The following is a 144,179-nucleotide window of genomic DNA, read 5'->3' as shown; positions in this document are numbered from 1 at the left end:
CAAGAATAAATCAGAATGCTCGATGTAGTGAAAATTACTTTTCGAAATATCGAAGTTTGATCAATTAATAGATGAGAATAATTTGATTTTTACTTCTCTCTGTCGACTCCAAAGTGAAGAAAAAGTAGCATAGTACGTCCAAAAAAGAAATGCTTTGTTTAACTAGTGAGTGCATTACAAAAGTGACGAATGCACTGCATAACAAAAACAGTGCTCTACAATAGAAATAGATTTCAATGCACTTTAGAACAGGTAAAAGCGCTACATAACTAATGAATGCACTATAAAAGTAAAGAATGCACCACAAGCTTCTATATGCACAATATACACGTGATTAAAACACAAATCTTAACAAAACTAAGATACAAGAAAGATGAAGTGAATAAATCACATTAAATACAGCCAAATGCCCTGAAGAGCAAAAGTCAAACATCTGAAAAAAAATCAATCATATGATATTCGTGTGCGATTAGTAATTGTAAAACCTCATAATGTCGCATTATTGAAGATTTCCTGTTAATTACATCTGGTAAGCAAGGACCCTATCAATAAATGAGTGATTTAAGCAAAGATATCGATATAGTTTAGATTTAATTATTTTTTTAGAGAAGATATCACGAAACTATATACTCGTTTTCTTCAGCTTATTAAGCGAACTTTAAAGGTGCATACTGGTGATCTGAGATTAGAAATTCACGACAAAATCAATCCTTTCTGAACCTTAATTCAGTGTGATCTGTATTTATTACAATTATAGTCGTATTGCTTTATATTTATCTCGGCGTTCGAAGGTGTGATCTAAATTATGCACGAATTATTTGAAATTTCAGTTCCAAATCCTAATAATACTCATGTTGAAGGGAAATTACTTACAATAAAAAAGTCTTTTTATTAGATAAGTCGATTTATGAAACCAAAACAAGGTTATCTTTCATGTAATAAACAGATAATACATAACAAAACAATCAATATATTTTGGTCACCAAAGATCTAATACTGAGCAATCCGTTTCTGCCACTTAAATGATCCAAATAGTTTCATAAAACACGACAATCTAACCCTAACTTAAAAATGACATGGAAAACAGATATACACAACAAAGAACACAAAGTAACTAAAATCATACAAACAAAGTAACAAAAGCAAATGAGCAACTCGGACTCCACTACAAACTGGGAGCATGGACCAGGTGCATCGGTAGGATAAGCGTCCTCTGCTTTTCTAGAAACACCCGCCGAGTTGCTCATAAAAAGTCAAGTTCGGGGTAGACGTAAGAGGAAAGGAAAACTGACACGTTGAACAAAACAGTTTTCATGGCGCAGATGGATATACCGTAGCGATCCACGAGTTCATGATGACGACCATAAAACTTCTGTAGTGATGACTTAAATCTTGTAGCAACATAGCCCTGTTCCGGAAGCCTGTTTGTTATAATTCCAGCGCGATACAAAAAGTCTGCGTACTTTCGGCAAGCTCTGGCATAACATATGAGTTGTGATATGAACACTCCATACGCAGGAGCCGAAGGGATGTTGCCACAGATGAAAGGAAAGTTGACAATTCTGAATGAAAAGTCATCACGTTTGTCGTAAAGTTTGGTCAATAGTTTTCCTTTACCATCGATTTTTAAGTGTAGGTCAAGATATAAGGCTGACTTCACAGTGTCTGTAGTATCCTTTATCTCAAGTTCTTTGGGATAGATGCGATGTATCAAATCCCCGAAATTAGGATTGTTTAATGATAATACGTCGTCTATATAGCGGAAACTGAGATAGAAGGATCTAGCCAAACGATATTCTTTCTTTCTGATCAGATCAGCTATAAAGTCAGCCTCATAAGAGTGAAGGAATAGGTCAGTAAGTAAAGGAGCACAATTTGATCACATTGGAATGCCGACCGTTTGTTGAAAAACACGTCCACCACACTGGACAAATATGTTGTCGATTGAAAATTTCAGCATTTTGTAAACACCTTCCTCTGTATATTTGGACGATGATTTGGAATTATTTCTTACAAAGTATGAGGAATCTCTACCAAGAACTATATATTTGTATCTAGGTGTACCATCTTTTTTGGAAAAACAACGATGTATAATGTTTTTAAGTCGGGATTTTAACTGAGCATGGGGAATAGAAGTATACAGTGTTGAAAAATCACAGGTTTTAATGCTATTATATTCAGATAATAGTCTTGAACTGATTGTCTCCAAAAGATCTTTCGAATTTTTCAGGATCCACATTGAATTAATACCACTACGGGAGTAACAAGTGTTGTGAGAAGTAGAAGAAAAATTAGATAGTCATTTTAAAATGGAGCAATCCTTCTCACGAGAAACGTATTTATCTATTAGCAGTTTTCAATTGAGAAGTGCTTTATGTAAAATAAGATTAAGTGCAAACGAAAGACCGTTATAAAAAAACTCACACAGAAAGGTCAGAACGCAAATGTGAAAAATGCAAAATTTATATTTCATAAATGAAGATATTGACTTATTAAGAGAGAGGCGGATATATATAATCGATAGCTTGGATTTGAGACGTGGACATGGTCTTTATAAAGGTTTAATGAATCAATTATGTTATTCATAAATATTACATAACAAAAATACAGATATGAATAAATAAATAATGTATATATGTTTAAGAGTTAAATATTTAATGCACTCCTGGTCCTGTCTAGGTCTTAATTTAATACTGGTATACATATATGTTTCATGTCATGTGTTGTGTATGGTTTGTATTCATGTATTATTCCCCTCGCTGGGACTTTTATGGAACAATTAAATATTTTAGGTTGACCCCAATCCTGGTCAGTCTGAGGACTCCCCTAGGTAATGCCCCAAATTGACCAGGACAATGAAATGATTCATTGTGATCGCGATGGGGAAGACGAAGATATTTTTTATCGTGAACATGATCGTGAACAACTTTCTGAGAATTGAAAAGAGGCATCAGTGTATACATATATACAGTAATTTGTAATTTTCCTTCAATATCTTTTATATCAGGTCGCAAGAAGTGAAGATCTGAAAAAAAAACTCGAGGATTCGAGGAAGCTTTTTATGAATCCCAGTCCAAAATTGAATATACATAACAATAATGTATTTCAAAAATTACAGTATATTAAAGATTCGTGAAATAAAGTTATGTTAACATAGAATTTAGACGTCAGTAATAGACGAATCATGTTTGCATGTATTTAATATTTTGTCAATGGAAATGTAGATTAGACGTAAAATAAATTGGAAATAAGTTTTATAAAATGGTCTAAAATGGCATTTTTGTATGGTTTAATCTTTTGTGTTTACGTTAAGATATTTATAATATCGATTTAATCTATGGAAAATACTTGATAAATTGCATCAGATCAAAGCACTTTGTTATTTAAACATTTGGGCTTTGTTCCAAAATAGTCATGTGATGTATGTTACGAAATTCGTTTAACGTATAAGCTGCACCACAACAACCTAAAATCAAAACATTGTACAGTTGGTGTACGATAAACTTCATTCAGTACACTGACAGTTCGAACATTGAACTATAAACAGAGAAATGGATATACCAGCGGCACGTAACACGGAATCAATGTTCTCATGTGGAAACCTCACAAGTTTTTGTTGTGAACATAATAAACATTTACTCTTTTCCACAGGACCATGTAACAGTTGTAAAATAGCCAGTGTGTATGGCTCTTCACCGAAAAATTCCTCATTTTTTACTCCGTCAAGTAGTTACGGTTCACCACCAAATAATGGGTTTAACTACCATAAAAAGGACAAACAGCAGGTAAGATGGACGTCGGAACAACCGGAAATAATACCATGTATGCCAGATATTACGGAAGATACATCACGTTTAAAATTAAGGGAGTCTTCAATAAAACCAAAGTCAATACTTAAACAGAAAGAAAACTGTTTTATTGTTGTACATAGTGACTGAATTCCTGGACAAGTGTAATACGCAAAACACACCTAGATGGTTGGGTCTTGGGCAAGTGCTTCAATTTGTGACTGGAACCTTTTACAAAACAGTGGCGCTTTTATCAGGTGCTTGATGAATGGAATTGTTCTGCAATACCTTGCAGGTTATTTACTGGCGCTTAGTTACTCGAATGTTTTCATAAAACCTTGAAAGTTTTGACTGGTGCTTGGTGACTCCAACGTATTCACAAAATCTTAGATATTGTGACTGAATCCGTTAGGTCTATGGTGACTGGACTTACCGGTACAAACACAAGCTAGACGATTGTGATTAAACTCCGTCAGATTGTAACGAAAGCTGCTGCTCTGAACAGCAGTGGATATGTTTTGCTATTAACTTATTGTTTTTGATTTACTGAATATCGCAGTTTTATTCGTGTTCTAATCCTCAAGTCTTTTTCACTTTGTGAGAAAGGTGCAATATTAAAAATAAACATGTTAACATTGACTTTTTTCCTTAAATTTAATGTTATTACTGAACATTTCAGTTATTGGTTGTTGCTACTGATCCTATCAGTTATTGTTTATTATTACTGATCGTGTCAGTTATTGTTTGTTGCTACTGATCATGTCAGTTGTTTCTTATTACTGATCGCATCAGTTATTGTTTCTTATTACTGATCTAGTCTGTTATTGTTTCTTATTACTGATCCAGTCAGTTATTGTTTCTTATTACTGATCGTGTCAGTTGTTTCTTATTTCTGATAGTGTCAATTATTGTTTGTTATTTCTGATCGTGTCAGTTATTGTTTCTATTACTGATCGTGTCAGTTATTGTTTGTTATTTCTGATCAAGTCAGTTATTGTTTCTATTACTGATCGTGTCAGTTATTGTTTGTTATTTCTGATCAAGTCAGTTATTGTTTCTATTACTGATCGTGTCAGTTATTGTTTATTATTACAGATCGTGTCAATTGTTTCTTATTTCTGATCGTGTCAATTATTGTTTGTTATTTCTGATCCTGTCAGATATTGTTTCTTATTACTGATCCCGTCAGTTATTGTTTGTTATCACTGATCGTGTCAGTTATTGTTTCTTTCGTCTGATCCAGTCATTTATTGTTTGTTATTTCTGATCGTGTCAGTTATTGTTTCTTATTACTGATCGTGCCAGGTTTTTTTGTTTCTTCTGATCCAGTCAGTTATTGTTTGTTATTACTGATCGTGTCAGTTATTGTTTGTTTCTTCTGATCCAGTTAGTTATTGTGTCTTATTACTGATCGTGTCAGTTATTGTTTGTCACTACTGATCGTGTCAGTTATTGTTTGTCACTACTAATCCTGTCAGTTATTGTTGTTTGTTATTTCTGGTTCTGTCATTTATTGTTTGTCTGGTTATGTCAATTATAATTGTTTGTTTCAACTGATCTGCTCGTAATTGATTAGTCTATTGATTCCTTTGTTTTGTTTGTTTGTTGTGTTTGTGTTTCTTTTTGTTATTTTTAATTGTTATTTTTTTTGTTTTGTATGGTTTAGGGTATTTTTGGTCACTTTAGATCATGTCTTACTACTATATTACTAGTTATAAGTACTGAGAATCTGGTAGTATTCACTATGTCGTCATTGATTGTAAAACTAGATATTATAACGAAGAATGATCAAATTCACCATACATTTCAATATAGTTAACTGTGCCGAAACAGATCTTCTTCCAACAAGTTATGGAAATAGGGTTGAAATTGGTCTGAGAAATGTATAGTGATAAAACACATGTATATAAATCAATGAATTATCAAAGTTGCTGATTTTTGTAAGTAAGTCAATGAGTGCCAAGGCTACATCAGTTTTCAAAGACCCCAATGTAGCAAAAACATTGTTTACTATTCATGACAAATATGTTCTCGTACCAGCAGACAAAGCCCAAAACAACATTGTTTTTGTCTGCAAAACGTTTTACATCCAATGTTTATTATCAGAGGTAGACGTAGAAAATAATAGCAGTGATAAGACCTATACTGCTACCCCTCTCTCCAAAGAAGAGATTGTGGAATCCATAAATCTCTGCTATTCTCTTTTGGTCTCTCTACCAAGGACGATGATTGTGATTTACCGTCTATGTACTGGATTCCTAAACTCCACAAGAATCCATACAAACAACGTTTCATAGCTGGATCTGCAAAATGTACCAACAAACCTCTTTCAAAACTTCTATACTCACAACTGTCAAAGAGGGTCTGCAGACCTACCACAACACTTGTTACTCCCGTAGTGGCATTAATTCAATGTGGATCCTGAAAAATTCGAAAGATCTTTTGGAGACAATCAGTTCAAGACTATTATCTGAATATAAAAGCATTAAAACCTATGTTTTTTTTTCAACACTGTATACTTCTATTCCCCATACTAAGTTAAAATCCCGACTTAAAAACATTATACATCGTTGTTTTTCCAAAAAAGATGGTACACCTAGATACAAATATATAGTTCTTGGTAGAATTTGGTTCTTGGTGGTTCTAAGAAATAATTCCAAATCATCGTCCAAATATACAGAGGAAGATGTTTACAAAACGCTGGAATTTTTAATCGACAACATATTTGTCCAGTATGGTGGACGTGTTTTTCAACAAACGGTCGGTATTCCAATGGGAACAAATTGTGCTCCTTTACTTGCTGACCTATTCCTTCACTCCTATGAGACTGACTTTACAGCTGATCTGATCAGAAAGAAAGAATATCGTTTGGCTAGATCCTTCTATCTCAGTTTCCGCTATATAGATGACGTATTAACTTTAAACAATCCTAATTTCGGGGATTTGATACATCGCATCTACCCAAAAGAACTTGAGATAAAGGATACAGTAACGTCAGACACTGTGAAGTCAGCCTCATATCTTGACCTACACTTAGAAATCGGTGGTAAAGGAAAACTATTGACCAAACATTACGACAAACGTGATGACTTTTCATTCAGAATTGTCAACTTTCCTTTCATCTGTGGCAACATCCCTTCGCCACCTGCGTGTGGAGTGTTCATATCACAACTCATATGTTATGCCAGAGCTTGCCGAAACTACGCAGACTTTTTGTATCGCGCTAGAACTCTAACAAATAGGCTTCCGGAACAGGGTTATGTTGCTACAAGATTGAAGTCATCACTACAGAAGTTTTATGGTCGTCATCATGAACTCGTGGATCGTTATGATGTATCCATCAGCATCATGAAAACTGATTTATTCAACGGGTCATAGTTTTCCTTTCCTCGTTTGTCTACCCCGGACTTGACTTTTTATGAGCAACTCGGCGGGTGTTTCTAGAAAAGCAGAGGACGCTTATCCTACCGGTGCACCTGGTCCATGCTCCCAGTTTTTAATGGAGTCCGAGTTGCTCATTTACTTTTGTTACTTTGTATGTATGATTTTAGTTACTTTATGTTCTTTGTTGTGTATGTCTGTTTTCCATGTCTGGTCTTTGTCCCAGGATTACATTCTTTTGATTACCACTTTAACCTTGGTTCCCTTGATTACTTTTTCAGGATAACAGCTAATATTATCATCAACTCCATATCGATCCAATAACAGTTTTTGGAATCTGAATTCTGCAATATTGATTAGAGTATTAGGCTATTGTCTTGTGTCCTTCAACCAATACAAAAAGTTAATAAAACCTGAAGTTTTACACTGATTACTCAAGGTAAAAGAATTTAACTGTTAGGTTTTTTTATAAAATTCATTGCAAAAGCAATAAGATTTACTGTACTGTATTGCATCTAAAGGAAGTGTTATTATTGAGGTTTACTATATTTTAACAAGTTAACACTTAAAATCTGTACAAAGTCAGAACCATAGTGACTATTTTCTTTTTTTCCATTTATTTCCTCAATTTGCCAGTTCATATATTATTCAAATTTCCCTCTGATTTGTGATTATGAGTTCGGAATTTTTTCAAATAGTAAACTAGATCTCTACAAAAAAGATAAATAAGGAGTAGTCCTTTTTAGATTGAAGGATTTATGGTGTAGTCACTTCGTTTCTCTCTATTCATATATTTAATATGTTGAAGTCACTTTGTTCTCTCGTTCACATATTTAACATGGTGAAGTTACTTCATTTGTCCCCTTCACAGATTTAATATGGTGAAGTCATTCGTTCTCTCGTTCACAGATTTGATATCTTGTATTGTTTTTTTTCTCTCGTTCACAGATTCAAAATGGTGTAGTGACTTTGTTTCTTCCTTCACAGATTTAACATGGTGTAGTTACTTCGTTTGCCCATCATAGATTTTATATGGTGAAGTCATTCGTTCTCTCGTTCACAAATTTAATATGGTGTAGTTACTTCACTTCACCCCTTCACAGAATTAACATAGTGTAGTTACTTCACTTCTCCCCTTCAAAGATTCAACATGGTGTAGTTACTTCATTTGTCCACTTCACAGAATTATTATGGTGAAGTCATTCGTTCTCTCGTTCACAGATTTAATATCTTGTTTTGGCTTTGTTCTCTCGTTCACTGATTCAACATGGTGTAGTGACTTCATTTGTCCATCACAGATTTTATATGGTGAAGTCATTCGTTCTCTCGTTCACAGATTTAATACGGTGTAGTTACTTCACTTCTCCCCTTCACAGAATTAACATGGTGTAGTTACTTCATTGTTTCCCTACACAGATTTAACATGGTGAATTGATTCTATCTCTCGTTCGCATATTTATTATGGTATATTCACTTCGTTTCTTCCTTCACATATTTAACATGGTGTAGTTACTTTGTTTCTTCCCTTCACTGATTTAACATAGTGATGTAATTCGTTCTCTCGTTCACAGATTAAACATTGTGTATTGACTTTGTTTTCTCGTTTACAGATTTAACATCGTGTAGTTACTTCTTTTTTCCCTTCACATATTTAACATGGTAAATAAAGTGACGTTTTCCTCTCGTTCACAGAATTAACATGGTGAAATGATTCTTTCTCTCGTTCACATATTTAATATGGTGTATTTACTTTGTGTTCTAGTTTACAAATTTAACATGGTGAAGTGACTTCGTTTCTTCCTTCTCAGATTTAACATGGTGAAGTGATTTGTTCTCTCGTTCACCGATTAAAATGGTGTAGTTACTTCTGTCAATTTCACTTCTCCCTTTCACAGATTAACATGGTGAAAATATTCTTTCTCTCGTTCACAGAATTAACATGGTGAAATGATTCTTTCTCTCGTTCACATATTTAATATGGTGTATTTACTTTGTGCTCTAGTTCACAAATTTAAGATGGTGAAGTGACTTTGTTTCTTCCTTCACAGATTTAACATGGTGAAGTGATTTGTTCTCTCGTTCACAGATTTAATATGTTGTAGTTACTTGTGTCAATTTCACTTCTCCCTTTCACAGATTAACATGGTGAAGATGTTCTTTCTCTTGTTCACATATTTAACATCGTGTAGTTTCTTCGTTCACTCGTTCACAGATTTAACAAAGTGAAGTGGTTTCGTTCACTTCTTCACAGATTTTACATGGTGTCATTACTGCATTTCTCCCCATTCATATATTATTGACTTGGTGCAATGAATTCGTTCTCTCATATCTAAAAATGACATGATTGACGAATGGTTAAGGTGCTGGACTTGTAAACACGAGCTCATAATGACTTTCGTCTTTACTTTTTCTGACTTTGTTTTAATATATTGATATTTTCGTTTTCAGATTTGTTACCTATTCATAGTTACTCATTGTTTATTTTCCAACCCTGTATAATTGCCTCTGGTATGATAAAGTGAAATTCTTTTTCTTATTTCAATTTTTAAGTCTCTGCTTTGATAGAAGTCATAACACTAAAAGGGATCTTAAATTAACTACTTAAATAACTATAAAATAATTTGATCTTTTAATCATCTAAGAATCAGTCGTTTACTCAATAGAAGCAAGGACATAACGCATGCTATTGCGGCTGAGTTGAAAAAAAAACACACCTATCTAACTATAAATGACTATTGTAAACAATCAAAAATGTGAATATGTGAAAGCTGTATACTGTTGAAATCGGGACAAATTATTAGTTCTAAATATTTGTCACAAATGGTACTTCTAATTCTTTATAATCAATTAACGAACTGTAGGTCCAAAAGCTGAAATAGTAAATTGCACTATTACAGAGGGTACGAAATTTTGCACGGAAGAATAATTTCATATGTTCTTTTTGAGATAATTATCGCAATTACGTTAATTTTAGGCAAAAAAAAAAACATATTCAATGCAAAAATGAAAGTGTTGGTAAATGGTCAGATTTCTAAAAGTCTTCAGTAATCAAATTCTATTATCAAAGTAAGTACTTATTTACACAATATTCTTTTCCGATTAATATTTCCTATAAATATACATACTTTCAGCAATTCCACGTCGGCATTTGATACAATTATCAGTACAAACAAAAAAAGGTTACGTCTTTTTGAAAATGTATAACGAAATGTAAGATGTCAATATTTTCTGGGTTCGTTGAGAAAATTTCATGCTCCAGCGCAATTCTACAATCAATTGGCAATTTCTTCTATGATACTTTGTAATTGTACATATACTTAGGAATACACATATTTCATTTTTTATCATTTAAACCGTTTAAAACGGATAAAATTCGAACAAAATAAATGTTTTGCGATTTGTCCACTTTCTCTTTTTGAACGTTTGGAACGTTTTCCGTCGGTCGGGAAATGGGTAAATAAAACGGAAATAATCTCCTCTTTAGATAACACTTATACTTGACACTTATACTCGTCTCTGCAATTACAAGTATAGAACAGGCAACTGAAAGAGACAAAAAATCTAAGTCGATGGGATACAAAAAGACTCAAAGTAACTTTATTTTGTGTTATTAACAAACGAAAGAATATTAATAAACCAAGAAAGAATTGACTAAATTCTTATTTTAGAGGAATGCGATCGGAGTGGAATGACTGAAACCCAACATAGACAGAAAAGGGTATAGGAAAGAGCAGAACGCTAATGGATAGAATGAAAGTAGAAAAGGGAGTCATAAACACTTTTTTTTTTATTTCGGAAAGCTCAAATGAGCAAATGAAATGAAAATCTTCATCAATGAGCGGCTATCTAATGGGTGTTGGTGGAAGCCCGATTTTCCGATGATCAGAAAGTCCTTTCAATCGAAATGCGAAGTTGTGAATGGTCCAAATTCTGCTATTGGTTCAATGTAACATAAAATCATACATGTATATCGAAATGCACATTTTAACTTATCGTAGGAGAGAGTTGCAATGTTCCCTCTCTAGATAGACAGACTGTGCATATATGTTGCGGTTGCATTTCACGCTGCGATGCAAATGCATGTGCAAATTTAATTTACCGATAGTACTGATAATCAATTTAATTAATCTTCTCGATTTTCTACGAAATGTTCAAGATATTTCAATTGCTACCAATAAAAAAATATTGTATATTTAAGAAATAATTCGTGGAGGAGGTAGATTTGTTCTCATTTTAACATGGGTACGGCTATCATATTCGATTTTTTTAACACCGAGCGACAGCGAGGTGTCAAATGAGAATATAAATGCCAAACCCATGTTAAAATTAGTACAAATCTACACCCTCCGCGAATTATTTCTTTTCTAATATGACAAATACGGTAATTTTTGTTAAAAAATTTCCCTAGGCGTAGCCAAAATAACAGCTGTTTTAACCTCCCCCGTATGGAAGTTGGATTATATTTGTATATTTATGTCATCGTGCGTATTTATATAATTGATTTCAATTAGATAACCTCTCAGCCGTTAAATCGTCGCGTAAACGTTTTTAAATGAGTGTTTTGTCTCCAAGCGACAGCGACAGAAAAAAGACAGTGCGCAGGTGCTAAAGGTGGGATCATACCGACATACTGTTTGACGATATGAAGACGTCATATTAGAATTCGCTATACAGTACACGTTTCAATACACAAGCAAGCAAGAAACGAGAAGTGTCGACAAATGTCGAATTCCGACGTTACTGCATGTGCCACAATAGCTTGCGTAACGTCATTGTAATATCAAAAACAATTCATGTTTGCCAGTAACATCACCTTATGTATATAAATATTTAAATACTGTTGACATTTTTATCACATATTTCTTCTGATTTGTTTTCTAAAGGAAAAGTTTATTAAAAGAGGGATGGATGACATTTACCTCTCTAAGTTTCAATAGTGTTTGATAGTATTTCCTTAAGTTTTGTAACCCTTCATTACTCAGTGAAGAACGTTAGTCGATTCAGAGAACGTCCGACAATAACTCGGCAATACTTGTTTGGATTATAATATTTTGGTGTAATCAATAACCGGACTGCATTCTCTGTACCTATAGTAATATAATTAGAGTATTTATGAAGCCCTAAAACGAATGAAACCAAACCGACATTTTTTAGGACTCGATAAAGTTTTAATATTAGCTCTCTACTTTCATAAAGAATTTATGCATTAAAAAATGGTTTCGTATATAGTTGATACACTTTGATCCACATAGAGATATATCTCCTACAAACGTAAAGTTATCCTAGTTGTCGGAAGAAGAAATGTCCTGGTCATCGTTCTCACCTAGAATTGACAGAATAACGGCAAAATATATCGACGCGTCAAAAACTAGGACAATTAAGAGGCATCCAAGTACATGTCCTAATCGTAAAAACAGAAAACTGAGACGATAAATACAACTGAATATAAAAACCGAATAAAAGGAAAATAAGACACTACACAGAAAAATAAAGCACTTGCAGTGTGAACTCCCAAAAAAAATACTAGGAGTGATATCAGGTGTCCTGGAAGGGTGAGTATGCCCTGCTCCGCCACACCAGGAGTGATATCAGGTGCCTTGAAAGGGTAAACATATCCTGCTCCCCCAGAGGCATTCGTCACATTACAAGAGAGTAAAATCCTATACGAATGTAGCTCCCGGACATACTTTCCAAGACGGAGCAGCAATGAGGTTCCAACAAAACAACGGAGCAACCTAGGTACGATTCATTTATGTGCGATTTCAGTTAATTCAAAAATGTTTTATGATTTAAAAGATATTGAGAGGGTGAAATATCATCCAAAATAGACAACTAAAATATTACTAGAAAATTGATAAAAGTACAATGCAAACTTTGAATTCCAAACAATTGATCTTAAACTTGATGATTACATAAAAACTTTCGATGGAAAAAATATATCTGGATCGTTAAGTGAAAAGACCTGGTTCTGTAGTCCCGCCAATACAGTATGGCAAAAGAGCTACACAACTGAAGCTTTTGGTGGGTTGTCATGACAGTAACGGATCAACTGTGATATTATTGATGGGAAAATGGAATAGTAAAGGTGAAAATAGACATCCTTGCATGAGTCCACACTACATCAAACCATTCAGTTCGCTGTCCGTTAATGCAACACAACACTCGACAGACTTGGATAGGGATATAATAGCATTGTACATATCTCCACATATTCCGACGTACTCAACTTCTCGCATAATAAGGTTCTGTCGATTCCATCATAAGCTTTCCGAAAGTCGATGAAAACCGCAGAAGTCGACATTCTATGGAGCTTTCTAGTTTCAATTGAAGACGACAGTGAACTTACATTCGTTGTACTTGATCAATTGTACTGCGTCCCTTCCGGAATTCGTTTTGGCTATCATGGAGAATATTTTTTTTTGTCCACCCATTTCACTAGCTTGTTATTAAGAGCGTTATTCATTTGTAACATATTTGGTCCTTTGGATTAGACATTGATGTTTTTTGGTATCGGATCAATATATCGAATTTTTTTTTCGGTGAAAAAAACATTTATTGAACAGTTTTAGAAGAAAACACTAATGTACTCTTGAGGATTTCAGCAGCTATTTCGTCAACTCCTGTCGCATTGTTTTTCTTAATACTGCTCGTTTGACTTTATCAATAGTTATGTCATTGCTCATAGCCATATTAGTTCTTTTGTTTCAAATCATCACGATTGATTGATTTGTTAATTGGTATTTAAGACTCAAGCAGCACTATTTCAGCTCAATCCGGGCGGTGAGCATGAAATAGGTGATAAAATGAACATCAGATGGGACACAAGAATGATAGGGTCGACGAGTTTCGATTGCTACTGGAAATTGGGTAAGGTACGTAGGGTCGGGCAATTTAGCCTCCTGTAGCGAAGCCGAGGCTCCTTCTGTTGAATATCACAGCAGGATTCTTTAACGTGCGTGGCATGTTTCCCAACAAGGTGCACCACCGTGGTTTGCGGTAATATTTTTCGTATTATGGCCTGACGACCCAGCATGTAGCATGCCAGGATTACCCCATTTCACCGCCTAGGACACACAACCTAGTCGATCCGTGGGTAGAGCGCCCTCGACCCCGGCCAGGCTAATTCTTTTGACACCCAGACCTCGGATTGAGTGTCTATAGAGTTCAAAGAATTACAGAACAATCTTTTTTCATTCCGTTAAAACGGTATTTCAGTCGTAGGATATGCATTACCGTCTTGACGTTGAACAGACATGGAGATACCTTTCCTTCGTTCCTTTCCGATTCCCATTCGCCCGATCCTTTTCCAAAATTTTCCAAAATGTCGTCCTACATGTCGACTTAAGATTATCTAATTCCATACGCTGACCTTTCCAATAATGACGCTTTGAACGCACACGTTTAACGGTCCAAGACTTTTTAATATTACGGATAAAAGTAATCCACAACCGACGACCCGAGGGGTGAGATGAAGGTTATTTTTTTTACATATTTTTGTCCATTGCGCATACAGCAGTTTGAGTTCATAAGGAAGTCACAGAATAACTCTCCATATGTGTTGGTCACGAAATCGATAACCCGTCTTTCTGGTACGTTATTTATTCCAGCAATACAATCCTGCGTGTCAATAATAAACCATTTTTTTGCCTTGTCAACTTGTCTTTAGTGGGTTGCCTTAATTATCAGGTTTTATGTTGGCTTTATGTACATGATATTGCAAAAATATTGTTTACGGCGTTTTCTCTACTAAAATTTCTTTACAATGTATTTCGGATTAACCTTACTCTTGAAAGCAAACATAAACTTTAGTACAAAATTCTGTTGCCAGAAAAATATTTTTGATGAATGTAGTACAAAGAAAAAAGATATTTGTTTGTTTGTTTGTTGGGGTTTAACGTCCGAGCAGCAATATTTCAGCTATATTCAGTTGATGAACATGAAATTGATGACAAAATGAACATGAAATGATGATGAAATGAAAAGGGATGGGACACAAGGACAATGGGGGGTCGACAAATTTTGATTGCCACTGAAAATAGGGAGAGGTGGGTAGGGTCGGACAATTTAGCCTCCTGTGGCGGAGCCCTATGGTTCCTACTCCGGGAGAATACCACAGTAAGGTTCTTTAACGTGCGAGGAACGTGGCATTTTTCCAAACACGGTGCACCACTATGGTTTGCGGTCAGGTTTTCCGTATTATAGCCTGACAACCCCAGCATGTAACACGCCAGGGGTACCCCATTCCACCACCTGGGGCACACATCCCAGTTGCTCTGTGGGCAGAGCGCCCTAGCCCCCGGCTAGGGTTCTGAGCACTATTTAGTCGCCTTTTACGACAAGGTACGCGCTGCTGCAGGCCTATTCTTTTAACACCCGGACCTGCACGGGGCCAAAGAAAAAAGACAAACGAGACGATTCCGATTGTAAAATTAGAAATTTATCTCCCTTGTGCAGTAATATACATGTATCTGCATCCTCTGCATATGGTGTTTATATTTAAAAGACGTCACTGTTGCCTTAGAGACAAGCATCTCATACGCTGTCTAAAAGAAGTGTATTTCCGATGAATATCATGTTTCTGACAAATAAATAGTTGATGGATATTCAAAATGTATACAAATTATTTTTTTTTGTAGTTTTGACTTGTATATCATTATTTCATCTTTGAACTTGACACACTTTCCAACAAAGTTCAAGACTTTTTGAAACTCGTGGCTTGGAATTACATAATTTTTATGAACTTGACACTCTTTCCAACAAAGTTCAAGACTTTTTGAAATTCGTGGCTTGGATTTACATAATGTTAAGTGTATTCTTAATCAGTTTTTTTCATTTTTACTTATTCATTTTGTACATGTCTTCTGTTTTGACTACTGATTTTGACTGGTAGCAATTTTATGATACCTTTTTTGTGTTGAAATATATCTCAAACAATGAACCGGAATGGAATCAGGAGAATTAGCTATAAAACCTGGTTTAACCCATCCTTCATTTTGAAATGCCTCCACCAATTCAGAACCATTGCGGTGGTTTCCAACTTTCCGGTTTGTACCCGGATATTTTTTATTTATTATACGGACTTTCCTATTGACTATGTTTTTGGCTACCGCTTACATTTTATCAGATCTGTAATTTTGGTATTACTCTACATTTAGATGACCTGCAAAAGAATTTCCGATGATCAGAAAATACATAAAAATTTCTAACATGCAATACTTAAACCATTTTTGCATGTATTTATATGGAACGCCGCAACTGTCTTTTGTTGACGGTTTTCTATATACGCAGGACATTTCTCGTTATACACAGTACATTTTATGGTATACATAGTGTATTTCACATTATACGTGGTCGTGGAATCATTATACGCGGTGCATATAACTTTATGTGCAGTGTGCAGTATAAATGTCGTTATACATGGTGCGTTTTTCATTATATGCAGTACAAAACTGGGTATACGCAGTACTTTTTACATTATACGTGGTACATATATCGTTATACACAGTGCATTTTGCAATATACGCTGTACGTTTCATGTTATACGCAGTACATTTTCCAATATGAGCAGTAGATTTCACAGTATGAGGAAAGACATTATACGCAGTATTTTACGCCTTATTTGCAGTAGTTTCAACTTTATACATAGTACTTTGTTTTATATATGCAGTGGAAAATTCACTGGATATACGCAGTGCATTTGTCATTATACGTGGTCCTTTCGACATTATACGCAATAGATATTTCGTTATGATGATGATCATTTATCCTCGTTACTTTCCGTAAATGTACAACTACAAACGAAGTGAATCCAAAAAAGCGTTTTTTTTTTCACTTAAGCGAAATTCATACGCACCGTAACCAATGGACTCCAACATGCAGACGAACGTCTCTGTAACTTCTATTTTAACCAAACTGAACCTAACAAGCCTAGTTCCAAAATTCGCAGAGGAGAAAATCTCACCAGATATTGTTTGTAAGCTTTCAAGACAGGATTTTCATGACTTAGGAGTCACTGACAGAAACATAATTATGAAATTAAGAACCGAATGCATTACGTTTGGCGGGCGTCAACCAGACAGAATCGACAAGCACTTCGAAATACCAAAAGTTACGCTGGAAAGTCTTTTAGAATTAAAGTTTTCCATATTGATATCAGCCGTATGTTATGCGTTTCTGAAAGCACTATATACAGACGGATGCAACAGTTTGGTCTTTTGGTAAGAGACTTTTTTCTGTCGTAGAAGATGAAATACTTGATAAATGTGTAAAAAATATTACAAATGAATTTCCTCATTGTGGTGAGACTATGCTAAGGGAACTTCTTCTTCAACGACATGGCTTACAGGTAATGACAACAAAAAAGGTTTTAGGAGCTAGACCTGGTATTATACATATACAAAGCCTCTGTGGTTTTTCCTACAGTTGGCTACAAATTTCACTGCAAATGTTTATTCTTTCTTTGTATTACAAAAATTATTCAAATTATGCATGAAGATGCCGTTTTCGACCTAAATATGACATAATTATTTACAAATGAGAAACAAAAAATAAAAAGGAAACAAGTGGTATGACCGATTAATTTCGCAATTAGAGCCATTTTCCAAATGTCAACATACACAATCTCACAGCTTAATGTTCGGTTAGAAACAGAGGGGCGGGAGGCGGGGGCAAACCGAAGTTAGTCGCTACCAGTAAGTACCGCTAATTCGGAACATAATTTTGGGATGTCAGAGAAGATTTAGGGTCAATTTTTTGCATTTCTGCGTTGAGGTTTCGTTGTTATGTGCAGGTTTTAGGTCATATATACACATTTTTTGGACAGAATGTGGGTAAAAAATTTCGATTTCACAAGAAAAAAGACCTTGAATAATTTTGTGTAAGAATTTTCTTCATTGTGGACAATTCTGGGTAGCAAATTTAGTTTGGGTAGATAATTTCTGATAGGGTTTTTTGAAAAACCAGCTCTACCCCCTGTCAAAACCCCTCCCGTCTTCACCCCTGCCCTTCCTGCAAAAAAAAGATATCATTTTCAGCATTAATTTTTCTTACTTATGTATTCTTATTAATTTCGGACATTTAGTTACATGATCAATTTTTGTTCTTTCATGCCGACATTTATCAATGAATTAACGTTTGATTTAGATTTATATCATTTTGGTTCTTTTGGCAATTTAGGGGCTTCATATTTTTATCTGTAAGAATGTTGTCTGAATGTTGCAAAACATTTTAAGTATAACGAGAAATGTACTGCGTATATAGAAAACCATCAACAAAAGACAGTTGCGGCGTTCCATAAAAAAATAGGTTACCGGCGGAATGATATACCTTGAATTTGTTCGCTGGTTACGTATACGTATAATTTAGTAGTCAAGTGCACCAAGGGGATCTGTCCTTCTACGCATGACCACCTAACTGGATCTAACAGTGGCCATCGTCCGTCAGCAATAATATCTAATGTAAGATTATTGTTCAGAAACCATTTCTGGACAAATATCACTTGTGTGAATTGTTGTAATCAGGGGCGGATTCAGGCGAGCGCGTAGCGGGCGTGCCCCCCTAAAATTTGCAAAGCAGGGGTTGTGAGGGGTAGATTAGGGCGGTTTTAGGTTGAAAATTTCAATTTCTCGCTAATTTTACCACAAAAGATATCTACATAGCACCACTCTAGAAGAATACTTCAGAAAATTAACCTAAAATAAAATTTAACTGTGCCCCCCCCCCCCCGCCCCCTAATCTAAAATCCTGGATTCGCCCCTGGTAATTATCAAATTTTATGTCCTAACGGTTGTTTTGATTTTGTATATAGATTTAGAAGGGTTAGAAGATATTGCCAAAATATTGTTTACGGTGATAATCGTCTCTATTAAAATTCATTTCTATTTTTACGAGCAGAACAATGTACTTAATTGGGATTAACGTTATTTTTCATTCAACCTTACAGGCACATATTAGCTTTAGTACGACTGGGTACATCGTCTTTTTAATATACCAGACCAATTTTCCGTTCGCAGAAAAGTCTTGAAAATGAACTGAAATAAACTTTAAAATAATACGAAATTACGGTTAGGATCCTTTTCTGTTTAAGTTGTATAATTATTATATATTGTATTACTCGGCGGGTGTTTCTAGAAAAGCAGAGGACGCTTACCCTACCGGTGCACCTGGTCCATGCTCCCAGTTTTTAGTGGAGTCCGAGTTGCTCATTTACTTTTGTTAATTTGTATGTATGATTTTAGTTACTTTATGTTCTTTGTTGTGTATGTCTGTCTTACATGTCTGGTCTTTGTCCCTGGATTACATTCTTTTGATTACCGCTATAACCTTGGTTCCCTTGGTTACTCTTACAAATACTGGAATAGTTCTGTTAAATGTTGGGGGCCATCAGGTCGTGATGTTAGGACAGAAAAAAAAAAGAAATTGTCTGAGCATTTTATTTCTTATGCTCTGAATATCTTTTTTTTCAATTCTGGTTATTATAGCGAAGTATAAATTCCATTTGAAGTTATTATTCAAGTACTACTAACTGTACTGTTGTACAAATATAATGTTGTGTTTCGGAGTGTTGTAGAGGAATATGCTTTATTTTATTGTTTCTGTTTATCTCGACTTCATATTTTCTTTTCTCTTGGGGAACTCGCTTACGCAGGTGTTACTTTGCGAGGGACAGAGACTCGGCGGGAGGGACCTTAAACAAGCCAAGTTCAATTTATTGTTCACATCTTTACTCTTGTCACCAGCTAAGTCAATATATACAATAATAATGATTAATAAAGTTACAATAATAAAGATTATATATAATTCAATTTATCTTTTTAAACATTAAACATAATTAAACATTAATAAGGACACAAACTTTGAGCAGTATTTAGTTTTTTGAAGTACTTATTTTCAAATATAAATAACTGAGTTAAAAACAGCTTTGTCTTGGTTCAACTTAGCTTATTTAAAGAAACACTTTTATCTGAAAAAAATGAATGCTTTAACAAAATAAATTATATTAAAATCATCCGAAATAAATACGCACTTTTAACAAACCAAATTCTATTTATAGTTCACATCTTTACTCTTGTCACCAGCTAAGTGACACGAGTCCCTCTCGTCGAACTTAAATAGTGAACTGGTCAGGTGCCTTAAGCAAAAGTGTACATTGTCCGAAATATTGAATATCCGTATTAAAACTTTCCAACAATTATTTGATTTCCTAAAGAAGTTTAATTCAATAAGAATAATATTTTTTGACCTTAAGAATTATGTAACACTGTTTTGATTTAGCAATACTTATTCTATATACCCTGACTTCTGATCTTAATTATCTTTTATGATTATCACTTTTGCCAATAAACAATATGAATCTTATTAATACATAAAACTGACATTTGTCATTGAAAGAAATAAAATCTAAAATTTTACCGAATTTGTAGATTAAGAATAAAACATTATTTCTTAACGTTGATGTTCTAATTTAAACCAATCTCTCATTTAAATGCTAGAAATCTTTCAATTCATTTAATTCGTAATTTATACCGAAATTCCACCGTTATGAAACCAAATCCTTAACATCATGTAACAAAGAATAATAATTATGTGGATAATGAATTATTTAATGTCAATTCATAGGTAATTACTTTGGGAATAGGGTGGTCCCGTGTGAATTAATTTGTTTTTGAAGGAATGCATGGTCCTCTGTGAATGAATACGGATGAAACATTTAGAAGTTAGAGTTGACTGATATCTTCAAGTCATTGTAAGTTTTTCTTTATTTATTTCTACAGAAACAATTTATTAAATACTTAAGTATTTAAAGGAATAGTCATTAGAGATATATAGAAATTAAACTTATAGAAAATAAGAATACACCCGTTTTACGTTGTGATCCAGCCTAATCCACAATTTACCGCCACGATGTTCCTACTTAATATCAGTATATCAGTAGGTAACAATATACTTTCATTTATCTTTGTAACAGACGTTTTATCATTATTATAGAGTTAGAGTAAAGACAACCAACAAATCTATGTTCCAACTTATTGTGAGTAAAATGCCCTCTTTATATGACCAACATAAGCCAATAAACGATGACATAAAACGTAAAATATCTCTTAATAAACACTTAAATGATTAATGTCTTAATAAACAACCAGTATAATTTATTCTCCTTCAAGACTATCTTCAATTGATTTCTGTAGAATGTCTCTATTGTCACTTCCCTGTCAATGCGTTATAAATAACACGTTATAATACTTCTGAATAATATGTCATTTTGTATCTATGAAACTATTCAGTACGGTCACAAAAGCCAAGCCTCTCAAACCACAAACAATTCTTGTTGAGAACTCGGTCGCAGATCGTTTTACAAATATGTTTACTTTACAGTGCATTGATCAATACAATCAAAATAATTCAATACCCCAAACTGGCAAGTGTACAACTTTTCGCTATTTAAAGACTGATCGTTGTCAACAACTTTTACAATTCCTGTCGTTTCCTTTGCAGAGTTCGTATGTTCGTATGCAACAGCGTACTTCGCAAGTTCTCATCGCATTATATTAGATTTGCAGGCTTTGAAGAGTTGTATAATATTTTTTATAGAGCATTTCTGCTGTATTGGACGATGATAGTTGATTGTGAACACAATAAAGGTTCGATGTTTGCCACAGGACCTTGCGACTTCTGTCGGAATAGATTGGATGGATTTAAACGTACAGGCAACAAACAGAGCAGACTTCCTTGTTATACACAAAACGACAACGAACAACATAAAACTAGAACATTCTCAGTTAAGTGGGCAGAACAACCGCTAATTATTCCAGATGTTGAGAAACTAACATTTACTCCCGGAATTACAAAGGGATGTAAACCTATTTTAAAACACCGCGCCAGTTGTATAGTTATGGTCCATGACAGCTGACAACACTATATTAAGTCCTGATGCCATTTATCGGCAAAAATGGTGCTAAAACATCCTGTGTTTCACTGACAATGATACATATGTTTTCCAGGTTGACGATGCAATGACTCCTCATGTTATGACTGTGCAATATGACTTATTATTACTAGGAGCAAGTGGTGTATTATTATTCATTTCATATCAATATATGTTGTCGGATAAAAAATCTATTTCTGGATTTGTGTTTTCTTATGAACAAGGCTTGTATTTGTTGTCTTCTTAACAAGTCTTGTATTTCTGGCCCACTTGTCAAGGCTTGTATTCGTTGTCTTCTTAACAAGGCTTGTGTTTATGGCCTTCTTGTCAAGGCTTGTATTTACTGTCCTCTTAACAGGGCTTGTATTTATATTGTCCTCCACTCGTCGCAACCCTCCTCATACATCGTCTGTATTACGTCAGCTGCCATTGGAACTACTTTCGGAAATCTTCTATGTAGAGATATTTAATGTTCATTTAAAGATGGATGCGCCCATAGTATGGATTTGAAATTGGAAAATGTGTGCTTATTAATATAAACATGTCGTTTTCTAAGATAATTAACTTAACTTTTTTAATTATATTTTACGGATATGTACGTCTTATTGATAGAGCGTATCGTACACCCTATGGCTAGGTCAAGCGAGCCATATTTCTAATGGTCATAGGTGACACGGTCAACTTCCGGCGAATAAATGTAGCGCGTAGACACATATCAAATCCCGTATCACATCCGAGGGATTGAGGTAGAGTAGCGGAGTCACCCGAGGTTTGCCGATTGTATTGTCCTCTTCACAAGGCTTGTATTTATTGTCCTCTTAATAAGGCTTGTATTTATTGTCCTCTTAACAAGGCTTGTATTTATTGTCCTCTTAACAGGCTTGTATTTATTGTCCTCTTAACAAGGCTTGTATTTATATTGTCCCTTCACAAGGCTTGTATTTATTGTCCTCTTAACATGACTTGTATATTGTCCCCTTAACAAGGCTTATATTTATTGTCCTCTTAACATGGCTTGTATTTATTGTCCTCTTAGCAAGACTTGTATTTATTTTTTTGTATCTTTAATATAAAATTACATTGTCAAGATTTGTTGTCCCAAAGAAAGAATAGCAACATAAACTAACACATGGTATTCCCTACTTGCGGAGCTCGGGATACAGCCGTATTTTAACCTGTTTTTGCAGAGTTACCTCCCGTAAGAGCAGGTATAATTTCGGAGTTTCTCTGATCGATGTTCGGATTCGGGTTCAGAAAAAAGAGGTAACTCGAATGAAAATCCCCAGCAGACAAACACAACGGTGTTCTAAAATTTACAGGGTGTTTCATTTTGTTGGTAGGTTACATAAGGATGATTTTCATTTGTTTCCCTGGTAAAGAAAATTTATGGAAGGGTCAGTAGAACGAGAAATTCCCTTTTGACTTCCGAGATTTTCTAAAGTATCGCCGATATCGGATGGAAAACCTTACGTGTTCCGAATAGATACCTGCTCCAAAGGGAGATAAATGTTGACAAAATGTTGGTCCGCAAGTCGGGAATACAAATAAAAGTAACTTATTTAATATCATTTATCATTACAGACCAAACTTACTACAAGTATAATCTACATACACTGTTAGTACACACATTGATCACAATAAAAAAAAATAATAATAAAATTGGAAGCACGCAATGAAACGAAGAGTATACTGTAATGTTATTCTCAAAAATTTTTTTTTTTCTTATGAAGTATGAATTATAAGCGTGAGTCAAAAAATTAATGCTTATCATATATACTGTGTTATGTTAAAATGTACGAATTCTGATTGGGTAATAAGCGGGTACATCCCGTTAAGTATACTGCTGCAGCCGCATACATAAGACTTCATTTTCCCGTCGTGGGCCTCATTTCAAATGGCCCCTGCTGTTACGCTTCGATTACAAAAAAAAAAAAAAAAAAAAACACACACACACACAGAGTAAATATATGCACATATTTTTGAATAGATATTTTGTAAAATATTATATTTATATATGACGCTTAAAATGTATTTCGATATAACATATTTCTGGAAGAAAATCCAAATATTAATGATACATTTTTGTAGAAGGGGAAATATTAATTATAGAAGTAAGGAAGGTGTCAGGGAGACTTCGCTCAATGTACGAGTAAAAAATTTCAAATTATTCTTCTTGTCGTTCGCCATTACACTTGAATGCCAGTCTCCTCAACATATCTGGCCGTCTTCTGTAGGTCTTCCACAGGTCCATACAGTTTCTGTGTAATGGGGGTTGGTTTATTCCATATGTTCTCTCTCTGTGCCTGGTGTAACTTGCACGTCTGCAAAAAGTGTTCTGTATTCTGCTCTGCTTCTCCACAGGGACACATAGGTGATGGTATGACCTTCAAAACTCTGTACAGATGTTGGTTGAGTCTGTTGTGTCCTGTCCTGAGCCTGAAGATTGTAGTTTGCTCAAATCTTTTTAGTTGATGGTAGCTATTTTGCTTCTGAGGGGTATTGTGCAGAGACTTGATGATGGTCTTCATCTCTGTGTGGCAGACAGGATTTTCATCTTGCTGTTGTTGAGCGCCTTCTTTTGTTAGCTTATCTGCTTTTTCATTTCCATTGATTTCACAATGTGAAGGTAACCACTGTATGGCAGTTTTAAGGCTCTTGATGGAATAAATAGCTCTTTCAAGTTGTGGTAGTTTGTTGTTGGTCAGTGCTTGTATTACGGAGAGGGCATCTGTTAGGAATACTACTTGCATATTTTCTGCACTTTCTTTCCTTGATGTAATTTGCCACATGGATATGTGCTTCTTCTTCAGCCTTGTAGTTGGAGCAGTGTAATCCTGTTGGTATTGCCATTGGCTGTTGTACTCCATTTTGGTATTCTATGTAGATACCGGTCCCACCTTTTGTTGTCGCATTTGTGGCTGAACCGTCTGTGTAAACTCTCGCCCACAATTCTGATGGATACTCTTCTTCCAGCATGCTCATTGTTACGGTTTTTCTGACGTTGTTTGAATATTCATATTTGGCACTGAGTAACTGAACTGTTGTCTGAATGGTTACATTGTCCTCCTTCTCAGCATATAGTTTGTCATTCATTTTAAAATCTATAGGTTTGACATGCTTAGGTAGATGTTCTTGGTGTTTTCTTTGCAATGCTCTTGTTTGTAGAGTGAAGCTGGATCTTTTGAGTCTGCCTGAGGATAGTTGTTTCAGTCTCTCATTCATTGGGTGGATTGGTAAGCATTGATATTTAGTGGCCTGTACTATAGCTTTACATTCTCTTCTCTTACTTAATGGTTGTATGTTTGTAATTTCCTCCATACTAGCAATAGGTGTTGATGTCATGGCTCCTGTGATGATGCGGAGTGCCTGATTCTGGACTTTATCTATGGTCTGATGGTGAGACTTAGCTGCTGTCATCCAAGCACTAGAGCCATATTCTAGATGTGGGCGTACATTTCCTTTGTAGACAGATTTCAAAACTTTCTCAGTAGCACCCCAGTTTGTACCAGCAAGTTTTCTCATGATGTTTAGTTTTCGTCTTGCTTTGGCTTCTGCTGTCATTATATGCTGTTTCCATGTAAGTCTTTTATCGAAGGTTACACCAAGGTATGTTTGCTGATCTTCCATTGTGATATGGATGTCATCCATGATCAGTTTGACAGATTGGGTTTTAGGTGAGAGTGTAAAGAGGGTTGCTGTTGTTTTCTCTCTATTGATGGTAACACACCACTCATTGGCCATTTTGACTACCATATCTAATGCTGTTTGTATCCTGTACCTTACAGTAGTTGCATACTCTTCAGAGCACCAGAGGACAAGATGGTCTGCGTAGAGTGCTGATTGTACACCATTTGGTAGCTCTGGAACTAGGTCATTCATATAGAGTATGAAGAGAGTCGGCGGCAATACTCCTCCCTGTGGTACACCCTGTTTTAGAAGTATTTTTCAGCCATGCTTCCCGACTTTTTTTTTTATCAAATATGAAGATGTTCACTATAACATAATAGGTATTCCGGCCCAAACAGGATGTATAATGTCACATTCACGGCTTATGATTAATATTCCATTCGCCTTCGGGTCATGGAATATAAATCATAATGCAAGCAGTGAATGGGACATTATATACCCTGTCTAAGGCCGGAATAACATATAGTATTTGGTATAATTCCGAGCAATCCTAATAACTGTTTTCTTTCCTTATAAAAATAAACAAAGATGATACATTTCATTTTTTGTTACAGTTTAGTAAAATATGTTTGTTAAGACATGAAGAAGACATTTGTATGAATTTATTTATTGACCAGTAAAAGACGATAGTTCATTGATTTTGATTCCGTATTATTAACTACCTGGAAAAAACCTGAGAGTCCACAAGAGGCTTAAGATCCTAATCGCTCACCTGGTTTCATAAGCTACATTTTTATTTTTGTAAAAGCAACCAAATATTTTCATCGATAAAAATTCTGTCCAGTAGTTTTTTAGATGATACTTTAATATTTTAGCATAAAAATGCAAAAAAAAAACCAACTAAAAATAAAACTGAAAAAAAATCCAAAAAGAGCAATAACTCCAGCATGGGATAACGGGTTTCACGATAAAATCCAATCATGCTGAACAATTCTATTCCATGTCAGAATTTGGCCTAACCTAACGATTTTGAAGTTGTAAGCGAAAACTTCTGCCTGACCTCTATGTTCTATGCTCATATTATTTTTTCACGGATCATAAATTTAAAGATCATCCTATGAACCAAACATACCGACTTTCATTGAATTGTGTCTCGTAGTTTCCGAGGCGAAGATTTATTGAAGTATATGTATTATCAAAATTAGCAAATAAAATCGTCCTCCAAAATGGGTCATAAGATTTTCATGATAGTTTGACCACAAAAAGATATAATTATGTTGAACACTTTTATTTGTCAGAATTTTTATAAACCTAATTTTGACGCTTTATGCGAGAAATTGCTGTCTGACCATTGCTGTATTTTAAGTAACTGCGACCATATCTATCCATTTATCAAAAATTAATAAAACAGTTATTTTGTGAAAGATATCATACGAAACAATCTTTTCTACTTTTATTGAATTCTGTCTCTAAGCAGAATATTTTTAATCCCCTGTTGCCTTTAGCCGAAGGGGACTTTAGATTCGCACTCCGTCTGTCCGTCCGACTGTCTGTCAGTCCCAAAAAAATGAAGTTTTACGCATTTTATCTCTAAACGCTTGCAGATATTGAGCTGATTTTTGGTATGTGAGTCAACCTTGATGAGTAACGGATCAATTGTATGTCAAGTTCCGCTCCGCTGATTTTTGTCCGAGTTATGGCACTTGAGCTTTGAGAACTTTACCGAAGTTACAGTTTTCCGCACTTTTTTGTATGTGAGTCTACCCTTATTAGTTGCAGATCAGGTGTATGTTTCGTTCCAATGAAATGACGAGTTGTTATGTTACTGCATCGGCAGAAATGAGTTGTTACTTTAGTGTATCGACAGAAATGATGAGTTGTTATGTTACTCTGTCGGTAGAAATGAGTTGTTACTTTAGTGTGTCGGCAGAAATGATGAGTTGTTATGTTACTATAACTACAAAATTGAGTTGTTACTTTAGTGTATCAGTAGAGATGATGAGTTGTTATGTTACTGTATCGGAAGAAATGAGTTGTGACTTTAGTGTATCGGCAGAAATGATGAGTTGTTATTTTACTGTATCGGCAGAAATGAGTTGTGACTTTAGTGTATAGGCAGATATAATGAGTTGTCATGTTACTGTATCGGCAGAAATGATGAGTTGTTATTTCACTGTATCGGCAGAAATGAGTTGTTACTTTAGTGTATCGGCAGAAATGATGAGTTGTTATGTTAATGTATCGGCAGAAATGAGTTGTTACTTTAGTGTGTCGGCAGAAATGAGTTGTTACTTTAGTGTAACGACAGAAATGATGAGTTGTTATGTTGTTGTATCGACAGAAATGAGTTGTTTCTTCAGTGTATTGGTAGAAATGATGAGTCGTTACTTTAGTGAATCGGCAGAAATCATGAGTTGCTATGTTTCTGTATCGGCAGATATGAGTTGTTACTGCAGTGTATCGTCATAAATGAGTTGCTACATCAGAGTATCGTCATAAATAAGTTTTTACTTCAGAGTATCGTCATTAATTCATTTTGTGTATCTGCAGAAAAAAGTTGTTACTTTAGTTTAGCATTAGAATGGTTTTTTTACGTTACTTTATCAACAGAAATGAGTTGTTACTTTAGTGTATGGGCAGAAATAATGAGTTGTTATGTTACTGTATCGGCAGAAATGATTAGTTGTCATGTTACTGCATCGGCAGAAATGAGTTGTTACTTCAGTGTATCGACAGAAATGATGAGTTGTTATGTTACTGTATCGGCAGAAATGATGGATTGTTATTTCACTGTATCGACAGAAATGAGTTGTTACTTTAGTGTATCGGCAGAAATGATGAGTTGTTATGTTAATGTATCGGCAGAAATGAGTTGTTACTTTAGTGTGTCGGCAGAAATGAGTTGTTACTTTAGTGTAACGACAGAAATGATGAGTTGTTATGTTATTGTATCGACAGAAATGAGTTGTTTCTTCAGTGTATCGGTAGAAATGATGAGTTGTTACTTTAGTGAATCGGCAGAAATCATGAGTTGCTATGTTTCTGTATCGGCAGATATGAGTTGTTACTGCAGTGTATCGTCATAAATGAATTGCTTCTTCAGAGTATCGTCATAAATAAGTTGTTACTTTAGTGTATCGTCATAAATAAGTTTTTACTTCAGAGTATCGTCATAAATGAGTTGGTAGTTCAGTGTATCAAAAAAAAAATCATTTTGTGTATCTGCAGAAAAAAGTTGTTACTTTAGTTTAGCATTAGAATGGTTTTTTACGTTACTTTATCAACAGAAATGAGTTGTTACTTTAGTGTATGGGCAGAAATAATGAGTTGTTATGTTACTGTATTGACAGAAATGATTAGTTGTTACTGCATCGGCAGAAATGAGTTGTTACTTCAGTGTATCGACAGAAATGATGAGTTGTTATGTTACTATAACTACAAAATTGTGTTGTTACTTTAGTGTATCAGTAGAGATAATGAGTTGTTATGTTACTATATCTACAGAAATGAGTTGTTACTTTAGTATATCGGCAGAAATGAGTTGTTACTTTAGTGCAACGACAGAAATGATGAGTGTTTATGTTATTGTATCGGCAGAAATGATGTATTGTTATGTTACTATGTCGGGAAGGATGAGTTGCCATTTTAGTATATTGTCAAAATTGCTACTTTTCTCGTATTTTTTTGTATTTCATTCCGACTGATTATTTGATATTGACGTTTTTAATACAGACCATGATTTGAAAAGATTTTTACATTTTATTGCGTAGTTCTCCCTTGTTTTAGATCAGTAAAATATTTAAACATAGGAAACAAAACAACCACGATACCGAAACTAAATCTCTAATGTTCAAAACAATGTAATCTTCTTAAATAACGTTTAAACTTTCCAACTGCATAACGACCAGCCTACTGTAAAGAAATTAAAACTATAATTCCAATTGCACACTAATGCCCATTGTTAACTAAATGATTTACGAAGTTTGGAGAATTAGATGCCTGATGTCATTCCAAAACAAAGAATTGCTTTCTGTGTTTTCATTTGGTGTTAAGATATGCAATATTCCCGACGCAGGATGAGAAGTGTTAAGCTGAGGATAGATACTACTTAGAATTTGTAAAGATGTTTCCGTGCATTCATAATAGTCACTCAATGTTTTCACTGGGACCATGTGAAAACTGTAAGCGACAAGGAATGCGCGGTGGTAAAATTCGCTCAGCAGAAATGTTTCCTAGATCGTCACACCAACAATTCAGTGGACGTTCTGACAGAAGTGTTCCGGTTATCAGAAGTTCCGAACAGACAGCGCAGTCTTGGACTAACCAACATGACCAACACAAAAGGCTACAGTCTCGTTACCATGACATAGTACACAATAGAAACAAACAGGGAAAATCCGGATACTACACAACAAGTAAACACGAAACACATCATTTTCATGGTGGTTCGTTCCAAGTAAATAGACACACAGAACAAAGAGCTTCTCTCAGCAGTAGATCAGGTCCAAGATACTTTGTTGACAAACCTCTGGAATACCCAAAGGAAATTCGAACAAACTATGATCAGTCGAGACCAGAAACATCTGAACGCCAGTTTCGATTGAGCTGGGATCGAATCAAAGACAACAATAATGCTGATGTTAATCAACAATTGGACAGTAGAGATCGTTTGGGAAGTCGTGTCGGACTTAGAATGGATAATACGGAGCGTTTAGGGAGTCGCAGTGGACAAAGACTGGACAGTACGGAGCGTCTAGGGAGCCGAGGTGGACAAAGAACATGGTTTGACAATGAACATAGATATATCAGTAGTCAAGGTTCGGAAAGACGCTTTAATCTTTGGAGTAGACCGTCCACAAGAGAAAGAATAACAACTCCGTCAGAGGGAAGTGCTAAGCTGTCACGACGTAGAGTTCACCTTGTTGACAGCCCTCAGTATATTACAGAGTCTAGGTTAGAAAAGATGGAACAAAGAAATGTTTTTCCACCAATACCTAACGACAACATAAAGTCTATTTTAAAACGAGGCAAACCAAAATGTGTCATTGTAGTTCATGGGACTGGATGATTGTTTCAACCCAGACTGGTCATGGTTGTTCGTGGGAAGGATTGATCCTTTCAACACAGACTTGTCATTGTTCCAACATCATTTTAATATCATTGATGCAAACGAGTTGCAAATTAAACTAAACAAGTTTTGTCGAGATAATCAACGCAGACTGGATATATTCTAACTGGATTAATTGTAATAAATGATAAACTAGCTTCATTATAGACTTGTAAAAATCAGTCGACTGTCGGAAAGTCTGCTATTATACCAGCAAATGTAATTATACATGGCGTGTTACTTCGTCTAAGATACTTTTTTTTTATGTGAATCTATTTCTCTTTTAATCCATTTCATTAGACCTTTTCACATCAGGTTACGTATTAATTATACATCCGAATGAATTTAAAATAATCATAGAGCAGATAAATGTTAATAGCTCATAAAAATAAGTAAGTTGGAATGATCTACAGAATGGTTATAGAGAACTTGTTAATACCTGAAATGCAGGTTGAATAAATAGTTTTTCTGAAAGTCAAAGTGTCATATACCCCGCTATATGTTGCAAGATATCCTCCAGTTTGATTTGACGAATCTTAACTATTTAAGATTACACACTGGTGTAGTGTTGTGTTTCACCACATCCGTTCTCTGATGTGCAATGGTATTAATTTAAATGTTTCATTTATCTATTGATTCACATCAGTTCATTTGTTTCTTGCTGTCACTTCTCTTTGAACAGGACGTGTGATTAGTGTAAACAAATTCGTTCATATCAGCCACTACTCTCTTGTGAGATAAACAGCTTAATTTGCGTACTTAATTTTACTAAAGTCTCTACCTTTTCGGAAAAAATACAAATCTTTGTAATCACTCATGTACTATATTTTTTCTTTAACAAATGGACCGCTACATGAACCAATGATATATTTGTCTATTAACCATTTTCCTCATGCTTTTCTGTACGGAATAGAATAAATTTATCTAAAATTATTTAATAAGCTAGGCTGTGAAATTTTTATTTTACGTTCGATTGAAGTTTGTTTTCTTACCATCGTGCCAAGTGGTCGTGTAAAATATACACGCGCAAAGTGAGAGTCGTGTGTGATTGAAGTAGTAGTCCCGTGTACAAAATCAATGTCAAGTCAGAGTCGTACGCACCGATTGTGCGATAGCAGTAGTCCTGTGTACAAAATCAATGTCAAGTCAGAGACGTGTGTACCGATTGTACGATAGTAGTAGTCCCATGTAAAAAACCCATGTCAAGTCAGTGTCGTATGTGCTGATTGTACGATAGTAGTAGTCCCATGTACAGAATCCTAGTCAAGTCAGTGTCGTATGTGCTGATTGTACGATAGTAGTAGTCCCATGTACAGAATCCTAGTCAAGTCAGTGTCGTATGTGCTGATTTTACGATAGAAGAAGTCAATGGAAAAAATCAATGTCAAGTCATAGTCTTGTGTATCGATTGTACGATAGTGGTAGTCCCGTATACAAATCCCATGTCAAGTCCGTGTCGTGTGTGCCAATTGTAGTAGTAGTCCATGTTGGTCAATCAAAATAATATCGAAGAATCTCTTTGTTGCAGTTTTCACATCCTGTTCTGTTCTATAAGATACTTCGTGACTTTTCTCCACTGCAGTTTTTTCTTATGGTTTTAATGTTATCTGACACTTGTCACGTAAATGGGTAAAGATTCTAAATAGTTTTTGACAATGTTTTGATATTGTAGGTGTGTATAAAGTGACCAGTAGACATTTTAATGGGCGGTAATATATGATTCCTATATAAAGTGGGCTGATTTAGAAGGAAAACGTGACCTCAAAATATAGGTTATCAGCTGTGGATCTGGTTTGAAAGTTACAAGCCGTGTATAATGAAGTATATTTCCGGTACAAAACCATTGATGAGACCGTGGTCTCTTCTAGCTTACTCGGAACGCTCAGTACTTGTAAAGGCTCCGAATGGAAACTACTTTCACTAGCATGGTCTCCTACAACGTATAATCAATACACCAGCACATAATGTGTTACATTACAATAAAAGATTAATGAACTACTGGAGTGAAATAAATTCAAAATTAAATTTTATTATGATCCAATCTTGTCCATCAGGGGTCATTTACATTCGACATAAATAATTCCATCAGATGACATAAATGACGTAACACAATAATATAATATAGAGATATAATATATTATATGGTATATATGTAACATAATAGATGTCATTTGTATATTTGGAGCCTAGGCGAGATGAGATGTCTTACAATTAAAGAAAATTATGAGTTTTACATCAAGAGAACAAAGTTGAGGCTTTTCCAATGCTAAATTTGTCCAACAACGATGTTGGAATTGTATCTCTTCTCTTTTTTCTTTTCCTCTAACCAGACGCTGCCGCTATCAAATATGCAGCCTGATTAGTATATAAAAATGAAAAAGGGTAATCCAAGATTTGTGGGGGAGCTCGCTTCAATTCAAAATTTAAAAAATGATAATAATAAAATCGAATGTCTTAATATTTACTGCTCAGCAAGCACTTGACAAAGACGAATCTAATAAACATAAGTACAGAAAAAAGGGGGTTTTAGAGGTTGAAAAATATATGAGAGACCACGCTGATAAGCTGGAGATTACATTCGTCACCAAGCGGAACAGGTACGCACAATCGGAACTACTCGGCCATTTCCGCTACACTAGAAAACAATCTCGGATGCAGAAAGGAGAATTTCTTCCTGAAAAATTTGCCGGAATTGTAGTCATACGCGACTCAAAGTAATTCTATCCACCAGGTGGCGCTAAAGAATTTGGTTCGATATCACAAGAAATAAAGAACAATAACTCAGCCAAGAATTTTGGCGCGAAGCGATGAGCTAGGAAAAAAATGTAATGGTAACATTTCAACCAGTAAAACTGTAATTTTAGAATCGGATCGGTCAAAATTTCTGACAGATTCTTCCGCCTAGTGCATCTGAGGTTTTTCTGCGGTGTAACTAGAAAGGCCGTGGAGTTCCGATTGAAGGTACGCTGAGTTTTAAATGGAGGACAACCATTTATCTATCCTATCTCGCCCCTTTCTGTCATCGTCTCTTTTCCTAATTCATACGAAAGCTCGGTTGTACCTTAACTCCTATTATTATTATTATTATTATTATTATTATTATTATTATTATTGAATCTATAAAGTTCCTGATGTACGAATACATAAAGAAGGGTGTAAAAATAGCAGCAACATATACCAAAGTATCAAAATAGATGACAATCCCAAGTACATGACCGAAACAAGTCTTTCCTTACGAACAGTATCTCGATAATTTGGCGACCTGGTCCTTGCTCCCAGTTTTTAGTGGCGTCCGAGTTGCTCATTTAATTTTGTCGCTTTGTACGTACTATTTTGACTATTTTGTGTTCTTGATTGTGTGTGTCTGTTTTCGGTGTCTGGTCGTTGTCCCTGGATTACATATCTTTTTGATTTCTGCTAGAATCTTGGTTCCCTGGATTACTCTTACAGTTGTTTTTAATGTATGTATGCATCATACCATCATGTTAGTAGGAATCGATTATTAGGCATAGAACTATCAAATAGTTTACAAAAGACTAGAACGTAATGGGTAGAATTCGTCACAATTGACTTTCCATGAGCTATACATGTATCAATCAAAACGAATTACTACGGGGGGTTACTTAAACCAGAACAACGAGATCAAGATACGATGTCTTCAGCTAAGCCTTCGAAATATCCATAGCTAAAAATAAATGCCCAATCGCTCGGTGTGGTAGTGTTTAAATATTTCGAGTGATTGTACTTTAAACAGTAGATCACAGGCACTTGGGACCAGGGTTTTTTTTTAATTTTCCTCATTTCGTTTCCGTATTTGAGTTATTATGCGTGTTCTCTGACATGCCCGCTTGCTATTTATTGCTGTTTATACTATGCCTAGTTTTCATAGATGAAAACTAGGCATAGGATAAACAGCAGTTTTGTTAGAAAAAGGATAATCCGACAATCACTAAAACTTTTCCAATTTCTATTCTATCAGACCACGAATTCCTTTTGTCAATAATATTATAAAAAATTGCTTCTACGCAAACATAGGATAAATCTGTAGAGATCAGTGATACCCAGACCTCTTAACCTGTAGCGGTACCTCTTTCCCATGTACATGTAGGATGTTAATCTGTAGTAAATCTATATCATAGATCTGTAAGAAGTAGGATTGTGATCCGCTTAACCATGCACCTGTAAGTCTGTATATAGTACCTCTGTACCTCTTAACTGTAGGAAATAGTATGGTGATCTGTAGTAAATCGAATAGATGTTGTAAGAATACACTACTCATTGGAATGAGAATTAATCTTTAACGGATAGACGTTGTGAGAAGACATTTCTGATTGGAATGAGAACCAACCTTTATTGGATAGACGTTGAATGTAGACAGAAAAAGAGAGGTTGTAAGATGACACAGTAATCATTTGAAAGAGAACTGATTGAGGTTGTTTGTAGCTCTTATTGTTGCGTGCCCAGATCACGATACGGTTACCCCATAAAAAGAAGGTAATGATAATGAAAACTGAACAAAAAACTGGACTAAAACTAACCAAACACTAGTACATTGACTAATTTCATTTCACCCTTGTTGTTCCGACAACCATATCCCCCTTAACAAATTAATCGCTCCCCAAATGAACAATTTTAATTCAAAACGAGTAAACAGCTTTGATCAGTTCAACAATGTCAGATTTTTTTCTTTTCGCATTAGACAAAAAGTTAGAAAAACACTAGTTTTATTCCAGATAGTCTTCTATGCTAATTTCTCATTTTCAGACTTTGTATCGCGGTACTACACACACACACACACACACCAATACTGCTGATAAATAACATTTATATGGTTTACTATACTGGGATGGGGCATCGGCTCTCAGTAGAACATAAACGCAAAATATTTTAGGGGATTTCCCTACAGTGTACAAAAAGTAGGTTCTTCATGTAGAGGTACACTCTAATTCTAAACCGTTACTAGAGCAAGCTCACAAAATGAATAATCCCCGATTCAAGAGGAATTCCCTCAAGTTGAATTATCTCCATTTCGTGTTCCCCAACCATAACTTTATTCATTCATGCATGTCAACCTTCCTATGGAATTTCATCAAAATCCCTAAAAGGTTTAGTAGGATTTAAACTTACGAGGAAACCTTTAAGTGTGATTATCTCCCTTTCAAGTGCTCCAACTTCATGCGCACACTCCCATAAAATATCAAAAGTTGCTCTTACAAGGAATGTGAACAGACAGACAGACAGACAGGCAGACAGACGAAGTGCTTCCTATATATATCACCAAACTTTGTTTCCGGGAATACAATAAAGTAAACTTTGTTTGAATTAAAAGTAACAATAAGATACACTGGCTAAGCCTTTTATATGTAATGTTAGAATATTACAACATGATATTTACGTTACAAATAAGACCATTTGAATGAATCCGACCTTAAAGGACGTATATAACGATTACCAGATGATGTGGTACTAGAAATAAAACTACCGTTGTCACAGATCACAATCAAATCATAACTAATTGCACGGAATATATGTGTTTGTATTAGTCCTGGTGCACTATAACTACACAGGTGGGTTTATGTTTTAATATAGATCTTGGTTTGGTAGAAAATTCACAATCACTATCGTCACTGTGGCGACAACTACACTCTACGTGTTCTTTCGAGTCAACTGTTGGTGGAGATACACTTATTGTAACTTCACTTGGAATATTTTCAATGTCATTTTTAGATTCCTCACTAGAATGCAATTTCCTATGATCCTCAATAATTGTCACAGGGATGAATTCTGTTTTCTTAGCGAACTGTACATGATGATGGCTATCATCGTGATTCTCAGAAGGCATTGTAACTTGTTCTGTTGTGTTGTTTATTATAACATCTGAATTAGATTCCATCCTACTCCAGAAAACATTGCTGAATTATCATAGTAGTCTTGGCTAATATATATTTGTTTCTGAATAAGAAGGCTTTATAAATGTCTGACTAGACCGACACGTATTCTCTCTAGGTAGATTCTGTATAACTATCTAATGGCCAAGTGTAACGTGAATAAATAACGTGACTTGTCTTTGTTTTAGATATTGGAAAGATTGATTCGTTTAACATGAGTTGTTTACGTCCATAATGGTTATAATTTAAATGGTCTTGTGGACCGATGCCAGACCGAATTTTTACGTCTCCACAATAGTTCATTCAATTAACCTTACTGCTACCTTGACTAAAATATCTCGCCAAATAATCTCAAATGACATTGACCAAGGACTGTCTGAATTAAAGTGTTCCGTATCTTTAACTTGATCAAATAAAGATACAAAATAACAAAAAATATTTTTAAGTTACTATTATCACATATATCTAAAGACAAATACACTAAATAACAAACAACATTCCAATCTTACAAAATCACTGTTCAGATTTCATGATACACCAAAAATATATGCGATAATTATTATATTGAGCAATGTCTAGAACTATTTTGTTAAAGACGCAATAAAAAGATGAAGCTCAGTTCTAAAATTTCTCAGATTTGACAGAAGGCTGCATCGTAGACGACCACTTTAGAAACATCCAAAAATAATGTCACCCAAGTGACCCGACTGATACACTATCCCGTAACTGTCACTCGACAAAAGAACCGTAACTAATGATATACTTTCACTGTTACCAATGTAGAAGATATATAACTGGTTTGTAAAAAGTATTAAAAGAACAGTAAAACAGTTTCTCGGCGGTACAATTGCAGGAGGCCTCTTGTCAGCGATACAATTACAGGAGGTTCCTAATCTGCGGTATAATTTTAGGAGGCCCCTAGTCGGTGGTGCAACTGCAGAAGGCTCCTCGTTGGTGATACAACTGCAGAAGGCTCCTTGTCATAGGTCCATGTGCAGGAGGCTCATAATCGGTTGTACAACCGCATGAGGCTCCTTGTTGGTTGTTTAACAGCAGCAGCTGCATAGTCGATATTACAACTACAGAAGGCTCCTTGTCGGAGGTACAACTACAGAAGGCTCCTTGTCGGAGGTACAACTACAGAAGGCTCCTTGTCGGAGGTACAACTACAGAAGGCTCCTTGTCGGTGGTACAACTACAGAAGGCTGCTTGTCGGAGGTACAACTACAGAAGGCTCATTGTCGGTGGTACAACTACAGAAGGCTCCTTGTCGGAGGTACAATTACAGAAGGCTCCTTGTCGGTGGTACAACTACAGAAGGCTCCTTGTGGGTGGTACAACTACAGAAGGCTCCTTGTGGGTGGTACAACTACAGAAGGCTCATTGTCGGTGGTACAATCGCATGAAGCTCCATGTCAATGGTAAAACAACGGAATGCTCATTGTCGATGATACAACTACAGAATGCTCCTTGTCGGTGGTACAAACGCAGGAAGCTCCTTGTCGATGTTAAAACTACAGAATGCTCTTTGTCGGTGTTAAAAATGCATGAGGCTCTTTGTCGTTGGTACGACTGCAAAAGTCATATAATCGGTGGTACAACTACATGAGGCTCCTGGTCGGTGGTTTAACAGCAGCAGCTACCTAGTCGCTGGTACAACTACAGAAGGCTCATTGTCGGCGGTACAACTACAGAAGGCTCATTGTCGGCGGTACAACTACAGAAGGGTCATTGTCGGCGGTACAACTACAGGAGGCTCCTAGTCGGCGGTACAACTACAGGAGGCTCCTAGTCGGCGGTACAACTACATGAGGCTCCTGGTCGGTGGTTTAACAGCAGCAGCTTCTTAGTCGCTGGTATAACTACAGAAGGCTCATTGTCGGTGCTACAACTGTGGGAGGCTCCTCTTCGGTGATACAACTGCATGAGGTTCCTAGTAGTGGTGCAACTGCATGAAGCTACTTGTTTGGGGTTTCTACAGAAGATGACGTTCATAGACTATCATTATTTTATATCTGGCAATGTTATAGGGTGGATGACTACAATAACTTTATATCTGGCAATGCCATAGGGTGGATGACTACAATAACTTTATATCTGGCAATGTTATAGGGTGGATGACTACAATAACTTTATATCCGACTATCTTACTGGGAAGATGACTATAACAATCTAACAATGCTACCAGGCAGATGAATATAGTGGCTAGATCGGGCAATGTCAATAGGGATATGACTAAAACTACTTTATATCCGACAATGTTACTGGGGATATGACTAAAACTACTTTATATCCGACAATGTTACTGGGGATATGACTAAAACTACTTTATATCCGACAATGTTACAGGGGATATGACTAAAACTACTTTATATCCGACAATGTTACAGGGGATATGACTAAAACTACTTTATATCCGACAATGTTACTGGGGATATGACTAAAACTACACTGCTGCTGCTGTTCATTGACACTTCCAATGAACAAAACATCTAAGTGTTGTTGGATACTAATTAACTTCTACGTGACGGAATCATACAGACTGAATTTCCCCATTAGATGTGCATTATTAACCTTTTATACATCTAATATAAACGTAATCCCAGATTAAAGTCTTGCAATATTAAAAGGCGGTGGTGATTAATTCCAAAAGAATATAAATTTTCGATAATTATCGATAGGAAATCTTTAGAATCAGAATGTATGGAATGAACTTACAAATGCTTTAAATTACAACTTAAATCATGTACTTTATAGGTATGATAATGCACGTTACGTTTACATGATACAGTAACGATTAATCATTGTACATGCATGTGAAATTAAACCTGGTTAATGTATCTAATTTTCTTACGATGAGTGTCAAAGGGTCGATCTACGGAAAATTCAGTTAAAATGAGGGGGTGATCAATAACTTTAGCGAAGTAGACGTTATAAAATTTTCTCCAATGGATTTTTTTCTCGAAAAAAAAACATGCGGAAAACTCATAGCTGTTCAGTTCAGCAAGTTGCTTTTCAATGAGAAAAAAAACAACAAAATTGGCACAATCTAAAATAGGAATCACTATACGCATAGGTAATTGAAAAATATCTACTCCTACCCCCCCCCCACCAAATTCTTATGTCATGCATGCACAGAATTATATGGTCTCAATTAAATGTATAAATCGAAATGGAAAATATAACAGACAAATCGTGACAGACAGAGGCCGGAAATTCCTGATTTGGGACAAGTACAAAAAAAAAAAGAAAAAAAAAGCGGCGGGGTTAAAGTACTTTGGCGTGATCACAACCCTCCCCATTCTAAAATTGTCCACGGTGGAAAAAACAAAACACAATTAAACATACCTAAAAATCAATTAAAAAAGGTCCGAGTCCGTTGTAAAAATAGAAAAATAGAAACTGATTTTACATTACACAAATGAACAAAGGACTACTAGCATTTAACTGGTATATACCAGCTCCAGACCCAACCGTATTTTCCAACAATAGGGGGACCCTCCACTGTACACTCCTAACATATATGAACATTTATGAGATACATTTCCAAACACGATATCAAGTCTATAGTAGACCTTCAAGTTGATCTTGGCAATAAATATATTGATTAGATTCCTAATAATATTTCTCTTACTGTACACTTTTTTGTTTATTTATTAGTACTATACATTATACAGTATATAAATACTAATACCAACAGTTATATAAACATGGTTGTTATTTAAGAGATTAAATTATAGTGGCATGTTATCTAATATTTAAATTAATTAATCAACAACAATATTTCAATGTTATCTATAGATGGCATTGTTCATACAAGACTGACTGACTGAAGGCTTTATATCCCAGACTTGGTTCAGCTCATTCGTTATTGATTGCACTTTTAACATATCACATGAAAATACCGTGCAACCAAAAAGGAAAAATAAGAAAATATCAGGAAATAAGTTTGAAGTAAAAAAAATCTATGTTCAAATTACATCAGAGCTGCTTAAACACATAAATGAACCTTTGAAGTTTATACAACAACGAACATTAAATAAACTACTCACTTTAATGTTTGTTCAAATATAACATACAATGAATTGTGTTCAAAGATAGAAAAAAAACTGGACCATTAGAATTATAAATAATGTAGTAAAATGTGAGACAATGTGACAAGGTTCAGACATTATTCTATAACGAGAGAGTCATGGTAAAAACATTATTCTACAGGGACAAAGTGTTGGGAAAAGACATTATTCTATGATGACTAAGTTTTTGGTAAAGACATTGTTCTATAATGACGAAGTTTTTGGTAAAACATTATTCTACAGGGACAAAGTTGTTGGTAAAGACATTATTCTACAGGGACAAAGTTGTTGGTAAAGACATTATTCTACAGGGACAAAGTTTTTGGTAAAGACATTATTCTATGATGACTAAGTTTTTGGTAAAGACATTATTCTACAGGGACACAGTTGTTGGTAAAAACATTATTCTACAGAGACAAAGTTTTTGGTAAAGACATTATTCTATAATGAATAAGTTTTCGGTAAAAACATTATTCTACAGGGACAAAGTTTTTGGTAAAGACATTATTCTATGATGACTAAGTTTTTGGTAAAGACATTATTCTACAGGGACAAAGTTGTTGGTAAAAACATTATTCTACAGGGATAAAGTGTTGGAAAAGACATTATTCTATGATATCTAAGTTTTTGGTAAAGTACAGAGACAAAGTTGTTGGTAAAGACATTATTCTACAGAGACGCAGTGTTGGAAAAGATATTATTCTGTAAAGAAAAAGTGTTAGGAAAGACATTATTCTATAGCTCTGTAGGTCTCTTGTCCTGGTCCCTGTATTCCTTGTTCATTAAACCTGAAAGATAGCACTGTAGGACTATTGTCCTTCCCCCTGCTTTTCATGTTTATTCAGTCTGGATGTCAGCACTGTAGGTCTCGTGCCCCGATCCCAGCATCCCTTGTTTATTCAACCTGGATGTTAGTTCTGTAGTTCTCTTAGGACTCTTGTCCCTGCATTCCTTGATAATTTAGCCTGGATGTTAGCACTGTAGGTCTCTTGCCCCGACCCCTGCATTTATTATTTATTCTACCTGGATGTTAGCACTGTAGGTCTCTTGTCCTGATCCCTGAATTTATTGTTTATTCTACCTGGATGTTAGCACTGTAGATATCTTGTCCTGATCCCTGCATTTATTGTTTATTCTACCTGGATGTTAGCACTATAGGTCCTTGTCTTGATCCTGCATTCCTTGTTAATTTAGCACTGTAGATCTCTTGTCCCAACCCCTGCATTTATTGTTTATTCTACCTGGATGTTAGCACTGTAGGTTTCTTGTTCCGACCCCTGCACAGATTCACGCTTGATCTTATTTACTAAATTTCTTTGTACTCTATAGTTTTCCCACGACTTAGAGTCTCTTTTGCTTAAATACATTATGAATCATTCTTTTCTTAAATACAGCTTGCCGCAATTTGCGGTTCATGAAAGGAGCTGGTACATGCTTATTATATACATCCATGAAATTGTTATTAAAATCCCTCATATGCTTCATTTATATTCCTATAATCTAAATTGTGTACATCTGACTGCTCTAGGTCTCTTAAAAAATGCTCACTATCAAAATTTTTGAAACTTCTATAAAATTTACTAGTTTTCACTTTAGGTGGAAATTCTACTTTGAATTGAAAGGCAATTAGATTGTGGACATCACTAATGCCTGTTCCTAAATTACATGTATTACTACAATTTTTAGGTCTATTTGTAAGAATAACATCTACCAAACTTGGGGTTGTCCCCCTTTACAAAAACATGTAGGTTCTTTAATAAGGTTTGTAAGATCAAAAAATCAAATGGGTCCTTCAGTGGTGAAGTCTTTTCTATGTTTAGAATATCGCAGTTCAAATCTCCAAGTATCATGAAATTATCATAGTTACAAGTAATTTTATCCATGTATTTTGTAAAGTCATTGGAGAAAACACTATCACTCATTGACGGTGGCTTATATGCACCACTAATATACCATTTTCTGTTGTTAATAATAAGTTCTATACCTATTGACTCTATTTGTTCAAATTAAAGGTGTTTCTTTCTGTCATCAGCAATGTCTGATCTTAGATACACAGCCACTCCTCCACCATTGGGATTTCGGTCAGCTCTCCACAAGGTTAGATTCCGGTTTTAAAATTGTTCCTGCTCCGTTCCGTTCCAAAAGTAACAAGCTCCGCCTACTCTCTATTTCGGTACAAAACAGGGTCTCTCATGGAAAATGATCGAAACTTCAATAAAAAAATGTAATTTGGTATCAGCATACAGGGAAATGATTCCGGAATCGAACTAGGTCGATGTGACATGCACAATTTCAACTTGAAAGTCGTTACAAGCGGTTGAAGGGCGGTACTCCGCGGTACCGCAGAATCTCCAACTTCTTGTATGGCACATCGTTCTGGCCCCAACCCGACACATCAATATCCAAATAAAAAAGAGGACGGAAGCAGGGTCAGAGAAAATTCGGCATATCAATATCCAAATAAAAAAGACGAGGGTTGTAGTGTCAGAGGAAATTCGGACTAAACCCTGTTCCAGAAGCCTAATTGTAAGAAGTCTAGCGCGATACAAAAAGTCTGCGTAGTTACGACAAGCTCTGGCATATGAATTGTGATATGAAAACTCCATACGCAGGTGCTTGAAGGAATGTTGCTACAGATGAAAGGAAAGTTGACAATTCTGAATGGAAAGTCATCACGTTTGTCGTAAAATTCGGTCATGTTTCCCTTTGCTATCGATCTCTTGAGTGTAGATCAAGATACGAGACCTACTTCACAATATCTGTAGTATCCTTTACCTCAAGTTCTTTGGGGTAGATGCGATGTATCAAATCCCCGAAACTAGGATTGTTAAACGATAGTACGTCATCAATATAGCGGAAACTGAGATTAAAAGATCGAGCTAAACTATGATCTTTCTTTCGGATCAGATCAGCTATAAAGTCAGCCTCATAAGAGTGAAGGAATAGATCAGCAAGTAGAGGAGCACAATTTATTCCCATTGAAATACCGATCGTTTGTTGAAAAACACGTCCACCACAAAGGACAAATATGTTGTCGATTAAAAGTTCAACCATTTTGAAAACATATTCTTCTGTATATTTGGAGATGATTTGAAAGTATGAGAAATCTCTACCAAGAGCTAAATATTTGTATCCAGGTTATTTGTATTATTGTCTGTTTGACCCCTTGTAACTAGACTAGAAATCTGTCCAAATCACATTAAATCTGCTGATAAAATTGTTTACCAGAATTAGACAAGGAACGCAATAAAAAAGTAATAATCAATACTAGTACATGGGTATAAATAAAACACCTATTCTGGCATCGACATATCCGATCACCCGAGGAGACTAAAACTAGCTGGGGACTACTGAAATTTTGAGTAGAAATAGTCCGCGGGACTAGTAAATATTCAGTATTGAAATGACTTTTAACTGCGTCTCATTGTCATGTGAATCTTATTATTGTAGCCGTCAGACAGAAATGAACTTCTGGAACGTGTTTCTTTCACCTACGGTTAAAATATAGAATGTTTTGTGTGACTGTTTTAGGAATCGTGATTGGTCGGTTTTGTTGTTAGTTGTGATCAGTACGATGTTGACAGCAGCGGGGTAGGGGTATAACGTAACTTTTATGAAAAATGTTCGTGCTTTTAAGAGTAATGTCCTCATAATACATTCGACGTCTTTGAATTTGAGGTCATAAATTAAGTTTCCAAAAGATTTAACAATTTGTACATACAATAAGAAGACTATAACTAATTGACAGTGTTCTCTGTTTGACACACACACACAGTCTGACTCTGCCGTGTTGACTTATGTCTTCTTGATTTTCAGGGGACTACTAAAAATTGTGTATCTACTAGTCCTTGGACTACTGCCAGAAAAAAAAACAGGTGTCAATCCATCCTACTTTTTATCTTTTTTTGGAGCTTTTTCCTAAGATGATATGGGCCACAAACTCCAAATTTAATAGGAATCTTCTTTTAGTTCTTAGTAAAATTACATCAAAATTTCATAACGATTGGTCAACCACATCTAATTAACAAACAGAAAAATAACAATTGCTCAACCACAACTAAAATTATCACAAAGAAACATACAACTGGTCAACAACAACTAAAATTATTGCCGGGAGACATAACAATTGGTCAACCACAACTAAAATTATTGCCGGGAGACATAACAATTTGTCAACCACAACGAAAACTATCGCACGAAACATAACAATTGGTTAACAACAACTAAAATTAACAATAACAAACATAACGATTGGTTAATAAAACTAAAATTACTGCACAGAAACATAACGATTGGTCAACAACAACTAAAATTAACAAACACAAACATAACGATTGGTTCATAAAACTAAAATTATTGCACGGAAACTTAAAAATTGGTCAAAAACAACTAAAACTATCACACAGAAACTTAACAATTGCTCAATCACAATTAAAATTACCGCACAGAAACATAACAATTGCTCAACAACAACTAAAATTATTGCCAGGAGACATAATAATTGGTCAACAACTACTTTAATTATTGCCAGGAGACATAATAATTGGTCAACAACTACTAAAATTATTGCATGGAAACTTAACAATTGGTCAACCACAGCTTAAATTATCGCACAGAAACATAACAGTTGGTCAACCACAACGAAAACTATCACACTATGGTAACTGTGTCTACAGAAATCTCCAACAAGCATTTAGATGTAACTTCTCCAATGATTTTTCATGGTAACTGAGTTTACATGAATCTCAAACCATCATTTAGATGTAATTTCTCTAATGATTTTTCATGGTAACTGAGTTTACAGGAATCTCAAACCATCATTTAGATGTAATTTCTCTAATGATTTTTTTCATGGTAACTGAGTTTACAGGAATCTCAAACGAGCATTTAGATGTAATTTCTTCAATGATTTTTTTCATGGTAACTGAGTTTACAGGAATCTCGAAGAGTAACCAAGGGAACCAAGGTTATAGCTGTAATCAAAAGAATGTAATCCAGGGACAAAGACCAGACATGGAAAACAGACATACACAACAAAGAACATAAAGTAACTAAAATCATACATACAAAGTAACAAAAGTAAATGAGCAACTCAAACAAGCATTTAGATGTAATTATCTCCTATGATTTTTTCAATATATGGCTTTGTTTACAGGAATCTCAAACAAACAATTTTTCTGTACAGAGTATCACCAACTTAATGACAGACCAATGTCAAGAGTTCACTTTATACAACTGTTGAATCTTACCAATATATTTGACATATATTTCATACCTAACATGTTTTTTTCTTGTAATACTTCAAAGCTATCATAAAAAAACAAACAACTCTTTTAAAATCTTTGAAAAATGGATACCCAATCTACCACCAAATAGATAATTGATACATAACCGAAAGTCTTATTATGGTTAAATTGCACACCAAGTGTTTAACCATTTCTATGAAGGATTATGGGGTGACTATACTTAATTACTCCTAGACATAAAAAAAAAACCAAACTGTTTTACACTCACATCTTAAATTATTTCAAACCAACAATGAAACGTTTGCTTCAGTTTACACTTCTTTACACAAGATAAATAAAATGTATGCATCTGCCATTACCATTATATATTTGTCAGCACACAATTATCTTCAACATGTATATAAACACTATGATAACCTAAAGTTAGAACTTATAATAGAAAATGGCTATGTTTGATAGGTAGATTTTATGTTAAATATTTGTCAAATTTGTCCATAAATGGAGGTGCACATCTTCAACATGTATATCAACACTGTGCAAAGTTTGAATAATAATGCTTAAATACTTTTGCAGTTGCCCATTACATAAAGTAGATACATCCTAAGTGTAAACAATGGATGGAATCATGCTGTTATTAGACCTGCTTCAACCATTGGTGATGAATGTCAAAATGAAACATCATTCAAACCAATTATACAGTTTTCCTCTCTTTCATCTTTGATGAAAACAACACAATAGATTCCAATACTTCCTTTAGCGTCAAATCTATAAGCCCTTTTAATGTCATAATTTTTCCGTTCTTGGTGTCACAGGAAAACAACAGAAAGATTTAAAGTTAATCATCCCTCATACAGTTTTTCTCTGTTCTTCATGAGATCTGTGATGGAATGTAAACGATACAGAGGATTCCCATGCTCCCTTTAGTATTAGGTCTATAAGCCCTTTTTTATCAGCACAATGGTACCACTGGGTAAGATCTGAGTTACAATCACTGCCATCTGGTGGGCACCGTACTTGTATATTGTTTACACATCTCCGACATTTTATCCTAAAAATAAAATGTATACATATTCAAATTATTTCAGCCACTTGTAGTGATCAGAATGTCCTTCCAAATGTTTATATTTTGTACCCTAAGTTCCTCCTTAACAATAGTCATTTTTCATAGTCCCCATTTTGACTTAATTTTTTAAAAATTTAAAGCAGAGGGAAGTAACTCTCCAACCTGACTGACTGGTTTACTGTACAATCAGAGCAACAGACAGCAGTAGACTTCAAATTTAAATATTTGATTTATTGAAGCTGTGGTAAGCACTTGGATACTTTTAAATAACTTATTTAAAACCATTCAGATACTTTCCAAGGTAAAAATAGTACAAATGTATAAGTTTTAAAGAAAAATGTTTACTGTTCTTCGTTTCCCCAAAGAGACCACAAACCAGGTTGTTGTGTGTTGGTGAGTTACATGTTAAAAAAGGCTTGCATTCTGTAAAAATTAAAAAGGAACATTGGATTGATTTCTACGAATGTTTACTGATTATTAGATAATTCTAATGTGCACTCATTACTTTGGTTTTTCTTAATGACATGGACTTGGCCATTTTGTCAGATTGATGGTAGGGGGTACCTTAATGTACAATCCTTCTTAACCACTATAAGAAATTTAATGACACTTTCTAGAATGACTACTAAGTAATGCCATTGTACACCTGCTTATTTTATATGAAAAATTTGGCAACTGATATTGATGTAATTTTATTGGGAATGTATTATTTTTATTTAAAGTCATTAAGTTGCCTTCATCTACTTCTCATCAAGGAGCTATGTGTAGAGTTGGCTATTTTCATACTTGTTACCATTTTATAATAGAATATCTTTGTTCTTCAAGTTATAAAAAAATTCCTGTCTAAAACAGGATTTAATCTAATACAACACACAAGATAACTTAAAGTTCATGTAAAGGGAGATAACACAAACATTTTTACAACTTTTTTTATTTTCATATATCACAAAATAGATGTGATGACACCACAAAAATGTGCCAATCTGGACTGCCTTCCAGTACAATTTTTCTAAGTTAAACGGGTATTACTCTATCAATAATCAACAAACTTGAACTAAAACAAACTGTGTAACTAATCAGTATAAACCTGCATCACAAATATCAGTACAATATTCAAAGGCATTTTTATTAATACTACTTCCATTAGAATTCATTTGTTAACATTTGTCCATTTTGGATATTTTTCCACAATTTTTGCAAAATTTACTATATTTACATCATGATACTTTGTTGCATTAAATGATATTGCCCTAGTGTGAATTGTTTTGGCGGAACCCCTTTGTGACTCCTGTTGCCAAGCTGCATTAATGCTTCTGGACTTTTACCACATCATATGGCAGAACAGGACATGCTTACCTTTCAAGAGTTTCTGATATCACTTGAATTTTGTGGGAGTTCATATTGTTAATGCTTTATCTATTTGTGTGACACCTTGTTTTTCTTAACTTCAGTTTTTTGTAACTATATAACACAATTATTATTGTTTTACTTATGACTGTGTATAAAACTACCATGATCATGAAAGAAACATTATCATAACAATGTACAATGTATTTCCAACCATATGGATAATAAAGGATGTTGGAATATCCTTACCAATAAATGTGAGATAAGTTGTAAACAGCAAAAATTGTATAGAAGTGACCGAGAGTATCATTGACTTGTATAGGAGATACCAAGGGTATCGTTGACTTGTATGTATTGGAGTGACCGTATCGTTGACTTGTTTAGAAGTGACTGAGAGTATCGTTGACTCGTATAGAAGTGACTGAGAGTATCGTTGACCTTTATGTTTATGAACTTGAAGAATTACTGATGGTGAAATAAAAACTTACTTATCATGTGTATCGCTGATTGTGGTTTCATTTAAACGGAATAAATCCCGTAACTCATCTCTACTGAAATGTTTCTCCACATCCTCTTCCTTGTCAACAACACAACTACTAAGTGCCTTTTTATGAGCTTGTCTTTGGAAGATTTTCTCTTCAATTGTTCCAGTCTGAAATACAAAGCAGCTTTCTAAGGGTCTTAGGACAAAATGAAATTAAAGTATTTCATGATCCAAGTGTTGTCTGCAAGCACAGTTTAAACTTGTTTTCAAAAACATGATGCTCTAAAGAGCTTGAATTGCTAAGCTGGAGAATTGAAATCATTTAGTCTATCATTTCATCAATCACCATATTTATATCATACCTGCTACCCAGCCATTTGAGAAACACAAAAATCATTTAATATATGGAGCATTTATGTTATCATTCCTATAAAGCAATGAGGTTTTAGAGGAGTTCATATTCAAAGCATCAAAAAAAGCAAAAAGAACAATAACTCCAACAAGGGTCAACAGATTAATCTCCACTAAAATATATCCATGGTTAGATGACATCATGCTGAATATGTTAACCTTAGGCAAAATTTGTCTAAACCAAACGTTTTTGAAAAATTTACAAAACTGCTGTTTGACCCCTATCGTCTTTATTCAGCCATGTTTGTAAACAGATCAAATCCTCACAACAGTTGATTGAACAATACTTTAAAGAAACATGTTTACAAAGTTGAGTAAGAATCTGTTTTATGGTTTCAGAGATGTAATTTTACCAATAGTAGAATTTGTCTAAACCTAAACGCTTGCATTAATTTAAAAAAAAAAAAACAGTTGTTTCCATCCCCTTCAGTTTATATTAGTAACACTGATTATGTATGTAAATGGACCAAAAATCCACACTTCAGTTCTAGGATACCCTAATTAACATTTATACCAATTCTTAGTTCTAATTGATCCAGTAGACTCAGATTTTTGTAAAATTGTTAACAACAATGGACAGTGTGGTGTGGTCCATGAGACCAGGTAAGATAAAAAGGGGTAAAAATAAACAAGCTCACAAAATCAAGAAAACCTCACTTAAAATTGACTCAAATATTAATCTTTTAAATCGAATTATCTACTTCGGAGTAATCAAACTGTATTTATATTTCTTCATGCACATTTATATATGATCCCCAACTTTCCTACAAAATTTCATAAAAATCCCTGGTGCAGTTTAGAAGGAGTATGTGAGCAGACGGACAGGCAAACACAGGAAGTGTTCCTAAATATCACAAAAAGCAGTAAGACTTATTTCATTTAAAAAAAAAAAAACCAAAAAACCTTCCCTGCCTGTAAAATTGAAAAAAAAGCATCTGCAACTCAATCAGAGCAATTTTCCTATGGTAGCCACTTATAGTGGAGTTAAATTCTAATATTAATGAATAATGTGACTACACTTAAAGGATAACAAATACATTTAAGCTACAGTTAAAGTCAATATCTATGACATCCCTTAATGAAATGTTTTCAATCATAGTTTTAACAAGATATGATTATGATCTGAAGGATCATGAAAGGCTCCCAAAATTGGCCTCATCTGTGACTCCAAACAGTCTAACAAACTCAAAATTTTGATTCAGTGTACTATTCTCACACTAAAAAATTAATTTTCTCCTAGTCGCAGCATTTTGAATTTTTGTTAGAACATCCATATATGGTCAAAATCACCTCTTTTATTTTATGACACATTCAGATATTTTGTAACAGACTAGTATGTCATGAAATAATACATATTCCAATATTTATCTTTAAATGACTACAAAATTTTTTTATTTTTTTTTAAAGTTAATTCTCAATCTGAGCATGTAACTGACCAACACAAACTTCCCAGTGCAATAAAATGACTGACATGGGCTGCCAAAATTTCCGTTTTTAGTTTTGGTGCACATCTACATATGCTGGTCTATTTTTGTGTCAAGTTTAGTTTCAATCCATTCAGCCATTTCTGCACGACAAGACGGAGGTTAGAAGAAAGAAGAATTTTAAAACAGAAGTAAAAACAATAAGTTCCCTAACTTTGTTGGAGGATTATAATAATAACAAGTGGTTATTATGACAGGAAGGATCATGAAGGGCTCCCAAAACCCGCCATGTCAGTGATCCCCAAACAGTCTTGAAAAATCTAAATTTTGATTCACCATGTCATTTTCACCTCTCAAAACAAATTTCAATCAAATAAGAGCGTTTTGAAGTTTTGGCAGGAAAAACTGTTTGCCAAGGCAACAGAAATGTTCGAATCTGAATGAAACCTCAAAATTGGGACTCAGCATTTTAAAGTTGACCTTAAAACCAAGTTTTATCCAAATCAAAGCAATTTGAATTTTTGGCAAAAAAACTTGGTCGCCATGGCAACAACTTTTTAATCATCTCGAAACCTCTAAATTTGGACTTGGCATGTCATTTTTACCATGAAAGTTCAGCCAAATTAGAGCATTTTGAAATTTTGGCAGGGAAATAAGTTGCCATGGCAAAGGGCATCTTATTGTTTCCGATTTTTTTTGCATAATCTTGTTCCTGATGTCAAACTCTATCACTGTACCAAATTTTAAGTTCCTGACCTCCCAGGTTTCTGAGATACAGCAATGTCCTATATTTTGACCTTTGCCCCTTTTTTGCCGCCATTTCAAAATGGTTGCCTTTTTTTTTTTTTTTTTTTTTTTGAATTTTCCACAAACTTTGTTTTGTGCAAGCTAGCATTAATTTTCTTTAAAAAATTGCCATTTCTTCAAATTTAGATGAATTGAGATATTTTAGGCTATGATCCAGCAACATACCAACACCAATAATTTTCATTCAAATTTGGCAAATTGTCACAAATTATTGTTAGCTTACACTGCACTAGATATTAAGGCTACAGCATATTTGCATTCCCAACAAAAATCTGTTCTGGTAAATCTGTACATTGCATTAAAATTTGATGTTTACACTTCTGTTGTTAGCAAAATATGACTGTATTAACATGTTTTGTGAAGGAAGGAAACATGCATATATGTAGAATACTGTATAAAGAAGCATTAAGAACAGTTTTCAGGAACATAATCATTGCATTAATAACATCTCGACAATAAATGTCCAAGATTTTGACTTAAGCAGAACCTTAAAGAATCTCTGTGAGCATGCCCACAATTCCTCTGCACTAAATACAGTGAAAGTACTATTTTTCGTGGGTTACCAATTTCCATGGTGTTCGTGGGTAGGCCAAACCACAAAATTTGGTTCCAAAGGAAAAGGAGATTTCCATTGATGTGTATAATGAAAACCTCAAAACCATGAATTTGTGTTTCTTCCCTAATACATGAAAATTAGTATCCATATATTAAAGAACTTTCACGGTATGCTTTCTTCAGAAAAATAAGGTTTTTACCATATAAGAGCACCCACTTTACATATTTCTCTGACAAAAAAGATAGAAAGGGAAAGCCATGCAATCTAGCCAAAGAAAGATTAACAAAAGGCCATCAATTGGTTTTCTTCTAGATACAGTCATACAGAGGTGTGAGAAACCTACAGCTATAAGTCTGTATATGTAACACTGTTTTTTCTGGCCATCTCTCCAACATCTGGCCATGGCCTGCTCATCATTGGCAGGGTTCCAGTCTGGATCAAACATAACTAAGCGATTGGCACCAATCAAATTCAATCCACATCCACCTGCTTTACTGCTCAACATGAAGATAAACTCAGGGCACTAAAAACAAAACAGCATATCATACAGATAGTGAAGATAAACTCAGGGCACTAAAAACAAAACAGCATATCATACAGATAGTGAAGATAAACTCAGGGCACTGAAAACAAAACAGCATATTATACAGATAGTGAGATAGTGAAGATAAAATCAGGGCACTGAAAACAAAACAGCATATTATACAGATAGTGAGATAGTGAAGATAAACTCAGGGCACTGAAAACATAACAGCATTTTATACAGATATCGAAGATATACTCAGGGCACTGAAAACATAACAGCATTTTAAACAGATAGTGAGGATAAACTAAGGGTACTGAAAACAAAACAGCATATTATACAGATAGTGAGATAGTGAAGATAAACTCAGGGCATAGAAAACAAAAAAGCATATTATACAGATAGTGAGATAGTGAAGATAAACTCAGGGCACTGAAAACAAAACAGCATATTATACAGATAGTGAGATAGTGAAGATAAACTCAGGGCATTGAAAACAAAACAGCATTTTATACAAATAGTGAAGATAAACTCAGGGCATTGAAAATAGCATTTTATACAGATAGTGAAAAAGCAAACAATGACACATTAGGGTCTTTTGGTCTGTTTGAAATTAAAAAAAAATAATTACAATATACAAAAAGATATCATTGACATGCAAGCCAATTTCAATTATGACTATAAAACAAAGCTTATTGTAGTTAGTAAAAAAATAGACAAACTGTCAGCAATGCTCACTAAATCTTTACCCCCTGCTCCCCCAAAAGAATATGACCATTTACACAGAAATCTTAATTGTAGGTTAGGTACAGAACAAAAAAGAAGATTTTTAGGGATTAATAGTGTCATTGAAGTTCTGATACTGTTTACCCTAGTTGGGTCATTGTCTCCTTGACATATTATAGAAATACATTATTGTTATAATCAAAGGTGCTATAAATATGTAACCTTTGAAGTGTTTAAGGTTCAGTGAATGTCCTCAGTGTCTTCATGGTTTCTTGCTAATATTAGAAATTTTATATAAATTAAATATTATGTTATATAAAGCAGTAATCAGTATACAGAAACATCTTATAAGCTCATCTAATCACTGTATCACTAAACATCTTATCATTCCTTCCAATGGGTGCTCAGAAATCTGTGATAGAAAATTTCCCTGTACTGCACATGTAAAAAGTCACTCAGAAAACAGGAAGTAGATGACCTAGAAAGCTGGAAAGGGAAGACACTGTGTAAATCATCATGCTTAAGAAAGTCACTCAGAAAACAGGAAGTAGATGACCTAGAGAGCTGGAAAGGGAAGACACTGTGTAAATCATCATGCTTAAGAAAGTCACTCAGAAAACAGGAAGTAGATGACCTAGAGAGCTGGAAAGGGAAGACACTGTGTAAATCATCATGCTTAAGAAAGTCACTCAGAAAACAGGAAGTAGATGACCTAGAGAGCTGGAAAGGGAAGACACTGTGTAAATCATCATGCTTAAGAAAGTCACTCAGAAAACAGGAAGTAGATGACCTAGAGAGCTGGAAAGGGAAGACACTGTGTAAATCATCATGCTTAAGAAAGTCACTCAGAAAACAGGAAGTAGATGACCTAGAAAGCTGGAAAGGGAAGACACTGTGTAAATCATCATGCTTAAGAAAGTCACTCAGAAAACAGGAAGTAGATGACCTAGAAAGCTGGAAAGGGAAGACACTGTGTAAATCATCATGCTTAAGAAAGTCACTCAGAAAACAAGAAGTAGATGACCTAGAGAGCTGGAAAGGGAAGACACTGTGTAAATCATCATGCTTAAGAAAGTCACTCAGAAAACAGGAAGTAGATGACCTAGAGAGCTGGAAAGGGAAGACACTGTGTAAATCATCATGCTTAAGAAAGTCACTCAGAAAACAGGAAGTAGATGACCTAGAAAGCTGGAAAGGGAAGACACTGTGTAAATCATCATGCTTAAGCCATATACAAAAAATCTAATCATTCCTTCCAATTAGTGCTGAGATATCAGTGATGGAAAATTTCATAATACAGCACATGTAAAAATTCTAAGTCGCTAGGAAAACAAGAAACAGATGACCTACAAAGCTGGAAAGGGGAAACACAATATAAGACACCATGCTTAACTTATTTAAAAAGCATCTTATCATTCTTAGCAAGTCACCATGGGTAAGCCATATACCAAATATCTAGTCATTCCCCACCCAGGAGCCAAGAAATCTTTGATGGAAATATTTATTACAGACAAAATGACCGGCGGACCTTTCATGATGATGACCTCACTATATACCCCCACTTTTCAAGCAGGGGGTATAAAAAGATTTAGTTAAACACCATTTTCATGCATAAGAGGTTTTCATTGATAAGATTTTACTCTTTACAATAGGCATGCTTTTGAATGGGAACTAAGGACCCATCTCCCAGAAATCACTAGGTTACATGACCGGACTTACAAGCCCTTAGCCAGCACTCCACAGTTTAGTTTAGTTTCGCACTTTTGGCTAGGGATGAAAAATGACATAAATGGAAACCGGTGGTTGCTATAGTGATTAAAAATGAAGAATCTATTGTTGATAAAACATTTTCTGAAAAAAAAGGGGACTTTTAAAAGTATTTTTCAATGTTTTATATATTTTCAATGTTGAAGGGGCTTTTTTTCAATGACAATTTGACTTTATTGTGAAAGTGAAAGCAAGTCAATTTTTTACCATGCTAAATTTAATAAGTGGATTACAAAGTGAAATAGCTCAAAATCTAACCGGCGATGCCCATATGAGGAAGGGGTTTTTGAAGGGAAAAGTTTGAACAGTTTCAGGGATTGAAATAAAAATTTCAGATATTTTGCGGGAAATTTGATATTTTTAAACCTGATTTTATGAATTTTTTTGCAAATTTTCGCATACTTTTGCATGGTTTCTATGGTAACCCTATATGCTGTGGGTAATTTTTTTCCAGAAAATTTTTACTGCATCCTGAAGGCCTTGGCTTGAGATATTTCTAGATATATAGATTTACAGATGCTTGACAATTTTTTAAAGTGATAAATGTTACAAAGCATCAGATTACAAGACCAAAATTAGGCAGTTCTACAATACTGTGGAGTGCTGGCTTGATGGAATTTATCATCAAAAGGCAAATATCTGTGGTATTATAGTAAATACTTACCAAAGGAGTGTTAAATCTCTCGACAATCTTAGCTCTCTTTTTTATGGACATTGTCCCATCCAACCTTACAAATAAATATCTGTAAATGCAAAGTGTAAGTTAATAGAACACAGAATTAAAGATGAGCTATACCTAAGGGCTATACAATATGCCTAGCCAATAAAAGCTACCTACTTGGTACAAATATACAGCTAAATTAAAGAACCTTAGTGAGCGCACTAACATGCAGAAGGACCTCGATAAAGGAATAAGAGTGTTTTTTGGGCTTTAGACCTTTATCTTTTAACTAAATTCTGTTACTCAGAATGGGAATGGTAGTTTCAAACTCCAGACTGAGATTTCTTTGAGTTTTAGTTAATCCAAACTAAATATCATTGTTGCGGAACAAAACAAACACTTGACCTGTAACTTATGGTGAACATATATACCAAAAATCATGTTCTAATCTGCAAGGGTTTAGAAAAAAAGTCTGGAAAACTGTTATTTCTGTGAATTTGCTAAGTTCAAGGCCCGTAATTTCGGTAAAAATTATCAGAGCAGAACGAAACGTACTCTTGACCTGTAATTTATCATGGTGAATTTATATACGAAAAATCATGTCAACGTCTGCAAGCATTTACAAAAAAATCCAGAAAACTGTTATTTCTATGAATTTTGCTAAGTTAAATTTCACCTTTAACTTATCACGTAGAATTTATATACCAAAAATCATGTCAATATCTGCAAGTGTTTAGAAAAAAAAGTCAGGAAAACTGAAGATGGACTAACAGACGGGTCAAAAACATACCCTTTGCAACTTCATTGCGTGGGGAATAATTAAGGTGGGAAATTAATTAAGCATTGTAAAGAAATGCAATAGAAATCAGTAGAATGATTAGATGAAATACAATGTGAAATCAACAGTTTTCAAGAAAGGTATGCAATTAAAAGAATGTGAAAATGAAGTGCTTACAAAATCTCAATGCAATGATGTTGATATGGTACGGTCTCTTAAAGCTTGGTAAATCTCTGAATTTAAACTGTAACACATAACACAGATTTATCACACAAAATGAATGTGGTCAAAGAACTCAAAACGTACATTTAATTGAACTTTCCCTTTTCTGGTAAAAAATCCCCCGAAAAATTTCAAAGAAGTTTTATTAAACTGTCTGGAACTCAATGTGGGCTGATTTAAAAACAAATTAAAATCTAATTACACAGCTAGAGTGGACATATCAAAGAACTATGAACTACCAATAAGATTAAATTTTTTATATATATATATTAACATTAAATGACATTAGACATTAAATGATACCCACCACATTGGGTTATATTAATATCAATGGACATGCTAAATTACAAATTATCATATAAGAACAACAGATCAAACTGAAATAACCCCATAACCTCGAAAGTATTTTCAGCATCCCAAGAAAGATAACTTTAATTCAACGAAACTAAATTTGGCTGTGAAAAAATAAATGAAAACAAATTTAAACTTTATCTAGACACCATAATATCAACAACAAAAAAAGAGAAACTTTCACAATTCTTTAATATTCTAAGATAACTAAAATTCATCAAAACATTACTGGGTGGGAAAAAAACTTAAAAATGGCTGTAACTTTTGTGTATGATTCAAACAAACTGAAATTCAAACTTGATCTGTATTTTATGATACACAATAACTATACACTATATGCAGTCCTTCAGGTTGTACAGAAAGTAAGAACGCTAAACGAGAATTCTGTGATCATAATTTAAACAACCTCTATTATTTTTGTAGATATTAACCCCCATGTGACAAAAATCGTGTTACCTACCCACTCTGTCTGAAGAGTCAATATTACACATATCTATCCTTATTACCTACCACTCTGTCTGAAGAGTCAATATTACACATATCTATCCTTATCATCCACCCTCTTTGTCTGAAGAATCAATATTACACATATCTATCCCTATAACCTACCCACTCTGTCTGAAGAGTCAATATCACACAAATCTATCCTTATTACCCACCCACTTTATCTGAAGTCAATATTACACATATCTATCCTTATTCCCAACCCTCTTTATCTAAAGTCAATATTACACTTGTATATCCTTATTACCTACCCTCTTTATCTGAAGAGTCAATATTAAACATATCTAGCCTGATTACCCACCCTATTTGTCTGAAGAGTCAATATTAAACATATCTATCCTTATTACCTATCCTCTTTGTCTGAAGAGTAAATATTACATATATCTATCCTGATTATCTACCCTCTTTGCCTGAAGAGTCAATATTACACGTCTATCCTTATTCCCTACCCTCTTTGTCTAAAATCAATATTACACATGTATATCCTTATTACCTACCTCTATATCTGAAGAGTCAATATTACACATATCTATCCTGATTACTCACCCTCTTTGTCTGAAGTCAGTATTACGCATATCTATCCTTATTACCTATCCTCTTTGTCTGATGAGTCAATATTACATATATCTATCCTTATTACCTACCCTCTTTGTCTGAAGAGTCAATATTACACATATCTACCCTTATTACCCACCCTCTTTGTCTAAAGTCAGTATTACACATATCTATCCTAATTACCTACCTTCCTTGTCTAAGGTAAATATTACACTAATATATCCTTATTACCCACCCTCTTCGCTTGAAGAGTCAATGTTACACACATCTAGCCTTATTACCCACCCTCTTTGTCTGAAGTCAATATTACACATATCTATCCTTATTACCCACCCTCTTTGTCCAAAGTCAATATTACACATATCTAGCCTTATTACCTACCCTCTTTGTCTGAAGAGCTTTTCACACAAATCTAAAGTCTGTGTATAATTAGATACAAGGACCACTTTATCACTAGTTGTTGTCTTGATTAAAGCCAGGAGACAATCTAAAACCTGGAACTTCCCTATTAAATATAAACATTGTTAAACATCTTAAAAGGTCCCAGATCGTTACAAAAACAGTAAAGTGGAAGGCCCACACATTTGATTGAAAGGTTCAAATGATAATAGTTTATAGGGTTAAGTCCTTAAAGTGGAGTGAAGAGCTTTCTTTTTTGTCAAAAAAATTTAATTCTTTCCTCTCAAGTTCCTAGTAATTATAATCATTGCTTGAAGTTAAACTCTCATTGCTGTTTATGTTGAAATTGTTTCGCTTAGTTCCAACAGCCTATCATTTGCCTTTCCCTTTTCCCATGTGTTTATATGACTGTAGTGACCTCAATAAAAGCACCCATGATGCACTGTCGTTAATTTATTAAACCAGGAATTAAATCACTTATCATTGGTGTGTGAGACCTGTAGGATGGTAAGAATATTAACATATGTTCACAAAGTAAAAAATAATTTGTGAAACTGAAGGAAAACTATTATTTTCCAACAGAGGTTTTAATGAAATGAACTGAATTGTAAGGGAAATAAAGTAAGAAAACAAGCCATTGACAACGATTGAACATTTTTGTCTTCAGTGCTTTTTTATTTGTTACCCAGTGATTCAGTGATTTCCTAAGTCCCATAAAAACAAAAATAAAAATGAACTAGACAAAAAGATTCCCCTGCACTCCACATGGACACAACTATTTTAACTTAGAAACATATGTGTGCCTCCACACACACATGAAACACAATAAATAAGAAACTTTTTACAGAACTGCTAAACTGCAAAGATGACTTTCTACCAATCCTCAATAAACATACATATGTGCATGAATAAAACATATGAAATTTTTCTTAACAGTCTTATAAGTACTTGAAAAGTAGGACTGGTTTCACCATGCTGATTTGAATATCATGCAAAAACTTTGCGGCTTATGGACAAGGTAAAATCAATATGCCCCCAACTTTATCCAAAGTTGCTTATAATCCCCTTTCCTTTTTTGGCAGTTGCAGCCACTTTTATAATGTAACATTAAAACCAACTCTCTCGCAGATGAACATACTGGTACTATTGATCAATGTTACCATGATGCTTGGAATACAATATTTGTAGTCACAGAGGTACACAAGTGACTAAAAAGTAATAATTTGCATATCAATGTGTGTATTGCAATTCTTAAAATAACTATTGAATTTTCCTGAAGAACCACACAATAAAAACAACAATATAGAAAGGGATAGAAGTATTATTATCCTTACTAAATTGATATCCCCACTCCTCCATTAGATAACATGCACCTTTTGACCTCCAAATTGATTTGGATCAAAATGTAAAATGGAGGTGCACAATGGGAATATATAATTAACATCTTGTGAAAATTTCATTAAATTTCATTCAGCAGTGTATATGAGAAGCAGATTAGAGATGGGTCCCAAGTGTGTAACGGATAGAAGTGCAAACGGAAGAAAGAAAAAGGCGGGAATAATAAAACAACAGGCTCCCAGAAGCCTGAATCGCTCACTTGGTTGAATTTTAACTTTCAAGGGCAATAAATTGAACAAGAAGTTGTCCAACAATTTTGACTCCAGAAGACTTTGATAGGACTTATCATAAGGATCATTTCAGCAATTGTAAGTTTCTATCTATCAAAGTTTTCCAGATAACTGTAAAACTGTAAAAAAAAAAAACCAAAAAAACATCATTTTTCCCCTTTTAAGGACAATAACTCTTACAAGGAGTCGTCTGACAACTTTTATCCATGAAGACTTCTGTAGTCCTAATAATAAAGACCATTTCAGCCATTGAAAGAATTGGCCTAAACCTAACAGTTTTGGAGATATATGAGAAAAACTACTGTCTGACCCTTATCTTCTATTTTTAGTAATGGTGGCCATGTTTTAGATGAATCAAAAATCCCCAAATCAGTTCTATGCAGGATACCCCAAGGAACATTCATACCAAGTTTGGTTCAAATTGGTCAAATAGTGTCAGAGGAGAAGAGTTTTCCAAAATTGTTAATGACGATGACGAATGCAAAGTGATGGTAATAGCTCACCTGGCCTACAGCGAGGTGAGCTGAAAACTTTTTTTTTCAACAGTATATACTACAGGCTTTTTTAAAAAAGCAATAATGTAGTTTGAATTTTCTGGTCCCTGGCAGTGGACAGAAATTTCTACCCCTTACTGATGAACTGATTTGTAAGGGAAATTTCACAATTGTACCTATAGATAGATGGACAGTGTTATACCGTATTGTCTGTCAATGATGGGTGTGTTTGAATTACCGTATTTTCCGGACTATAAGTTGAATAGCCTAATTTTGACCAAAATCGATGTAAAAAAACAGAGATAAATTGAATTCAGCAGATAAGTCGAGGAGTCAGAATTTTGTTTGATGATAATTATAATCGGTAATTAATAAACAACATCACCTGGTATTACGAAATACAATAAAAAATAATTGTTATCTGCAAATCTGGTGGCAATTAGCCATTTAGATAACACCTTAACTAATTATAAATTGAGCCACACGCGAATGTGTTACGACATACCGTCAATTGGGTATAAATTTGCATATTAAAGGACCGATAACTCCAGAACACTTGATAATGTCTTTCCAGTAAAAAAAGAGTTTGTTAACATATCTTCTAAAAGTTGTTTATATAGTACAATTTCAAAGTTTTTATTAACGTCGTCGTATTCATTTATAAAGGACTGTGGCAATGATCAATTACATTTGAATTCAATCGCCGGTTTGACTGTTTAACTGACGGCTTTCGTTGACTGTAGTTTACCAAAAATTTTGAATTAAAACAATCAAAAAACCTGATAGTTCCGGTCTAACAGTTTTCATGTTGTGTCCAGGAGGAAAGATATCTAAAGCACCTTCGAATCCCTCAGCTTCTTGTAAACATTTATCATAAATAAGATCTGGATCTACAACCAAAAATAAGAGTTTTATATTGAGCTGAAAATTGTATTTCCATTTATAAAATATATGTTTTAAAACCCAATGAATTATTACAATGGTTTTTGTTTTGTTTAAGTTTTTACTGTTTTTTTTTCCATATTTTTAAACTTTATTTAAAATAATTTTTTGCAATATCAAGAAAAGTTAATACTGGTACAATAACCATATCTATAAATACATTAATTTTAATTCAAACTAATTAACTGCACATTTTAATTTAAATGGTATTTTGTAAACCTTTTTGTGTATGTCCCCCCCCTCTCTCTTGCACAATTTTTTTCGCTCTGAATACTTTCAGGATGCAAATGCTCTTATGAATGTGTTGATGAGGAATGGTGTCACTTGGTTTTCAATGTGTGTTTTTTAAAAGATTTTCATACTTTTGGTTATTTTTTAAATAGATCTCCCTTTTGACATAAATCAAAAATGTATATTAAAATCACATAACATCGGGGTTCTTATCGACAATATTTCTTGTTCACAGACCCAAAATAAAAGGGTGGATAAAATTTACTTCATCAAGTGATTTGGTATAAAGGCACACAGAAAAATGAGTAACTGACTTGGGCGAAAGGCTTTTCTATAATCAGTAATTGACTTGGGCAAAGGGATTTTCTGTAATCAGTAACTGACTTGGGCAAAGGGCTTTTCTATAATCAGTAACTGACTTGGGCAAAAGGCTTTTCTATAATCAGTAATTGAGTTGGGAAAAGGGCTTTTCTATAATCAGTAAGTGGCTTGGACAAAGGGCTTTTCTATAATCAATAAGTGGCTTGGACAAAGGGCTTTTCTATAATCAGAATGTGTCTCAGAATAATTTCTAGATTTCACCAAAGAGTAAAATTATAGTGTGCCAGAATAATGGATATTGTAGAAATGATTCAAAAGCCTGTCAAGACTGAACACTGTGTTACTTATACTGGCAGAGTGTTGAATACTGGGAATATGCTTACATATATTGGCAGTGTTGAGCACTGAGAATGCACTTACTTATACTGGCAGAGTGTTGAACACTGAGAATGCGCTTACTTATACTGGCACAGTGTTGAACACTGAAAATGTGCTTACTTATATGAATACAACAAAAGCATCATCGTATAACCCCTATAAAAATAATAAAATACTTAGAGAGATCACCAAAAGGTCCTCAATAAATATAAACACACCTTCAAGTAAGCTCTGAAAGTTCCCTAAAACACTGAGAATGCACTTACTTGTACTGGCAGTATGTTGAACACTAAGAATGCGCTTATTTATACTGGCAGAGTATTGAACACTGAGAATACACTTACTTGTACTGGCAGTGTGTTGAACACTGAGAATGCGCTTACTTATACTGGCAGAGTATTGAACACTGAGAATGCGCTTACTTAAACTGGTAGTGTTTTGAACACTGAGAATGTGCTTACTTATACTGGCAGTGTGTTGAACACAGAGAATGTGCTTAAATTGTACTCCGCATTAAAAACTTTCAATCCATACATTTACAATAACCAAAACCAGTAACGTAACCTGTGCACATTACCTTGATTTTTAAACCCTAATCCCTCCCTAACTATACAGACTTACGATTACACAATTTCTTAAGCTGCGTAATGAATGACAAACTGCTCCCTATCATCTTGTCATCGTCTACTTGTATGTCTGCTGATTTAGACCTTACCAGGAGTTTATAGAGCTCAGACTGTACTGGTGTCAGACGACAACACACAATTTGTTCAACTAAGGAAAATAAATCTGTTTATTATACCTCAGTATATAAACATCAATACAAAATTTTCTACAGTAAAATTGCTATTTTTCTCCTTTTTCAGTGTTTGACTATTGAGCAGTCCATAGTTTTCAGACTATTGACCGGCAATGTCAACCGCTTTCGCAGATTTTTAGTTCCGTCACCAGATTGAACAAAAGTTTTATATTTATTCGGAAGCTCAGACTTCACCCTCTCTTAATGAAAACCCCCAAATTATCATGTCTGCTCATTTTGTCTGCTGAATCAAAAATGAATCAAAAAATGGTTGCAGAAACATTTTCTCAAAAGTAAAAATGAAGACATTATAAACAGTGATGCGTTTTCCAGTGCAAATGAAATGTTTAAGTCAGTTTTGGTCAAATTATCAAAGGAAGGTTACGGGACAGTTCGTCGGCAAATAATAATCAGTTATCAATTCAAAATAACTTTCAAAACTTTACAAACACACCGACATGTAATTTTGGTGGATTTCCATCTGGCATAAGAATTAACAATTCGACAGTTAATTTTTATGTAACTGGTCATAACTTTAAAAACACATAATTGTTACATTTGGTTGTTATTCAATAATATTGTTAACTCTTTATTGTTTTTATTTTACTCAATACTGCATACTGGCGCCCTCTTCAACAAGTCGTGCACTTTAACACAGATAAATTGAATGTTTGCGAAACAATATTCAAATGTGTACATTGTTGCTGTTCTTTATCTTACAGACACCATGTAATTGATGTTGAAGGCTACTTTCTGCAAATTCAAATTCCTATGAATTACTGGTGAAAAGGTCAATGAGACAACATTCAGATTAAAATATTGCCAAAAGATGCATGGTTTTCTGGGTTTTGAACATTTTGAGGTGATGAGGGGAAAATATCAGTGACATTCAAATTGAAAATATTGTAAAAAATGTTTTTCTGGGTTATCATTTTGAGATGATTATTCAACTATGAACAATGGAGGGATATGGAGTAAATGTATTACAAGTCTAATGTTTTGGTATAATAAAATACTTATAGACTGGGTATGAGGGAAATAGCAAGTTTATTGTTCTCATACCCAGTCAGTAAGTACATAATTGTATATCAATAAACTGTCTTACACTGAACAATAATTTTTGCTTTTTAAGAAAAAAATATAAGTACATTTTGGAAGTTTTCTACAGGACTTTGTTGTAGACAAACCTGTTAGTGAAACAAGTTCTAAAGTGACTACACAGCCCAACTGAAGTACATGATGAAAAAAATAGGGCATTAATGGAATGTGATACCCCAACAGATAATGGTGAAAAAAGGGGGGATGACAAAATGTTTAAAATGACCTAACTCAAAAACTACAAAGTGGATTTTGCTGAAAATTGAACTTAACCTGTATTTTATTGGATTTAACAACTGTGCAAAGTTTCCAAAAAAAAAAAAATTCATTGATCCATTCTCAAGTTATCATCTTGAAACTGACAGGGGAAGGGCAGATGGAAGGATGTGGGCACAGGACATGAAAAGCTATAAGAAGAACAATATAAATTGCCTAGGTGGTAGCCCATCTTATATTCCTTACTTGTACTGTATTAAAAATAGCAAAAGTGAAAGTTACTACAAACTGTTTTGGTACTGAGAATAAATTACAAATTATCCAATATCATATATGCAGATAAATTACGATCAACCTATGATTATTCCATTATTAAAATGTGTCAATTTAATGTTAAATCTTACACTTTATAAATCCATAACATATTGCAGGTAATTCGGGCATTTTTTTAGCAGTCTGTCTGAAAACACAAATTAATTCACTCCGGGCTTAGGAATGTAGTGTGCAGAACCATTTAGCATCGGGCAAAATTAGAAACAACAAAATATTTTGTCTGCTTTTTTGCCTCAAAATCTTAAAATAAGATTATAATAAATTGAGTATAAAATTAAATAGCTATAAAGTTTTATTTAATTCCATTGTTTTAATTGAATATTTGAAATAAACCTTTCATTGTGGGAATACATGACTTATGATTGTTACTTTATTGTACAGGTACATACATATATATATTTGAGTGAATGAAGCAAATAAAGTATTTTTGGTTGATGAGCCTTTGCACTAAATGAGAGGTATGATTAAAAGTTTATTACATTATTTTTTTTTATTCTGCTTAGTTGCTAGTTCAATATTTTTATTCTGTTACAGTTTTTATATGAATTTGTGGAGAAAGGCAGGAGTATTATTTTTCACATAGATGTTTACATAATTTCCTTTTCTATCTAGAGCCTTCGACTCCAACAAAAATTTTGACAATAATAGGGCATTTAATTGGAAAGAGTGAATAACCAAAATACGATCACTTGTGCTAAGCATACCTAGATTTAACAAGTGTGGAACTTGTGGGCAATTTCGCTGCACAAGTTAAATCTTAATGCTTTTTACTTACGAGTGATCCGTTTTTGGTCATTCACTCTTTTATAATTAAACCAATTGATTATCCTATTCGTTATAATTAACCAATTGATTATCCTATTCGTTATAATTAACCAATTGATTATCCTATTCATTACAATTAACCAATTGATTATCCTATTCATTATAATTAACCAATTGATTATCCTATTCATTATAATTAACCAATTGATTATCCTATTCGTTATAATTAACCAATTGATTATCCTATTCATTATAATTAACCAATTGATTATCCTATTCATTATAATTAACCAATTGATTATCCTATTTCTTATATATATTTTCTCCATTATTCATAGTTATTTTCAACATTAATTTCAAATTTTGTGATTGACAGATTGATATTTGTGTTGAGATATTTTGGCGGGAGAAAGTATGAGAGTGAAATTACTTAATTTGTTTCACAGTGTGAATTACCAAATTTTTTTACTCATTCATAAATGTAATAGGAGAAAAGTTTTACACAATATGTTAAGATGTATTCAGGTATCTCATTGACTTGATTGGTAGGGGTTATACATGTAAACAATATCATTATATAGTAGAACCCTCCACCTTTAAATAACCATACTGATATCTTGAAACAAATAATCCAACTTTATTTATGTTTTACAACTTTTGAGGAAATTGAAAAATTTAAAAAGAAGCCAAAATAGCAAGTTAGTGATCCCTCAACAGAACACAATAAATATACACTTATCAATATTAAAACAAATATAGCAACATCCCACATTTCATTAAAGCCTTAACTACTTCTAATATTGCCATTACCTGACATGTACCATCCTTAATATTGTACTATGAATTTCTAGGATTAATGACACAATAAACTTTAAAGACACTTTTTTGGTCTTTTAAAATGTAAAACTTCGTTTCCTATAAAATTGCAATTTATCAACCCTCAAATGGTTATAATGATCACAGTTTGGAGATTATTACTATTAAGTCAGGTTGTGAAGTCAATAAATGTATACAACATGATACAAGCAGTAGTTAGTAATACTTACCCTTGACAGGAAGGTATCTGGTTAACAGGGCTTGTGTTCTCCTTATAATACATTTGTTTACAATGGCAGCTAACTGGAAATGAAATAGGTAGCCTCAAATATTAGTACATGAGTAATGACTGGTTTAAATTATTTTTCCACTCAAGATGGTAAAAATAAAAGTTTCAACATGGGAGCTTTAGCAAGCATGTTAAAATCTTAATTTTACAAATGGGAAAAAAGACATCATCTGTTTCTCCCTAGAAATCTGTAGGAACCATGGAAAATGTAAAATGACAGGAAATCTCAATTACTGTGAAAGTACTATAATTCATGGATAACAATTTTCATGGATTCAGGAAGAAACACAAGTTTGTGGATTCTTGAATTCCTGGTTTTGAGGTTTTCAGTATACACATCAACAGAAATCTCATTTTCGTTGGGAATCAAATTTCATGGTTTGGTCTACCCATGAAAACCACAAAAAATGATACCCCATGAACAATAGTACTTTCACAGTATAGTATCATCAAAATCTTTAAGTATTTTAGGAAGGACATATACTAGATGTAAACCCATATATTATTTTCTCTTGCAAGGATCTGACAATAACTATCTTCCTTTATGCACACCTTGGATGCCTTATTATCCAATATGCCTTATCTTCCAATTAAGTTTTGTCAAAATCCTTCAAGCAGTTTAAAAGAAGTTGTTGTTTTACACAACAATGCTACCAACAGAATATTTTTTTTTTATCACAAATACCTCCTGTAATTTTTCTTGACCCTTCTGATGCTCAGCATCTGTAGAACTTGCATCACGTCCTCTCAATATGGGAGTCTCAAACTTCTTTTTAAATTCCTGTGCTGTTCCTGATAATTAAATACTAGTCAACATCTTCATTTCTTACAAGAGTAATTTTAACTGTTATAAGGAGCAGTATCACTAATATAAAGCCTTATTCATGCCTAGTGGTATATATTCAGAGATAATGATTGTACACTTATGTATATGTGAATTATTCCAATGAACAAAGTACATTATGTATTTTGATATAGTCAATCTACTTTGGTCATCTTCTCAAAAAAATCTTAAGTGTAAAATTAGTCTTAAGTCATAGTTGATCAAAGTATTGTGATGTCATAACTTACAAACTAATTTTACTCTCATGATTTTTTGTGAAAATGTGTTCTGGTATCTTTTGAAAGTACATTGTGCATAAAATTTTGGTAATTTGGTAAATTTCCAAAGTTCAAGTTAAAACATACGTTATATTAACTATCTCCAATTGATTGAAATAACAAATCCAAGTTTTCCTCAACAGTCAGTTTACTGTGCTAAGCAACTTGCATCCTGACACTTTCATTTCTGTATAAATATGGTTAGAAATACCAAAGTAAGGACATTTCACAGAAATCAATCATTTCTATGCAGTTCTATGATTTCTGATGTATTTACATACACCATGTAATGCACTATTAGACATTATTAATGCTAAAATCTGTTCTAAATACAATACACCATTAATTTGATTGCATTGATTCAGTCTATTTAAGTTTGTTCCTTCACTGTTATTAACATACCAAGTATTCCACCATTAACAAAATGTACCAGACTGAAATACTCTAACAAATCATTCTGTATAGGTGTCCCTGACAATAAAATCCTTCGTTTAGCATTTAGACCATTTAAAGCTTGATAGGTTTGGTTCTCAGAATTCTTCAATCTATGGCCCTGAAAAAGAAACAATTGTGTCTCATAACTTATTCATCTGATCCTGTATAGTTTTGGTGGAATACATGTATAACTCACCTCATCACAAAAAACCCTACCAATACTGTATGATTACTGTGGGGTACAGGTATATCTCACCTCATCACAAATGACCAGCCAGCCCTACCAATACTGTATGATTACTGTGGGGTAAAGGTATAACTCACTCCATTACAGATGACCAGCCATACCGATACTGTATGATAAGGATACAGGTGTAACTCAGGTCATCACAGATGACCAGCCCTACCCATACTGTTTGAAAAGGATACAGGTATTTCTCACCTCATCACAGATGACCAGCCCTACCAATACTGTGTGATAAGGATACATGTATAACTCAGCTCATCACAGATAACCAGCCCTAACAATACTATATTACTGTGGGATACAGGTATAACCCACTTCATTACAGATGACCAGCCATACCTATACTGTATAAGGATACTGGTATAACTCAGGTCATCACAGATGACCAGCCCTACAGATACTGTATGATAAGAATGCAGGTGTAATTCACCTCATCACAGATGACTAGCCTTACCAATACTGTATGATAAGGATTCACATAGCATGAATATGACAGAATCATCAGTTATGTTGCTTTCAGCAATTTATTCCACTATGTACAAGTGTAAAAATCCCGCTGTGAGGAGACCAAAGACAGTAATTGTGAACTAGACAGAGATCATTCCAATGCCGTTAAAAATAAAAAATAAGTAGTGTAGCAATGTGGCTTGACTCTATTTTTTGGTATTCAAAGAGAAGTAGGTAGTGAAATCCAAGATAGCAGCCTGTTTCCCTTTTGGTTTTTAGTGTATGGCCATGGCTAGTAAAATGCAAAAAAAAATTTTAACATGGTATTTTATTCAAATTGTTGACAATTTTATGGATAAAATTCATAAACTCAAGCCCCAGTGTGGGACACAGGAATAACTCATCTCATCACAGATAACTACCCCAATGGGTCCCACATAGTCAGTGGGATACAGGTATAACTCATCCCTTACAGATGACCAATTCTACCAATACTGTAAGATTATGGTGGGATATAGGTATAACTCACCTCATCACAAATGACCAGCCCTACAGATCCTTTATGCATGACATGAGCATGTAGCCTGAAGGTCTCATAAGATATAATAAGAATTGGGTTAGGGTTTCTTCTCCCTTGTAATGACATAAACTGATCTGCAAATAAAACAATTTTTATTTAAATGGGATGAAATATTTGATCATTTAATGTTTAATTATTAACAGAAGTTTCCTTCAACCTGACATGTTTATATGTGTTTTTAATACTGAAAGATTGTCCTGTTTGGAAGATTAGTATTTTTTGCCAATAGATATTTAATACAGTTAAACTTTTCCAAACCGGACCCTAAGAAAACCGGTCTTCCCTTCAAACCAGCTGTTTTCACAAGTCCTGGTCGATATACCTTAAAACCTATGTGTTTTGTCTTCAATAGACCGGCCACCTCCTAAAACCGTACATCGGCCGGCTTTTTCATTGTTTTAGTTATATATTTCAAATAAAAACAACCTCTAAATTCTGGCCATCGAGTTATTGTTCACCTGTAATAAATGTGTCAACAAAACTGTAAATGATTACAAAATATTACGTAATTAATAATTCATTTACTGACTGGTTATCATTTCATCAGTGGACGGATGATAATTGAAGGGGACAGTAGTTTAAACAACAAATTTAATCCAGACATTACATTTTGTCACTGGTTGGCTGTTAATTGGTGTGTACACACGTCAGACAACTGGGGTCATTTAATAGTAAGATCTTTATGATCTTTAACTGTCAATTAATGTGACCTGTACCCAAGCCAAAACAACATAAGGGTGAAATTATTAGACTTTGTTCATAGGTAATTTAAGAAAACAATACAAATAATCAATTACCATCAAAAGCCCTTTGATCTTGAATACACATTCTTTCAAAACCGTGACCATTATTTTGTCCACAGAACTGTTTGTAAAATCAAATCATTTACAATTTGATGCAAGCTTTGAAATGTAATAAAAGGCCAAAAGTTTTGAATGGCATAAAACATGTCTTGACCAACAAACTGACAAGGTGTAGGGTTATAGAACACATTAATGGAAACAGCTCTTAGAATGCATTGCTTTTTTTCACACAACCAGCCATCCCTGTAAACCGGCCATTTTTTCTTGTCCCAGTGGTGGCGAGTTTGGAGAAGTTTCACTGTACCTCTACTTTTTTTCACAAGAAAGAGAAAATGTAGATATGATATCAACTAGACTTCAATATATGCACAAATTAAAACTGATTTCCTTGAGCATGAATCATTAAAGAATTTGAGCTTTTTTACATGAAGAATTTTTAGTTTAAGTCATTAAAGTCAGATAAAATTCTTGTTGTTCTTTTCCTCAAAGGAAAGAGTAATCAAGGGAATCAAGGTTATAGCGGTAATCAAAGAGTAGTCAAGGGAACCAAGGTTATAGCGGTAATCAAAGAGTAATCAAGAGAACTAAGGTTATAGCGGTAATCAAAGAGTAATCAAGGGAACTAAGGTTATAGCGGTAATCAAAAGAATGTAATCCAGGGACAAAGACCAGACATAGAAAACAGACATACACAACAAAGAACATAAAGTAACTTAAATCATACATACAAATTAATAAAAGCAAATGAGCAACTCAGACTCCATTAAAATCTGGGAGCATGGACCAGGTGCACCGGTATGGTAAGCATCCTCTACTTTTCTAGAAACACCCGCTGAGTTACTCATAAGACGTGCATGAAACTTCTGTAGTGATGACTTCAATCTTGTAGTAACATAACCCTGTTCCAGAAGCCTATTTGTTAAAAGTCTAGCGTGATACAAAAAGTCTGCGTTGTTTTAGCAAGCTCTGGCATAACGTACAAGTTGTGATATGAACACTCCATACACAGGTGCTGAAGGGATGTTGCCACAGATGAAAGGAAAGTTAACAATTCTGAATGAAAAGTCATCACGTTTCTCGTAAAATTTGGTCAATAGTTTTCTATTGATAATGGTTTTATGTCCTAAATACATAACACTGTTTGAATACATGATAATGTATCGAGGGAGTAATTACATTTATGTGTATTTTTTTTTAAATGTATAACAGTGATTTCTTTGACAGTTATGATTTTTTCCCAATGCAGAATACACCCTTTGATTCTGGTTAAAATGTTCATTATCATATAGTTTTTAAGAGACTTGAGAATGATCAGACACAGACCCTGTAGAAGACACCAACATACATCATAAAATCATGATACAGGATACTGAAAGTGTCTCATTTAAAAATACTGTAGCTGATTTTCTTATCTCTCCATTTTGTTTTGTTTTGTTTATTTTAATTTGATTTGGCAAGTTAAGAAAATCCAACCAGCAATAAATTGCCTGGTACTGGTACATACTGAAACCCTGATAGCCCTAGTTTACAAACTTACTCAAGTTTCTGTCAATTTGATCTTTGGTTCCGGAGTCTATGGCAAGTGGATTAAGCCTCTGACCTAACCATTTATATATCTCATTGTACCAGTTCTAGATAGAAAGAAATGGAAAGATAAGATAACAAGTACTCAGAAAGGCATGGCAATACATAATAGCAGCAGAAAAATCTTTTGAAAAGAATAGAATGTAAACTTGAAGTCCAAGGGACATAACTCAGCAAAAAACCAATGGACTAGAACGAAGTTCACACTTGATCTGTATTTTGACACGGTAAAGCAATGAACTAATTATATAATATCAAATGAATATCTGTGGGTTTGAGGTAAAACTGATTTGATTTGACTGACAGTGCTAATCTAAAGTTTTCATAAGCATAATCTAGGGGAGTATAAAAGAAAGGGACAATTCAAAGGAAATACATAGTAAGAGCATCATAACATGATACACTTATATCATTCATTTTAACCCTAAAAATAGCAATTATCATATAATGGTTATTGCAAAACAGATATCAATCAAAAACACATGGAAGGTGTGACATGAATGACCAATTGGGATATCATTGTTTTCTGAATCATGTCTAATAACTTAATCAAAGTGTTGTTGAAAATAAAATGATGAAAATAAAGCTAAAATCAAACATTTGCATTTCCAAATATTATTAAGAACTACTTTTCTTAATATGTATAAACTGAATGTCAATCAATACAATGGATTTCTGAAGTAAAAACTTAATGCATAGTTGGAACAGTATCTAACTTCACACACAATTACAAATTTTGTTTCACCCTTTTCTTAATTTTTTAAACTTGTCCAAAAGTTAATTTGCAATCACATTTAATAGTATTTCAACAGAGTATTATCCTACACTGTAATTATACTCAAACAGAATTAATTTCAGCTTAAGAAAATTACTTCCTTGATCAATATAAGAATTTTACAATTGGACACTTTTTGTCAATTTGAATTTTCCCTCCAATTTTACTTGGTTAAAATCACCACCTGTTTATTAATCATAAAATATTGATCACAGGATGGAAATTTTGACTGATAATTGTATTAAATGGAACATGCTTAGCACATTTAATGCTTCTTGACACATTACTGTCAGAACTTCATTCCCTTATTGCTATTTTATTACTAAACATCCACAAAAGGATTCCCTCAAATCTTCATTTGAAGACTAGATCTTAATTTTATTTGCTGAACTAATAGAATATTATAGTGCTGAATAATTGCAAAACACATATTTAGAGGTTATAAAAGATTATGAATGATATAAAAGGAATTACATTTGAACTATTTTATTGTGTAGTGTGCAGAAACAGTAGGGAATTTCCAGGCATGAACCAGCGATATAAGGTATTTTGATAAATCAAAAACCCAAAAACTAAACAAAGTGATGCCCCTGCACTACAGATGGACACAACTGTTTATCCAAAATACTAAATGTAGGGCTACCCTAGAAACATATTTGAGCCTTGGAGACATAGATAATGCACATGAAAGATTTATGTCTTGGAATCATAGATGATGCCCTTGCACATGAAAAATTTGTTTATTGCAAAACAGTAAAAAAGAATTTTTTTCCCCTCTGAAACTATTGGACAGAATTCTGTTAAAGTTGATAAGATTATTTCTTAAGGTACTCTGCATAAAAGTCATTCAGATTTTTTATATGTGATAAAACATGGTCTCTTTCGCTAAAAATAGAACATAGGGGTTGGTCAGACAACAGTTTTTTTTAATACATCACAAACACTATTAGATTTAGCGAAATTTTGACAGGATAAAAGCGTTCGGTATTATGAGATCTATACGTGGTCTTTATAATCTATTAACTAATGTTGGAGTTATTGCCCGTTTTATTGACTTCATAATCCATTAACTAATGTAATGGCCATCATTATTAAAAATAGAACATCTTTTATGCAATTTTTTACCAGTTTTATTCTAAAACAATTGAGGCCATGACCCCTAAAATTTATAACCACCTTCCTTTTGTGCTTTGAAATCTTGTTATCAGATTCTATTAAGATCAACCAACTTATATCCAAGTTATCACACAAAAACCAAGTGTATTACAGAAAAAAACAGTATCATACTCCTGGAGCTTTGTTGGCAGGGTTATAATAAACAATTAATCAAAGTTGTTAAAAATAATCTTGAAAGAAATTCTCAGCAAATATTTTAAAATGAATAAAATATAAAGATAAAAAAAAGTTGGAATTTACCTTAACAAGACTACTTGGTGCAACAACAACAGCCTTGTCTATGTAAGGGCAACAGTCTGGACTCTGTTTCTGTAAAAAATTAAAAACCAAGCTTAAACATACACTTACTTTGAAGCTAAAACAAACCAATTCTAGGCTAAAATTCTAAAACATTCCATTTAAGTCACTTTTCTTATAGAGTACTTTCATGTTTTCAGTACAACACATCATAATTTAGAGTTCTTTAAGAATAATATATCAAATTAGAAAAACTGTTCACAAACTTGATACCTCCACTCCCCCATTTGATAATTTTAACCTCCGTTTTGATTTGGATCAAAATCTAAAACAGAAGGTGCACAATGGAAACTTGTAATACAGATTCTGTGAAAATTTCATTTAATTCCATTTAGAGATGGCTTCCCTCATGTATCCATATTCAAAAATGACAAAGTCCATGTTTTGCTATGTGAAACTCTCAAATTGATTGCAAAAAAAGGAGGTGCAAAACGGGAACATGTAATAAAGATTCTGTGAAAGTTTCATTCAATTCCATTTAGTGGTGTAGGAGGAATAATGGATAAGAGATGGGTCACCATGTCCTCATATTAACAAATGACTAAGTCCAAGTTTTACTATGTGAAACCCCCAAAATGATTTGGATGAAAATTTAAAATAGGAGGTGAACAAAAGGAACATGTGATAAAGATTCATTGAAAGTTTTATTCGATTTCACTCAGTGGTATAGGAGGAGTAAAGGATAAGAGATGGGACCCCATTTACACGTATTAACAAATGACCATGTAACATATTACATGTAGTACAACTTGGCTATTTCAAAGTTATTTTGATAAACAACCCTCTGTATGATATCAGAATACTACAAGCCAAGTTGTTAGTAACATACCAGCAGAGTCCACATCAGTGTAATACACTGTAATGTCTTTCCTAAACCCTGAAAAATAGTATTTACCTATTATTACTTATGTGTTATCTAATATGATGATTTACGCTGTAAAGTATTTTTATTATGTGTTGACTGAGAGATAATGAACTAAGTAGATTCAACAGACTGAAGTCAGGAATTATCTAATAACTGTCTTTAAATGTATACCACAAATGATTGGTTGTTTGTTTTATGTTGGAAAAATACTTAAAAATTTAACCTTCAGACAACAATTTGTCAGTATTTTATCTCAACATATATTTACCCTTAAACTTAGAAAAGTAACTAACCATTTCATCAGCCATAATACATCCATAACTGTTCTGTATTCGTTGTCCAGTAACACAGTCATACATGAACTTAACACCCTAAAAACAATCAGCATACCATCTTTATTCTTCATCTCAAGTAAAAGCTTCAGTTGGTTGTTTTGTAAAGAGTTTTGATAAATAATAGCCTGCTGATTGACCTATGTACCATGTCCAACACAGTATGGTGATAAATAATAGCCTGCTGATTGACCTATGTACCATGTCCAACACAGTGTGGTGATAAATAATAGCCTACTGATTGACCTATGTACCATGTCCAACACAGTGTGGTGATAAATAATAGCCTGCTGATTGAATTATGTACCATGTCGCACACAGTGTGGTGATAAATAATAGCCTACTGATTGACCTATGTACCATGTCCAACACAGTGTGGTGATAAATAATAGCCTGCTGATTGACCTATGTACCATGTCCAACACAGTGTGGTGCTAGATTTTTTTAAACAGTTTTACAAATCATATTCCTTTTGTAAGTGTAAACTGACGCAAATGTTTTATTTTGAATTACCCGTTAAAAAAATTAGAAGCATTCCCGAAGAATTCAATTCATAGTCCAGAAACAAATTGGCTAAATGATAAAGAAAATGAGGCCATACTGACATAACATCATTTTCAAAAGTTTCATCAAGACCTGTTTTAGAATTATTTTATGGAAATTATTCGTAAAATCTTATGTGTCATATTATGATGGGTGTAATGTACAGATTCTGTACAGCGTAATTTCCAGTCAAATTTCATAGAAACAACACTGTAATGATAAACACCTTGGCTGGCCTGCATAATTACATAAACTGTTACCACAGAGATAAGTCTCACCTGTTTGATATTGTCAAAATAGTGGTGTTTGCTAAATATTATTTTTTGTTTTGCTTTCATTTTTGGTATACCCTGTACCCCAAATATCATTGAACTAGCATAAGGGGTTCATGTTGAAATAAACTTATCAGAAAATTTAATGTTTAACTTAAATATTTAATTTTCTAAGTCAACAGACCATGACTGTGGGGGTATATGTGTAAAATTGGCATGAATTTGCGATGCAATGATAGTAATGCATCTGTACACAAATTATCATTGACCAAGAATAAGGGTTTCATGTTGAAATGAACTTATCACGAAACTAAACATTAAACTTTAACACTGAATTTTCTAAGTCAACAGACCATGACTGTGGTGGTATATGCATGAAATTGGCATGAATTTGTGATGTAAAGATAGTAATGCATCTGTGCACCAGATACCACTGACTTAGCATAAGGAGTTCATGTTGAAATGAACTTATAAAAAAACTTCACATTAAACTTTAACATTTAGTTTAATGTTAAATTTTCTATTAAAGTCAACAGACCATGACTGCGGGGTATATACATAAAATTGGCATGAATTAGTGATGCAATGATGGCAGCGTTCATTCCAGACTGCGCCCTTGCGACATTGGCGTGGAATCTTACGCATGGCACACAAAAAGTGCGGCATGTGGGCCCAGCTGGTGCACAGTATTCTATAGGTCGATCTCTGAATTTCCGGATTTTTTTCAGTTCCACGTAAAAACGCATATCCATTCTTTAAAAGGCCAATGGCCTTGTTCGTTTCGAAGTAAACATGAGAAACAAAAGTTAAAACTTTTCAAAGGTCAAAAACGATTTAATGAAACTGCAGGCTGTGTGCAGTGTAACACGATCATATCCCCTGATCCTATTGACAGGACCCAATAAATTTCAGATCAGCCGACGGAATAAAAACAAATGGAGATGGCCGGAGTCGACAATTTCGAGTGAAGACATAACTGTTCATTGTCTGTGGGCCTGGGCCGAGTTGGATAAAAACAGAAAGATTCTAAGTGGAGCTGCAACATCATATTGAATTACAATTTGAATCAATACCATAATAAAAAAAAAAACGTATTTCTGTTTATTCATTTGGAGTTATGTTTCTCTGAAACCTCACACCTAAAATGAAACTATAAAGTGTATACAAACTTGAGATTAACTTATTTGTTGGTTGAATATTTCTTGTTATGTAAAAATGACCCCTTATAATACTGCCATATTGGCCCCCTTTATTCTGAAAATGACCCCCTGTTTTGCTGTCAAGGAAGGCACTGGCCCCACTATTGCAATTTTCTGGAATTAATACTGAATGATGGTAATGCATCTGTACACCAAATATCATAGACTTAACATAAGGGGTTAGTGTTTAAATGAACTTATCAGAGAACTTCACGTAAACTTTGTGGACTCTGCCGTTGCCGCCGCTGGAAAAGCAAAACCTAAGTCTCACCTTTCGTAACTTTCAACGCAGGCTAGACAAAAACCTTTAACACCTAAATAAATAAATTAGTTTGGATAACAAGAGTTTCTAGATAGATTCAATAGGCCAAATAGAATTATTATATTAGATTTATATTAGAATTAGATTCTCATCCCCTCCCACACCATTCAAATTGACAAAAATAAAAAAAAAATTGGGGCTGGAATTTCAATATCATGATTTTTTTCCTGTCAAGTTTCTAGTATTGAAAAACTGTAACACACAAATCTTTTATTTCTTGGAGACTAAAACAATGTTTCTTACCTCAAACTGTTGAAACTATGTGGCTATAGATTTAGAATCTACTGTGAAAGTACTCTTTGTTTGTAGTGTTCCAATTGGCCTACCGACTTAAACCATTAAATTTGGTTCCCAATGAAAAGGAGAATCCCATTTATGCATATAATGAAAATCTGAAAACCACGAATTCAAGAATCCATGAACTTGTGTTTCTTTCCAAATCCACGAAAATTGGTATCCACGAATTAAAGTACTTTTACAGTATCTATACTTAGAAGATATCTGGTAAGAAATTAAAAATAAAAAAAAAAGTAAAATCCTCCCACCCCTCCACCCCCCCATTTATTCGTGAAGGTTGGATGAGAATTAGTTGTTTAAGTTTACTTAGCCTTATATAAGACTATGTATACAAAAACAACAACACAAAACTGAGATAAGCATCACTTGAATTGATTAATCAATTAAATAAGACTTACCTCCCTTTGGTGAGGACGTAAAACTTTACTTAATGTTGGATCAACTACAACATGTACCGGCTGTTTGTCTCTAAAAAATGTTTAAAAAGAAATCATTTTTCCTGTCTGTCACAAGATCAACTTCTCTAGAAATTTTCAAATTCAAAGAAAATTGAACAGTACCAATATTCTCGACACTACTGTAGTCTACACTTGATAAATAAATGTAACGATAGAGAGAAATCTAGCAGCGAAAATTAGAAGATATTATGAAACAACAAAGAGAAATCTAGCAGCATAAATTAGAAGATATTATGAAACAACTAGATCAATGAAATTCAAAAGACAAAAGGAGAGATGAACTGTTTATAGCCATAAGAAACAGAAACTAGGAACACTGTGATAAATTGATACCCAAACTCCCCATTCAAAACATGCACCTCTGACCTTTTAACTAATTTGGACCAAAATCTCAAGTAGGAGGTGCACAAAGGGAGTTTATAATAAAGTTTATGTGAAGGAAAGTTTCAATAAATTCCATTCAGTGATGTAGGAGAAGATACAAATGAGAGATGGGTACCTCTGTGTCAGGAAATGTCCATCTTTTGTTAATGTGAGACCTCAAAAAAATTCAGATCAAAATCTACCATTGGAGGTGCACAATGGGGATATGTAATAAAGATTCTGTGAAACTTTCATTCAATTCCATTTGGTGGTGTAGGAGGTGTAACAGATAAGAAATGGGTACCCTTGTGTCCCCATATTTATAAATAACAAAGTTTATGTTTTGCCATTATGAAACCTCCATATTGATTTGGATCAAAATCTAAAATAGGATGTACACAATGAGAATATATAATAAACATTCTGTGAAAGTTTCATTTAATTGCTTTTAGTGGTGTGGGAGAAGTAACAGAGTCCATTCTCTCAATGACCTACATGGTATTATGTATCTTTGAAGGTGGTGATCATGGTGTCTGTATGCCACTAATTATCACTTTGTGTAATGTGTAGTATGTCATAGTGTGGGATTCTATTTCAGACTGGCGTGATATTACTTTCTTAATCGTCAATTTTGTTTTGTTTATATATTGACCATATGGTTACAGGGATGGAAAGCAGGTTTCCTCTTGTGAGTTTTGCTCACAGTTTTTCTAGTTTCAAAAATGTGACATTTGGAAAACTGTTTGACTTAGTTTATACCACCCTGCTTAAAACCCTTAGATAATAACAAAATGCTATCAATGGGTATAACATTTATCCACTACTGAACATACAAGTCAACTTTCAGCTGATCATGTGCACTTAAATCAGGGGGACTGTATAACACCAGGGCATCATCTTCAAATGGATCATGTAGAGGCTGTCTACTGCCCTGACGTTTAATACCAAGGGCTCGGTTCTGTGTTGATCCTTCAAAATACAAAATTATATTAACAGAGTTTAAAATGGAGGCTTTATTTATAAAGTATACATTGGAAAGCATTCAACAATCAATTCAGATATTGGACCAAATGAAACTTGAAAACAATTATGAAACTGAAATTTAAATATTTCAGACAGCAAAATGAAGTGACAAAATTCCATTAAATGATCAAGAATGGACTGGATAGCAAATTATTATACAAATTGTATTAAAACTATGTCTGCAAAGAAGCAGTGCAAATTGCATAAAATAAATATGAAATTTTAAAAAGGTGTTCTTATATACAAGGCCATAAATGACCAATTTTACCAAAAATTTGAAGCCACACCACTATTTTGAAATTATGTAACTCTTTAATGGAGATCCACCACAGGAAAGGCACAAATTCTTTTTTTCAAAGTAGTAAACAAAACTTTACATTTCTTTTCGTAAATTAATGTATCATTCACTATATAATGCATATATAATGTGAATCAAATGTGAAATAAAATTAAAAAAAATATATTGAATCAAATGCATAGTTTCTCAAGAAAGGAAATTGGACACCATTCACTTTCAAAGGCTAAGCAAATTCCAATACCAATTTTAATTGTGATTCAATACACATAACCAAAGCATATCTATTTAAAGCAAATTTACTGCACATTACCAGTTAGTACAGCATTACAAAAATGCAAATTCTAATTGTAAAAAATTTATGAATGAAACCGCTTTGTAATAATCAATCAACTCATTATTGTTTTAAAATGCAGTTCTAAAACACTAGAGGCTCTAAAAAGCCTGAATGGCTCACCTTGCTTTATAAGCTACATTCATTTTTTCATTTTTTGTAAAAGCAGCCACTTGTGAAAAAAGACATGAATTCTCAAACTCATTAAAGATAACCGAATCTTTAATCTTCACGAATGGTAAGAACCTATTAATCTTATAATTATCAAAATATGAGCAATTATTAATATATTGGTTCAAAAATTGTAATTAAACATTGATACTAAACTGATTTAACCTTTTTTTTTAATAATATGAAATATTAAAATAAACATTACCTATCAACCAAAATGTGGTCATGGTTTTCATTTATAAAAATGACTAAAACATGTGAAAGAAACAACTCTGACCCTTTGAATTTTCCTTGAAGCAGTGGTTAATTGGGAATCATTTAAACAATGTTTACAGACACAACCCAGTTGCTGTGAGCAGAGCACCCTAACCCCAAGCCAGGGTTCTGAGCACTATTTAGTCGTCTTTTACAAGTTTAGCACTGCTGTGGGTCTCTTCTTTTGACACCCGGACCTGCACTGGGCGGTAAACAGGAAGCTGTTGTCCAATTTTTCTGAACGTGGATCCAACCATATGACATACGTAGATGAAGAAAAATTTCTGTGCTGTGATGAGTAGTTAATGAGAAAACTGTGAAGGAAATAATTGTTACGAAAGGAAACACAGACAAGGGTAAAACAGTATACCCCTCTCTCCCTCAGAGCAGAGTTATAATTACTCACAGTTATAGTACACAAGGATGAGATAATTACTAAAAACTAACAATGATATTTATTTCAACAATAAAAGGCTGTCACAGGTATGATATTGACAAAATAATTATTAAAGTTTTATGCTGTCCTACTGAAAGAGTGAAGAACTGCTGCTTTAAAGCATATTCAAATAATTACAAAAGGTTCAGTTATCTGGAGCTTAATCTACTATTACAACTGTAACAAAGCCTGCATTATCAGCATACATCAAACATTTAGGAAATAATGGAAATCAGCTGTGGCATGTTTTAGTTTTGACTGCTTTCACTTTCACAAAAGAAATTCTGTGCAGAAAACATTTTGAAACTAGAAATTCCCCTCAGTCCTCCCCAGAAAACATATACCACTTTTTTAGTCATATTACCTTTTAATATCAAAATTTCTTATTTCCGCTCTTTATGCCTCTCTATATTTTCATTTTCAATAAAAAATACTTTAAATAGAAAACATTTATCTAGCTGTAATTATTTTCTATAATATGTTTAATGGATTTAGTTACCTTTTTTGACATTTTTGAACATGATTTATAGTTATTTTGAAGTAAATTTGAAAAAACAGAGTAACTTATATGTCCAGTGGGCTGGGTGCAAGGACTATTATCTGATTGTATTATTGAATCTGTACAGTTTTATGATAAATAATAACTTACTTTCTTACTTATACAAAACCACATAAGTCATTTAAGGCATTTAGCTGAAAAAACATTAAAGAAGGTGCACAATGGTACCATATGGTATAGGCTTTGTGAAAAGTTTCATCAAATTCCATTGAGGCATTTCATTTGAGGAGTTGCAGACTTAAGGATGGCGATCCTTAATCCACCAATGAATAAGTCCATGCTTTGCATCAGGAAACTCCAAAAGTTAAAATAGAAAGTGCACAATGGCGTCATGTAAAAAAGAATCTAAAAGTTTCATTGAATTCCATTTAGCAGTTTCAGAAGAGTTGTGGATAAAAAGTGGGAACGAACAGACCCCATTATCACTATATATCTCTGGCTTGAAGAAGGAATGGACACCAAGATCACTATATACCATCAGCTTTTCAAGTGGGGGACATAAAAATTGTAATAAGCTGGGATACATATTAGTTGGTTTCAAATTCTGAATTCAATTACTTCATGACAAAAAATTGTGCATTAATGAAACATTAAGTGATACCTGCAACATAATGGTGAAAAACTTAACTGAACTTAGCCTGTATTTTATGGTACTAAATAGCTGTGCAAAATTTTTCTAAACATTGATGCCGTTTCAAGTTATCATCTGGTAACCATGAAGAATGGAAGGACATACAACTTTTCAGAATGCCTTGTAACTTCGTGTGGAGGGGTATAAAATTGTAATCAGTTCTGGCAGGTATTAGTTTAATAGACTGGTGTCACATTCTCAAATCAATTTGTGACCAACAGTACTTACCTCTATAATTTGGTATTGGAATCTTGAATGGCTTCGACAATATTTTTCTAATGAGAGCCTCCTGCAATTCCATTAGTAAAACTAATTAAGAATATGGTAACATAAGTAGGCGTTCAAATGACTGAGATATATAGTTTTGCATATTTGCTAATAAATGCTTCGCGGTGTGAAGCTTGACACAGCTCTGAATTCTGACTGTGATAAAATGTATGATACAGGATTAGATTATGATCAGTACAGAAACATTCCCTAAGCAGTGGCGAATCTAGTTTTAGGTAAGAAGAGGCCCCAAAAAATTTCTTGACAGGATCACCGGTGAGGATCACGAGTTGCATATTAAAGGCTGAACTGAGGATAGATGAATGGACAAAGGAAAGGACACCATGACCACTATATTTGTAGCAGCATTTTTTAGTTATCATGCAAAATGTGAACAACGGATGAACGCAAGTAAACCATAGTATGCCCGGTCTAAAAAGATGGGCATAAAAAAAAGGGAAATTCTGATATATATTCAAAAATAGTCAGGCCAGTTCAAATACTTTATTCCATTATTTCAGCCACTAGTGTAACTCTGACAATGTGCAAAAATGTTCAACTTTGATAGAAAAATACATGCATATGTCACAGACAATAAACAAAAAAACTGAGTTGAATCAGACGAACGGTTTCAGGAGGAGTAGAAACTTGAAAGATGAAGACAGAGGTTACATGTAAGTGATAAGCTCACTTAAAGCTGTCTAGGCAAACTAAAGTGCTGTATTTAACAAGGCCTAATCAAGACATCAATGACAAGGAGAAGTTTTATTAAATTATATTTGAAAGTAACAAAATAAACATTTTAGTCTATAAAATCTATTCAAAAAAAAACTTTTCTCCATCAAATACAAATGGGAGAAGTAAGCACAAAACAGGAAAAGTTTTTGCTCATTTCTCCCTATAAATTAGGCCGTATACTCATTACGTAACAGCAAGATTTGTGAGGTCATGAATTCCATGCTTCCATTAAGGTAAAAAAAAGAAATTTTTGCTGTTCTTGATATCATGTAGATCAGCTCTAATATAGAATGTGACATTTTTTATAAGAAATTTTCTAGGAACAAAAAATCTGTGAGTGATGGCTCACTAGTGATACACCCACTTTCAATCACATTATATCAGGAACATGAAAAAAGTCCTCTTTAAACAAGAACTTGTAAATTTTTTGGGGAAAATGAATCTCAACATATTGCATACCTTCAGGAAGAATGTTTCAAAATTTTTAAGCTGCTATGATGAGTAGTTGCTGAGAAAAATGTGACAAAAATTTCAACTTTCAAAATATGTCAAAAATAAACAAAGTCCTTGGTAAACAAGTTGTTGAATTTTTCAGAAAATTTATGCCACCATATGGCATAACTACAGTAAGAATGTTTTAAAATTTCAAGCCGCTGTGTTGAGTAGTTGCTGAGAAAACTGTGATGGAAAAAAGTCACAGAAACACAGACACACAGAAACAAGGAAACACAGACAAGGGTAAAACAGTATACACCCCTCTTATCCTTAGGAGAGGGGGTATAATTAAAATATTGAATGGACAGAAGGGTAAAATATTAGCATGACATAATTTGTACCATAAAAATATGCTACTTTACTAGTTGTTTAATTGATCCATAAACTGATGGACCAGGAAGTCAATTCAGTTATTTTATAGAGTGTAACTTACATGCTGTGACATTGCATTTGGATAGACATTTTGTGTTAATGCAGACAATGGATTTCGGGAAGCTGTGTCTTCTACTTCATAATCACATTTAATTCGTTTCACCTGTAATGTAAGAAGGTAAGTATATGAAAGTAGAAATGGTAAAATGAGTCATACACATTCTAGCCTTCACCTTCATTAGATAAAATGGTGGCAAGCACATTAATTTAACTGGTATAATTAATTTAATTCAACAAAAGTTGAGACCATTGTCACTGATCAACTATATGGATAATAATTTTGCTATACATATATCAGTGTACTTTTTTTAAGCAAATCAGTTTCTCAATATAAATATCATATAAGCTATAAGGATTTTATATCAATTTTTAAATTTATAGTATAGAGGGACTTTTTTGTGACCATTAGTTTCCCTATGAAATGAAATTTTCAGAATTTAAATCCTTGATTTGAAAGGGTTAACCAGTCATTACCTTCTGACCCTGATTAGTTCAGTAGAAACCCCTGATTGACATCCCTTCTCTAGGAAAATACATTGCATCTATATCATCTATTTCTATTTTTCATCATAATGATTTTATTATTGTACTATAATAGAACTGGTGAGTGGTTTTCCATGACTGGTTCCCTATTCTTGTAACGGCTTTGGCATGACATAATTTGTTTTATGAATGTATATTATACTTGATACTACATCCTAAATATGAGTTTTCAGTCTGGCCTATAGTTACAGCTGGTTGCCAGTAAATTTTATTATATGATATCACTCCTTTGTACACTTGATGAGTATTAACAGTTCTCTGTGATTTAACTATCCTTCCATTTGTAAGCTTGGAACATGGACTTCGTATCAGTAGCTTTAATGAGCAATAACCCTGGCTCAGCAAGTGGATAAGTTAGCTTGACTGGTCAATAAGCCTGGCTCAGCAAGCAGATAAGTTAGCTTCACTGGTCAATAAGCCTGACTCAGCAAGTGGATAAGTTAGCTTGATTGGTCAATAAGCCTGACTCAGCAAGTGGATAAGTTAGTTTCACTGGTCAATAAGCCTGGCTCAGCAAGTGGATAAGTTAGCTTGACTGGTCAATAAGCCTGGCTCAGCAAGCGAACCAGTTAGCTTGACTGGTCAATAAGCCTGGCTCAGCAAGCAGATAAGTTAGCTTCACTGGTCAATAAGCCTGACTCAGCAAGTGGATAAGTTAGCTTCACTGGTCAATAAGCATGGCTCAGCAAGTGGACAAGTTAGCATCACAGATCAATATGCCTGACTCAGCAAGTGGATAAGTGAGCTTGACTGATCAATAAGCCTGGCTCAGCAAGGGGATAAGTTAGCTTCACTGGTCAATAACCCTGGCTCAACAAGTGGATAAGTTAGCTTGACTGGTCAATAAGCCTGGCTCAGCAAGCAAACCAGTTAGCTTCACTGGTCAATAAGCCTGGCTCAGCAAGGGAATAAGTTAGCTTCACTGGTCAATAACCCTGGCTCAGCAAGTGGATAAGTTAGCTTGACTGGTCAATAAGCCTGGCTCAGCAAGCAGATAAGTTAGCTTCACTGGTCAATAAGCCTGACTCAGCAAGTGGATAAGTTAGCTTCACTGGTCAATAAGCATGGCTAAGCAAGTGGATAAGTTATCATAACAGATCAATATGCCTGACTCAGCAAGTGGATAAGTTATCATAACAGATCAATATGCCTGACTCAGCAAGTGGATAAGTGAGCTTGACTGGTCAATAAGCCTGGCTCAGCAAGTGGATAAGTAACTAACTCATTGAGATGCTCTGTCGTTGGCTAACAATACTTTGAAAAGATGTGCAAGTCATTTATGATTATTATCAGTGTTGTGGGAAATTGTATTCACTTGTACATAATCGTTACATCTATGGTACTTATGGTTCTCTCCCATCTAGAGAAAGTGTTCAGCACTACACCTCAATACAATCTGCCATTCTTCGGTGCTTGCGTTCTTTATATAACCAGTGATATTCACATGTACATCGGACTGTTAAGGCGACAGCTACATGTAGCTGACAACATCTGGTTTCTAATGATACATCATTATTTTCTGGCAGTCAAATAGCAAATTTACTTGGGTATTTACCAAAAGTTTATACTGGTCCATTAAATACTTGGGTTAGATTTTCCTCTTATTACTTTAAGCTCATGGCAATTGTTTCTAAAAATGGTGACAGTGAGTAACATGGATTTGAACTACGCAGATAAAAATAAGTGCATATATGCATATCAATAGCATGATGCTTGTCAAATAAATCAGAATAAATCGTGGAACTGTCATTTTATTTTAGGAATAAGTTTTTTCAATTAATAATTCTTGCATTTCATCAGCAACCTTAACTTTGCAAATAAAGTCAATAAAATAAACAGATCTTTACCTACTGAAGGTTCATATTAAAATCCCTGAAAATCTCAATTGAATTGCGCTGGTGGAATTTTTTTAAATTACAGAAAGGCTATAAAGAAGATAGTGAGAAAATTAATTGTGGTTTTGTGCCTACAGGCAGATGTATTGATCGTCACGTTTTTTGAGGGGATTTGAAGACCAGGCAATGAAACGGGTAATTTGTCAATTTTTAGATTACATATTCTTGATCGCTTACGCGTTTGAAAGAACATTAAATAGAAAAAAAAGCGTGAACTGGCGGTCCCATTTGAAACTGAAAATGCCATCAAAGACATTTTTAAGCTAGACCCAAAACAGAAGAAATTATCTTTTTCAACGCCTAAAAAAAATATTAATAATGGTAATTACCAGAATCAAATTGCATTTGTTGTAGAAACTAACTTGGCAGCCAGGCACGATTATGAACCCTCTATTAAAAATACTGATAATGGTGGCATCATATTATCTGGTCCTGAAGCACCCCAAAAAAATCCAAAATCTGATTGCAGCCAAACAAACAAAAAATAGACTCTTTCCAACAATTTGTGATTAACTACTTTAATAGCCTAACTGATGGCAGATCTGTGGACTATGATAAAGGACTATCCATTTACATTAGTATAAAAACCTCAAACAATAGAAAGAAAAGAGATTTGATGTGACAATTAATTGGCAAAATTTTAATCTCAATCACTGAAAGGGTAAAACTTCATAAATGACCATTTATGACATAAACATTGATAATTTGAAATCAACCTGTTCTTTTGGTGAATTGATTTCTGGTGTGCACCTCTTCAGACCACTCCAAAGTGGTTTGTGTGAACTCCTCCGACTAGGGGCTTCACTTCTTCTCTGAAAGATAAAAATTACAACTTCAGGCAAAAGGCTCCCAGGTGTCTGAATTGTTCACCTGGTTAAATCATGTAATTCAAGGGCAATAAATTTAACAAGAAGTTGTCCAATAATTTTGACTCAAGGAGACTTTGGTAGGACTTGTCATAAGAATCATTTCAGCAATTGAAAGTTTCTTTCTTTCTATCATAGTTTTCAAGATATTGGCTGAAAACTGTACACAAAAAAAAAACCAAAAAAATCATTTTTGACCTGTCAAGGGCAATAACTCTTATAAGGAGTTATCTGACAACTTTGATCCGTTCAAGACTTTTGTAGGCTTTATAGTAAGTATCATTCAGCAATTGAAAGAATTTGGCAACTACAGTCTGACCCCTATGTTCTATTTTTAGTAATGGCAGTCATTTTTTTCGACGGATCAATTATCCCCATACCCTTTTTTTTTTATGCAGAATACCCTGAGGAACATCCATACCAAGTATGATTCTAATTAGTGAGTTAATTTTTTAGGAGAAGTAATAACGTTAATAAAATAGCCAAAAAACATTGAGGGGCAATAACTCCAACATGACTTGGGTCTCACTAACCACTTCTAACGTTTCCATTACTTTACATGTTTAACAAGTAATTTTCAATGTTTCGCTGTGAATTCCCAGGACAAATGACGCCTTAAAGTTGTATACCATTGCAAAGCTTGGAAAATAAGGCTTTCTAAATCATTACTCTAATGGTACAATGTCCGTAGAAATTCTTCACAAAATTTACTTGAATAAAAAATACGGATAATTCATACCAAGTTTAGTTCTAATTGGTCAAGTAGTTTCAGAGCAGAAAAGTTTTGATGACAACAATGAACAATGACAACAGAAGCCAAGTGATGGTTATAGCTCATTTGGCCTTTGGCAAAGTGAGCTAAAAAGTGCTAAAAAAACATTGTTGGGTATCACTGATTCACAGTATAGTTTCTCATATAGTGCATTCGTATTCTTCACTGCAGAAGTACATGTACCTGTCCCCAGTCAAGAGATGCAGGTCATGAATGTGTCTTTGTGTTGTAATTTTACATTTTAGTTTATTTTGAAGAAGTGTCACTGTTCTGTTACCATTGATTTTATTATTTTTGTTGTCAGTGCCTTTCAGAGCTAACTTAAAGGTGTGTTCACACTTGTTGAAGACCTGGTGATCTCTGAAAGTATTCATTTTTTTGTATTTAGGTTATACACCAGTGCATTTGTTGCATTTCACCATATCCTTTCTTTTTCTAAGAAATATGCTTATAAATACCACACTGATTTTAACAAACTAGTTATGATAAGTATATTTTGACCTTCACCAAAGTGACAAAAACTAATTTTAAAAATAATTGTCTTACTAAATGTAATAATTAAGATACATTGTACATACAATATGAAAGTCTGCTCATATAATATTATATTAGTTATAATAATGAAACTCTCCATCCATATACATTCCAGATAGGGAACATATGTGGATGGAGGGTTACATTATCGTAACTAGTATTATAAGTCACTGATACTGGATAATTTTCTAGAAACAATCAAAATTCTAAAATTTTCCATTAGTAAAAAAATAACCTATAGTCTGGTTTGATGCTTGTAATGAAAATGATTGATTAATTGTTGGGGTTTAATGTCCGAGCAGCAATATTTCAGCTATATTCAGACAATGAACATGAAATGGATGATAAAATGAACATGAAATGATGATGAAATAAAAAAGGGATGGGACACAAGGGCAACAAGGTCGAAAAATTTAGATTGCCACTAGAAAAGGGAGGGATGTGTAGGGTCGGGCAATTTAGCTTCCTGTGGCGGAGCCCTATGGTTCCTACTCTGGGAGAATACCTCAGTAGGGTTTTTTAACATTCGAGGAGCATGGCATCTTTCCCAATATGGTGCACCACTATGGTTTGCGGTCAGGTTTTCCATATTATAGCCTGACAACCCCAGCATGTAACACGCCAGGGGTACCACATTCCACCACCTGGGGGCACACATCCCAGTTACTCTGTGGGCAGAGTGCCTAGCCCTCGGCTAGGTTTCTGAGCACTATTTAGTCGCCTTTTACGACAAGCTTAGCGCTGCTGCAGGCCTATTCTTTTGACACCCGGACCTGCACGGGGCTGTAATAAAAATGAAATCAGTTAGTCCATCTATAAAATTCATGGTTTTCACCAACGACAAGATATTACATAAAAAAGCAGTTACCGTTAAATTAGCTAATGAAATTGAAGATTTTCAATTCAAAATGATATACTGGTCAAGAAGTAGTTCTCGCCAGCAAGTAATTCCAACCAATTTTCTGTCCTGTCATATGAAACATGTTCATGCCAAAAATTTGTGAAAAAAATGTCTGACATTTTGCCCTCAAAAATGAGCTGTCATACAACAATTTTCATTGTGGAATAAACTTTAAGTAAGCAGATTGGCTTGAATAGACATATTTAAACTTGTGGATGCCATTGGCTTAAATAATATATTTTCCCGTTGTTTTTGTACTGAATTTTCCTCCAACTTAAAAGATTGACGACATCACAATTTAAAATTACATGGTTTCATTGACATCAAAAAGTTATTTGGAGACAAATCTGGGGTCATTCGGAACAAAATGATATTGCTTCTGTTTTGAAAACAGCAAGATCTACTCTCTGACCAGAATATTTATACAAGACAAATATTCCAATTTTCTGGGATACAACAAGGGTGGTCTTACTGCATAATTTTGTTTCAAAAAAAGATTACAATTTTTGTATTCAAAGTGTACACGTCTTTGACTTTATCTTACTTCATTGTTCATAACTAATGGAAGTCAATTATTTGAAAATAATTTCTTTAGTTTAATTAAAAATCCTAGAAATCAATTATGATAGGATAGGTTCATTGCCTATAGAATTATGCCGAGGGGAAATCATAAAACACCTATTACTCGATGAATTAATATACTTCAGAAGTACCTGTATACATTTGTTTTATCAATGAGTAGGTGTGTAAATTGTGTATTACATGAGTTATGACGTAACAAACCATTTCGCAAACCAGAAAAATATGAGTAGGCGGTTACAGCATCTTTTGTTGTCATGTTTTGTCTCATACTACGCCATCAAACAACTCTGAAGTGAATACAGCATGTGTCTATTTCTACTCCAATAAAACGGACTCACGAAAGGAGCTCCTTGAAAAGAATTTCACCAAGAATACTGACAAGTCATTTGTGATTCGAACACAGCCGCCATAAGCGGTGATTTCCATATCAGAAGAGACCATCCAATCGTTTAGAGTTTTACATCTCACGTGCTAGTCTGACTTCCCATGTGCAGGAACTGACGCTGGAAGTGGGTTAATGGGACAGAGAGTAATGGTCAAATACTGAGATCATCTCTCAATACTTGACCATCAATGGATTGGGAGAGAAAACAACAAGTAGTATGGAAAAGGAACTAAAGTTACACAGCCCAGTTGGGACTGAACCAGCAGTATTTTCTTGGCCATTAGCGTCGTCGGTAAGGCGTGTTTTGATATTCCTAGCCAATACACATAGATAGTACAAATTAAACCTCCCTAACTGTTATTGAGAGAATTGTTTTTGTTAATTTTAATTTTAATTTTTCTTTTTTCAGGATAAAGACGATGGGAATAATGAGATTGTTGAGACGATCAGGTGAGTTGTTTTCTTTATGGATAAAATTAGTAGAACAAAACATTGATCTATTTTTATCCAGACGCCATATAATATATTCAATCATGTTTGACTGATTTTCTGGAATGTAACCTATTTTTCACCAGTTTACTATTACTATCTTTTTTAAGAAGTAATTATTGCAAAAAGAATAAGTCAAAATGTCAGCTGAGAGAGATAGTATGTTTAATGCCATAGGTGTTGTATGTGTCAATCTGACAATCATATTTGCTTACTCAGCAAACTGTTCAGTTTACTAGACTACTACAATTTATTATTTGAGCAACTTAGTTCTTTATAAAATACATTATATTGTGTGTACATTGTAAAATTTCTTTATTTCCTTGTGTTTATTTACACTAGTGTAAGGCAGTCTTAAAATGAAAGTTGAATATACAGTGTACATAATACCCTATCTAATGTACAATGTACATAACGTAGCTTGTATACAGCATGTTTTTGGGGAGATTAATGTTACAGCTAGATTTTCCTGTACCATTCCATACCTTACTCATCACTCAAGTACTTTACCATACTGTAACATATTAAACGCATGAAATGGTAGCATATAGCAAGATGTAATTAACAAATGAAGCTGTTGCACACACATTTGGATGTATTTAAAAAAAAAAAAACTGTTGTACATAATTACTAGTTAGTTGTACCGGTGATAGACAAATGAAGCTGTTGTACACTTAGTTGCAAGCTAGTTATACCAGTAATTAACAAATCAAGCTGTTGTACACATGTAGATAAATATAATTAACAAACCAAGCCGTTGAACACATGTACTGGTAGATAGGTGTAATTAACAAACCAAGCTGTTGAACACATGTACATGTACTGGTAGATAGGTGTAATTATCAAACAAAGCTTGTACATACGAAGATAGATGTTATTAACAAACATATGTTGTACACAGTGTTCTAGGATTTTTCAGAAATTGAGGTTTCCTCTGGAAAAATCCATATAAAATCAACTTTCCCACAATGGTCGCTTTCCTAACAAAACAAATCCTTACAGCATATGAAGTTTTCAACTTGCCACAGGAAAGTGTAACTAAGTACCTAACTTTCCCTGACCAAAATCTCACTTGCCCTGGGTAATGGGAAATAGGAATCCTAGAACACTGGTACACATGTAGTAAAATGTTTTAACAAATACATGTACACATGTGGTTATATGTTATTAACAAGCCAAGCTGTTGTACACATGTAGTTAAATGTAATTAAGAAACAAGCTGTAAAACATATTTTATTTACATTCAGTGTGTTATAGTAACCATTTATATTTCGAATTTGTTGCATTAACATACATGTACATATTTTAACATATCTGTGGCATCCCTGAGTAATATCAATATTTTATGTACTAGGTTACCCTATAATCACTAAAATTTAGCAATAGATGTTTCCCTAGCTGAAATTTAGGTACTGAGACTCAATATAGACCTATTGTAAACCATGTGAGATTTCCTGGGAGATCCAACATTGATAACATCAGACTAGAACGTTTTATGATGGTGTTTAAATACATAGACCTTTAATAAATTTAGGTATATAGTAAATACAGTTAAATAAGGACAAGCAGTTTGTTCTGAATTGTCATTCTCATTACAAAAGTTATTTTAAAGGTGAGAAAACAAATTAAACTATGCCTGAAAATGCGAGACAAGGAAATCTCAGGCATCTTCAGATAAGATTTCAATGTACTTCAGTTTGACAGCCTTATTAGAGAACTTGAAATCTCACACTTGGATGTCTGAGGTTTCTTTGTCTTACACTCTCAGTTGTGCAAGTCTGCTAAGATTTTTAATATTCAAAAAAAATATTCAATTGCTGAGATGGAACATTTAAAGCTAGATGTATATAGGTGTGGATATTTTTAAGACAATTTTGAGTTCTGTAAACCTCAACATCTTTCTCACCAAGATCTAGTGACAGATTTGTTACTCTTAGTTTGGGCATTTATATTGTGATAATACTGGTGCTTACTCTCCTGATAAGAAGAATGTGACATTTCTCTCATAGATTGCAGAAAGTTCACAACTTCCTGCTTACAGCAAAAACTCAATACTTATGAAGTCAAAAGTCGAATATGTAAGAAAATTGATGAAAGTAAAGCCCATGCATGCAGAGCTTGACATTTGTTTGTGTGTCATGTCAGATATTTTGGTTGATTATAATTACACTACCACTACATTAACCTTCGTGCATCTGTCTTCTTTAAATTTCAAAATTTTTGAGTTTTCATTTAGTCCTGCAAATACTGACATTAAATTTTGCCAGACTAAACCAAAAAAAACACCAGACGAAACAAGACAAAAACTAGAAAACTGAATTGTTTGCTGAATCAGGATGTTAAGTCAGACTTTTAAAAAGATTTGCCAGACTGACTGAAAATTTGCCTATCAAATGTTTCGTTTGGTTCAACACATTTCCAGAAGACTGATTTTTTGTTGTGTGGTCTGTTTACCTGTTTAAAAGTGTTGAAGGTGAGTGACCAGTAAATAACCTTTCAACAGGTCAATACCCTACTGGACACCTGATGACATTATTTATGGATAATCAATGACTGTATTAATTTGATAGTTCATTTAATAGGGAGAGAGAATCCGGAAAATCAATTTTTACAGGGAGCTGTAATAACTTACATGTATATGTTTTAATTATTATGATACTTGTACTCGTGTAATGACTATGTATATGTGGTCTGTCAAGTCTGTAATTCATTTGGTTTTAACTGCATATCTATCCTGCAAGTAGTATTAACAATGACTCCTTATAGTTAGTTGTCTTCTTATATAAGAAAAAATTGATTTTCTTCCACTGTTGTATTTTGTATTGAATTGGATGTAACTTCATGTTTTATTAAGCTAGTTTGACAATATTTATTTGCTACTGAAGGAAACAGGGTAGATGTCCAGTTTAGTGAATGTAATCAATAATTAAATAAATGAAATATTTCTAAGTAATGATATAGATATAGTATATCCTGGTTTACATTAGTACACTTCCTGAAAAGTTCTGAGAATTCAACAGACTTTCTTGTTTTACTTCCATATTGATACTTCCTGGTAGAGCTAGTTCCAATTAAATATTAGTGAGCTGAATTAGTCGTCTGACTTAGGAAATTAAATTTAACAGACCAAAATTCTGTGAATTGATAAACAGATACATGTATGTCAGCTATTCTAGATCCATTTTTTACCACATTGTTAACTTGCATGTACATTGTACCTTTCTTGTCGTTTGTATGTTAATTTATACACATGTATATATTGAATCCGTCTTCACTCATGTTATGGTAAAATTAATTCACATGTATATATTGTTTACAGTTTTCACCCAGTAAATACTTCTTGAACCCAAAATTTGGAATACAGTTATATGAACAATTGTGGATGTATAAATGATTGAAACAATGCAAGGCATTGACACAGCCTTTTCAAACAATGTGGTTTGAATATCCTATTAAGGCTTAATTTAAAATATAAAATTTGACATTCTGAACCAAAAATAACCTACAGTATATGCAAGGTGATTAATTAATTGATGTTTAGGGTAAGGGATTGTAGGTTTTTTGGACACATGACATGTACTTCTAATTTACTGTAAAAAGAAATCACTAACTTTACAATTCAATTACAGTTCCCTTGGGCTTTTACTTAGTAGCTAAAGATACATAATGCTATCAGTAATAAATTTAAACACACCTTATAACTTTGTTAATTGATTTGACTCTCCACTCCCCAGCTCTTTATATCTGTTAAAAACATGTTTTGTAAATCAGCTTTCTGTGAAAACTGTTAAAGTTTTTCAAGACTATCAAATTAACACTACCATATTATTATTTCCAAGTCCTTCTGAAGTGACATTTCTTGATTTTATGTTGGATATGATGCTTACTTTTTGTAACCAATCAGATTTGTTGTTACTTATGATATTGTGGTTTATTAAAACCAGATTAAACGTAGATCAGAATCACTGATGTTCAATGACCTTTAATGGTTGTAGAATGCTGGAATGAAGTACCAACTTACATGAAATCAATAGATTTGTCTTGATCTTCAGGATTTTGAAATTTAGGTCTTACCAGTTTGTCTCTTGACAGATATTGATCCAGATTTGTCTGCTATGATATAAAGATGAGTTTGTAAGAGTTGTATTGATCCAGAAAAGAATTAGACCAATAGAACGCTTGTCCTTTGTTGACCTTAATCTAATTATACATTTTTATGGATAACAAAGTAGAGTAGTTCTTAGCTGTTAATCATGTCATGTCATGATTAAGGGGACAGGGTGGCTGTTCTGAAAAAAAAATCATAAGAGAAACATTTCATAGACAGAAAAATCCATACAATAATATGAGATAGGTATTACCTGCAATCCTCCCAATGAAATAATAATTAATTCAGGAACTGTTCAAACTTGTCTTGGTACAACCAGTCTTTGCTCTAGAAAAGTTTGAGAAGTGCTGGAATCCCCTCTCACATCATCTTGTAGAATATTTTGGGACACTTGGTATTTCTATTTTACCATTTTGACTGTTTCAACATTTAGTTCCCTTCGAGAGTATATTAAGTTGGTTCATTTGAGTCACCTAATCTAATTATTAATCTCATGTTTCAGGTGGGTTCGTGCTGACTACCCAGATCTGGAGTATGCCTTGGCCAATCACATACTGCAGGACTATGACACAAAAAGGTACACTATATAATGAGAGTTAACAGCGTGTTAAATATATGGATAGAATCAGAACTATATTGATTTCTTTGCTCATTGTAATTGCTGAACTCCCACAAGATAGAAAGAATAGCAAGCAAAAAAATTCATTCATGTTTGATGGGATTTAAAAAACAATGTTATGTAAAGTAACCACAAGGGAGAAACATTTGTGAATGAAATATAGGTCTGTTTTATTACTATAAATTATTGATTAGTTCCTGAAGTCAGTCAATAGATTTACATCAAAATGTACATATACTTGGATAAAGTCAGTAAACATACCAAACCTAGTTCTTACGTAATATTCTGTGTCATTTACATATTCAGATTATTTATTATGTTAACAGCTTTGAGAGTATGAAGAATTTGTGTGACAAGTACAACAGAACTATTGACAGCTTCAAGCAATTGGTAGGTCAGAGTTTGAACTCTATGGTTGTACTCAGCTGTTCCCTGTAAAGTTAGGGTCTACAGCCAATGAATTATTTCTACATTTCGTGTAAGCTCAAATCCTTCTAAACCGCTCATGGGATTTCAATGATGAACTTTCATAGGATGGTCGGACATCTTATGCAGATGTGCATGATGGAATATTATTTCTGTCAGCGGAGTAATTCAACTTAAAAGTTTGAATTATGGAATTTAATTCCATTTTAACCAGGGGTATTTGGTGAGCTTGTTGACAGTGTTTGTAGTTTATTGCTACTTGTATTGTAATTTTGTAGTATTTGTTCTACTGCACCATAGTATTACTTCTACACTTCATTTCACATCTAGATTTGCAATACTTAGTATGTTTTTTACTACTAACAGAATCAAATTTTAGCTACAATGTCCGAGGTTATAATACATACTACTGCTATGTACTGATAAAATTTATATCTAAATGACTTTGCATATATTTGTAAAGGTTAGGACATCAACTCTTGATACTGATTTTTAATGTTTTTCAGTGTCTCAAGTAACTATTGTACACTATAAGGCTTGCATGTAGGGGGCAAAGCTTCAAATAACCTGTTTTTCCCAGTATACTCCTATCCCAAGTCTGGACCTTGTTCCATGCTTGTCTTTTGTCTGTTTTGTATTTCTTATTTCTGAATTGACTTATTCTTGTTAGTCCTGTACAAATTTATCTTATTTTTATTGAGGCCAATTAGAGCTAATGGTTGTAAGTTGTGTTTGTGAAGGTTGTTTATTTCTTTGATTCAACGTTTAATTAGATCGATTCAAATGATGTTGCCTATACGTTTCCCTAATTTCTCTGCTTGACTATAGTTATAAAAACCATTATCACGTCCACTGTTTACTTGTTTCGCCTTCTGTAATAATCTGAATACTTAGCTGTATGGTTTAAAGAGTACGGAAGAGAAAATATTACCACTACTGAACATCTCACCCTTCTGAAAAATATAGCTGACTAAACAAAGCAGAAAAAAACAATAACAACTATGTGATTTTATTTTAGTGGAAAGGAGCATCTCGTCCTAAGAAGCAGAGTGATAAAGCATCAACAGGACTGTTGAAACATGTATTACAACAGTGTTATAATTTAGCTGTAGAAGATCCTGAGAGATTGAACCAGTATGAACCCTTCTCTCCTGAGGTTTGTGATCACTTAATGGAGTGATTTCTGCCAAAACTTACAATATGAGGATGGTTTTTTTTTGTATCCCTACTCATTATAGTGGGGCTACATTGCAATCACTTTGTCCATCTGTCGATTAGACTTTATTTGTAACAGATTTCTCAGCTTCTCATGGAGGAAATGCTTGGATATTTGGTATATTGTTTTCTCATGTTGACTTGTACCGTGCCTCCCTTTCCCAGCCTTGACTGAAATGGTTGAATGGGGTTAGTCCTAGCACAATGTAGCATGCAACATATTGTTGTTTTTGGTCTGATTTTGAAATTATAAAATTATTTTCCTCCTGAAAATTCCTGCCTGGGTTTTTCAATCAGATTTTAGATGTCTCTCATGGTTTTTATTTATATGAATCGAAAGCAAAGGTCTTTGAAAAGCATCCTTAAAGCAGAACTTCTTTCACCTTAAATTTCAAATTTATATATTTAAAATTAATGCAGTTTATTTTACTGTGATTACAATCTTAAATCTGTTACAATAAATACATGTATACTAGAGATTTCCTTTCTTGTTTTTGTTAAATTTTAGCATCTGAATATAATTTCAAAGGGATATTCAGAAAGTATCAAAATTAGCCCCCAAAAGTAAAATGTTTCAAATAAATTGGAAAATTGCATTATTCTCCAGTTGTGTGTGGGCCTTCATTAAAAGGAAAGTTTCATTTTAGTTCATGTATGCATGTGTTGCATTTAAATTAAAGATGAAAATTGAGGGGGAAAAAACTGCCAATTCATTACAACTCTTGACAGAATATAAACATTGAAAGAATTCAGTTCTTTACAAATTCTTTCAATGTTAACTTGATTAAAATTATATGGAACACTTGCAGATAGAAATTTATTCTTTCAAAAAAATATTTTAATATAATTTTAAAAATAAACATTAGAATTCTATATAGTTATAGAATTAATATAATACCACACTTTCATTTCTGCTTATATGCAAATTTCAATTCTATAATGTATATAAACATAATTATACATGTACACTTAAAACATTAATGCATTTATTCCAAAAAAATACAAAGAATTGTTTTCTGTATTTTGTATGACCCAAATGTAACATTGATCTGAAATAATTTTACAAATGACATTTAATACAGAGGGGGGTCACCTGTTGAAGAAAGATTTTACCTGTACTATTGAGTTAATTTGTACTTCCTGTTGTATATTGGAACCACAGGTGATGCTGTGGAATGTGGTCCTGTTAATTAAGGGACAATAAGCAATAAATACCTGGCATTGGATGCCACATATTTATCAGACTATGCTGGAAGCTGCACTGTAGGTATAGATGTGCATGACTGAAGATAATGAATGTCATGACACTTCAAGTGAAGAATTAAACATGACACAGATCTGCTTGTAGTGGTTGATATTCTTTATTGTGATTTTGCTTATTCATTTTTGTCCTACTGAAATTAGCAGCCAATGAAAAATAAAGATAACTAGTCACAAAATCAAATAAAACATTTTTCCAGGTGTATGGTGAGACATCATTTGAACTTGTTGACCAAATGATTAGATCCGTCAACTTTACTGAAGATGACTACTTTATAGATTTGGGAAGTGGTAAGTACAGTATATGATACATCTCTTGAATACTGCATGTTATTTCAGGTCATTAAAATGTAAATAATGTCATTGTACTCCCACTTGTAAAATTGGGCTATATTGCAGTCTACATTGTTAGTTCTTTAATTTGTCCATACAACTTTTTAATGCCCTCACCATATAAAATTTACTACTGAGGTACCATCTTCAAAATTATTGTCTGATTGGTCATTTCCACTTTGTAAAAAAACTTTAAAGTTGTATTCTTAAGGTACATGTATCCTTCCTTGAAACAATGCAGACTTGGTACTGCAATACCTTACAGATGCAATGACAACATCAAAAAACCTTTTAAGCCAACATAACAATAGCATAAATGTCATGAATTTATTTGACAAAAATCCAGGACGGGAAAGGAGCTATGGCCATCGCCACTATACGTCACCTAAGTTACATGATGTCTCCATAGATGGTCTCCTTCCTTTCATACAAAAACCTCTTGGACTTCATCACATTAGTACCAAACTTTATTTATACCTCTCACTCTACTACACTCCCTTTACAAAGCAAGTCTTGACACTCCTGTTTCTGACCCCACCTCATCATTATACAGACTTGTTGCCATCATTTTCGATATTGGTTTCCACAGACTCTTTAAACCAGTTTGTGTGAAAAGTCAAGATGGAGAAAAACAACCATTTTTCCACTACTTTTTGTCAACAAAGGTATAGACGCAATTAATTTGGCTAACATCCTCCATCACAAAAACGTCACCAACAAAATTCCCCCATATTTCAAAGACAAATCCAAACCAATTATTTCATATTCCAATACTTCACCCATTGCATCCAAAATTTTCAATTTTAAAAAGCTATTGCAGAACCTCAAGGTTAAAGACTTCAAGGCTAAACCACCTGACTGTTCTTGCCAAAATTCTCCATTCAAATATGGACCTTCTGATCATGTCATTACAGGAGATTTAACCACCATCGAAAACAAATCTCTGCATATTATCCTTTCTAAAGGTCCCAAGTACCGTGAACCACACTCCATAAATTGGAATTACAACTTAAAAGTTCTTACAGATGCTGTCGAGGATTATGCAAGAAAATGAATGAAACGAGCACAAGAAGACATTGATTCTCTGTCAGAGTGGTTAAAGGCTGTGAGGTCTTTAATTTTGAAATGAATGAAAGTTTCAAGTAGGTCAATGAGCCAAAGCTACATCAGTTTTCAAAGACCCTGATGTAGCTAAAACATTGTCTACTATACATGACAAATATGTTGTTGTACCAGCAGACAAAGCCCAAAAAAACATTGTTTTTGTCTGCAAAACATTTTACATCAAATGTTTATTATCAGAGGTAGACTTAGAAAATAATAGCAGTGATAAGACCTATACTGCTACCACACTCTCCAAAGAAGAGATTGTGAAAAACCATAAATCTGTGCTATCCTCTTTTGGTCTCTCTACCAAGGACAATGATTGTGATTTACCGTCTATGTACCAGATTCCTAAACTCCACAAGAATCCATACAAACAACGTTTCATAGCTGGATCTGCAAAATGTACCACCAAACCTCTTTCAAAACTTTTAACTTCTACACTCACAACTGTCAAAGAGGATCTGCAGTCCTACCACAACACTTGTTACTCCCGTAGTGGTATTAATTCAATGTGGATCCTGAAAAATTCAAAAGATCTTTTGGAGACAATCAGTTCAAGACTATTACATGTATCTGAATATAGTAGCATTAAAACCTACGATTTTTCAATGCTGTATACCTGTATTCCCCATACTCAGTTAAAATCCCGACTTTTAAAACATTATACATCGTTGTTTTTCCAAAAAATATGGTACACCTGGATACATATATATAGTTCTTAGTAGAGATTCCTCATACTTTGTGAGAAATAATTCCAAATCATCTTCCAAATATACAGAGGAAGATGTATACAAAATGCTGGAATTTTTAATCGACAACATTAATGTCCAGTGTGGTGGACGTGGTATAGGAAAACTAATGACCAAACTTTACGACAAACGTGATGAGTTTTCATTCTGAACCGTCAACTTGCCTTTCATCTGTGGCAACATCCCTTCTTTTTACTAAATCCCCAACGCCACCACCTGACTAGGGTGTTTTGGGGTATTAAAACAATAAGAAAGCATGACTGACTATCATTTTTAGTGTAAATCTAATACAAATAAATTAAACATTGTATAAGGAAGAAGAAAAAGGTCTTTCACTTACACTCTCACCCAGCTTTCACACTGTCTGTTTTGCTTAATAAAATATACAAGAGAAAAGTTTTGCCTGTATATATATTTACATGACATGATAATTGTGGAAATACATGTCTAAAAGGGGTCCATCTTCTCTCAAAGTTCCGAATTTTATTGTTCTTCACTACAATGAATTCTTCTAAATCGTGTAAATATGCCGTCAGCACCTGCATATAGAGTATTCATATCACAACTCATACGTTATGCCAGAGCTTGCCAAAACTATGCAGACTTTTTGTATCATGCTTGAACTCTAACAAATAAGCTTCTGGAACAGGGTTATGTTGCTACAAGATTAAACTCATCACTACAGAAGTTTTATGGTCGTCATCATGAACTCATGGATTGTTATGGTGTATCCATCTGCTCCATGAAAACTAATTTATTCAATGGGTCATAGTTTTCTTTCCTCGTTTGTCTACCGCGGACTTGACTCTTTATGAGCAACTTGGCGGGTGTTTCTAGAAAAGCAGAGGACGTTTACCCTACCGGTGCACCTGGTCCATGCTCCTAGTTTTTAGTGGAGGCCGAGTTGCTCATTTGCTTTTGTTACTTTGTATGTATGATTTTAGTTACTTTATGTTCTTTGTTGTGTGTGTCTGTTTTCCATGTCTGGTCTTTGTCCCTGGATTGCATTCTTTTGATTACCCCTATAACCTTGGTTCCCTTGATTACTCTTAACCAGTTTCAGTATTCTTGGCTCACCTAGACCAAATGTCAATTGAAAAAACAGGTGTTTGCAGATCCATGTTGAGCCACCTATACCACCATGTATTGAAGCAGTAATCTTGACATATTTTCCTAACTACATGTAATTTTAAATTTTTATTTGCCATACCTCATACGAATGATGCACAATGGTTTGGAGAATGATGGGTAAATGACTTTCCGCATTGTGATCTTTTAAGGTTCCTGGACCTCTTACTCTTGTTGGATAATTTAAAATCATTGATGTTAAGGATAGGGATATCTGTGTCTTATGAATTACTTTCTTTTTTGTTATTATTTTTCAGTAATGATTTGTTTTAATAAAATGCTTGTAGGTGTAGGACAGGTGGTATTACAAGTAGCAGCCTCAACTCCCTGTAAAATGTGCTATGGTATAGAGAAGGCAGAATATCCAGCAAAATATGCCATTGTAAGTAGCTAGTCATTTTATCAGGTAGAATATCAAGCTAAGTATGCCATTGTAAGTAGCTAGTCACTTTATCAGGCAGAATATCCAGCTAAATATGCCATTGTAAGCAAAATATCAGGCAAAATATGCCATTGTAAGTAGCTAATCACTTTATCAGGCAGAATATCAAGCTAAGTATGCCATTGTAAGTAGCTAGTCACTTTATCAGGCAGAATATCAAGCTAAATATGCCATTGTAAGCAAAATATCAGGCAAAATATGCCATTGTAAGTAGCTAATCACTTTATCAGGCAGAATATCAAGCTAAATATGCCTTTGTTAGTAGCTAGTCATTTTAGTAGGTAGAATACCCATCTAAATATGCTATTGTCAGTAGTCAGTGATTTTATCCTCTTTATTTTTGGACATAGACAATGGAAAAAGAATTTATCAAGTGGATGAAATGGTTCGGGAAGAAACATGGTAGTTTTCTGATAGAGAAAGGAGATTTCTTGGAAGAAGATGTAAAGGATAAGATTAACAATGCTACGTAAGTAGAAACCCTTCTACAGTGAAATAATAAGTTGCTTGATATACATCTTTCATCAATTTCATATTTACTCAGTAGTTGTCTAAACAGGATTTAAAAAAAGTTTCAGTACAATATTTCTCCACAGAAAAAAAATCTGTTTATTTTCACTGTTTTCTGATTTTATTGGTTAAGACAGATGTTGATGTGTCAATAAAAATATATTAACAGGCAAAAATCTTGTGTGTGATGTGATCTCGAGATAAAATACAATATATTTCAATATTGTCAGCTGCAAATTTGGTAAATTTGGTCATTTTTATCATATTTTAGTGTTTTAAGAAAACACCCTTCATCAGTGTTTTCATCATAACTTAGTCATTATCAATTTGTCAGTTTTATAACATATACAGGTATAACTAAAATTCTGAATAATCTCTCTTTTCCCCAGTATGCATATGTCAAATGTAAACGTTATAGGCTTTAATTTAATCAGTGAAAAAACTGGGGAGGCAAAGTTATTTTTACACATTGTTTAGACTTTGTTAGGAGTTACCAGTCCCTGTAATATAAAGTCACTGATTGGACCAATAACAAAAAAAAAAAAAAAGAGACAACACAAAATAGAAACTGATGTCATGTAAACTTCATTAATTTGTATAGACTGATCAAGTGTAATATCATATTTTAGTGTAATGTTATTGTATTTTAGTGTAATATTTGTTAACAACTTTGCATTTGGACCTCAAGTTGATCATCAGGTAAGATCTTCTTAATATTTTTTTTATTTCCTAACTTTTGGCTTTATGTATCCTAGGAAGGTACACATTGTGTAACTTACCTGGATCAAAGGTACATGTGAGCTTATACCATCACTTTGCGGCCATCATCTGTAAACTTGTTCACATTTCCCTAAACTACATGACAACCTCTTCACCAATTTTAACCAAATTTGAATTTATGAAGTTTTTATACAAAAAATCCATTTTTGCTGCCATTTGATGGAACAAGATGGCTGCCAGAGGTCATCTTTGTTTTTGATTGGCCAATTTTCAAAGATCAATTTATCTGAAACCATAGGTGCCAGTCTTGTGTGGGTGGCAGGAATGTGGAGAGGGACCTTTTAAATGATTTTTTTTTTGGATCAAATAATTATTCCACATGAATTGAAATTCTCCAGGTGAGTGATTCAGGTTCTTACGAGCTCTAGTTTTATACTTTCTTATCAAATGATATTATTCAGTTTTCTTTTGTACTTATTCTGAGGTGATTATTGACAGGTTGATGTCTGCTTATCATTCTAACACCGTACTCCTTGTAAGCTTAACTCCTTAACTGGTCAGTGATAGGAATGTCAGGCATTATTTATAGATGTGCATGAAGAAAAATAATAGTTATGTGATGCCTGCAAAGAGAGATAATCCTTGTTCAGAATTTAGAGTTTATTTTCTAAGTGCAGCCTCATAAACTGCTCATTAGATTTTGATAAAAAAAAAAGTTATAGGAAGGTATAGCATCATTTATTGATGCACATAAAGAACGATATCAGGTCACATCAAGGGGAGATTATTACCCAATTTAAGGTTTAGGCCTCTCTTACAACTTCCAGGTCAAATGGCCACCCTCTATGTAGTACCAGAACTCAAACCTATATCTATGCATTTTAAGTGCATAATCTGTGTATGTTAATCAAAATTAGTCAAATAAAGCTCTGAAAATCACATTTTTAATTTATTACAAATTGTATGAATATTGTTTACGAGTGAGAAATTTGCCTCCATGCTGTCAGCAGAAAAGGTAGACCTGGATTTTCAGTATTTCAGTTAGCTTTGCATTGTTCAGGGTTGAATTGTTGCATGTACCCTTTCTTCTTACATTACCGGTATCATATGTATGAATTATAATGATATAACAATGTTTACTTTGTGTAATTACAGCTGAAGTTGAGATTTGCCAATATGAAGGAAGGTGCTAAGATTGTATCATCTAAAGCCTTCTGTCCTTTGAACTTCCGTATTACAGACCGTAATCTTAGTGGTTAGTACATAATCATATAATGTGATCATTCAGATGACTTTCTTTTCCAGTTTTTTTTATATGACCACAAAAAGGAAGGTTGGGATTGATTTTGGAGTTTGTGACTGGAACCATTTAATAATTTAGGGCCAAAACTCTGGCCAAATTCTTATCCTGTGTCAAATGTCTAATCACAATCAAAATTCAGAGCTGTATCAAGCTTGATTGGTGTGTCTATACTTGCCTTGACATATCAAGCTGGATGCTGCAAAGCAATTTATTAAGTTACCAATTTATTCTTAATTTCTTGTTTAGATATTAAAAATGGTTAATTTAGGTTGAATAACAGAGTGTTTCAGCAAAATCCTTACTGTAATTGGAATCATAAGGCTTGATTGTTAATGTTACAAAAATGGGTCTTATGCCTATTTAGTACATGATGTGATTTTGTGTAAGAATTGGGCAATCAGTGGTCCATCATTATTCTTAATGTGGTCTTTTTTGCCTTAAATGTACATTTGTATTTAGGTACCATTCTGTTTAAGAATCAGGCAATGGGTGGCACATCATATGTCTCAATTTTGATCTTTTTTGCCTCAGATATAATCAATACTTCTAGAAAACAACTTTAAAGCTATTTCAATTTATCCTGAAGCATCTGTGACGTAGATATTTTTTTACTGCTTATTTAAGGAAAAAGTTCGGGAAAATTTTCCTGCCATTTTTCCATAGTGCATTTCAATTAAATTTGACCCATCAATGTCTTAAAAAGGCAAACTTTACAAACACTTTGACAGTAATTTCATGAGGTTATGAGGTATAAATACTTGGTTAATACAATCAAATCTCTGTGTATTTTTTCTTCATGTGCCACACCTTATACACATTTTGCCTGATTCTTAGACGGAGAAGTACTTAATACATTTGGAAAACAACTGATCAGCTATTTAAATTTTGACTTAATTTGACATATCAATATCTTTTAAAGGCAATCATTACAAAAAACTTTGATGCTTATTTCTGTAGGTTTTTAAGCTATAAATACATTGATAATGCAATAAAATCTCTGCATTTTTTTTTCTTCATATGCCTCACCTTAAACACATTCTGCCTGATCCTTAGATCGAGAAGTACTTTAATAAGATGTTTGTATTAATCAGGAGAGCATGATTTTACTCATTACCAATGGGAAGATATAGATAGCTTTATAGTTAAGATGCCATCTTCATTGCATGAAATGTTTTTAAGCATTGTTGTTTTGCTTTTATTTGGGAATAAAAAGTCTTAATGTAAATCTTACTCATTTTTGGACCAAGTATCAAACAACATATACTGGAATGTCACTAAAGCTATCCATGCTAGACAACTTACTAATTACCATTAATGTCATACATATGACATTCATCAAGGAAAAAAAAACTAATTCATCCCTTGATGCTGTTGTAATAACTACAATTTGTAATGTAAAAGTTTCTGAAGTATAAGAATTAATTTTATGTGTTAGCAAGGTCAGTTTTTGTTGAAGGCTGAACTTGACTCATATTTACACTATAATACAGATGGCATGTATTATGGTACACCAATATCCATTGCCTACCCTTCAGATAATTGCTTATTTTTGTATATCTATTATGTAAGTTCCCTTTCATTCATTTTTATTTAATTTCCCATTCAAGTTTTAAGTTATCAGTTATACAACTTAAATAGTAAAAAAAGGAGAGCGATTTCTAGTTATAAAAAATCACTCAAAAAGGCAGACAGCAATTTTCATGAAGGTTAGGTGAACTTTTTTTTTATATCTATATTTTGGTTTTCATACATTCCAGTGTTTAAGTTTTGGTGTAATAGGACTTTCTTGATTTATTTCAGATTTTTGGTTTCTGATTGTAATGGGACTTTGAATTTAAAAAGAAAAAAGATAATTTGAATTGTTTTCATCATTGTGATATTCATTTTCCTACTGTTACTGAAAGTAAATGTTTTACCAGGTGGGAAAAGTTACTACCATAAATATTGGCAATATCTATGTTGTTTTTTATACGACCACAAATTTTGTTTGCAGCCGCATCATGCTATGGCCCTGTGGTCAAGTCATGATCATTGTTGTCTATAGACTTTTTTTGTGGGTTAACTTGATAAAAATTGATATCTTGATAAAATTTTATAACACAAGAGGAAGGTTGTATTGATTTTAGGTGCAATGGTCCTAACCCAACTATGTAGTATGTGATTAAGGATATCTATGAAAGTATATCACTATAAAACCAATGTCAGGATGGGATTGATTTTTGGGGTCTATGACTATTAGAACCATGAGGGAATTAAGAGCTACTAATATGTTCCAAACCTCAAAATGAAGGTTTTGGTGTAATTAAAGGGTTATGCCTCTTACTGTTTAAGACTTAAGGGCAAAAAAGTGGTAAAAATAAGCATTTTCTTCAACTTTGTATTAACAGCTTATTTTTTGTGTCTAATTGTAAAAAATTTAAAGTTGTTTGACCACTTACACTCTTGTCAAAATCATAAATTTCATCAATTCAATTTCAGAGTTGTATCAAGTTTTAATGCTTTGTCTGTATTTGTCCAAACTGTTCAGGTTTAGACTTCTATGGTTGTATCAAGCTGTATCCTTCAACACATTCTGTTTTGTTATTTTATCATCTACCTTGTCCTTGTTTGTAATTTTCATTTGTCTAATGTACATAAAACGATTTTAACATTCCATTCATGTAATGAAGTTGATTTATTTTTTATCATACTTCTAATTCATGCTTGTTGTGAAAAGTTTTATTTCAAAGCTATGGTTAACTTGTGACTTCTGAAAACTCCTAGAGAACTTTGCTTGCTTTTAAAAGTCTTACATGACCTTTTGCTTTCTGTGGACGCTAGCTAACTTGCATGTTTGGGATATCATTTTACAGATATTGGAGCTATAATGCATGTAGAAGAATTATCTCCCTTACGTGGAGGTGTATCATGGACAGGAAAACCAGTCAATTATTACCATCATACTATAGATAGAACTTTGGTGAGTTGGGAGTTATCTCCCTCCGACAACTCCCTTATTTTATTGTTCATTATTCTTATAAAGACTTTGTTTCTATCAAATTTAACAAAGCCTATTTGGTCTGGGTTTTTTTCTTTTCAAATTGTGATTATTGTACATGTATGTACTAAGACTATTCATGGCATAGTCGTATGTTCTTTCTGAAACCAGCAAATTATCAACTTTAAAAAACAAGTAAAAGCCCAATCCTTTGAAATTTGATAAAAGCAAAGTCTTCAGTGTATTATAAGATTCCAGTTTCATAACAAGAAATATTCATACAATGGAAACTGGAATCTGTCTTGGCTGTTTGGTTACAGTTTAAGTTGTAGCTGAATACACTGGGAGTAAGCTCTTGACATTGCATTCCAGACATTGGTACAATAATGCATGTAGCAGAGCTGTCCCCATTAAGTGGTGCCGTGTCATGGACAGGCAAACCATTCGCCTACTTTATACACACTATTGATAGAACTTTGGTGAGTAATTCATCATCCATCATTCAAATCATTGTTCACATAAATCCATTTACTTTTTATTTATCCCATTAAATATTAGTTGTCTGCTTCATCATTCTTTCATTTCAGTTTTTTTTTTACATGATACCAAAACTTTGTTATAACTAACCTGAACCAACATAAATAGATATCCCCATAAATTTTGGCATCTTTTTTGAGGCAGCCATGTGTCAAATTATCTACAAGAATTAGAAATAACCAGCAGAAATGATATTATGAATCAAGATATCAAATTAAATGAAGAAAGACTTGTTATAGGCCTTTTAGCTCAATTACATAAATACCTCTTCACTTGCTAAACTTGGCAGGATGGTGTTTGACAGAGTCAGTACAAATGATCCAATTTCGGTACTGTTTTATCAAACAAGATAACAAGTATTTAAGCTTTTGATTAAATGTTGACAGACTCATGTGAAATTTTTGAAAACTTGATGGTGTTGTTGATCTCAATGTCCCTCAAATAAACTACTCGAAATTACCATCTTGGAAAAGTCTACATACGACCCCTTTTTAGTTCAACTTCATAAAAGCTTGCCTAATGGAGGCTTCCTTTGATGTAGCTTTTGCTTGGCCAATTTTCTAGATCAACAAATCTGATACCACAGTTGCCAATGTTTTGAAACTTGATAGGGTTGTTAACCGCAGAGCTAGCCCTCTACTAATGGGGCTTAGGTGGCTCAACAGATGGTTGCAACTGCTCTAAGTTGCCATTGAAACATTGTGGGGAAATACAGTTTGTGGCACTGATGTGGCTTTGCAAATACTTAACCAAAATTTAGGAATTTTAGCAGAATGATATAAGAAGGGGCCTTTTGATCAAATGATTTGACTCCCAGATTTTGATTTTTTACCATATTTATAGAATGTCCTTCACACATTAGGTTTATAAACTGCTTTTTTATTTTATCCTAATGCACTTAAATGTATGACGTGCAGTCCCACTTAAAATTTGAGTTGAAATGTATGATTCTGAGGTCTTAGGTATTTGAATTGAAATGTATGATTCTGAGGTCATAGGTTTAAAATTTCTACTACTCTTGCAATTGTGTTATTAATTTATTTAATGAAATGCATACAGTTTATATGTTTTGGCAAAAAATCTTATTATTTATTTTTTAAAGTAATTGAATTAAGTTGAGGAAAAATCTAGCCTTGCTGTTATTATGACTTGGTGTAAAACATAGTCAAGATTCTCTCCAAAAACTTAGCAATTTCTACAGATCAAAATCCTCTCAAGTACAGGTGCTTATGTTATTTTCATAATTTCAAATTTGTTGCAAAAAATAAACCGACTGAAACCATTTCCATAAAAATTATGTGTGTTTATTTTTAGTTAGAAAAATACTTCCTTAAGCTGAAAAATCCCAAAATGAAGGTAAGTGCTCATTGTTTATTTATAAAACTATCTTCTGAAACATCTTTATTACGAAAAAAGGAAATACTTGACAATTGTTCATTACTTAAAATGAAATAGAATAGCTTGGTAATATTTCTGGTGTGTAAACAGGATGTATCACGAACATACCACTCATTTTAATATTTGTGTTACAAAAAGTTAACAAAGTATGGCTTTACAAATATAATTACAATTATTTAATTTAACCTTCATTGGTGCAAACAAATTATAAAAAATATCATTATATGAAGCAGTATGCATAAACATAGTATGTTAAAGCTGTCAGAGTTGTGTTGATCTTTTTCTGTTTTTCTAATCATTTACTTACGAGAAGTAAATAAATATAGCACAAATAAGATACTAAACCGTTACTTGTATATTACATTTAAATGTTTTTATAGGATGATGAAGAAATAAGAAAGGATAGGAAGGGAAGATTGGTTGAGAAAAGAGCATCAGATTTACTCAAGGTATTATCTTATAAATTGTATGAAGTGTTGTCTGTGACAGTTCAAAGTTTGTGCACCGAAGATCTGAACATGTCAGCATTTTGTCATGGTAACTCCTCTCAAAGTATTGAAGAGAATTTCAGAAAACTTTGTACATAGGGAGGAGACAACACATAGTTGTACATATAACCAGGAGATTTCTTTTAAATATTGTGGTTATTGCCCCTTTTAACTTTGTTTCCTTAAAGTAAGTGTTCTTTTGAAACATCTTGTCATAGTAAGTCCTTTCAAACTATTTAACAGAATTTCAGAAAACTTGATATGTAGAAAAGACACAATACCTGCAGGAAATTTGATCCCTCTTATTTTCCGTGATTTATCCCTTTTCAAAAAAGTTTTCTGAAATGCTTTACTGAAATATCTTGTCAATGACACCACCCCCCTTCTTGGCCAGATTGTTTTTATTTCCATTATTAATTCATGAAAATCTCAAACCTCCTTCAGTATGGGATATATGAGTAATAATCAGTTACTAAGTTCTTTCATTTATACTATTTCAATCGTCTAAATATAGCTGAAATATTGCTGCTTGGACGTCAAACCCCAACAATCAAATATACTATTTCATCAAAGGTAGATAATTCTATTCTTCCTATTTTTTGGAAGTATAAAAGGACAACATATAATTTTGTCAGTAAAACAACAACAATGTTAACTCGTGTAAATGTTGTAACATACGTCTTCTTTTATTATTCCTTTTTGCAAGACACAAGTTATAGATAAATGGTTGCTCTTCCTTTTATTTAAAATATTAGAATTTATATTTAGTAAAAAGATAGCAGTGATTTATCAAATGTTCCTTGTGTTAAAAATTTCAATAATTCACAGTTAAATGAATTTCATAATGTCACTATTGGACTTTCGCCCGCCAAAAAAAAAAAAAAAAATATCACAACACTGTTTTTGATCACAAAATCAAAAATGTTTGAAGAAAATCTATATAAAAATTGGATAATCAAAATATATTTAAGGAATGACGGTTATATTTTTTCAGTCTATTGGCATTGAGGTTATTTAAAAAAAAAGACAAGAAAATTATAACAGATATCCTATATAGTTTAATTTTAGTACATTATTTGTATCAACATCTAATGATTAATTCATTAAAAAGGGTCACATCGCAAAAATTTGGTGTGTGATGATTGACAAAATGTATCCAATCAGAAAACATGTAACTTCTGAAATTATATTATTAATTGTGCCAAGAAGGCTTGAATATTTAACTATCCTATTAGGCATCCCTCCTTCAAAGGCACATTGGACTAAAACACAGGTTTGATATTTTTCTGATCATTACTGGAAATATCTGATTTGTATTTGGTACTGATCATAATAAACAACTCTTTTTAGGATGATGTAAAGATAGGATCAGTGAAGCCCAAGAAAACAGGAAAAGAGAACTACTCAGCCATCCGTAACATTGACTTTGACAGTAATAGTAATGCTAGTACCATCATCAGTGACACAACAGACGAAAACTTCCAGGTATCAGGACCTACAACTCGTCGACAATGGTCGGAGTTTGTATCCAAACCTAAATCAGAGTCTACCTCCGCTGTTGTGTCCTCTAATGAAGAGGAAGAGGAGGAAAAAGGGAGTGTGATTAGTGAGGCAACAACAGGGTCCCTTAGCCAGGTTTGTTTGCCTCTGTGTGTCTATGTTTTGTCTTTCTACTGGCTTTGGAGACTTTACCTCACTGACACCAAAAGCCCTTTGTGTTATCACTTTGCGTCTGTTGCTATTTCCCTTGTGCTGTATTAGTTATAATGGTTTTCTTTATTTTCCTTTAAATTGCTTTTTTTATCTGGATTGTAATAACATCTGAAGCAAGCCTGGTTTTTTCAATTCTCGGAAGTTTCTCTAGAAGTTTTTATTGCTTTAAAACATGGTAAGATTAATAACATATTCAACTTTTTTAACCGAATTTGTCAGGGAAAAAAAATTGTTTTTAAATGTTTTGATGTATGAGGAGTGAGTAGCTGCCAAACTTGTCCATGCTGTAACTTGAACAGCCTTTGATAGAATCCTTTAAAATTCAGATTACCACTTTCCTGAAACACAAGGAAAGTCTGTATTGATTTTCATAATACTGTTTTTTTTTTGTTTTTTGTTTTTTGTTTTTTTTATTTCATTTTTGAGTTATTGGCCTTTTATTTAACAAAAAATGGGACTTAGTAGGAAAATTTGGTTCGCCATCAAATTGGCTGCCTCTTGTTTACATTTGACTCTCCCAAAAAAAATGATTGTTTTCATATGTTTTGGTGTTGTTGTGCCTTTTTGTTGCATAAATCAGGGAAAATCCAGTTTGATGTCAGTTTGACAGCCTCTTGTGTTGTGGGACTGACAATTGTACAATAACTAATGGAAGATGTCAGGTGATGACTTTTTCGGTTTTGTCTATGGATTAGTTGTTAGTTTACTCTCATTATAAACCAATTTAGTGAACAATTGTTGGGTATATACCTGTATTTATGTTTTGTTTATCTTCTTTTATTTTTAATAAAAGTGTCTTTTCTAAACTTGATCAGATTATAGGATGTTTGAAAAAGTTTGAATTAAAAAAAAATGTCTGGACCTTTTCTAATCTCATGGTGTAATCATTTTGATTTCAGCTCGATTCTTGTTTCTCTTGATTACTCTTTAATTTCAAGAAAAAACTGATTCAATTTTTGATTCAGTAAAATCACATTATTGATGTTGGAAATTAAAAAAAAAATTAGTAAGAAATGTATTAGTAAGTAATTTGTACTCAGCTTTTTGCTAACTCATTTTTTTAGTAATTGATTGCTGTGTTGTCTGGAAGTCTAGTTTTTTGGCAATTGACTACAAATATATGGAGTTTAATTATCACTGTTTTTTTTTTTAAGAATTTTTTATTGTGTGGGTTATGCTTCTTTTTGATAACTATAAATTGATGGAAGTTGCACCCATGATAGTTGCCTTAGTTTTCTATAAGATTGTAGTGCACTCAGTTTGATACTTGTAGTTTGTATCCTCCGTCAACATTATATTTTGTATAATTAAATGTTATAGTAATCATTACACGGTCATCCATTGATTATACTGTGTATTTTAACACAGATTATTTACTCTTAATTTTAGTCCAACATAGAACTAGATATTGACATAGCCCAGAAAGTGAAGGAAAACAAGAGACAGGTTGCCAAGAGATTACAAAATGGTAAAGTCAGAAGAAAACGAGAAGCCACAAATGGTAAGTTTCCTGCTGCTTACAGTACTTAAACAAAGAATAAATCTGTGAAGGGAAAAGTCATATGAATTGAAAATAAAAATGAGAGATTGATGTTTAGAAAAAGAAATTTGAAACTGAATTTATAGTTAGTGGTGAGCTGATCATTAAAACATCAACTTCTTGGTCATTTTTTAGTTCTCACTTCAATCATCAGTTTCCAGATATGCAAATTGTCTGATTCTCATCCTTATCTTCAGGAACTCATTGTATAATCATTTTACACATGTTTCTAAAGGATTTTTATGTTCTGAATACAACCTGATTTCTGTTTAAAGGTCTAATGGCTTTTTATTTTAGGAAGAAGAAGAACCAACTTCTCCAATTCCAAAGCCAGAGCTGCAAACAGAAATAAAAACAAAGAGAAAGTTTTGGCCTTAGATAGTTTAAATCTTCTGCACACTCACACATTGATGTCTACATCTACATCAGGTAATCTTTAATACAATTCATTTTCTAATTGTTTTCTTCTGCAAAGTCTTATTCTTAACATTTCTGTAGTATGAAATATCAGACCTGATTACCCCTACGCTTATGGTGTATTTTCTGCAATTTACACCCTAAGCTTTACAACAAAAACGGGTACAAAAAATTAAAAACATGATTTTTGTCACTGAAAGACGATTCTGGAACGCGAACTGCATCTTTGGGCCAATTGGTAAAAGTGAACAAAAACAAAAAAGTTGATTGATTGTTGGAGTTGAATGCCCAAGCAGCAATATTTGAAAACACTAGAGAATCCCAAGTAGATACCTAGTTGATCCTGAGTAGATACACCAGCAAAACATGTTATTGTTTACAAAGGCTTGTTTACTTGAGTAGATAAGAATTAAGATAATTGTCTGATCTTATGCTTTCTTTTGCATTGTCCAGCTTCTCCAGAAAACCAAAGAAATTGGAATGACAGGACAATGACTGGAGTATCTTCTAGCTGTTTTAAAGCAATGACAGAAGATCATACTATATCCAGATTAGAGACTGAACAAGCACTACATCAACTCTGTGGTATGTCTTGACTTATTATTACCATTCAAATTATCACCATGTCTGTCCACCCTTGTAACTTGTTAATGCCTCTCTAAACTGTTAGATGACTTTTGATAGGAAGATTATGTGTTACATCTAGATGTTCAGACATGCGTGAAGGGTGGTGGTTATAGTTAGTGTTCTGCAAGAGACTTTAATATAACCTCACTGTTTTACATGTTCAAAATCTGAATGGAAGGCGGGGTATCCTTAGGTTATCTAGTTTAGTTATAATTGACAGAAGTCTATTGAGTTATTAATAATATTAAGTGCAATGGATGGTGAGGTGATTTTATACAGAAATAAGTTGTATAGCATATAGGTGAGAGACAATATCACTTTACGCTGCCAAAGTTAAAACTGCCTGTGACAGCATCACATTTTTTTTATTGTATAGAATATTTTTTCATCTTTCTTTTTCTTTTTTCAGAACTGTATAAGACCCAGATGTCACAGTTTTTGTCATTTATGCAGACACCTCAGTACAGAATATCTTTGCAACAACAAATTGACAGAGAAAGGGTCAGTACTGTGTATATTTTTGTTGTAAAAGTTAATCTATGCTTCCATGTTTAACTAATTAAATAAACTTTCTTTCAGTAACATTTTATATTCTGGTTTGTTTGTTTACATTATGCATTCTCTTTTCTCTTACTAAAATTCTTTATTTCTTGTCCAAATCTTATATATTTGTCAATTTTTCAAACATCTTGTCATTTGAAACTACTGAATGGATATGGATGAAACTTAGCATGATTGTTAGCATTTTTTTTTTTTGGCATATATCTCCAAAACCGTTGAATTCAGCAAAATTTTTATGGAGTGTGATATTGTTCATCATCAGAAGATGGACCTATGATGGAAAATTTTCAAAATAATTTGTCACCGGATGTAGGAGTTGTGGCCTCTGAAACAAATTTGTTTATCGTTGTTCACATGTACAACTTTGAAAATCTTTTTCTCTGAAACCAATTGAGACAAAATTTAATGAAAGTTGGCGTAATTGTTATTTAGGGTAACGTAACTGATCATTTAAAGTTTTTCATTGGTGAAAAAAAACAAAGCTATTGTTACTAAAAATAAAATTTAGTGGTCAAAATGCATTTTTTTTTTGCTCTATTTTCCATAACTATAGGAAATTAATAAAGATGAATGCTACTCATAAGATAAACATGATATTCTGCATTGACTGGCAGTATTGAAAATATTTTTTAGGCTGCCATTTTTCAACCATTGTCATCAGTTGCTTGGATTCCAATGATTTTTGGTGTCTTTAGGAAAAATTGTGTTCTTAGTTTAATTGGGATGAAGTAAGTTCATTCTGGGTGGCCATTTTCCAGCTAATTTTACACTTGCTTTGATTTCAATGATATTTGGTTTGTTTACTAAACATGGTCTCCTGAGTTGAATGGTGATGATGAAAATGTTGTTTAGCCATGGTTTAACTTCATTTTATATTCTTTTTTAGCAAATGTAAACTGGGCTAATGCCACCTCAAATCCATTGGAATAACAAAGTATAGGGAGGACCCCTTACCAAATTTGTTCCAGTGGTTCTAAAAACACTTTGATGGCATTTCCAATATTTTACAGTGCCTTATGTACTCAGTTGAATAGCATTCGTCAATATATGCTCTTTTTCAGCAATTTTTTGTCAAACATGGTAACTTACTTAGTTAATAGGGAATAGTTTGCCAGGTGGATGATTTAGGCCCTTTCAAGAACCTCTTGTTTGATTCTTCCTGCAGTTTTTTTATTGGATTTGAAATTAAATATCTCTTACTGTTTTTGAGTTACAATTGGTCAATGGGTTTAAGATTTTATCCCATGTCACAGGAAGTACTTGAAATCTGTTAAATGGAAAGGTATTTTAAAAATGTAACAGGTTAAAAGAACTCTTTGAATTATATTTTTCTTTGTATTAATGGATTACAGGAGAAGCAGCAGAAACTGAAGGCAAAAGTAACACAGTTAGAAAAACACATCACTTCAATTCAGAAAGAAAGTGTTGGTCATCTTCATGCTAGATTAAAAGAGGTAATTGTTATGAAAGATGCACATTTCAAGAATAAATATAAATGCATTCTTTTCTTTTTTAAGTATGCAGATAAGTTTTATCCTATTGTATAAAAAATGTAACTCTATGGTAATAGTAATAGTATTTAACATCATACTCAAGGTGATTCTAACAAATGACTTTAATCCTATACAAGATTTATTTGTAAGATTACAGATGTGAGAATTATTATCTCAAAACCTTAAGCATAGCAGTAAAGGAAATGTTTGTAAAGTACAGTTAACACAAGTAAAGAAAGCATAGCCATAAAGGAAATGTTTGTAAAGTACAGTTAACACAAGTAAAGAAAGCATAGCCATAAAGGAAATGTTTGTAAAGTACAGTTAACACAAGTAAAGAAAGCATAGCCATAAAGGAAATGTTTGTAAAGTACAGTTGACACAAGTAAAGAAATATGTGCATTATGAACTTTGGTCATAATTATCTGTATATATAAAGATTATATTGGTGATTTTTCACAGCTTGGTATACAAGCATCAACACCAGCTGAGTTTCTGCTACAAGCCAAGCGTATTGTATTAGAACATAAGGAGCTAGAGGGACAAGTGAGTAGTGTAGAACAACAAATTAAACACTTGGAGAAATTTACTTTGGTACGTCTTTATTAATGTCCAGACGTCATCATCATCTTTGGTCATGCATGAAATCATACGCGAGGTCATTACATCATCACCTGCCATGCATGTATAGATCTCGACTGTTGTTAGTGGTAACATATTGGTATAGTTAAAGTAATAGGATTTTATTTACAATCTTTTGACCTACATAGCTCTATTTAAGCCATATGAGATAATTTCCTTCATGGTTTAGATAATATACATGTACATGATTTTGTGAGACTGCAATAAAAATGTATTATGAAGTCTTGTAAATGCAAAAGAAAAGCTGCAAGTAGGGCATTCTGAATCAATAAACTAATCACAAAATAAGTTCAAAAGAGAAGAAAGTTAACCTCACTGTAAAATGAAATCTCAGATACCTTCAGGTGTTAATTCTGTATTTAACTTGGCAGATAAGTTGAAATCTTGGGTGTCTTAAGATTTCTTTTGTCTTATACTCTCAGCTGTATCAGATTCTAAATATCTTTGGTAATAGAGTTATAGAAGCTTTATCTATTTTCACTGTTCATAAACATTACCTAACATTCATTCTTCAGACTCGTACTAAATATATTAAAGTCCTCTTTACATGGGAAATATAATTCTCCATGATCTCAGTCATTTTTTACTATGATATATATGCACTGAAATGTATACACTGATAAGATATAAGAAGTGATGTTATTCAAAGTTTTTTTTGTAATAAAGATAATTATCTGTATATAGAAATTATGGAAATTGTTTTATGAATATTTAGTTATCTGTTGGTTTTTAGTTATATGATCTTTAATTTTATAGTTTTTTTTTCTCAAAATGTAAATTAAAGGTATATATGTTGGTTGTGTAGAATTGTATTAAATTCATCAATTAAACAGAACAAATTCCTGAATAGGTTTCACAAGTTTCCAATAATGTTGATTATGGAGCAATACAGTTTTCTATGATATTTGTTTCAGTTGGAAGGTGGAAATGGTGTACTGGTAGATAAAACAACTAAAATCAATGGAATAAAGGTCAGATTTACAGTATCTATTTTAACAGAAAACAGTATTTTAATCAGTTGGTAACTCTAAAAATAAAAATGTTTTATTTGATAAACTTTTTTACTAAGTGGTGGGTTAACTTGACATCAGTATTAGCACTGTTGAAAAACAGTTTTACAACAATAATATTTATGTTTAAAACGTCTTGTGACTATTATTGTTCAAATTTGAAAGGAATTTTGACTATGAAGCCTGTGGACATCAGATGATGTCATATATATAGGCTCTGTAGGGAAGTTGGTGATCTTTTTGTCCCAATTTCAGCACACTTTTCTGCAAAATTAATGTTCGCCGCAGACTTTTATTAAAAAATAAAATTCTGCTTATTATCTAAAGAAAAAGTCAAGATTGTAGACTAATTACAAGGGGTTCTTACTCTTTATCCTTTATTGATACGGTAAGCTGTTTGAACTATGTCTCACATTTAACATCAGATGGTGTTCCCCTGTCCTGACTGGTATAGTTACAGTAAGCTGTTTGTCTCACATTTAACATCAGATGGTGTTCCCTTGTCCTGACTGGTATAGTTACAGTAAGCTGTTTGAACTTCTGTTTGTCTCACATTTAATATCAGATGGTGTTCCGCTGTCCTGATTGGTGTTGTTACAGTAAGCTGTTTGTGTCACATTTAACATCAGATGGTGTTCCTTTGTCCTGACTGGTATAGTTACAGTAAGTTGTTTGTCTCATATTTAACATCAGATGGTGTTCCCCAGTCCTGACTGGTATAGTTACAGTAAGCTGTTTGAACTTGTGTTTGTCTCACATTTAACATCAGATGGTGTTCCCTTGTCCTGACTGGTATAGTTACAGTAAGCTGTTTGAACTTCTGTTTGTCTCACATTTAATATCAGATGGTGTTCCGCTGTCCTGATTGGTGTTGTTACAGTAAGCTGTTTGTGTCACATTTAACATCAGATGGTGTTCCTTTGTCCTGACTGGTATAGTTACAGTAAGTTGTTTGTCTCATATTTAACATCAGATGGTGTTCCCCAGTCCTGACTGGTATAGTTACAGTAAGCTGTTTGAACTTGTGTTTGTCTCACATTTAACATCAGATGGTGTTCCCTTGTCCTGACTGGTATAGTTACAGTAAGCTGTTTGAACTTCTGTTTGTCTCACATTTAATATCAGATGGTGTTCCCCTGTCCTGATTGGTGTTGTTACAGTAAGCTGTTTGTGTCACATTTAACATCAGATGGTGTTCCTTTGTCCTGACTGGTATAGTTACAGTAAGTTGTTTGTCTCATATTTAACATCAGATGGTGTTCCCCAGTCCTGACTGGTATAGTTACAGTAAGCTGTTTGAACTTGTGTTTGTCTCACATTTAACATCAGATGGTGTTCCCCTGTCCTGACTGGTATAGTTACAGTAAGCTGTTTGAACTTCTGTTTGTCTCACATTTAATATCAGATGGTGTTCCCCTGTCCTGATTGGTGTTGTTACAGTAAGCTGTTTGTCTCACATTTAACATCAGATGGTGTTCCCCTGTCCTGACTGGTATAGTTACAGTAAGCTGTTTGTCTCACATTTAACGTCAGATGGTGTTCCCCTGTCCTGACTGGTATAGTTACAGTAAGCTGTTTGTCTCATATTTAACATCAGATGGTGTTCCTTTGTCGTCCTGACTGGTACAGTTACAGTAAGCTGTTTGAACTTGTGTTTGTCTCACATTTAAGATCAGATGGTGTTCCCCTGTCCTGACTGGTATAGTTACAGTAAGCTGTTTGAACTTGTGTTTGTCTCACAAGATGGTGTTCCCCTGTCCTGACTGGTATAGTTACAGTAAGCTGTTTGAATTTGTGTTTGTCTCACATTCAACATCAGATGGTGTTCCCGTCCTGACTGGTATAGTTATAGTAAGCTGTTTGTCTCACATTTAACAACAGATGGTGTTCCTTTGTCCCATCTGGTGTACATGTTATTGAGGACCATACATTTGTGGTGGTATAGTGGTATACCACTGTTTGTCTACATATCAAATGCTATTATGATTTGCTTGTTTTCATGGAAGGATTGTGCTGTTTTTGATCACATTCATTCATGACTTTTGGTTGCAGTGATGGGACTCCAAATGAAGGGAATTGGTTTTCATTCTATTCTACCAAAAGAGAAGTACATGAGTGAACTGGCTAATTTATTTTTTCTGTCTGCAGTACAAATTCCAAATATATTTGATAATGTTAATGCTTTTTAATTCACAGAATGGTATACATGAACCTCTACCAGATCTTATTATGAAGGAAGTCAATGCATCATACACTCAGAAAAAGAAGCTCATAAATCAAGTCAAAGAACTAGAAGCTGAAGTCACAGAATTAGAAAGAAAAAATAATAAATTAGAAAAGGAAAATTTCAGAATTAAACAAGAGGAAACTCAGACAAAATCCCTTAAGGCAGCTTTACTTAATAAGTCAGGGAATGAAAATAAACCAGGTTTATCATCTGCTCAGTACACAGGGACAGATGCTCAGGTGTCATCTAATACTCATATCTCAGGAAAAATCAACCATTCCATTCAAAGGGAGAAAACCAATCAGGAGAGGCCAAATGGATCAATCATACCCCGTAGTCAGCAGTATATGGCATCACATGTACCAATAAGTGCTGTTAATCAGTATAGAGAAAAATCTTCAGTTCAACCTATAGCTAGATCAACACACAAAACATTACCAATGGTTAAAGACCTTCGTCCATCAACTGGTCCATCTCAAGTCAACAACATGCCTACATTTAGGTCTTTACTGCAAGCTACTGGTGAACAAATGAAAAATCAGGAGGAGGCTCGAAAGAAAGTTCAAATTTTAATGAACCCAAATCCAAATATTGGATCAAAATCTAAACCAGTTAAACCCTCACCAGTTCCACTGAATGGGCATAAGATTGTTTATTTTGTTAAAGACAATTCCATTCCATCAACTGGAACTAATAAAACAATTTTAAATACCATTAAGGATGTAAATGCCCGTCCTTCACTTCCTATCAGCATTCCATTAGATCAACTGCCAAAAGATGAACTGCGAGAAAAAATCAAGAACAATACAAGTAAACCTGAATCCAAACTAGATATGGACTCAATGTATTCACCAATTAGTCGACCTAGTAGTCAAGGCAGTACTACAGATACTGCTGATAATGATGAACTACAACCACAACTTAAATTGAATCAAGCCAAGCCAACCAATATTATACTGTATCCCATGACATCTAAACATTCTAATATGTCTGTTAATACATTTGTAGAAAATGTTGTCAAATCTGAAATGGGTCGTAATAATCATAAACCACAGTTGGTATTTCAGGGAGGAAAGGGGGTTACACAGTCAGTCAGTAGTTCTCAGAGTGATAAGATGTTAGCAGAAGCTTTATTACAGATGTCAAAAGCCCAGAGTAAGGTTACTTCTGGCCAACAACAGCCAACGTCATATGTAACTAAAGTGTATGTGGCACAGCCTACAACTGATAACCAGAAACTAAAGAGAAAAAGAACTGATTCTGTACAGAACAATGAGAAGAGAAAGATGCCATACCAGCCAATAAATGCAAATCCTCATGGCCCTCAATTTCAACACAATCAACAAACAACTGCTAGTTCTATCCCATCACTAATGAGTATAGCCACTCGTCCTGTGGGTCTTCCTGACTGTACACCAAGCAACAAAAGTAAGTTGCATTGAGGATTGATGTCGTTGGTATGTAGTGTATAGTCATTGTAGTAAGCTTCCTATCCTAAACTTTATTTATTTTTGCACTAACCTTTTCCAATTTGTTAAAGTAGTGGGTTGTCTGCTCCATTTTCTGAGTTAACAAACTACACAATATATTCAGTATTTGCTATTTGAAAGAATGAGCACATTCCTTTATAAACACTTTTTCTCTGGTTCAAAATTTTTTTTACACATATCAAATGAGAATATGTTGAAAGGTGGAAGCATTTAATAGCTACTAACATTTTTTTATTGTTATGCCTGGTATTTTTCTTTATCTACTGAATTCATACTAGAAATATCTCCCATTTCTAAGGTTACATCAATTGACTGTGACATTGCTGCTATAAATAGATCAGTTTTGAATATCTTGACAGAACATAAGATCTTGTGGGGCATGTTATAATACTTTTGTCCTGACAAAAAAACTGTCATAATTCTGTTTTGTTTGAAAGAAATAACAAAACCATTCACACTACATGTATTTTGTAGGATTTTCTTACCACTGCAAAAAAAAAAGTTTCATAAATGTATGGCATTGTTGTGGTCCTTACTAATTTGAATTAAAGTTGGTTAACCTTTCTAAAATTTTTACAACAAGGTTTTAAACTTGAAAAGGTAGGTTTGTAATAATTTTGGTTGTGATGGCCCCAACTGTTTTTGAATTTGAGGACAAAAAAAAATAACTACTATTTAATTCAATTAAAAGCAAATAAATTTCTATCATATTTTTCAAAAATTTTCAACAAAATTCTATACCACAAATATTAGACGGATTGATTTTTGGGTTAAGTCTTGAACCATAAAGTATACAGGGTCAGAAAGGGACATTATCTTGATACCCAGTCATTAACTTGACTATAAGTAAAGTAATTTTTGAAATTGAATCACAAGATGCAATACCATCAATAGAAGACTGGGATCAGTTTTAGAATTGTGACTTGATCCTTTTAGGAATTAGGGACCAGAAAGAAACCAGAAACAAAGCATTTTCATGATTTCTAGATGACAAATTTAGTAAAGGGGATTGAAGTTGTACCATACCCTCTATAGGAAGGTTTGGAGTAACTTTTGATGTGAATCATTTAGGAAGGAGGGGCTAAAAAGGGGCCACTTTAATGTTCAAATTGAAACTGGTCAAATTTCTTATAACAATCAAAATTCAAAGCTGTATCAAGCTTGAATGGTATGTCTAAACATTTCCAAACTGTTTGAGGTTAGAACTTATACAGTTGTTTCAAGCTGCACCTTTCAAAGCAATTTATTGTATATTGCCTTATATGGAAAAACAATTTAAGAACAATGTTGCAGAATGTTTAAGATTACTATAAATGCTGTAGTATAGTGGGTACTTTTTCTCAACTTTCACAAGGTTAGAAAAGTGATTGGTCACTTAATTTTAGTAGATAATTGCATACATTTCATAAAATTTGAAGGCATGGATATAAGACTGCTATAATTAGAAAAAAATACTTTATAGAGCAAATTGTAAAATACATATCCAGCTATATGTTGTTCAGAATACCATATTATTTTTACATGATAACTCATACTATGAAAGTACTTATATTCATGGGTATCAATTTTCGTCGTTGGTTAAGAGAAATTATCAGTTTGCAGATTCTTGAATTTGTGGGGCTGACATAGTCATTCATACAAACCAATGGGAAATTTCCTTTTCGTTCAAAACCAAATTTCATGGTCTACTAAATCCATGAAAACCACGAATTTGGTACCCACAACAATAATACTTTCACAGAATCACAAATCTACTACATTCATTTAATAAAAAAATGTTCACCAGCATGTTTGTTGAAGATTATTTTTAGTTAAATGATATTATATTTCAAGTATATAAATTTATATAAGTAACACAAACTATTAACTTTTTTCTGTTCTTAGGCCTTTAAAAAATGTCTGCAACGTTTTATTTTTTTTTTTCAGGTGTTCCTAATGGCTACAATAAAGACTTGTGGAAGTCGCCTGATAAATTTGACAGATTTGATGCATTAGTGGCACTAGCTTCATCAGAACTGGGTGGGACTCCTCCAATCAGTAAATCATCTGGACCTAAAACTCCTCCTGGTTCTCCTCCACGGGGTAGAAAATCTCGTAGAAGTAGATCATTCAGTTCTGACTCTAGTTCAAGTCGATCCTCAAGCTGTTCAAGATGTAGCTCTCGTAGCCGAAGTCGAAGTTATAGTAGTACAAGTCGTAGTAGATCTTCTAGTTCTTCATCTAGTAGTAGCTCTTTCAGCAGAAAACGTGGCAAATCTAAACCAGTGTTGTCAAGTGTAAGCAATAATAAGTCTTCAGTTATCTTATCTAACTATACACCAATACTCAACAATGTAAATACTGTTGGATATCAACATATAGGCCAAATTAACAATCAACAGAATACAGGATCACCATACCAACAACCATCAGCAGTGTCACTATTGGCTCCAGGAATGGTTGTCAATCAACACCAGAACATGTTAACAAATCAACAATCTAGTATAATGGTAAATCAACAACAGAACATGATTACAAATCAACAGCCTAATATGGTTGGCAACCAACAACAGAATGGCCCTTTGTTGGCTACTCCATCTAGTGGTCCTCTCCTGGCAACTCCCACTGCTGGAAACACTCAGAATACCACTAATTATTGTTTGGTGAACAGCAATACACATTTAAATGGTGGTGGAATGGTTCTTATGTCAGGAGCTAATACATCATTTCAATCAGCTGTACCTATAATGCCTGGTTCCACAATATCAAATAATGTTGTGCTTCTATCCTTTTCACAACCTCAAAATACTGGTATTAGGCCACCATCAAATCCTGCTGGACAGAAAGCTATTGCTGAACAACTTCATCACCCTCCACCACCCCCACATTCTTTGTTAGGGATGAATGGATTTAACAAACAGTCACAGTCTCCAAGATTTAATGTTCCAGACATGACTAAACCTCCTCCAAACTTATCACCCAATACAGCTGGACATAAATCTCCAGGACACAGTCCATCTGGGAATAACCCAAGATCTATGTTTGTAAACCATCCACCAATCACAGTTCGTCCACGATCTGAGGGACCACGTCACCATCATCGACCATATAAACAACCAGACTATCCGTCTCCATCTAAATACCATCAAAACCAACCTCCATCTGCTATGGGTGATGGTGGTCGATTTCAACCAGTTGCTAGATACAGTGTTGCTAATGTACGACCTAGGTTTAATTCTCCTCAAGGTAAATAAAACTTTATATTTGTAAATAGTACATTTAATTTTCACAAGTTATGTTCAATGTCTTGATCAGGAACTTATTAAAGTTGCTCATGAAATAATTTCAAATTTGTTATGTATGGTTCTAGAATTTGTACAAACTGTTGTTTTCTGGTATTTCAGGCTGGCACTGATACCGTTTCCATAGTAACGGATCATTGGTGTCAAGGTCACAGACAACAGTCTTTCTGTCGCCTGAGTTGTGCCAAATTCATCTCCATATTGTTTGAGAGTGAATGACCTAAAATAATAGAAAATATGTTAGATATAAGTGAAAAAGTCTATTTAAGGTTACTTCATAGCAATTCCATCTAATTATATGTCTATTTAATCTTGGCTCAGCTACAGTGTAAATGCACTAATAAACATTTCCTCTTGTATTTATTTGTATAAAAAAATCTTTCTTTTTGCCACCTTGGTATGATCTAAATGTAACCTTGAATAGATATTTTCCTAGACCAGCTAAGATAGAATGTTTGTAATATTGTATGATAAATCCTAAGCCTTACTATCAGGCCAGTAATCATTGTAGCCTTATAAATCAGGCCAGTAACATCAAATCAATTTATTTTTTAATGAATTTTAATTGTTTTAATAATAGTTTTATAGATGACGTAATAGAATTCAGAAGATAAAAGCTAGGTAATATTTACAATGTTCTAAAAATTGAGTTGTTTTTTTTTCATATTTTGATATTCATTCTTTGTTTCTTTTATTCAAATAAAAAATTTTATTATCAAGTGCTATGTGTACAATAACGACGAGAAAATGGCAATTTTGTTTTTATTGTAATCAGACCATATGAATGTATTTTGATGAGTCTTGATAGATTTCTTCTTGTATTGTGATTATTATCGTTATATTTGGACTGCTTTTTTATAGTGGCATTGTGGGTTAGCTTTGTAATCAGTTGGTTGTCATTTACTCTCAAGTGTTATTTATTTTTTACCTAGAATCAGGAATCAGTATCACTTTGATAGAATCTACAGTTGAGTTTATTAATAATATGATAATCAACACTTGTTTGTATTGCCCTAAGATGTATAGTTTTGACTTCAGTTTGACCAATACATGGTTGGAGTATTAACATATCAAACAGGACATTAGTGTTACATTTCCCTGCATTATAAGATTTGGTGCTGTAAACAGCAGAGGTAGACAGACTATCACTGCCTGTTGAATTATATATCGGTGAAATGAGTACTAGGGTTGATAAATGTAACTTATTTGAGTGCTTGTGTAGATTTTGTAGAAGTTGATGTGATGTCTTCTGTGTGTGTTTGTGACCTAGGATTGTCATTCCATCTCATAACAGTATACAGCCCGAGTGAAAATCATTTATTTAAATCATTTAAATCTCTGTAAATATGTTCACTTCTTTGGGCTAATCCAATTGAACATGGGTTCGTCATAAGAAAGATCAGCTTTGACCTGGAATAAACTTACATTAGATAAAATATGTTTATGTAATGTAAGACTAACCTCATACAAGGATTTTACAGTAGATAGGATGCGAATATCTTTTTAATTTCCTTAACCTTTTTTATGTAACACTAGTTTAAAAATTTGAATTTATTTTTAGCTCACCTGTCTCAAGGCCATGTGAGCTATTGTCATCACTTTGCGTCCATCGTTATTGTCCTCGTCCATCATTAACAATTTGTCAAAATTCTTTTTTTCACATATATCTTCAAAACCATTAGGTTTAGCCAAATTCTTTCAATTTCTTTAACGATCCTTATTAAAAGGCCTAGAAAAGTCTCCAGGGATCAACGTCAGACGACTTCTTGAAAGGTGGAAAAATATGTTTTGTTTGTTTTTTTTTTTTTTTTTTATAGTTTTCTGCCAATATCTAAAAAAACTATGATAGATAGAAAGAAAATATCATTTGCTGAAACAATCCTTATAAGTACTACCAAAATCTTGAGTCAAAGTTTGTTAAATGTATTGCCCTTGAAAGGCAACATGTAACAAGGTGAGCGATTCAGGCTTCTGGGAGCCTCTTGTTTTAAGCAATATGAAAGTTGATAAAGCCTTAAAAAAAAGGGTAGATATTGGCATATAGATTATAAGATGGGATTTGTAAGTAAAATATTATGGAGGAACAGTTTGAATAAATCTTCAGTATTAAACTTGAAAAGTTTGAAATTATTGGAAGCAGTATGTTTGGTTTATCAACAGGTCAAATTCATATAATGAAGATATAGGCAATTAAAAATGATGTCCTATTTCAAGATATCATATATTGTCATGCAATATACATGTATATTGAGAGGTCACATGAATCTTATCCTGTCTACTACCAAAAAAAGCCTTGATTTATAGGATTGGTAACAAATTGAATCATTTAAGTGAACTAGATTTCAATTTACTATTTCACATTCGTTCCATTGTCATGACTTGTAGTTTTTTGAGAGTTCATCTTGTTCTTTGATTTTAGCATGTTTTTATAAATTGCTTTATATATATTTTTTTATTTTTACTATGGTATTTGAAATTTTATTGGCAGAAAAATGGAACAGAATTTACTGATTGCTGTCAGATTATTTTATTGAGTTTGAAGTTCACATTTATATGTCGTAGGAATAGTGCTACTTGCCTTTGATTTAGTTCTTCTTTATGTTAACAGCAGAAACAAAATTCACCTGGAAAAATAATCATAAAATAGTATGCAACACTTTGTACTTATATGTTTATCTCAGATTGTATTACATTAACATCATTTTGTTATAAAATACAATATTGTGAACCTGGCAAGAGTTTATTTTATTGAGAAAAATCAAATTTATGTTTTTGTATAAAAATAAAAAGAAAACTACATAAAAAAAATGCAAATTTGATTAAATTAAATGCAATTGTCATTTACTCTTTTCCAAATTCAAAGTTTTATGCTAAGAAGGAAATTATAATATATTTTATAAAATAATTCCACATATTAGTCATATGAAGTAAGTGCTGTCATGGTTAAAAGTTTTGTAGTCTCCAAATATATAGTGTTGTTTTCCACTATGAATTTTGACGAAGTTCAAATTTTTCCTACTCGTGTACATGTATTAATGTGACATTGTAATCATGGTTACAGAACAAATTTCAGTTTTTGCTTGCAATAGTATTCTTGCTTGTTGATTTTGTTGTTTTTTTTTCCAGTTCTGCAATGTAAATACTTCACTTGTTTTAAGTTAATTCTGTTTCACAAGTTCATTCAGATCTCATTCATCAATAAACTTGTAGAAACTTTTTCTTGAACTTTTAATTCTAAATCAAACAGTTTAAATTCCAGATAATGGTGTACATGTAAGCGAGATATTTTAGGTTTCGGCTGGTGTACTCGCTATGTACAAATAAGAATTGGAGGAATGTGTATTGCGTACAGTTATTTTAAACTTCCGAAAAATTGACTGTCCAGAAAATCACAAAGAGCCTTTTCTAAAATTTGAATATATTAATAAAGGCTTTAATTTCATTGACATTGTTGGTTTTTTAGCTCACCTTGCAACAGACTGTGAGCTATTGCCATTCACTCGACGTCTGTCGTCGTCGTCCCTCGTCGTTGATCTCCGTTAACAATTTTTTTTAAATCTCCTCTAAAACTACTGAGCAGAATTATATGAAATTTTGCACAGATGTTCCTTATGGTATCTTGCACAAAAGTTATGTTTAGATTTTTTATCTGTCCAAAACAAGGCGCCGTTACTGAGAATAGAACATAGGTGTCAGAGTGTCAGACAGCAGTTTTTCACATATATCACCAAAACCGTTAGATTTAGTCAAATTCTGACACGGGAAAAAGTGTTCAGCATTATGAGATCTGTCTGAGATCAAATTTTCATTTTAATCTGTTTAGCCATGTTGAGTTATTGCCCTTTTTCAATGTGTTTTTTTTTTTTTTTTTTTTTTTTTTTTTTTTTTTTTTTTTTTTTGGCTATTTTTAATGCTATTTCTTTCAAAAATCTTCTCCTCTGACACTACTTGACCGATTTTAACGAAAATTGGTATTAATGATCCTTAGGGTATCCTGCATGGAACTGCAGTGGTGATTTTTGATCCGTCAAGAAACACATCTGCCATTGCTAAAAAATAGAACATAGGCAGACAGTAGCTTTTTTTTTTGGGGGGGGGGGCATTTTTGCATATTTTATCTCCAAACCGTTTGGTTTAGTCAAATTCTTTCAATTGCTGAAATGATCCTTATTATAAGGCCTACATATACTCCAGGGGTCAAAGTTGTCAAACGACAGATTGGAAGAATTATTGCCCTTGAAAGATGAAAAATTACTTTTTTTTACAGTTATAAGCCAATATCTTGAAAACTATAATAGATAGAAACGTTCAATGGCTGAAATGATCCTTATGATAAGTCATACCTAAGTCTTCTTGAGTCAAAATTGTTAGACAACTTCTTGTTAAATTTTTTGCCATTATTTAAATGATCATACAGTTAAGTTAAGGAAACTATCCCTGCTTATTTTGATTATACTGAATCCCATTCTATTTGCTATTTTACAAAAAGCCAACCCGTAAATAGATCTTTAATTATAGTGAATTATGCAAACACGTGAACATTAAGGAAAATATGCCAATATCTTGAAATGGAAGTAACTCAAATTACATTTGATCCCAGTTCCCATGATATTACGGGCAATCTGAATTTCCGTTAACGACCGAGAGTTGAAAACAAAAGTTCCGACTTCATACATCTTATTTCATATTTATGATGCATTATGTAAACGGTTTAGAGTTTGATTTTTTTAATTCACGCGACCAAAGAATATATAATGTATACCGAGGCCCTTATAAAAGTTGACTATGCAAAAGGATTCTCACAAACAGAAATAAAGAACACATTGCTATGCAAACATGAAATAACGATAATCCTCGTGCATTTGGAGCGCACCATGAAGAGATTTCTAAAAAGGGGCAATGTGATACTCCTTTTTAGCTCACCTGGCCATAGACCATGTGAGCTATTGCCATCACTTTGCGTCCATCGTCGTTGTAACCAATTTTTCAAAACTCTTCTCCTTTGAAACTACTGGACCAATAATAACCAAACTTGAATGTTCATTGGGATATCGTGCATAAAACTGGTATGGGGATTTTTGATCTGTCGAAAAACATGGCTGCCGTTACTAAAAATAGAACATAGTGGTCAGACAGTAGTTTTTCGCATATATCTCGAAAACGGATAGGTTTAGCCAAATTCTGACTTGGTTAAAATGTTCAAGATGATAATATCTATCTGTGGTCAAATTTTCATTTTAATCTGTGAAGCCATATGGGAGTTATTGCCCTTTTTCGGCTTTTTTTTTTTGCTATTTTTAATGTTATTTCTTTCAAAAATCTTCTCCTCTGACATTACTTGACCAATTCGAACCAAACTTGGTATGAATGTTCCTTGGGGTATCGTGTATAGAACTGATGTGGGGATTTTTGGTCTGTCGAAAATCATGGCCGCCGTTACTAAAAATAGAACATAGTAGTCCGACAGTAGTTTTTCGCATATATCTCGAAAACGGATAGGTTTAGCCAAATTCTGACTTGGTTAAAGTGTTCAACATGTTAAAACCCATCTGTGGTCAAATTTTCATTTTAATCTGTGAAGCCATGTGGGAGTTATTGCCTTTTTCGACGTTTTTAGCTATTTTTAATGTTATTTCTTTCAAAAATCTTCTCCTCTGACACTACTTGACCAATTTGAACCAAATTTGGTATGAATGTTCCTTGGGGTATCGTGCATAGTACTGAGGAGGGGATTTTTGATTCGTCGAAAACCTTGGCTGTCGTTACTAAAAATAGAACAATTATTTTTGTAGCTGAAATGACCCTTATTATAAGGCCTTCAAAAGTCTTCAGGGATCAAAGTTGTCAGGCGACTCTTTGTAAGAGTTATTGCCCTTGAAAGCTGAAAAATGACAGTTTTTTAACAGCTTTCAGCTAATATCTATAATAGATAGAAAGAAACTTTCTATCGCTGTAATGATCCTTAAGATAGTCGTACCAAAGTCTTCTTGAGTCAAAATTGTTAGACAACTCCTTTACCAAATATTATTCTCTATTTATTTCGTTTTATCAAAACGATACAATACAATGTATGTGTATGAATGTGAATAAGGGAAACAACAAAATTACCGAGCACTAATCCGATTCGTAATCAAGTCAAGTCCAAAATAAATCTGGCAAACTAGATATTACACCAACGGAGCAGCTGGTACCGCAATGGTCTGACTTAGTGCAAGCACTTCAGACGAAATGGTGGGTTAAATCTAGGTTTTACAGCGCTAACCTCATTCCATTGCGGCAGTGGTGATTTAAAAGCATTAATTTGCATGCTATTGTCATAATCGGTAAATCAGCGGCTACATCAGCACTAAGAACATTTTACAAAAAGACTTTTAATATTTTTAATACTTTTGCCTTGAATGAAGCTATTCATAGCATCTTCCTTGCTGTTTGTATCAATTCAGAAATATATCTGAAGTCCCTTTACCATTACATTCTCTGTTCCCAAATCCGACCTTCACCCTGTACTATCTTTGTAGGGTTACACAGGTTGTGGACGTACACGTCGAACAAAACAAAAACCTAAATATACTAATTGAAAACAAGAAACTCGGCATTCCCGTTTAAATTTAATAGTAACAAAACTTAAAATGCGCATAAAATCCTTAAAAATGCAGATATTCGCTCGATTTTCCTATACAATGCCAAGATAATTCAGTGTAGATCATTTGGAGGCAAAAATTGCAAAAATCGGGAATTCCATCTAAAGGTATGCACTATTTCTTTTTTCCATTAGTATGTATTTGCCGCAACAACGTTAGTGAATCATGTTTATTCTATAGCACCTTTCCTAGTTGTCTATTCTGGATCGACAATACTCTATATCACAAAAGTCTGTTGATCAAATTACCGTTTTTAACGGAATTCTACGTTCAGGACTTTTCCCAAACGACTGGGCAAAAGCTATCCTCATACCAGTCTAAGAAGGGGGACATAAGCGATCCAAATAATTATCGTGGGATTAGTTTAGTCAGCAATTTCGGGAAACTGTTTACATCTGTTCTGAATCAGCGGTTGGTAGAGTGGTCAGAAACGTTCGATATAATAACGGACGCCCAGTTCGGCTTTCGTCCAGGTCTTGGAACAATTGATGCTATTTTCGCCTTGACCTCAGTAGTTTTTAAATCTTTGTCAGCTAAAAAACGTTTATACTGTTGTTTTGTAGACTATACTAAGGCGTTTGACACGGTCCGACGCTATATGCTGTGGTACAAGTTATCTAACACTGGTATTCAAGGTAAACTTCTTTCTGTGATTAATCAATGTATTCAAACGTTAGTACTTGTGTCAGTGTTGATGGTTTTAATTCCGAGTATTTCAAAAATGAAATTGGATTAATGCAAGGGGGAGTATTATCACCTATACTTTTTTCTTTATATGTGAACGATTGTGAGATGTTTTTTATAAACAGTGACTCTATTCCAATTGAGGTTAAAGAACTTAATTTATTTTTGCTCATGTATGCAGATGATATGGTAATTTTTTCAGACACCATATCGGGTCTTCAAAAGCTACTTGATACATTACATTTCTACGCCTCCAAATGGTCATTAAGTGTAAATATAGCAAAAACCAAGATTGTAGTGTTTAGAACTGGTGGCGTTATTTATGAAAATGAGAAATGGTATTTTGATAACCAGGAATTAGAAATTGTAGACAGGTTTAGTTATTTAGGAGTACTGTTATATTACACTGGTAAATACAATTTGTTACAGCAGAAACTTTCAGAGCAGGGCAGAAAGTCCGTTTTCGCCTTACGACGAAACACTAAGGATATGTTTCTGAACTATGTAACTCGGTTATCACTTTTTGACACCTATGTTAACAGTGTACTATCCTATGGTTGTGAAATATGGGGTGCACATAAGGCACCTGCTATAGAGCGAATTCATTTAAACTATTGTAAAAATGTTTTGAAAGTGAAAGGTTCTACGAATAATGTAATGGTATACTATGAGTTGGGGAGATTGCCTTTATTATACACTATAAAATGTAGAATTTTCAAGTACTGGTTTAAGCTATTGTGTACCACAAACTGCATTTTGAAGAGTTGTTATACATTTCTATATGATGAGCTATTGTCCAAGCAATAAGTTAAACTGGTTGCATTTTGTTAAAAATGAACTCTACAGTATTGGTCTTGGTGATATCTGGTGTAACCAAAATTTTTTCACAGATAACAAAATCTGTAATGACTTTCTATTTTTGATCAAACAAAGACTATATGATTGTCAAAAGCAGTATTTTGACAGTTTTTTAAGTATTTCAAGTAAATGTTCTAATTATCAGTATATTGTTCACAATTTTTGTCTGCAATTTTATCTTTCTAAACCATTACCAGATGTATATAAGAAATGTATTACACAATTAAGGCTCAGTAGCCATAATCTGGCTGTTGAGAGTGGTCGGTTTTCTGCAGTGCCTAGACAAAACAGATTATGTAAATTTTGTAAGGATGACATCGAGGATGAGATGCACTTTGTATTGAAATGTCCAGTATATCAGGGTTTCAGATCGTATTTTATTAAACCATATTATTGGAAAAAAACATCAATGTTTAAGTTTATACAGTTAATGAATTCTTGTAATATCAAAGAGTTATTGCATTTGGGTAAATTTATATTTCGTGCTATGAAGTTACGTTCTGACAACATGTTATAATTTTACACAGTGCCTTCTGCTTACTAGTATCAGCTTAAAATTATTAGCACTTATGTATTATAGTGTAACCTATAGTTGTATATGACTTTGGTTAATAAAGATTATTATTATTAAAAAAAACTTGTTACCCGTAGCCATATGTCCCCACGCCCACAGAAAAAGTTGAAGCCCAAATATCCTACAACTCATGCAAAATTTGCCAAATAAAATTGGGGGTACAATATGATCAACTACATATTCATTGTTCTTTGGTCGCATGATTTAAAAAAATCAAACTAAACCGTTTATATAATGCATCCTAACTATGAAATAAGATATGTGAAGTCGGAACTCTGAGGTATGAAGCTAGGCTCTCAACTATGAAGTCAGAAATCAGAAGTATGAAGTATGAAGTAGAACTCTGAAGTATGAAGTATGAACTCAGAAGTACGAAATCAGAACTCAGAAGTGTGAAGTATGAACTCTGAATTCTGAAGATACCTCTCGCTTTCCGTAGGTATGTCAATAATATAGTGAAAATGTCCACTAAGTACAGCTCTGCCTTAAAAAAAGACAGAGGCCCATGCATTACTTAATTCCAAACATTTTTTATTGCAAAACCTTCTGTAAGCCCATAGAAATGTATTAGGAAATATAAGTTCTTATAAAAGTAGTCCACTTGAGATATTTTAAAAACTTAACATTTGGTTATGTTCTACGTACTACAGAAAAAAGTACAGGAAGATTTCTCGCCAGAATTTTTACACCATAGCAAGTAAAAAAATATTTTAAGATATTTTGCAGATGCGAAATATTTTTTATTGAAAATCCTTCAGTAGGCCTCATTGAAACTGTATTCAAAAATAAAAGTGCAAATAGAAGTTGCTAATTGGAGATATTAACACTTAGATTTTGTTTATGTTCTACTACAGAAAAAGTACAGGAAGACTTCCCGCCAGAAGTTTTACACTAAGAACAGTCAAAAAATATTTTAGAATATATAGGAGATCCCAATTTTTTTTTATTGGAAATCCGTCAGTAGGTCTCATAGAAACTGTTTTCAAAAATAAAACAGCAAATGAAAGTTGCCCATTGGAGATATTAACACTTAGATTTTGGTTATGTTCTACTACAGAAAAAGTACAGTAAAACTTCCCGCCAGAATTTTTACACTATAACCAGTCAAAAAATATTTGATGATAAGTAGCAGATCCAAGGAGATATAGGAGGACCTAACAAATGTATGTAATATACAGTTACATTGATTATCTCAAGATATGATGAATCACCGCCTGCCTGTTTTGTTAAGGCAGAACCATACTTGAGAGATATGTCCAATGACCATAAGGAGAACTGGCCTATTAGTATAGTGATTATGTTAATAAAACACTGAACATGAAAAGGGTCATGAGAATGGGCATTATAGGCTACATTTACGTAAAAAACTGGGTGAGCAACATCATCACAGAATATATTTGCGTATCAAAGATTGGTGACGGTGAAAAAAGTAAGTGCTTCAGAAGTTAGTGGTATCGATACCCTGGTAACAAAAGCTTGTCTGTGAGGGATCTTGTGCACTCATTAAAATTTCAGTGACACTTTATTCCAGATACGAGCAAAAAGAACAGGTTGTGAAATGTAAATACCGTAAGAGGGTGCTTCCGGGATATTACAATCTAGGAATGGAAAATCAACAACAGGAAAATAAAATTCGTCACTTTTGTAATAAATTTTAAGTTCTTTTGGGTTGAGGTCTTGAACACAGTTTTCCAAATTAGGATTATTTACGCCCAAACTATTATGGAAGTATCTGAAAGTGTTATTAAATTCATTATTTAAAGAAAATGTCAATGAAACATTAACTCTAAAGAGAGATATGACTCATTTTATAAGTGAAATACCAAAATTTTTGTACTGGAGGGATATATTACCAATTGTGTAGAGAAATGTGTATGAAATCTTGATCTAGTTTTAAGAGATTTAAAACACAGGCACGCATTATATAGGAAAAATATTCATGAAATCTTAAAATGAAAAGACATAAACAGGGAAGATGTTCATGAAACATTGATCATAAATAGTTATGCCTTTTTACATAGGGAAAATGTGCATGGACTCTTAAAAAGACGTGTCCCAATAAGTAGACACAAAAGAGAGATATGACCCATTACTAGCATATAAGAAAATGACAATGAAATCAGTCCATTGGCCATTGTATAGTGTATCGCCATATTTCAGACCACACGTGTATTTCGACTGAACGTACAATCAAGTCCATACATTTTTCTTTCTTAAAAATACCCAAAGGCCTGACTATAATCATATGGTACCAGGAGGATCATACTATATAAATGTTACATATATAATTGCCGCTGAAACGGTCCGGTTTTTTAAACCTCAGATCATTAGGTCATAAATTATTTAGAAAGGCTAAAGTAATTAATTGTATTTCTATAAAACCGCTTAATTTCTTTTCAGTTTTCGTTTTAGTTTTCTTTATATATGATTGATGAATTGATTGTTGGTGTTTTACGCCCAAGCAGCAATATTTCAGCAATATCCGGACGATGGACATGAAATGGATAAAATGAACATGAAATGATGATAAAATGAAAAATGGGATGGGACACAAAGACAGTAGCTAGGGTCGAAAAATTCCGATTGCCACTGGAAATAGGGAAAGAGGATACGGTCGGGCAATTTACTCTTCTGTGGCAGAGCGGTAAAGATTCTACTCGTATCGAATACCACAGCATAGTTCTTTAACGCGCAAGGAACGTGGCATTTTTCCCCAACACGTTGCACCACTATGGTTTGAAATCAGATTATCGTATTATATGTATTTTCCGTATTATACCCTGACTCATTATTTAGGGATGATTTAGCATGCTATTACTCTTTGGGCAGAGCGCTTAGCCCGGCCATGGTTCTGAGTACTGTTAAGTCGCTTTTTACGACAAGCTTAGCGCTGCGGCGGACCTTTTCTTTTGACACCCGGACCCGCACGGGGCTCTTTATATATACAAGTATATAAAATTACTCAACAAAATTCATGATATAAGACTCGATAAATTTTTAAAAGAAAGAAATGTAATTGACAACACACAAATTGGATTTACACGAAAAGCTAGAACATGTGACCATATGTTTATTATGAAAACCTTAATAGATAAGTATTGTAATGTAAAAGATGGTAGGATGTTTGCCTGCTTTGTTGATTTTCAAAAAGCTTTTGATACTGTCATTCACACAGGTATTAAAATCAAACTATTAAAAAGTGGAGTTGGGTCAAAATTTTATAATATCATCAAAAGTATGTACAGTCTAAGTAAGTCTTGTGTTTTTTTTAAGTAAAATTGGGAGTAAAACAAGGGGACAACTTGATTCCGAATTTATTCAAAATATTTATAAACGACTTGCCGGCTTACTTGAAAAATACTCCTGACCCAGTATACATGAACTCAAGCCCACTCCACTGGTTAATGTATGCTGATGATATAGTATTATTGTCATCTTCAGTAACAGGCTTACAGGCTAAATTAGATATGCTACACTTATACTGTAAAGATTGGTGCTTAAATATTAATACCTCAAAGACAAAGATTTTGACTTTCAACAAAGCAGGCACACTCATCAAACATAATTTTTTATTTAATAATTCACAAATAGAGTGTGTGTCCAAGTATAAGTACCTTGGCATTACATTAAGTTGCTCAGACACTTTCTCCTTTGCTCAGAATGAGTTATATCAAAAGGGATTGAAAGCATATCACAAGCTTAGAAAAGCTTTTTTTTTATCTTTAAATCCTTCAATAAAAGCTTCTATTAAAGTTTTTGATCATACCATCAAACCAATCTCTCTTTATGGTGCTGAGATATGGGGATATTTTAACCCATACAAAACTAGACTTAAAAAGGAAGTTTTACCACTCGTTGATACATACCAAAGACTTATATGTGAAAAACTTCATGTAAAATTTTCAAAATTCATTTTGGGTGTTCATAAAAGGTCAACAAATTTAGCAGTATTGTCAGAACTAGGTTGCTTTCCACTTCACTTTGATATTATCAAATCGATGATAAAATATTGGTATAGACTAGAAAATTTACAGTCGGACTTTCCATTGCTTCAACAGGCCTATGCAGAATCTAAAAAATTGTTTAGACAAAATAAACCCTCATGGTATGGATCAATAAAATACATTATGAACTTTGTTCAGGATATAAAAGATAGTCTAGCAAACATGACTCAATTCTCATTTGAACGAATCTCTAAACTGACCCCTTCTCAGCACTATAGAGAGACATGGGTAAGAAATTTGAGAAAGAACAGTGAAGGCAAACTTAATGTATATACTAAAATTAAAAACAATTTTTGGGCTAGAAAAATACTTATCTCAAGTAAATTTTGAGCAAAGGGGAAAAATTACAAAGCTGCGCATCTCATCTCATAGACTAGAGATAGAAACAGGGCGTTATCATGGTATTCCTAGACAAAATAGATTGTGTCGCAGGTGCGCCTCAGGAGAAGTAGACGATGAAGTACATTTTCTTTTTTCATGCTCATCAAATAAAAAAGAGAGAGATATACTATATGAGTTAATAATATCTACATGTCCACATTTTATTAACCTCAGTGATGAAAACAAATTGATATGGATCTTAAATTGTGAAAACTCTATTATTTTATCTGGTTTAACTGATCTTGTTATATCAAGTGGTGTTTAAATTATAATTTTTCTTTTTTCTTTCTGTATATGTTATTTACTATTATTATTTTTTTCATCTATCATTAATATCTTCCCATATCTTTTTCTGCTTATATTGTAATATGTAATGTAAGAATTCTGGGTAATTAAAAGTCCAGTATATGCAAATTTGATCCTTAATTTTCATACTTGAAGCCTAGAGCACCGTCCCTTGGTGTCCTTTGTCTTGAAGCAATTCAAAAGACTTGCTTCTCTGCACTGGGCACAAGGAGGCTTCTAGTGAGAATTATGTCCACTGCACTCATTTATTTTTTTTTCTTCCTTTTTTTGATGCATTATTATCACTATTGCAAATAGATATGCCCTTAAATGAATATACATTTACATTCTTCATTCATATCATAATTATAACCTCCATTATCATAATCCAATTTTGTAAATGAAACTGAGGTGTGCCAGTGTGATAACTAAACACTATGTGCTGATTACTATGATGTATTACTCATAATGCAAGTAAAAGCTAAAAAAATGTGACAATTATTTAGTTTGTAAATTAACTGTTGATATTATATGTTATTATATATGTTCAATCAAAACTGTTGTATGTAAAAAAAATTGTATTGTAATCATGCCCTTTATGGGCCCCTTTATTGGTGAATAAACAGTTCTTCATTTCTATATAAATACTATTTAAAAAAAAAACGATGTAAACATATAATATTATGATTTTAATTAAAAAAAAAATATATATATATGAATGGGGGTCAAAATGTTCACTATGCTCCCTGTTGTACCCCCCCCCATAAAAAAATACAACAGTAGTCGACACTGAAGATCGAGCATATGTTTGAAACGCAAAGACACTGCAACTTGAGCTTTTTCGAAGCATGGGTTAAACTATTGAATTTCCTTATACATGTATCTCAAACTTGACATTATTGTTTCAGGCGTTACATTTACATTTAGCTTTAAATCCTATTGTCGTAATATTTATTTTTATACATATAGTGTTTGCTTTGTTGACAGTGGATAATGGTTTCATATTGTACAGAATGGTATTAGGATTATTTTATTGTAGGACATGACCAGTAGTTTGCAAAGCTTTCTATTTGTATATGTATCCACACGTACTTCTTTTGATACCTAAAATCCTTTTTATCTCATCGAAACAAATAAGGAAAAGAGATCCTTAAAACAATCCTTAATTTTTTGTTCATGTTTCTACCAAGATATTTCCTTCACCCTTTTTATCAAACTAATTATTGCTTATGAGCAACGACATTGCTGAAAATCCTGGACCAACGTCTTTTAATGAGGTTTTAGTTTACGCATTTAGCCCACTTTTCCACTGCGCGAAGACCAGATTTGGAATTTCAAGGTGAGTTAGAAATTCATATCAATCAATACAAGATCTTGTTGTGTACAGTTTACAGATCATCAGGGCCTATAGTTTAGTAATGGGAAAATATAGAGTTGAGTATATAAAAGGTCTTTAAAAAAACGCGCGCATTTTAATAAAACGGCGATTTAAATGAAGACACTTTAAATAATGATATAAATACCAGAACAAGAAATATTATGTCAAATTTTAACTTACTAAACGTAATACACGAATCAACCAGATATAACGCTTTATTAGACATTGTTCTAACCTCTGACGAAATTGATTTTTCCATTGTTCGAAGTGATCCAAATACCGTAGATCTTGCTGATTTACTGGATAGAAAACATATTCCAAGCAAAACAGTTACCATTAGGCCAAGTGATAAATCCTGCCATAATTCTCTACTAAGATCGGAAATGAGGAAAAGAGATAGAGCAATCCAAGAAAAAAATATCTTTTTACAAAAGTCAAAGAAATAAAGTAAATAGTATGGTGAAACATGGAACAATTTTTCACAAATGCTAATGGATGGCTAAATGAAAATGGACAAAAACCCCCCAAAAAAACTATTTGAAACTTGTTAAAAGTCTACACTATCGCCCAATTTACCACCTTTGATAAATACCCGAAATGGAGAACTCGAGTTTGAAGACTGAAATAAGACAAACATTTTAATTTTTTTGTCTGTTCTATAACTGATATTCCTAATTTCAGCAAGACTCCTCCTGATATTGACATGCAAACAGAATAGACATTAGATATTGAAACTATATCTTGTAGTGAAATTTACTTTTTGATATTTTACAAATTTACAAATAGAGAAAACTGTAGGTTGTGATTATTTAAGTCGTCATGCATATACTAAAAATACCGCAAATACAGTCTGTAAGTTTTTATGCCATCATTCATTAAGAAATCTTAGCTATTGATCTTTATGGAAATCTGCTACTGTTGTCCTCTATTAAAAAAGGTGATAAATTAAATCCATCAAACTATAGTCCTATTTCTCTATAGTTGTGTAGGTAAGGTCATAGAAAGAGTAATTTTCAAACAATTACATAATTATCTCCTCGAAAATATCTTGATTTATAAATATCAGTCTGGTTTTTGCCAAGGTCATTCAACAATTCACCAACTTATTGAAATATATCATAGAATATATTATGCACTTGAAAATCGTCAAATGGTTTGTGCGGTATATTATAATGTGCCATTTTATTTTATTTTATTTTATTTTTGGGACCCTTATTTTTGATATATATTAATGAACTTGTTGATAATGCAGTCTTTCAAGGCTTTTTGCCGACGATACCTCATTATTTTGTTCTTCAAACAATGCTAATGTCAAACAACATAGCTTAAATACTGATCTTCATTACTTGTCAAACCGGTCGTTGACTTTAATCCATTTAAAACCGAATCCATATTCTTCACAACACGACCTAATTTTGTTAATCACCTGATATAAAATTCAGAGGTGAAGAAGTAAACTTTGTCAACAACCATAAGTATGCATTTTTCACGTCTGTAAATGGAATGAACATATCGACTATGTATTAAAAATATCTCGCAAAAATATCTACGTTAAGGAAATTTAAATTTTCATTAAATAAGTATAATTTAGAAAGATACATTTTACATAAATGTTGCCGATTATCGAATATGCATGTGAAGTATTAGATGGGTGCTGTCAATCAAATATATTTAAGCTTGGACAGTCAAAACGAGGTAGCACGTATTGTTAATGGCCTTCCTACATTTGCAAATACCTTATTTCGTAACTAAATTGGAAGCTCTTCAGAACACAAGGAAAAGAAGAAAACTATGTTCTATAAAATCCCCACTCGAGAGGCCCCAAATTACTTAATCGATTGTATGCAATATTTTAATCAAATAAACACTAACTATAACTTGAGAAATCAAAACGATTATAGAATTCCATGAACAAGACCGTTTATTCTCTAATTCATTCCTTCCATCAACGGTTATTTAATGGAATGGTCTGGATAACAGTATCAGAATTTCCACATCTCTCAATTCTTTCAATTACCTCACCAAAACCACCAAAATTTTATGATTTTGACGACCGATACTTTAATGTTACAACTTAGACATTGATCGAGTAATGATGACCTTTTTCGTACGTGTTGAATTAAAACAATGTCCTGAATGTGAATGCGGTAGGGTGATATAACAGGCAATTCATTATTTTCTGGAGTGTCCTATCTATAATCAACCGCGCCTAAATTTTTACAGTACATTTATCTCTGACAGTGTATTTTTACTCTTTCAAACACAGTATCATTTATTTGCAAGTGATTTTAGTATAAAATACTGAACATCATGTTACATCTTTCTTTGAATGATGTATATGTATTTAATTTTATATTTGTACATTTTTGTTGATGCATGTTCGTTGTATGTATGTTAATCAGTGTATTTGTTATGTTGATTATGGAGAAGACGACGTAAATTAATATATCTGTTGTCTGGTCCATTTGCTGATATTGCAATAAATATGTTTAAACTACATGTACTACCATACAGTAAATACTCAAGATATTGTCGAACTAAGTAATATTTGGTCTTAGTTCATCCAGACTAATTCCATGGGAGCTATTGTCGTCACTTTGTATTAGTCGTTTGTCATCTTTCGGCGTCCGTTTCGGAGTCTGTTGACATTAACTTTTTAAAAAAAATATTTCCTTCTGAAACCACTGTACAGATTAGATGACCAACATAAACGTGCTTCATGTATTATCTTTAAAAGTTACTAGAAATACTACCCGCTGGTTTAATTTGCTGACTGAAGCGAATACGTACTTTAGGATTAAGACATTATTTCAAACCATATATATACTGACAACGCCACTAAATATGCCATGTCATGTATGTTTATATCTTATAAAGGTTTTGAAATATCTGATATAATTTGGTTTATAAGATACCTTATATATATATATTTAAATAACTTATTAAAGTTTATAATATATATCATAAACTTAATAATGTATCTCCGCTTCGGTATCTCATATATTTCATAAGATATCTTATTAATAAATTAATTTAAGATATCTCATAAACTTTATGATATGTCTTATAGAGGATATAAGATGTCTTTTACATTTTAGTAAATATCTTCTATTTATGATGATATCTTGTAAAATATAAAAGATATCTCATATAATATACAGTTTATAAGATATCTCATGAAGTTTATAAGATTTTCCTGGCTTTTTTTTGCTCGCTTTTTGTGTAGTTAAAATAAACCAAAATCCAAAGATATTTTCGTCGCGACTAAAAAGTAAAAAAAATGATAAAAATATTAACATCTGCCATTTTAATTAGAACAGGCAAAGCTTAATTGGTTAACAGAGGACGTTTGCCCTACCAGCGCACCTGGTCCATGCTGCAAGTTTTTAGTGGAGTCCAAGTTGCTCATTTGCTTTTGTTACTTTGTATGTGT

General features: G+C 33.4%; 2 protein-coding genes across 15 annotated transcripts; one reads left to right on the top strand and one right to left on the bottom strand.

The window, feature by feature from the left end:
- Nucleotides 1-46,287: 46,287 nt before the first annotated feature.
- On the bottom strand, nt 46,288-91,154 carry LOC148630275 (DNA repair and recombination protein RAD54-like). Of its 6 annotated transcripts, none has more exons than XM_088564597.1 (21): nt 91,085-91,154; nt 87,808-87,903; nt 84,655-84,756; nt 82,950-83,010; nt 79,851-79,986; nt 78,595-78,664; nt 75,525-75,602; nt 75,196-75,243; nt 74,310-74,378; nt 72,072-72,165; nt 69,681-69,805; nt 68,425-68,575; nt 67,607-67,713; nt 66,863-66,935; nt 63,227-63,379; nt 61,513-61,623; nt 58,594-58,717; nt 55,806-55,884; nt 52,469-52,648; nt 48,932-49,095; nt 46,288-47,081 (listed from the first exon to the last, which is right to left on the bottom strand). In XM_088564597.1, exons 3-21 carry the CDS (start codon nt 84,664-84,666, stop codon nt 46,880-46,882), a joined length of 2,037 nt encoding a protein of 678 aa, XP_088420723.1. In that variant the 5' UTR covers nt 84,667-84,756; nt 87,808-87,903; nt 91,085-91,154; the 3' UTR covers nt 46,288-46,879. The 6 variants fall into 6 exon arrangements, with proteins under 6 accessions (XP_088420723.1, XP_088420720.1, XP_088420722.1 ...); XM_088564594.1 differs by having other exon boundaries at nt 90,948-91,089; XM_088564596.1 differs by lacking the exon at nt 91,085-91,154 and adding an exon at nt 90,878-90,896.
- Nucleotides 91,155-91,175: 21 nt separating this feature from the next.
- LOC148630274 (uncharacterized) lies at nt 91,176-129,383 on the top strand. 9 transcript variants are annotated; one of them, XM_088564589.1, is made up of 24 exons: nt 91,176-91,423; nt 91,541-91,581; nt 96,231-96,305; nt 96,674-96,737; nt 97,792-97,929; nt 99,449-99,539; nt 102,853-102,947; nt 103,358-103,476; nt 104,168-104,216; nt 105,393-105,492; nt 108,890-108,996; nt 110,369-110,410; nt 110,833-110,901; nt 112,291-112,425; nt 114,043-114,154; nt 114,491-114,622; nt 115,064-115,195; nt 115,647-115,738; nt 117,151-117,252; nt 117,754-117,837; nt 118,848-118,904; nt 121,140-122,598; nt 124,587-125,885; nt 126,044-129,383. In XM_088564589.1, exons 1-24 carry the CDS (start codon nt 91,349-91,351, stop codon nt 126,052-126,054), a joined length of 4,680 nt encoding a protein of 1,559 aa, XP_088420715.1. In that variant the 5' UTR covers nt 91,176-91,348; the 3' UTR covers nt 126,055-129,383. The 9 variants fall into 9 exon arrangements, with proteins under 9 accessions (XP_088420715.1, XP_088420713.1, XP_088420711.1 ...); XM_088564587.1 differs by having other exon boundaries at nt 117,754-117,885; XM_088564585.1 differs by having other exon boundaries at nt 112,291-112,575.
- Nucleotides 129,384-144,179: the final 14,796 nt, after the last annotated feature.

This window comes from Perna viridis, chromosome 1 (genome assembly GCF_037379345.1).
Source record: "Perna viridis isolate PV_CMFRI_1.1 ecotype Kerala chromosome 1, ASM3737934v1, whole genome shotgun sequence".
NCBI classification, from domain to species: domain Eukaryota; kingdom Metazoa; phylum Mollusca; class Bivalvia; order Mytilida; family Mytilidae; genus Perna; species Perna viridis.
This window is presented reverse-complemented; position numbering and strand designations above follow the sequence as displayed.

Coding starts and splice junctions, on each gene's coding strand:
- LOC148630274 (XM_088564583.1), top strand. CDS start 91,349: ATGGAAAAGGAACTAAAGTTACACAGCCCAGTTGGGACTGAACCAGCA. Junction 91,582..96,230: donor GAGATTGTTGAGACGATCAG/GTGAGTTGTTTT, acceptor CTCATGTTTCAG/GTGGGTTCGTGCTGACTACC. Junction 97,930..99,448: donor ATGAACCCTTCTCTCCTGAG/GTTTGTGATCAC, acceptor ACATTTTTCCAG/GTGTATGGTGAGACATCATT.
- LOC148630275 (XM_088564593.1), bottom strand. CDS start 89,921: ATGTGTGCCCCCAGGTGGTGGAATGTGGTACCCCTGGCGTGTTACATG. Junction 79,987..82,949: donor TCCAATACCAAATTATAGAG/GTAAGTACTGTT, acceptor TGTATTTTGAAG/GATCAACACAGAACCGAGCC. Junction 47,082..48,931: donor ATCAGCGATACACATGATAA/GTAAGTTTTTAT, acceptor TTTTATTTTTAG/GATAAAATGTCGGAGATGTG.